General features: G+C 41.6%; 7 protein-coding genes and 1 pseudogene across 21 annotated transcripts; 4 read left to right on the top strand and 4 right to left on the bottom strand.

Annotated features, from left to right (window-relative positions):
* Positions 1-8755: 8755 nt before the first annotated feature.
* LOC115782077 (lysine-specific demethylase RSBN1L-like) lies at positions 8756-22621 on the top strand. The gene is made up of 8 exons (XM_030732082.1): positions 8756-9241; positions 9504-9629; positions 10057-10730; positions 17437-17574; positions 17706-17848; positions 18002-18169; positions 18457-18568; positions 20154-22621. Exons 1-8 carry the CDS (start codon positions 8773-8775, stop codon positions 21813-21815), a joined length of 3492 nt encoding a protein of 1163 aa, XP_030587942.1. The 5' UTR covers positions 8756-8772; the 3' UTR covers positions 21816-22621.
* Positions 22622-24189: 1568 nt separating this feature from the next.
* tmem60 (transmembrane protein 60) lies at positions 24190-25478 on the bottom strand. 2 transcript variants are annotated; one of them, XM_030732096.1, is made up of 2 exons: positions 25300-25478; positions 24190-25122 (listed from the first exon to the last, which is right to left on the bottom strand). In XM_030732096.1, exon 2 carries the CDS (start codon positions 25010-25012, stop codon positions 24608-24610), a length of 405 nt encoding a protein of 134 aa, XP_030587956.1. In that variant the 5' UTR covers positions 25013-25122; positions 25300-25478; the 3' UTR covers positions 24190-24607. The 2 variants fall into 2 exon arrangements, with proteins under 2 accessions (XP_030587956.1, XP_030587957.1); XM_030732097.1 differs by having other exon boundaries at positions 24190-25117.
* Positions 25479-26089: 611 nt separating this feature from the next.
* Positions 26090-34607, bottom strand: prr5a (proline rich 5a (renal)). Its single transcript, XM_030732085.1, has 11 exons — positions 34349-34607; positions 33089-33219; positions 30198-30323; positions 30034-30114; positions 29559-29607; positions 29376-29433; positions 29196-29287; positions 28970-29110; positions 28329-28464; positions 27962-28234; positions 26090-27875 (listed from the first exon to the last, which is right to left on the bottom strand). Exons 2-11 carry the CDS (start codon positions 33217-33219, stop codon positions 27586-27588), a joined length of 1377 nt encoding a protein of 458 aa, XP_030587945.1. The 5' UTR covers positions 34349-34607; the 3' UTR covers positions 26090-27585.
* Positions 34608-36947: 2340 nt separating this feature from the next.
* rad52 (RAD52 homolog, DNA repair protein) lies at positions 36948-42843 on the top strand. Of its 2 annotated transcripts, none has more exons than XM_030732086.1 (10): positions 36948-37179; positions 40421-40522; positions 40737-40830; positions 40905-40972; positions 41047-41165; positions 41261-41336; positions 41432-41810; positions 42145-42216; positions 42302-42538; positions 42618-42843. In XM_030732086.1, the coding sequence occupies exons 1-10, from the start codon at positions 37132-37134 to the stop codon at positions 42677-42679; spliced, it is 1257 nt and encodes a 418-aa protein (XP_030587946.1). In that variant the 5' UTR covers positions 36948-37131; the 3' UTR covers positions 42680-42843. The 2 variants fall into 2 exon arrangements, with proteins under 2 accessions (XP_030587946.1, XP_030587947.1); XM_030732087.1 differs by lacking the exon at positions 36948-37179 and adding an exon at positions 39871-40000.
* A 27-nt stretch (positions 42844-42870) lies between these two features.
* LOC115782072 (serine/threonine-protein kinase WNK1-like) lies at positions 42871-72136 on the bottom strand. 10 transcript variants are annotated; one of them, XM_030732068.1, is made up of 30 exons: positions 71910-72136; positions 70081-70163; positions 69067-69889; positions 59585-59757; positions 58474-58694; positions 56633-56790; positions 54969-55057; positions 54651-54870; positions 54432-54533; positions 53950-54292; positions 53091-53221; positions 52749-52814; positions 52354-52389; positions 51737-51865; positions 51377-51475; positions 50595-50674; positions 50348-50510; positions 50146-50262; positions 49914-50027; positions 49777-49825; positions 49531-49674; positions 48490-49442; positions 48312-48386; positions 48096-48194; positions 47675-47996; positions 47114-47291; positions 46822-47015; positions 46561-46713; positions 46246-46475; positions 42871-46121 (listed from the first exon to the last, which is right to left on the bottom strand). In XM_030732068.1, exons 1-30 carry the CDS (start codon positions 71937-71939, stop codon positions 45741-45743), a joined length of 5955 nt encoding a protein of 1984 aa, XP_030587928.1. In that variant the 5' UTR covers positions 71940-72136; the 3' UTR covers positions 42871-45740. The 10 variants fall into 10 exon arrangements, with proteins under 10 accessions (XP_030587928.1, XP_030587930.1, XP_030587934.1 ...); XM_030732070.1 differs by having other exon boundaries at positions 69067-69865; XM_030732074.1 differs by having other exon boundaries at positions 70081-70316; positions 71910-72135.
* A 3811-nt stretch (positions 72137-75947) lies between these two features.
* On the top strand, positions 75948-94086 carry LOC115781838 (ELKS/Rab6-interacting/CAST family member 1). 4 transcript variants are annotated; one of them, XM_030731716.1, is made up of 22 exons: positions 75948-76124; positions 77324-78103; positions 78196-78384; positions 81132-81423; positions 83112-83239; positions 83367-83441; positions 83597-83752; positions 83864-84031; positions 84224-84391; positions 84519-84656; positions 84792-84932; positions 85203-85343; positions 85434-85627; positions 86237-86248; positions 86888-87023; positions 87147-87278; positions 87518-87571; positions 88209-88369; positions 88571-88718; positions 89928-90023; positions 91577-91762; positions 92195-94086. In XM_030731716.1, the coding sequence occupies exons 2-22, from the start codon at positions 77558-77560 to the stop codon at positions 92330-92332; spliced, it is 3399 nt and encodes a 1132-aa protein (XP_030587576.1). In that variant the 5' UTR covers positions 75948-76124; positions 77324-77557; the 3' UTR covers positions 92333-94086. The 4 variants fall into 4 exon arrangements, 3 of the variants coding, with proteins under 3 accessions (XP_030587576.1, XP_030587574.1, XP_030587575.1); XR_004020099.1 differs by lacking the exons at positions 87518-87571; positions 92195-94086 and adding an exon at positions 90237-90315 and having other exon boundaries at positions 91577-91715; XM_030731714.1 differs by lacking the exon at positions 87518-87571 and having other exon boundaries at positions 92195-92332.
* Positions 94087-95895: 1809 nt separating this feature from the next.
* LOC115781150 (F-box/LRR-repeat protein 14-like) lies at positions 95896-99000 on the bottom strand. The gene has a single exon (XM_030730597.1). It carries the CDS (start codon positions 98467-98469, stop codon positions 97258-97260), a length of 1212 nt encoding a protein of 403 aa, XP_030586457.1. The 5' UTR covers positions 98470-99000; the 3' UTR covers positions 95896-97257.
* Positions 99001-119330: 20330 nt separating this feature from the next.
* The window catches only part of LOC115781220 (genetic suppressor element 1-like), a 38382-nt pseudogene continuing 35816 nt past the window's right edge, over positions 119331-121896 (top strand).

Genomic DNA, 121896 nt, shown 5'->3' with positions numbered 1-121896 from the left:
ACTGCAGCGCCAGCCTCCTGTAACACCACACTCAGTCTGCCTGCCTGAAGGTATAACCCTACCTGAATTATTCTACCGACTCACAGTTTGCCTGCCAAGAATAAATAAATATTCAGTTCTGTGATGCAATACCTGGCTTAATCATGTGGATCAGTTGAAGTGTAAAGTCTCTTTTTTTTCCTCTCTCTGTTATAAAAACTCAGTCATAGTCATTCACATGACTTGTCTGTGTTTGGCTCTTTAGTTCTGCAATAACAGATGCATTCCTTTGCCATGTGTGAGAATGTTTTTCATTGGTCAGCACACTGATAGTGACTATTAAAAACGAAACAATCAAATGTCCCTCACATCTGGGCTGGATTTCCTACAGCTAGCCAAAACCAGATAATATCAGGTCAATTTGTTTCTAATCCAAAATCCTGGACTTCATTAAGACATTGTTTAAAATTTATATTTAAGAATCCTTGGCCTGATGAAGGATATGGAAAGCGGGCTTAACATGAGAACAGCTTATCTGCTGCCGTCACCGCCTGCCCACCAGGAGTGGACATTTCTGAGACCCTGGCATGCACAACGAATAAAGAGGTATTTTTCCATCGCAGGAGAGGTTCTTCTTTAAAAAGCCTGAAGTGTGTTTTGTAGTAAAGGTGCTACAGAGACGTAGCCGTTCAGTTTTCCATCATATCCTGATGTTCATACTGAACAGATTTGTGCTACATACTGTAAACGTCCCAGCTGTGCCTAATAGAAACCATGCATCATACACAGACAATGGCGTAGAGATAAATTCACAGAAAGGTGTGCCTGAATGCACCGCAAAAACCCATATTTACTAACTTTCTTCTTCCCTGCACCACTTCTGCAGTCATATTTTTAGAGGCTGCTAAACATTATGACATTAGTCAAGTGTTACCGTATAATACTTCACTACATGTAAAAGGCAAAGTATGGTTGTCTGACAATGTTACAAAAATAAAACTATTTAATTGCTATTCCAGCATATCACAAGTAAGAGTGCTGAAGTTCAAAGTCAAGGTGGACTTTATTTAAAGAATTTGATCAACTCCAAGTTTAATGTGTAAAACAATATAAAGTCACTGAAGATGCCTAATGTTGTGAAATAAAAAGTCATTCTTCCACTTAATTGTAATAGAATAGTACATAATAATACATTGTCCTCGAGTATAGTCAGGTAGCTGTTCTTTCAGCCTCTGCTGAAGGCGCTGTAAAGAGTTATTGTCTTTCCACTGCCTTGTGTGATAAGAACCAGAAATAAGCTCCATGTACTGCAAACTGTCTTGTCTTCTCTGTGAAAACTGTTTAAGAGTTAGTGTGCAGTCAAATGAACTATTTGGGTCAAAAGAAATAAACAAATCTCATTTTTGAGTAAGCCCTTGTCAGCGCTTGTGAACACTGTGTACACTACCTTTCCAATCTCCCTGGGCAGATTAAGACCTCTTCTCTCACAGCAGTACATACGAGCCATCATGAAGAGATGTGGATGAATGAGAAAGTTATTTGACTGAATGCTCACTGTCATAACAAAAAGATGTCTTTCATCTAATATTAGTGTGTGATGAAAGTAGTGTGCATTAAAATTTTAATTGCACTACGCTGACATTTTATGAATAATAGTTCATAGATATTGCATTTAATTAAACTAGTGACTAACCAAGTGTTGTGCAATAGCAAGGAAAACATTTTCAGCTGACCACTCCCAACATGTGAGTCCTCATGGCACAGTAGTGAGGGTCTGTAAACATGATGATTTCAACAGGAGGAAAAAAAAAAAAGCTTATTAGTGTATTTCCATTACTTCACCGCCACCTGCTGACACAAGCTAGAAATGTCTCATAATAGAGACTCCTCACAATCCTACAGAAGCTCGTTTCCACCAAAGACAGAAACATTTTTTGCCGTCCATCAACATTCGGGGTTATTATCTCAAAATTCTGACTTAATAACTTTAAATTTCAAGTGAATTTTTCATTTTTAACTTATGTTTCTTAGAAGTTTGAGTTAGTACTTCAAGAAGTTTGAGATAATAACCTAAAATCTTGATTTGTGGGTGGCAATTTTTTTTTGTTTTGTTTATTTTTTGTGGTGGAAACAAGGTTTCATACAACCCAGTTGAACAATGGATCTAAAACTTTTTAAATCCTTTTTAATAGCACTCAACGAGGGCAAGATATGGGAGAAACAACACGTCCATATACAGTACCAGTCCAAAGTTTGGACAAACCTTCTAATTCAGTGGTTTTTCATTATCTAAAAAAGTGTCTGCATTGTAGATTAATACTAAAGTCATCCAAACTGTGAAGAAATACATATGAAATTATTTAGTAAACGACAAAGTGTTAACAAACAAGAATATGTTTTATATTTTAGACTCTTCAAAGTAGGCCCCTCTTGCTTAGATGACAGCTTTGCACATCTTGGCATTTTCTCACTCAGCATTATGAGGTAGTCACCTGGAATGGCTTTCAGTTAACAGCTGTGCCTTGTCAAGAATTAATTTCTTGCATTTCCTGCCCTCTTAATGTGTGTGAGACCATCAGTTGTGTTGTCAAGAGGTAGAGCTGGTATACAGTGAATAGCCCTATTTGAGTAATGTTCTAATCCATATTATGACTAAGAAATCAAAATTGACAGTCCATCATTACTTTAAGAAATGAAGGTCAGCTAATCAACAGCCAGTTTCGATAGCCGGGGATCGGTCCGCCAGGGCCTCCGCCCTCGGCCACCGCCCGACACACACTGCACCCGACCCCTACGACACCTCCTGCGGGTGGTGGGCCTGCAGGAGGTCGGGCCCATGTAACCTCTTCGGGCTGCGCCCGGCCAAGCACCACGGGCTAATGCCTGGCCACCAGACGCTCTCCCTCGAGCTCCCTCCCCAGGCCTGGCTCCAGGGTGGGGCCCCGGTAACCCTATCCCGGGCAGGGTAAACTGTTCCCTTGTTTTTTCACTCATAAGGGTCTTCTGAACCGCTCTTTGTCTGGACCCTCACCCAGGACCAGTTTGCCAGTGTTCCTCGGGGTGTTCTTTGGGAGGTTCTGCGGGAGTATGGGGTGTCTGGCCCATTGTTGCGGGCCATTCAGTCCTTGTACAACCACAGTGAGAGCTTGGTCCGTATAGCCGGTAATAAGTCGGATTTGTTTCCTGTGGGTGTTGGACTCCATCAGGGCTGCCCTTTGTCACCGATTCTGTTCATAATTTTTATGGACAGAATTTCTAGGCGTAGCCAGGTGGCGGAAGGCTTCTTCCTTGGTGGCCTCAGAGTCTCATCTCTGCTTTTTGCAGATGATGCGGTTCTGTTGGCTTCATCAGGGGGGGGCCTCCAGCGCGCAGTGGAACGGTTCGCAGCCGAGTGTGAAGCGGCTGGCATGAGAATCAGCACCTCTAAGTCTGAGGCCATGGTCCTCAGCCGGAAAAGGGTGGAGTGCCATCTCCGGCTCAGGAACGAGTTCTTGCCTCAAGTGGAGGAGTTTAAGTATCTCGGGGTCTTGTTCACGAGTGATGGGAGAAGGGAACGGGAGATCGACAGGCGGATTGGGGCTGCTTCTGCAGTGATGCGGACGCTGCACCGGTCCGTCGTGGTGAAGAGGGAGCTTAGCGTAAAAGCGAAGCTCTCGATTTACCGGTCGATCTACGTTCCTACCCTCACCTATGGTCACGAGCTTTGGGTAGTGACCGAAAGAATAAGATCGCGAATACAAGCGGCAGAAATGAGTTTCCTTCGAAGGGTGGCTGGCCTCTCCCTTAGAGATAAGGTAAGGAGTGCGGCCATCCGGGAGGGGCTCAGAGTAGAGCCGCTGCTCCTCCACATCGAAAGGAGCCAGTTGAGGTGGCTCGGGCATCTGATTAGGATGCCTCCTGGCCGCCTCCTGGGTGAGGTGTTCCGGGCATGTCCCACCGGGAAGAGGCCCCGTGGTAGACCCAGGACACGCTGGAGAGATTATGTATCTCGGCTGGCCTGGGAACGCCTTGGGGTCCCTCCGGATGAGCTGGAGGAGGTGGCTGGGGAGAGGGAAGCTTGGGCTTCTCTGCTTAGGCTTCTGCCCCCGCGACCCGGCCCCGGATAAGCGGAAGAAAATGGATGGATGGATGGATGGATGGTCAGCTAATCAGAAAAATTTCAAGAACTTTGAAAGTATCCTTAAGTGCAGTCGCAAAGACCGTCAAACGTTATGATGAAACTGACTCTCATCGGGACCACCCCAGGAAAGGAAGACCAAGAGTTACCTCTGCTGTTCATCAAAGCTTCCAGCCTCAGAAACCGCAAGTTAACAGCACCCCAGATAAGAGCCCACCTAAATGCCTCACAGAGTTCAAGTAGCATGCACATCTCAACATCAACTGTTCAGAGAAGACTGTGAATCTGAACTTAATGATCAAATTGCAGCAAAGAAGCCACTTCTAAAGAAGAGCCAACAAGAGGAAAAGAGTAGCTTGGGCCAAGGAATGCAAGGAATGGACCTTAGACCAATGGAAATCTGTCCTTTGGTTTGATGAGTCCAAATTTGAGATTTTTGGTTCCAAAGGTCATGTCTTTGTAAGAGCGGACGGTCCCTACATGTGTAGTTCCCACTGTAAACTATGGAGGAGGAAGTGATGTATGGGGGTGTTTTGTTGGTGACACTGTTGGCAATTTATTCAAAATCCAAGGCACACTTAACCAGCATGGCTACCACACCATTCTGCAGCAAAATGCCATCCCATGACAACAACTAATTTATACAACAAACTGAAAAGACCTTAAATCAATAATTAATTAATGGCAAACCCATCCATTCTCTTCCAACTGTCCTGTTCAGGGTTGCAGGGGGGGCTGGAGTCTATCCCAGCTGTCATAGGGAGAGAGGCAGGGTATACCCTATACAGGTCACCAGCCTGTTGCAGGACTAACACAGAGAGACAGACAACCATTGACACCTATGGGCAATTTAGAATCACCAATTAGCCTAACCCCAGTAACTGCATGTCTTTGGACTGTGGGAGGGAACTGGAGATCCCAGAGAAAACCCACACAAACACGGAGAGAACATGCAAACTCCACACAGAAAGGCCTGGGCCAAGGTGGATTTGAACCCAGACCTTCTAGCTGTGAGGCAACAGGGCTAAGCACCATGCCCCCTCATGGCATTTAATAGGATAAGCGGAAGAGAATGGATGGATGGATGATATTTTAAATTAACATTAAAAATTCTGTAGTAATCCAATGTACCGCTAGGGGGTACTAATAGCCTCATTTGAGAAAGCAAACATTAAAAGAATGATAATAAAATGTTACAAAAGGTGTTCAACTATTTTTTTTTAAATGCAACTAAAAAAAAAGAGAGAAAATATATGAAATCCATCACATATTTTTTATTACAACCCTATAGATAAATGTATTTATGGGAAATTAACATTTTCTGTCATTAAAAAAAACAGCATAGACTTGCAAATATACCAGGTGTTTTTGGTAATGGCAAAATATGCAAAATAATAATTTTGGTTGAAGAAAAAAACGGTGGTGGATTTATACCCAGGATTTGAACCTTTTTGCTGTGAGGCAACAGTGCTAACCACCACACCACCGCAATGTTTAATGAAAATCCATACATCCAGCTATCCATTCTCTTCCACTTATCTGGGGCCGGGTCGCGGGGGCAGCAGCCTAAGCAGAGAAGCCCAGGCTTCCCTCTCCCCAGCCACCTCCACCACCTCATCTGGAGGGACCCCAAGGTGTTCCCAGGCCAGCCGAGAGACATAATCTCCCCTGCGTGTCCTGGGTCTACCCCAGGGCCTCCTCCCGGTGGGACATGCCCGGAACACCTCACCCAAGAGGCGCCCAGGAGACATCCTAGTCAGATGCTCGAACCACCTCACCTGGCTCCTTTCGATGTGGAGCAGCAGCAACTCTACTTTGAGCCCCTCCTGAATGGCTGGACTTCTCACCTTATCTCTAAGGGAGAGGTCAGCCACCCTTCGGAGGAAGCTCATTTCTGCCGCTTGTATTCGCGATCTCATTCTTTCGCTCACTACCCAATGCTCCTGACCATAGGTGAGGGTAGGGATGTAGACTGACCGGTAAATCGACAGCTTCGCTTTTATGCTCAGCTCCCTCTTTACCACAACAGACCAGTGCAGTGTCCACATCACTGCAGATGCAGCCCCAATCTATCTGTCAATCTCCCGCTCCCTTCTCCTGTCACTCATGAATAAGACCCCAAAACTCCTACATCTGGAGTAACAACTCATCCCTGAGCAGGAGTGGGCACTCCACCCTTTTCCAGCTGAGGACCATGGCCTTAGACTTAGAGGTGCTAATCCTCATGCCAGCCACTTCACTCTCAGCTGTGAACCATCCCACTGCATGGAGGTCACTAACTGATGAAGCCAACAGGACCGCATCATCCACAAAAAGCAGAGATAAGATTCTGAGGCCACCAAGGCAGAAGCCTGCCACCATTTGGCTATGCCTAGAAATTCTGCCCATAAAAATTTTGACAGGGCAGCCTTGTAGGGTCTTTACCCACAATACAAAGCGCCTTGAGGCGACAGTTTGTTGTGATTTGGCGCTATATAAATAAAATTGAATTGAATTGAATTGAGACTGGAGTGGTGGTCCCCATCTTTAAGCAGGGAGACCACCACTCCAGTTTGAGGGTGTGGTCCAACTATTGGGGAATCACAATAGTTGGACCACACCCTCAAACTATTGGGGAATCACACTCCTCAGGTCTCCCTGCTTAAAGATGGGGACCACCACTCCAGTCTGCCAATCCAGTGGCACTGCTCCAGATCTCCACGCAGTGTTGCAGAGACATGTCAACCAAGACAGCCCTACAACATCCAGAGCCTTCAGGAACTAAGGGTAAATCTCGTCCACCCCAGGGGCCCTGCCACAAAGGAGTTGTTTAACCACCTCAGTGACTTCACCCCCAGTGATGGGCGAATCATCCCCTCATCCCCAGACTCTGCTTCCACAACAGAAGGCATGTCAGTGGGATTAAGGAGGTCCTTCAAGTATTCCTCCCTAATGGAAATCCAGTATACCTAATTATAAAAACAGAGTTTGTACAGTTCTAACAAGATTGAAAGTCAATATTTGTTATGACCACCTTTATTTATCAATGCAGTCTTCGGGAATTGTTTTCCAGGCTTCCCAAAGAACATTCAAAGCTCTTCTTTGGATATTGGCTGCCTTTTGTTCTGCTCTCTGTTAAGACGATCCCACACTGCTTCAGTAATGCCGAGGTCCATCCTCTGGGGAGGCCAATCCATGACTGATAGTGTTCCATTGTGCGTTTTTCTATCCAGGTATGCTGTTACTGCATTACTAGTGTGTTTGCAGGGGTGCCCAAACTTCCGGCCCTGCCCCCTTCTGGTCTGTGAATTGATGCCAAAAATAACATACAATTTGGCCCTTTAAGTTACTTTTTTGACATTTTGCTTAACCCACTTAATTGGAGGAGATGGCGAAATGTCAAAAAAGTAACTTAAAGGGCCAAATTGTATGTTATTTTTGGCATCAATTCGTGGACCGGAAGTAGGGGGCGGGGCCGGAGCGGCCCGCGGGCCGAGTTTGGGCACCCCTGGTGTTTGGGATCACTGGCATGCTGAAAAATTATGTTGTTGCCAATTAGACACTTTCATGAGACTGTTGACCTCTCTCCTGACGTCCCCTGTACATATAACAAACCAAAAATTTCAAATTTTGATAAGACCAGTTTCCACTGATTTTCAGTCCTGTTCTTGTGTAATTTGGTATACCTCAGCTTTTTCTCCCTGTTTCCTTCTTTAAGAATGAATTCGTGACAGCCACCCTTCCACTGAAGGGCCAGATGCATATCTCAGGTCCTATGTCAGATCTTGCTGGATTTTTTACTGTTTCTTAAGGACATGACTTTCAGATACTGTTCATCTCCTCTAGACAGATTTTTAAGCCTGCCACTTCTTCTTTTGTCCTCCAGTGCTATTTTATCTCTGTCAAACTTTGATCGTTTTTGTATTTCAATTAAAGAAATGAGAACCAATTATGTGTTTTTGCAGCAGGCTGCAAGCAACAAAGTGCCTAAATTTAAAAATTGGTTCTGTGCTAAGTTGTTTGTCATGTGTAGACACAACAAAGGTTCATCCCTTGAGTTTGACCCAACACCCCTGACTGAAATATAGCCCCAAGCATGGTGCCTTTTTATGGTTGAATGATTCAGGTGTTAAGTCGCTTAAGAAACAACAATAACAAAAACATTCCTCTGAAAATGGTCAAGTACAAAGAGTGCGCTGAAAATGGATGAAAAAGGAGCCAATGTAAAAAAAAAACAAAAAAACAAAAAACTTGAAGGATCTTCAGAAAGTCTGGAGAACTATTGCTCAAGACCACTGGCTGCTTGGAAGCAAAATATAAAGGCTAAAGGCTTTAGCACTTTTCAATAATAATAAAAGTAAGTGAAAATTACTCTGAATATTTTGTTTGGTGGGATGAAAACAATTACATCCCCCTTTCCATCCATGTTGGAGAAGTAAAGCTGATAGTCCAGCCCAGCAGAGCGGATCACAGTGACATTATTAAGCCCATAAAGCCGCCTCTGTCAGCAGCCCTCCTCCACTCACTGCAGTCAGAGCCTGCTGTCCTGCAGCCTGTAAACACGCCGTCTGCTGCGCCCTCTTCTCCTTCCGTCCTACGTAACCTGCTAAGCCCCGCCCCCGGCCTGGCTCTCACGCACCAGTTACGTCTGACCGTAAAAAATAGAAACTTCCAAGATGGCCGAGTCCGTGGACTCCATGCATTTCGCAGCAAACAGCAAAACAAATTCTCCTAAACCCCTAATAGCTAAGCGACCACCGGAGACTCGTCCGCAGTCTTCCAGCGACATTTTCCCACCGCCCCCCAAGAAGATCCGGGTGGAGGAGAAGGGCCTGAAGCACAGGAAACTGAACGGAGAGGTGTGCGCAGGGGAAAAACACAACGGGAAGCAGAGTTGTGGGAGCCCAGCGAAATGGAGTTTCGGCCCGGCCAAGGCGAGCCACTCCACCGCCGTCGCGGTGCCAGCAAGCCCTGCCCGGAAAATATTCAAAATCAGCAACTTCCTCGCCTCGCCCCACAAAGTGAAAAAGGCAAAAGAGAAGCGACACAAGGAGAAGGAGAAAAGCAGCGGAGCGCAGCGGAGCTCGGGCGCTGCTGTGGAGAAAGTGAGCCCAGCTAGCTGCCATACAAAGCCCGAGAACGGCGACGTGAAAATGCTACAGAGAGGTAGGACGGCGCAGCCAGGCTGCTCTGTTTGAACCGTGTATAACCAGGTTATGGGCAAATTAAAACCGCCTTCGAAACAATACTCTCATAAAACAACATTTTATAAATCATTACATAATTTACTGTACTGCAGGCCCAGTGTTTATTGGGCCCAGATGGTGATATATAAACACACACGTGGAAGTGTTTGTCCGTCAGTTGTGTCTCTCGGCGTGGATGCAGCAGCATTTCACCTCACTGTCCTCTCCGTTTCCCTCCTCAGATCACCAAGTGAAAGAGAAAGACAGAGAGAAGAAGAAGGAAAAGAATAAAGAGTGGAAAAATCACAAACTGCCACCTGCACATGAGATTGCAAGAGAAAATGGAGAAGTGGTTTCTCCACAGAAAGGTAGGAATAAAATCCAACACTCAGCAAAGTGAAATACTTGTGATTATTTTTGGGATAATTTCAAATTTTTTGAATCCCTTAAACATATTTTGTCGACATTAATGGGTCGACTCTTTCAAGAAATAAGTGTAGAAGAAATGGGATTAAAGCAGGTGGCTTCGTGGTGACAAAATATATTATTATAATATTATGTCAATATTATGAATGCATTATTACATTTTAAGTGGAAGTACAAACCATAAATTCAACATTCTAACATACAAGCTTCAGAATCTCACAGAGCAGAGCAGATATTCTTACTCTTGAGAAAGCTTTTCAAAAGATCAGGTGGGTAAAAGTATTAAACTTCATTCAGTCTCATTTTAGGCTGCAAAAGGTGAACAATGTAGTACTTTTAATTTTAAACATAATCTTCTCTGTGTCACAGAATCTAAGGAGAAGCCCAAGTCCGGTTCAGAGGAAGACCTCCTGCTGAAGAAACTCAAGAAGAAGAAGAAAAAGAAGCACAAAGATGGCGAGCGGGCAAAGGAGAGGCACGGCCGACCCAAAATGTATCACCGCTCATGCCAGACTGTATGTTCGGGGGTGTCTCTGGGTCTGCCAGAGTTTCTCAGTCAGATTAACGCAAACAACGACAGCATCAGTCTCATCCACAGCACCTCACCGCACCACCAGGATCCTGCTGTTACTGCAGCTACCTCCTCCTCCATCTCCTCTATGGTCAGGGACAGGCTTAGTTACAGCTCCCCGCTGCATTGCAGTCCAGTTCCGGGCCTGTCTGACCTGGAGTTTGGCCATCTGATCCACATCGAGCAGCAGGCCAATGGAGGGGCATCTGTGGTGCATGCCTACAACGAGGAGCTGTCCTGCTTATCTCCAGTAGAGATGCAGCGCTTCGCTGATGAATTTGTGACCCTGTCGTTCAGCGAGGACAAGGCCCAGGCTGCTTGTTTTGTGATGGGAATTATCCACGGAGCGGCGTCCTACCTCCCAGACTTCCTGGACTACTTCTCCTACAAGTTCCCCAATTCACCAGTGAAAATGGAGGTGCTCGGGAAGAAGGACATAGAGACGACAACCATGGCCAACTTCCATTCTCAGGTGAGAATGAGTTTTGTTTTTTTAAATTTTCATTTCTGCGGTGGAAAGCATGAAAAGGAGAGGATGCTGAAGTGTCTGCTTTGATACTGTGAAGTGTCACTTTGTAGTCTGGAGGCGTGAGCAGCTCAGACTCAACAGTGACAGGCTGAAACACCACATCAGCACTCTTTGTCCACACTGTTACTGGGTAGAGCTTTTCAGGACTCGTGCTGTCAGAGTATTTTAGTCTTCACATGGTCTCATGGAGCTATGATCTCTAACGGTGTGTCTTGAAAACCTCTTTGAGGGCACTATCAGGTGGACTTGTACCTTCAGATCAGGTGCTTGTATAGAAAGGAAGACTTCAAAAAAAGGTGAAGGTGACAGCAGTGTTTCAGTTTTTTTCTTCAGACTGAACTTGAGCAGTTCACAGATCATGTTGTTATCAGTTTATCAGTTGCGTTTGTTTTTGTTTCTGACCACTTTTCCTCCTCAATCAAATGATTAAAATGTGTCTTTTCAGTACTTGATCTCTATTCTAAACTAAAATCCCACATTTGTCATTAATCAGATTTAAAACTCAAGTGTTTTCTGCAGTTAGTACAAAAAAAAGTTTCATATAGGAACTATTTTCTTATACCATATTATACTTGCCAGGTGCATAACTGCACAAGAAGTCTGGCCGTCAATACCTGTTCGTAGTGACGGCCAGACTGCACGTAAACATAAATTGTCAGCTGAGCTTTTGCTTGGTAGGTGTAGACAAGAAAATAGTTCCTTCATGAATTAATCTCTGAGGCGAGACTTTGCTGCTCAGTTTTTCAAACATTTCAAATGTATTTTTTGCTGCTATGAACAGATAAGGCAGATAAAACATGGTACATGTATTAAAACAAATTAACTCCTGTTTAGAAGTTCAGGTGTCTAAAGAACTGCCAAGACCTAACTTTTTATGTTATCAGTAATGAATCAGCATTTGTTTATATTGGCAGCATCTTAGTTAAGAAATCTGAGACACAGGACGTCCAGCAGGCACCTCACCCACAGCTCATATTTAGCCATCAGTTTAACATGCTTGCAGAATTTTGGGGAATCAATTTAGGTCAAGAAAAATTAAAATTGTTCATGCCAGAGACCCCTTACTGGGAAGAAAATTATTCCAAGGTCTGTCTCTCGATTGGACTGATATTCCAAGTGCTTTGAAATCAGATATTGCTTCTGCTTGCCTGGCATCATGACTTTAACATAAGGCAGATGGTGCATTTCATCCTGTTGCTGGCTTCACTAAAACCAAACTTGGTGCAATTGTCAGCAGATTTTCCTGATTTAGCTGCTTTGAGATTAATGTTGCTTGATGATATGGATCCTAGTACTGTGCAAAAGTATCGAACCCCCTCCCCCCCAATTTCTCACTATTTTGCTTCAAAGGAGCCAGACTTTCTTGTATTTTTTAAAAACTGTCTTGAGCAATAGTTGTCCAGGCTTTTTGATGGTCTTTTTAGTAGAATCTATGAAAAATGCCAAAGATAACACAGTTTGACAGGCATAAAATTGCATTTTTGCATCAACAAGGTGATTCCTGAAGAGCTTAGCTGAAAACTTGGCTTATCTTGGCATGGTGTCCAGTGTGTCCTTAAAACGTTTGAGCAAAGTGGACAAAAGAAGAGGTGTAAGGCCTAAAAAAAAAAAAAAACTATCTACAGCAGAGTAACAATATCTGAAAGACATGTCCTTAAGAAATAGAAAAAGCCAGCAAAGATCTGACGCAGGACCTGAGAGATCCGCCTAGCCCTTCAGCTGATCCAACTGCTATTCACCGAATTCTCATCAGAAACAGAAAGAAAAGGCTGAGGAATGCCAAACTTTTCGTTCCTTGTTATGTACAGAAGAGGTCAGGAGAGAGGTACAACAGTGAGTGTCTGCAGCCATCAGTAAAACACAGTGGAGGCTCTGTCATGATTTGGGGGCTGCATTTCAGCCTGTGATGCTGGAGATCTTTTCAGAACTGATGGAATTATGAACGCAGAGAAGTGCCATCAGATTTTGTTCCATCATTACCAGCTTGAAAGTGTCTAATTGGCAACGGCTTCATTTTTCAGCACGCCAATGACCCCAAACACACTGCCAATGCAATAAAAGCATACCTGGATAGAAAAAATACCCAATGGTACACTATCAGTCATGGATTGACCTCCCCAGAGGATGGACCTCAACATAATTGAAGCAGTGTGGGATCATCTTAACAGAGAATGGAACAAAAGGCAGCCAATATTCAAAGAAGAGCTTTGAATGTCCTTTGGGAAGCCTGAAGAACTATTCCTCAAGACTATTAAAAGAAATGAAAAAAACCTTGAAGAGAGTTCAGGCTGTTTTGCAGAATAAATGTAGTCATGCCATATATTGATTTTCAAGCTTGTTAGAATTGTATAAACTCTTTTTGCCTTATATACTATAGTTTCATGTTGGCATGTGTTTTCCTAGCAAAATATAAAGAAATGGGGGGTGGCTTAAAACTTTTGCACAGAACTGTAGCTTTGTGCTTTGTATTTATTTATTCATGTTTTTAATTCTGTTAATTTTTAATTGGTTTCTGAGGTGGGTTCACTCATGTTTGTTGAGCTTTTGTTAGCTCAGCTCTAGTTTGGACAGGATGTAAGAAGTTCAGAATGGTGCACACTACAAACACACCACCAGCAGCTGACTCACAGCCATGCAGCCACACCAGCCTCAGTAAACATGCGCACAAGTGCCTCCTCATGCTGTTTGTGTTGGCAAATTTGACCAAATTAACAAAGACTAAAGCTAAAAAATAAATAAATTAAAAAAAAAAAACACTTTTGGTATATTTTTATTTTATATCTGAGTTAAATTTGTAAGTCCATAATATTTTGGTGAAGTATAGTTTTTATTTTTTTTCAGGTTACTAAAATTGTAGTATTTTTTTTGCTGATTCCTATTTATTTATTTAGTAGTTTATGTAGAAGGGAGAAGTGTTGGAAACATTGACAGTTGCACAGGCCGTGTCTGATGTATTGTACATACGTCTTTATGATTTGTATTGCGTCTTTAATGGAGAATGCACTTTGTGCACTGTTATATCATCTGAAACTTACCTAGGGTACCAAAATGGTGGCTATCTACCCTAAAAAACTACTTTGTTGATTATGACTATGGAGGCAGTCCCAAAGAAATAGTCAAGTGATTGAACAAAACTAAATAATTTAATTTATAAAAAAAATTGACAGGAATGTGTACTCCAGTTTCCTCCCACAGTCCAAAGACTGTGATTCTAAATTGCCCAGATTAGCCCTGCGACAGGCTGCCTCTCACCCTATGACAGCTGGGATAGGCTCCAGCGATCCTAAGCAGAAGAAAATGGATGGATAGTATGCGTAATAACATGAACTGTACTGAAACATATAAAACACGCTTAAATCAAAGATGACTATAATATAATAATATAATAGTGTTCACTGTGTGGATTTGACCTTATGGCCATGTGTGACGTGCATATCTCAGTGGTTTCTGTCTAAATGGTGAAATTCTGAATGTCTTAATTCATTAACGAGTGCATATTGAAAGTAAATTGATACAAATTTGTATTGCCTCCATTATGACAATTGTACAACTATGTTAAAACTGTGTATTATGAGCACCTTTGTCCTGCAGCCTTTATTTGGTATTCCAAGTGAATGTCAGCTGATATACGTGTCAAACTGGAATAATTTGGAATGACCAAAACTGTGAAAATTATAGTTTCATAATATTATAGTAAGGAAATCCCTTTGGTTTCTTAGCCAGAACTTTGATAGCCTGATTAGAGGAGGATGTAAGTGGTTTGATAAGAGGCAGTTGCCTGAGGCTGTGAGGTTATACAATATGATGAAGCCAATCTCCAAACCTGCTTACTAGCATTTGTTAAACAAAGATGATTCCAAGGTGCTCATATTTCTGCTTGTTACTGGGGGAGTGTTTATTATCAGTGTACCTCCTTATCCCAGCAATTTTAGTTTGGCTGCAGCCATACCAAAAAACTGAAGTGTCAGCATGTGTTTGTTATCCACTGCCTCTGCTACAGTCATAAATGTCATTAATATGGAAGCTAAAAGGTCCAAGAATTTATCCTCGTGCAATACTGGCTATAGTGTAACAAGATTTAGATTGAGACGCCACTTTGGCCAGTACTAATTAAACCACGTTATTGCCTTAAAAGGAAAAAATAAATTTGGCTAATTCAGTCAACAGGATGTCATAATCGACTGCACTGACTGCGCTCCCTTTAGCCATAAAATGTATTTGATTAGGTTATTATCCTCTGAATATGTCATTAATTATTGGGCCACTACCTGCATGAATATAATAGAATAAGAAGCCTTTATTATCATTGTATTTATGATACAATGAGACTGGGAGATTTGGTGAAGCCCCCTGAGCAAAGTGACAGATGGACTCATGGCAGTGCTGCTGTAAGACATGTCGGAGTTTCTCCTGACACTAAGCTCACATGTGGGAGTAATGGATTTAGTATCGCACCGGTTTTATTGCACAGCTCAACTTAAGAGTGCTTTGTGTCACCGATCGAGTAAACGTGGGTCACCAGTTCTCACTTTAGGAATCGCTGTTTTAGAGCTCCCAAGTCGGCATCTTGTGATGTGACTTATTTTGATTTCCAACAATTTTACAGGGTTAGCAAACTCAAATTTATTTTTTTTTAAGAAAGGATGATGCCTAAGCCAAAAATGTAGAAGGCTGTATTTATAGAAGGAAAAACAGTTTGTGGTGTCTTATGGGCTTCGATGCTTGAATTGAAAATTTTTAGTGGTGATGGTTTTAGCAGGTGAGCTACTACATGCTGCCTCAGTGTGCATCTTTGGATACTAAAATAAATACTTGTCTTTGCGTTTAACTCATTTACCTATAAACAAATACACTGTCAAATCATCTAACTCCTGTTCCAACTGCGATCTCCTCTTGGCTGCGGGATGCTTCTTTTTATTACAATATGCACCTGTTTATATAGTTTTAAAAGGGTATAATTGCCATGTTGTCATAGAGATGTACTTTCATATTATGCTGTTTTATGTATTTTATTTATTATGTGTGTTTAAAACAACAGCAGAGGAGAGTTGACAGAAAATGGGTGAAAAGTCCCTTGCTGGTTACAAACCACGGTCATTCAGTTCATGGTTTGTGCCTTCAGCCCTTCATGCTAGATATTTCACTGTCTTGCTGTATATATAAACAGTGTTTTTCCTGGCTCGAAATGGCCCTTTGGTGGTTGACTACACTTGTATGCAAGGTTGGTTCCTGTACAGTTAAGCCATTGAGTCTGTGACCTTATTTGAGAGAAATCTGTCCTGCCATTTCAAACTGTCTGATATACAAAAATGACTATTATGGTTCAGTGAATAATATTCCAATTTACAAAATAAGGTTAAATAATTTATTTATTTATCACAATGCTACTGATTTCCTTCAGCTGTGGCTAAAAAAAAATTGTCTATGCAGGAAAAATCCCTGTGTATGTACACTTACTAGCCACTTTGTTAGGTACACCCATTCAACTGTTTAATGCAAATATCTAATCAGCCAATCACACAGCAGCAACTCACTGCATTTATGAGGAGGAAAAAATCAATACTGCATAGTATCACGACATTTTGCATGGCGATATTGTATTGATAAAGGGACACTAAATATTGATATTTTATTAAATAAATTAAAATACTACAAACAAGAGCGCTCATCTCATGCACCGCCATCCTGAGATATCGTTAGCTGAGTAAACTTACATTCAGTAAATTCAACTGAAAAACCATCCAACACCGAACACTCTTAGCTTGAGGAAGCCACCTCTATTGCTGTTTGTCATCAGCAAAATCATGTAAAGAAAACCCAGAAACCCCCCGACCTCTTTCTAACAGAACAAATTACATTTTGGTTAAAAAGCCCACCAACAGTAGAAACTTACTGCCACCTGTGGTTGAGATCTGTCCTAATGAACGTAAATTAAACTCACTGTGTGAAAAGGAAGTTGGGAGATGACCTGTGCGTTCTCTGTGTAATGTATTTATCACATAAACAGCAACTATTTATTGTCTGTTGACACATTTTGGCATATAATGTTTACTAAAACAAATCATGTGCTCTGACTTTTCCACCAAGATGAATCAAGTTGGATCTTTGATATAATGTGTTATCATCAAAACCTTATCATTATTTACGGTAAATTACGGTGCAGGAAGGAAACAACACATAATAAAGATTTATGAACTGCTATATGGCATCATCTCTGCTCTATGTAGACATCATAAGTGGACGATTTGTTCTGCTGAACCTGTCAGTTGCATCACACTTCTGAATCAGTAACATAAACGTAAACCTCACAACTTTACAGATTCGAGGTATTCTTATTTGTAGTTTTTGTTGTTTGATTTCTTTGTAAGATGTTTTTCATTTCCACAATTTTGTGGTACAAATTATTAAATTTTTGTCAAACTGATTGTCCTCTTAATGACAGTTTCATTAAAGGCAGGTGCACTGAAAGAGTTGTTCCATTTATGTTAAGAAAGCATTGATTGTGCTAGCCTCGGCTGCCAGATAAACACGTCTATAAAAGGTTCATATAATGTTTTAAAAGCATCTCATGCGACAGTGAAACAGCATGTCTGTTTAACTTTTAGATTTATTAGTACCTGCTGGGTCTAATCTGTGGTGCTTCCTGCAGGTGAAGCGGACATATTCCCAGGGAACGTACCGAGCTGGGGCCATGCGGCAGGTCAGTCTGGTCGGAGCTGTGGATGAAGAGGTTGGGGACTACTTTCCCGAGTTCATTGACATGCTAGAGAAATCCCCCTTCCTGGAGGTTAGTGTGCTTACGTCTGTGCACGTGCACACCACTGCAGCCAGTGATGTGTCCGCATCTGTTTAACTTCTCCCTGTGAAGTGCTGCAGGGCATTATGTAACCCGACATTTCTCGTTTTGTGTTTGTGCAGCGGACTCTGCCCTGGGGAACTTTCTCCAGTCTGCAGCTGCAGAGCCCCACGGAGAGTGACGATGGCCCCATCATGTGGGTCAGACCTGGAGAACAGATGATACCTATGGCGGACATGCCAAAATCGCCTTTCAAAAGGAAAAGGTGTGGTTGCCAGTAGATCTCACCAGAATCCTCATTTTCAAAAGGAAAAAAAATCTTTCAGAATACTGCGTTTATCTTTTCGTTGCACATGGCATGTAGAGGTACCTGCAGATCTCGAACGTGTCGTGACTCCCGTGAATAAATGTATTTCAGGTCCACCAATGAGATAAAGAACCTGCAGTATCTTCCCAGAACCAGTGAGCCCAGAGAGATGCTGTTTGAGGACCGGACGAGAGCCCACGCTGACCACATCGGTCAGGGCTTTGAGAGACAAACTACTGCTGCTGTCGGCGTGCTGAAGGCTGTGCGCTGTGGAGAGGAGTGAGTTAAAAGTGACATCCTTTTTTTTACTTTATCACTTCCATATTTGCATAGGACACAGCTGAGCTGCTGCATATCTCATATTGGACTGATAGAGATGGTTAAAAAAATGAAAGGTAAAATAGCAACAGTCAAGACAATACTGACATTCTCAGGGAAGGTCAGTTTATGGTTAATGACAAATATATGGATATTATACAATATGTCAAGAGTGGCATTTTAAACCATGTTATTGCTCTTCTTTTTGTTCAGACTTGTATCAATAAATGTTGTGTATTTCCTTACAGCAGCGACACTCCTGCGCGGATCACCAAAGACGTCGTGTGTTTCCATGCAGGGGATTTTCCAGATGTGGTCATGAGGCTGCAGCTGGATCTTCACGAACCTCCGCTCTCTCAGGTAGGCCGGCATCTTTAACCCTCTCTTGGTGTACATGCCAGATAGAAATAGAAATCTTTTTTGTGTGTCAGGCCATGCCTTCTTTAAAAAGTGTACAAATGTATATTTTTAAATAATAGCAACAAATTAATAGGTTGCCTATATTTGTATCAAGCCAAATTACTTTTATAAAAAATACTGTTGTAGGGGCTTTTAACATCTTTTAGCTCATATGTTATCTATCTAGTTTACAGCAGCTGATAGATAAAGAGAACACTACCTAATCTGCACTGAACAGCAGACAGATACAGCTGGTTTTGTTGGGCTATAAAACAAATATGTTGGCTTTTGGACTATCACCATTTCCCCCCCCCCAGGGGGAAATGTAGTTGTTTTAATTTGCTAATTTAGTGATCTGCCTCTGGGAGAATTTAACTCCATAAATGATTAACCTGTAAAGCACAATTCAGACCTTGCACTAATGGACACAGAGCATCAATAAGTCTCACCCACAGCAGAGGGAAAAACATTTCATGGCTCTCCACTGGCTTTTTATTGTGTGATGGTGCCTGTTTGTCAGCCCTTTTCTGCTAGCAAAACATTGAAAATGACAAAAAAGTTTCTTCCTGATGGGATGCTTTACCCCAAACTAAAGAACCCAGATCTTATTTTTTCAGAAGCTGACAAACTCAAAAAAACAGAAGTGTGCAGGAGACAAAAGTGAATACTGGCAAAAAGAAACACACTGTGTCCACGTGTGTCACTCAAAAGCTAAAAATTAGCTTTCTAAAATATTCCTCTGACATTGTGAATCTTAAATTTTGAGTTGTTGGCAGGGTTTTTTTTTTTTTTAAGCGTTTGAGTCCTGAGTTATTGTGAAGTCAAATATTTTCCTCGTACTGGCTGCGGTCTTCAGAACGAGATGTACCAGCTCTGGCAACCGGCTGCTGAAGGGGGGGCAATATTACATTCATTCTTTTTGCACTTATTTCCACCTTTACCTATTTGGCAACTAGACCAAAAACGACATCAGCAGTTGTTTCCCTGGATCATCAGTTAATAGCAAAAGTTATTCCCACCTGTTTGTTCACTGAGAAGCTGCAATCTCTCAAAATTTGTTTCAGATAACCAAATAAACACCAAAAATATTCCCAAATCAGTGACAATGTAGCCTTTTTGGACAAAAAGCTCTTCAAAAATTGCAGGTCCTGAAAATGCAGTGTGTGAGGTGGGGACTAAGTCACCCCACCCCCTGTGCACACCACCAAAACTTTTGTGAATCTGGCTGTGGAAAATGTGACCATATTTACCAACCCTAACAATTTGTAAGTGAAAATTGAAGAGCATGTTTCTAATAATGCCCTGTTTCTCCTGGTTGTATAATAAGCAAATATTTGCTATGACAGTAATAAAAACCGTTGCTTTTGTTCTTAAAGCCTATCAAAAAGAGGAGTTAATGCTGCTTTAACTGTACCAAAAAAAAGCCAATCCAGATCTCCAGAGTCCTGACATGCTGCTCATCTGTGCTATCCCTCCAGGTTTTCCATGTTTTCACATTTTCTGAGAGTTTGTTGAATGTCATGTGATCCTGTCCTTGCCTCCACAGTGCGTACAATGGATCGATGACGCCAAGCTGAACCAGCTCAGGAGGGAGGGGATCCGATACGCCCGTATCCAACTCTACCACAATGACATCTACTTCATCCCCAGAGGAGTTGTCCACCAGTTCAAGACGGTGTCTGCTGTCTGCAGTCTGGCATGGCATATCCGACTCAAACAGTATCACCAACACGAAGAGAAAGGGGAGAACGAGGAGGTGAAGGAAGAGGAGAGGTTTTCACCAAGAGAAGTAACATGTCATATTAAAAAAGAGGAGGAAGAGGATGAGGTAGAGGAGACTGAGTGTGACCTTGCTGTAAAGACAGTGATGAAACTGGAGGATGAGGACGACATGGGGGGGAGGGAGGAGCCACCCTCAGATACTCTGACACCGATTTTCAAAGAAGAAGAGCGAGAGAACAGAGCTGACGTGAAGGAGTTGTCAGCGGCACAGTCGCTACCTTCAGTCAAGAAAGAGAGATATGAAGCTGCACTCACGCCGACACTAACGGAACCTCAAGCTGAGGAAGGTAAGGGAGCTGCAGATACATGTCAGACACTGCAGAAGGACCACGAGGAAGGCGACAGAGTGGACAGTTCCTCTTCAAAGTCATTGCAGCAGATTAGGAAGGAAAGTGATGTGGAAGAAGAGCGACAGCATAAAACATCAGGTCAGGGCCTGAAAGAGAAAAGTAAAGAGAGTATATTGAGCACTTACAACGCGCCACAAATCAAAAAGGAAAAGGATAAAGGCAAAAGAGAGAAGGATGAAAAGGAGAGGGCTAAAGAGAAGGAGAGGAAGGAAAAGGATAAAAAAGACAGGGGGAAAGACAGAGAGCGAGAGAAGGACAGGGTAAGAGAGCAGGAGAAAGTTAAGACTGAAGGAGGAAAAGAGGTTTGTACGACGACGCAGACACCGCCGCAGATAAAGAAAAAGGAGGATGAGGAGCGGACGAGAGAGGGCGGTAAAACCACTCAGACCAACCCGCCTGCTCAGAGAGATGAGAAGTGGGCCAAGGAGTGGGACTCAAAAACGCAACCCCACGTCAAGAGAGAGAAGGAGCACGATAAGGACAGGGGAGGCACGCAGGCTGCAGCTCACCCACGGCTAGACAGAGAGGAGGCGCGAGACTCGTGTACGCATAAACACAAGTCTTCCCATGGGAAGAAGGAGAAGAGCGGTCACAGAGAGGGCAAAGACAGCAACACGTTGAGCACGCAGGCGGTGCTGGCAAAATCAGGGCGAGAAGATGGGAAGACTCACAAACCTGCAAACATTCAGATGAAGAAAGAGGTAAAGAAGGACAAAGATGTCAGCAGCAAAGAGGAAAGGAAGAAACCTGCTTCTGGTCCTGCCCAACCAGAACACAAACAACCACGGACACTCGTCACCTTTGACCTTTTTAAACCCATGGAGGCTCATCAAACTTTGGCTCTTTCCTTCACAGAAAGTAGACCTAAGAGCCACCATCACAGTGACTCACGAGGCTCTTCCTCTAAGCCTGCATCTGACAGTCGGACAGTTGCGCCCTGTAAAGGAACAAAAGTAAAGGACTCGGTGCAGGGAAAACCTGCGTCAGCGCTACAGGACACTGGGTCACAGCAGCACTTGTTAAAACAGCCCTTGAAAACACACACACCCCAAACACAGAAAGACTTCTTAATATGAATGTCTAGATGTCTAGTCTGCTTTTTTTTTCTTTTTTTTTTTTCTTACTGTACAACTTGCGCCAAGGCTTTGGTAAAATATTTGAAAGTGCATCCTTCCTTCAGATACCACATGGTCTAATCTGTAATAAATTAACAAAAGCCACTTTGACACTGCCAGATTCCTCCTGTGATGCAGTGAAACGAGGATGCACTCTGCAAGTATGTTAACAGGGCCTAAGAATGTAAGCTAAGTAGCTCACTTCACGTTTGTTAGCAGATGTACGTAGGCTTTATATAAAATGTTTATGTGACCCGTGTGTCAGTGCCTGTGCACTACTTAGCTTCGCTCTTAAAGCACCTATTTTAGGTACTGGTCTAACCAGTCTGAAAACAACCATCCTTACTCCCTGCTGTAAGAATGACCTTTGTTCAATGTTTGAGACGTCAAAGAGCTCCTCTGAGCTCAAATGCTCTATCGTTGCTCGTGTCAATGGGGTTTGTTATTTTTAACACTCCAAATCAGAGCAAGTAGTTGTTTTCAGACTGGACTGTTGGACTCACACAGGGCTGTAAATGATACTGTATGTACCAAAACTGTACAGTATAGATGTTATTAGCACCAATGTGAGAAAATGTATACAGAAATTGCATATATTTTTTGTAAGACAAGTTTTATTTTCCATAGAACTTATTTATATCATTTACTGTCTGTTTTTATTTGAAACCAATGTATGTGAAAATTTTGTTGTAAATACATTTTATTTCCTATGAATTGGTAGTGTGATTTATACTCTGATCAGAACCTCTCAATAAATGGTTCAAAATGTTGACTTGGTCAACGTTAAAATCTTGCCTGTGTTTTGTATCGATGCAGCTTTCTAGCCGCTAGAAGCAATGAAGGTTGATGAGTTTAAATACCTGGGGCCAACCATCCAAAGCAACGGGCAGTGCACAAGAGATGAAAAAGAGAGTGCAGGCAGGGTGGAGTGGGTGGAAACGGGTGTCAGGGTGACTTGTGACAGATAGCAAGAGTGAAATGGAAGGTTTACAAGATGGTAGTGGGACCTTCTGTGATGCATGGTTTTGAGGCGGTAGTGCTACAAAAAGACAGGAGGTGGAATAGGTGAAGATTTTCACTTGTGAAAAGGATTGATGTGACCAGGAGGACTCTAGGGTTTGGGTGAGATGGAGGTAGATGATCTGTGGCCTCAATCTCCAAAAGGGAGCAGCAAGAAGAAGAAGCAGTCCAAACTGTCCTATCACCCCAGATTACAGCAGGATGTCTTTCAAGTATCCTGTAAGTATGAACTGTCCTTTTAGCTTAAAGCAAACAGCGCTCCTCCTGCAGCTCTCCCCTCTCTGTCCCTCCCACCAGACAAGCACAAGCTAAAACTAAATCATCGCTGACTTTTAGCTTCATGCTGATTCAGACACCTGTTCTGGGGACCCTTTAGAACTGAAGGGAGCAGTACCTTCTTTACTTGAATCCTGAATCAGTGTTTTCTCATTTCTCTCATTGTTGCTTTCTCATCTCATTCGTCATCCTGTCCCGGAAATCAGTCTCAGTATGCTAAGATGAAGAATCTCTAGATTCCTAAAAGAGAGTTATGATCAAGGATGCACAGGTGTACCCTTTAGTGTATAAAAGGGGTGTGATATAGAATATAGAAACTAAGACTCACAAACAATCACAAGCTATTAACCAATGAGTGTGCCCACAAAGTCCACTTTTCTGTCACACAGAATGCCCAAAATTTACAAAGTCAACATGTTTTATTCAGTATGACCCAAAACTAGCACCTGATCCCATAAACTCAGCAGGAAAGTGTTTACAGCACTCACATCCCTGAATTGTTTTTCCATAGTCTTCTATAGCACTGGAAGTCCTCTTGCAACTACAGGTATCGCCCCCTGGTGGCCATTAAGAAGAAGGTTAAAGGTACTTCCGCATTGTCTTCACTTCTAAGTCCTGGTAGCTACATCCATTTTTTTTATAACATCTATGGCTGGAGGCACAGCACTCAGGGTAGATGTAAGAGTCTCATTTACTCTGAGACCACCCGCTTTTAGAAAGTGCTGATATTCACACTGCCTCCTGGAATTCATCCATCACTGTTTTTATTAACACTTTTCTTGCTATTAAATGTCAAAAGACCTATAAATCTTGACCTGTAGCTAAGCTGTATAGCTGAAATTGCAATTACTCTAAAGTCTCCTTGCATGATTTTGTTTGCAAACATGATGTAAAAGAGCCAACAAAATGGTGAAGTGCAACCACCACACAGAGGATGACTCCCCTCCTGATTTAGGGAAGAGTGACATTTTTTTCTGGTATTCACAAAAACAACAATGGTTTTTACAGTGCAAATGACATTTAATATCAACAGATGGGGGGAAGTTATGCATTTACATTCAAACCTGCTGACAGAGTGCAGATAATGTAGAAAAAATGAAAATCAACATTTTTGTGTAGTACATGCTGGATCAGATAGACTGATCCAGCATGTACTAAAAAAATGAGCTAAAAGGCAGCAATGTGTGGCCAAAAACAATGAGGGCTGGATTTATCACCAAGATGCCAAAACACATTGAACTGATATCTGACGGCATCACAAAATGACACACTGATACCACCTGAAGCAGGTGCTATAACTGAGAACCTGCGTACTCCAGTGTGTAGATTTCACTGACCCAGTGAGTCTGCACTTACAGCAGAGGAATAGTGTATTTTAAACTAAGGTCTGCATCTTTCTTCAGTGGTGCATCCTTGGTTACAGATGCCTGAGTATAAAAAGTTCACATCCTGTAATTTCAGTCCCTCCTATAGTGGAAAACACTATAGCCCAGCTCCATCAGCGCTCCACCCAGTAGCACCCACAGAGGGATGCAGACCACACTGATCCACACTTTGGTGTGCCCCTGCAGGCGGGAGCACAGAGTCAGGCAGAAGGCCAGCTTCAGCAGCAGGGCTGTCAGGTACCATAGCCTCTTCTTCACGCTCTGCTCACCCTCCCTGGGGTCAAAGTCCGGCTTGCAGCGGCCTGCCATCTTCACTATCAGCATGAGGATAAGGATGGTGTCAAAGGTCCAAACAGGGAGGAAGATGAGAAACCAGTTCCAGTGGATTCTGGAGTCCAGCTTGAGGACCAGCAAGATCAGGAAGATCAGGGTAAATATCCAGGAGAGGAGCACTCGCTGGGCCAGGGACATCTTCATCTGTGGAGGACTGGCACAGAGCCAGTGTCACCCACACCCAAAGACACTGATCAGGAGGAAGGTGAGGGGCGCAGCCAAGGTGATCTGAAAACAGCGCAGCTCCGTCTGTCCTTAATTATAAGCACATGACTGAAAATTAGACTACCACCAGTAGGACTCAGACCCTCATAGGTCTTGTAGAGGAATCCTTTTACTGTAACTTCTACTCGGCATTAGTGAAAACCTGGAGCCGATATTAGCAACCTGCCGCTAACTTGTGAAAGTGACCACACTGTTTGCAATCTTACCGAGTCCGGCAGCAGAGTCAACTTGATTTCTTTAACCCAAAGTTTCAACGACAAAGTCTTCACACAAATATCACAAAACACAAATATCATAAAAATATCAGAGAGACCGAAAACAACGACGCAGAAACGCAGTAAAACGTTAGCTTTTAGCTAGATATAGCCCACAGTTAACCTGCATTTCCGGTTAGTCCTTTCAAAACAAGGGCATGACTTTGATCATCTGGTATTTTCGTTTTCAAAACAAAAGCATGATTTTATCAGCCAGTGTTTATTTGTTCTATGGATTGGGGCTTCAGTCAGTCATAGCAACCTAGTGGAGATCTGACCAAGCAAATGCTTGATAAAAAAGAAAACGGTCTACTTAATAAATCTCTTCCCCACAGCAACACCATCTGCTGTGCTGATGAAGATCACATGATGTGGCTGAAAGGATTTAATAGTCCTAAGATTAACCCGAGTTCAGCATTTTTAACTTCTAAATATAAAGTGTGAAAAATGTGTTCTAAAGTGACACAGAGCACAATCCTAGTTACAACCTACATTGCAAGTGGGTTAATGGACCTTGGCTAAGCAAAAAATAAATAAATAAATCAATAATAATAATCCAGCTGCAGTTGTAGACCCCCCCCCCCCCTTCATAAAAACCAACATATGTATGTACTAATGTACAATTCAAAGGCATAGTATATATATATATATATATATATATATATATATATATATATATATATATATATATATAAATTGCTTGATTAAAACAGAAGGACACGCTCCATTTTTTTTCTTTTTTAGATTCCTCAGATTTATTTATTTATTTTTTACTGGGCTAGTATTACAAATTAATACAAAGTACAACTCCATAGACATCATAGATTGTCAAAAAAGTAAAGTACAAAACACTTGAGGTAAAACATCATTGAAAAAGATTCAGTTAAAAAGCCCTTATTAAAAATTTAAGTTCTCCTCAAGGTAAATGCTCACTTTACACCATCAAGCTGGCCTAAAAAAAGAAAAAAACTAAACACAGAAAAACAAAACAAACAACAAAACAAAAAAAACAATGCAGTTTTATTTACAAGGTAGTGGTGGTGCAAAAATACAGTGTGTGAGACAACATTCAGTCAAAATCTTCATATCTTGTCAAATGTAAACAATAAACATTGTCCTGTTTGTCACACTCAAAAGTGGAAAAATGCCGTCACACTGATGTTTGCTCTGGAAAGAGAATTTTGCGTCAGACTCTTCGAGCGCTGCTGACACACGAGAGCGGAGGACCTCGTTACCACCGGGCAGCGCACGACAGAGTGAAGACAGAAAATATAAAACCATTTCAGATTACACATTTACAAAGTAAATTCATGAAATAAAATATGATGTGTATGTAATGTTTCTCCAGGTAATTTGTGGCTGTGGTAGCCTGCTCTTCTGCAGAGGTAAGAAAATCTTCTGTTGTGTGAAATCCTTATCATTTCAAATTTTACCCTCACTTAAAAGTGCCTCCGTGGGGTAAAGGATAAGCCTGAAAACACTTCCTAGTTTTAATATTTTTCTTATTGTCAAAAAATCATGTGGAAAAAAAAGCAATGTGTCAGTCTGGCCATGTCTCTCACCTAAGCCCATTTATTAATACTTAAGCTGTAAGTCTTTAGGACTGAGTTACAGTAGAGATGTTATAACAGTGAGACTTAAAGAATCCTGTAAGAATTTTCTGCAACAGCAAAGATGGTGAGAAATGTTGATAAAAGCTTTTTAAAACCTTAATTTGGGTCAGCAGACTTTTTACAAGACTTTTGATAAAGGTAGTATTTCAAAATAACATTCTAAAAGAGGTGATTCGAGATGGTTATGAAATGGTGTTATGGTTTCACTTTAAATATAATATAAGCCAAAACTATTGTGGTGCATGTCAAGTAGAAATTAAAAAAAGAAATAGGAATGTTACAGTCCAAGTGTGTGGCTTATTGATATGTTTAAAATAATGGTGGATTTGTTAATAACAAACAATTCTTTGTTGATTTTAGTCTTTTTAAGGGACTTGTTGTCAATAGTAAAAATGTGGAGTACCATCAGATGCATCCTTGAGTCCTTTAATAACAGTACCACTTGTTGAACAATCGTGTTTTTCTTTTCTTTGTTTTATGTTAAGAACAGAAAGGTTTTCATTCATCAGTGAAAGCACTTGGAAGGAACTAGTCATGAAAATTTGTTGTACTTCAGAAAAAAAACAGTAAGATGGTACCCATTTGAAACGTAAGACTGGGGGTGCATCCCTAAAGGCAACCACAGTTAGACAGTGCTCTGCCTGCCCTCATGGCTGAGCCCCATTGCCTCTGAGGAGTGAGATGGGAAATCAATAAATATCCCGTCTGGGCCTGAGTCTGCAGACTCTAGCACTTGTCCAATTATGGTTTCAGGGCTGGATGATTCACTGGGCGGCGTGGAGGATGCTCCCTTACTGAGATCAGTCATTGTTGTTGTGGCCTCGGTGCCATGGAGAGCTCCTGAGGAATGAAGTGGGAGGATGGAGGGAGACAGCAGAGGCAAGTCCATGGCACTGGCTCCTGCTTGTACTATACCTATAAATGAGATGGTATTGGATTATTAAGGTTTAGTATATTATGATGTTTCATAATAATCTGCATATTGAGGAATAGAGTCATACCATTGAACTGAGAGTCCACACGCAGCCTGTTGGAGGAGGAGCCAGACAGTTCTGATCCTGGAGCTAGGTCAGCGTAGGCCAGTCCTTGCTCCTCCAGGCACGATATAATCTCGCAGGCCGAGTGACGCCGAATTCCTCCACTGCCAGCCGAGTTGGCATCTGGGTCATACTCAGCCACTGGGGTCAGCAGCAGAGGAACATTGTAGCTCTTTGATCGTACCACAGGGTTTTTAGATGGTTGATCCGCAGCCTTGGACCAGCCCCAAGGCTTCTCTGAAACACAAGAGGGAAAGACGGGAAGACATTAATAAGCTTTACCACCCCTTAGACCCCCACAACTGCTATTTTTATCCCGCTTCTGCCTCACCCAGAACACTGCAGTGATCTTCAGCATCGTTTCCAGAGTAAAGCCCATGGGTGCCCAGGTAGGGTGAGACCACCTTCTGAACCAGAGACTCCAACCTCAGGTATTCCTCGGTCACACCACGTGGCTCATGGACCCCCTAAACACAGGCATTACATTTTATTGCACCATCACACTCACAGATCGCCGCTTTGGGCTGTCAGTGCACAAGTTTAGAAGAGGAAAAAACAATGTGATTATTAAAAATATATTTGTTTGAATAACATTGGATTGTTGGAAATAAAACTAAGTAATAAAACAAAAATAAATAACCAGCAGATCAACTAATAAATTAATTTTATGAAGTTACACCAAACTAAAAGTACTTTGCTCAGATAAAACAGAACTGTATGAACACCTATAGAATAATGCAATACAATTAAACATTATCTTAAACTGTAAAATGAACTTGATTTTTTTTTTTTTTAACAGGACTGTAGAAGTAAGCTGGACCAAAAATGCACAACAGCAGGTGTTTGGAAGCAGACTCAAATTTCCACATGTGCAGCTAAAAATCATGATTTGGTGCTGAACAGCAACCAAAATCAAACAGCGAGCAAGCAGAAGAGGAAGTCGTGAGCTTGGCTTGACGCCTGCGGTCCCACCTGTAGAATGAGCAGCATTTGTGTAACAGAGGGAGGCACGCGGGCACGCGGTCGAGACAGGGCATCCTCTAACTTTACACTGAGGACTATGGTGTTCCTGAAGTGCAGCAGGGCGAGCTGTCGGACAGAAGGCTCCTTACCCTGCACACAGAAAACAGCAGCTAGACTGAGCATCGATCCAATAAAGGGTTACAGTGGTGATCAGAGTCTTAAGATGATCACGTACCTGAACTGGGTGGAAGATGGCCTGCAGCATTGAGAGAACATCACAGAAGAAGAAGTCCCAGGTCTCTGCCAGAGAGTCGAGTAACTTCTGACCTGCATGGATCATAAAGCTGAATTAAGCTGATTTCTAGTGAGACACACTAGATTATAAATTTCACACTGCATAGGAATTCAGCCTTACCTTCGTAGAATCGTATTTTGTCCCGCAGGATGACCATGCCTTTTGTTAGCAGCTGATTCTATGAAAAGAAGCCAGTAATTATAAATCACTGTAGAGCTGTTCTTCAATAAATGTTCCTGTCTCGTAGAGTCTGGGTTGAATAAATCTGAAAAATATGTTCTGTTGTATTTTAAGGAGTGTTACCTGAAGGTATTCTGTGAAGAAGGATCCCAGCTCAGTCTTTAACAGATGTCTGAGAAAAATAGATATGAATAAATACAGTTAGAATGACAACAGGCTAACGATGTGTTTATAACTTTGTGAAAACAGCGCTTGCAACCATGTTACATTCAGATCTTTCTGTGTAGCTAAAGAAAAATGTGTCTACCTCCTTGTGACTTTTCTGGAAATATGTTTACTGAGCTATAATGGAGGCGGATACAAGTGATGGGTCTGGTTCAGAAAGATAATGAGATATCTGGCATGACCACATGACTCCCCAAGCCCACATGCTGTATGCTACACACAAACAAACCCATTCACAAGAAAACATTCAGTCAGCATGTACAGCACACACAGTAATTATACTAATTATAGCACAAAATTGACATCAATGGTCTAAAATAAGGAAGTATTCTCATCACAGTGTTTGTGTGTGAGTGTGGCTGTTTACACTTACCGGACACCCTCATTAAGGATGTAAAGTTCATTATCTCCCAAGCCCTTCTTTTGGAAGACTGCTATCACAGCATTGTGGATGCTGCGACATAAAACACACACAAGCTGGTCTAAATTAAGAGTCCCACACACATTATAACACTCCCTTTGTTATATTTGGTGTACCTGTTCCAGGTGGCGTTGGCTCCTGCCCTCTTCTGCTTCTCACCTCGGTCCTCTGGCGAACTTTTCTCACTCTTCCCCAGCTCACTGAGGCTGGGCGAGCTCATCAACTTCAGCCGGTGCAGAGTCCTCATGAGGTAAATGTAAAGGGAGGGAGAGAGACAGAGTGTACTAAGTACAGGACAGGACAGAAAGAAGGTCAGCCGATTAGCCGACACATACAGAGACGCACAGAGAGGAAACACAAGGAGGTAGCTGGAGGGGGGAGGAGATCGTAAAAGGAGAGTTTGCACAGGAAAAAAACAAAAAAAACACAGTGGCAATACAAAGAGCAACAAGTGATAGAGGAGGAGAGATAAAGGACAGAATGATGCATGGTGAGATGGGAGCAGCACATTAAGAGCAGGATGGGTGGAGCCCAGGCAAGAGGTGGGCCACAGTGTCACTGCACTGCCCGTCTCAGAACAGCAGAAAACAATAGCACGCACACTCGTGGATTGGGGGGGGGGGACTCTTCCTCCCTCTCTGCCTCTCTGTCAGTACAATACAGCTATTGATGCAAACAAATATTTATGCAGAGCACAGATACCAGAAGGAACTGCATGGTAAGCAGTTGAGATTTTGTGCATGTGACTGTACGCAGATGAGGTGGAGGAGGAAGTCATCCGGCTTTTTAACAACAGCAGAAACAGCGATAGGAAGATCGACACAATACAGAACAATGAAGAGGCTTTTCCTGCTCTCCCACAGCTGGCGACGAGTGCTGCAGGATAAAAAGAGTAAAAAATAGCACAATACGTAAGACAGGAACTTGACCAATATTGAATTTCTGATCCTGAAAGATACTGTTGTCATTTTCTTGCTGGGGATCAGCTGAAAGGGTTGATATCACCTTTTTCAACCACTTAAGCTAAATATGCAGCTACGGCCGGGAACTGATTGGCTTACTGCAGAGACATGAAACAGGGGGAAACCTGCCACGTTTAAGAAGATTTAAGAAGTTAAATGTGGTTGTCACTGCTACTTTAATGGATGCCTTTCTTAATGCAGTGCAAATGAGCTTTAATATTAGTATACAGCTGTGGTCAGAAGTTTACATAAACTCATTGTGGGCATTAATCTCATGGTAATTTGGGGCTTTTAATGATTTCTTTGAACTGTTCTTTTTCCAGGGTGGAATGATTGTAGAGCATACATCTTTAATAACTTTCAAAAACAAGAACTGGATGCACAAGTCTGAATTCATTTTGGATTTTTTCTAATCCACACAGGGTAAAAGGTATACATACAGGCTCAAATAAATACATACACCCCCACTAAGATTTGGTTAAAGGCTATTCTGGAAGCTAAATGTTAGCCTGCTTTATCCATTCCAAAACCAGTTTTGATGTGTGATTGTGATTAATGTCCTGTTGGAACACCAAACCATCTCCAAGTTTCAATCGTCTAGCTGTTGATTTGAGGTGAAGCAGAAGAATTTGAAGGTAGGCCTCCTTCTTCATTATTCCTTCCACTTTGTGCAATGTACCAGTACCACTGGCATCAAAAAAGCCCCTGACCATGATGCTACTGCCACCATGCTTGACAGTTGGTACACTGTTCTTAGGTCTGAAAGGCTCACCTTTACTACTCCAAGCATACTTCTTGTCATTGTGGCCAAATAGCTCAATCTTTGTCTTGTCTGACCATAAAACTTTTTTCCAGGAAGCATTTGGCTCATCCATGTTGACAGCTGCAAATTTCAGTCCAACGTGAAAGTGTCAATTTTGGAGCAGGGGCTTCTTTCTTGGTCAGAACCCTCTCAGTTAATGGCGATGTAAAATTTGCTTCACTTTGGACAGTGATGCTGGTGTTCCAGCAATTTCCAGTTCATGGCGAGCTCAACCCTGGTGGTTCCTGGGCTGTTCCTGAACATCCTAATGAAGTTTAAGACTCAAGTGAGTTTACGTGTATTTTTGAACCTGTGCAGATTAGAGAAACTCCAAAATGAATTCAAACTTGTGCACCCAATTCTTGTTTTTTAAAGTAATTAAAGATGTACGCTGTACAATCATTCCACTTTGGAAAAAGAACAGTTCAAAGAAATCATTAAAAGCCCCAAATTACCATGAGATTCGTGCCCATGATGAATGTATGTAAACTTCTAACTAGAACTGTAGGTTGTAATGTCTCTATTTAGAAATCATCGGTTACCAAAAATAATTCCACAAACCTCACTGTGAGCAGTTTCATGTAGGAACTACACCTGCCAGAAAAGGAAGCACATGTGCAGCATGTTAGCGTTACAGGTCAGTGGAGGGGGACGCCAATGTTTCCATCTTGCTCTCAAGAAGTTAAGTGAACTAATCCTTTAAGAGACATAATTTCCTAAAATCCTTGTCTAATACAGGTGTACTTAAAATTTCTGGGCATGTTTTAGTGCACTTATCAAATTAAAACATCCTAGATTGAAATGAGTGCAAAAAAAGGATAGAGAGAAACATTGTTTGCATATTTTTAGGAGGACCTGGTGAAAACTGACTGTGAAAAAGAAGGAATGATGAGTTCAAACCCACACAGTCCTGAAACTCATCGGCTGTCAGCACAGCAGTAAACAGCAGACCCCCGCCACACACACACACACACACTTCACACCCACACACATGCAAACACAGAAAACATGGAACACAAGTGCACAAACAAATGAGATGGCCATACATGAGGAAATGAGTGGATCAAATAGCCCACCAGGAGATCAGTACCATTAGACAAGCATGTGTTTCAGCTGGTTAATGAAATCTTCTAGGACAGAGATAGTGTGATTGTTTTTTTCTTTGTAAATGCTAATGAATATTTCATGCATTTTCCAGGAGGCTGTATGTTGTGAAATGCTAATGCCAGGAACCGAGACTCACCTCCTGATTGGATGCTCACTGCTGCTGTCCAAGTCCGGGCTCGGCGGAGGGGGCGAGAAGGTGCTAAAGTTGAGTGACAGGGGTCGAGGAGAGGGCCGGGAGGCGTGCCTCCGCCGCAGTCCATCAAGCATCTGAAGTTTGCGTAAAGGTGGAAATGTCAGCAAAGCCAAACAGGAGGGATTAAAACTAGATCAAGCAACTGTGTGATGTAAAATGTCCCAAGTGCAGTCATGAGCCTCCTCCACCCTTTACTTTGAGAGAGTGAGTCAAATAAGGAACATTAAAGCATCAACACAGAACAACACAATAAAGTGAAACTTACGGTCAAAGGGGCGCGGGATAAAATCAAACCACACATCTGAGAATTCCTCACAGTGAGCGCTTGCTGCTTTATTCTTTCACTGACAGTCATTTCAAAACCATAGAAGAGTGTTTTGCAATCGCGTGTGTAATCCTGACCTCCAGGATTACACACACATTACATCAGAGGAAAAGAAAGGAGAAGTGCATGTGTGTACATGTATCAGTCTGTCAATTATTCCAGTAAAAGCATTACAGTTTCAGTGAGTTTGGGTGTCTCCCCATAGAAACGCACTGTACAAAGAAAAGCACCATCCCCTGGTCAGAGGGGAGAACAACAGTCTGGGTTGTCACTCTACAGACAAAAGACTCAACACCAGTCTCAACATGTAAGCCATAAAGGCGGTGACTCGAGTGTTTTCAGGAGAGCTGGTCCTGCAGTTTAATTAGAATAAGATCACATCTGAGTCAGCAGCACTGGCTGCTCACTGTCTACCCGGAATGCCATGCCACGCCAGTCTGGGCATTTCTGCTTTTGTTCACTCCTCCTCCTTGCCTTGTCTTTTTGGGGCGACTATATTCAGATCGATCCGTTAACAAAAAAAAAAAAATCCTATTAACGCCTATTTCTTTTCTATCTTGTGGATTTCTCACTGTGCTGCCAAGCTGAGCCATTCGACATTATAGGGCCATTCAATCGGCCAGACACGGAATCAACAGTCCACGTTTATCCTACTGGGAGGAATGCACCGCCAGTCGTGCGTACGTGGATGTTTTATATTTTTAAAAACCTGTAGAGAGAACACAATGAAGCAAAGTGCCACAGTAAGCAAAGCCACTGTATAATGAGCATACACAGATGCTACGTTGGGTCCACCTTTGGATAAAAACTGTATTATAATGGCCAGAAAGTTGCCGTATGTCATGCGCCTCTGCCCGCCCACTGTAGCCCGCACTCACCGTTCCTGATCCTGTCGTGTGGCTCCTGCTGGGATGAAACGGTCATGTAGTGCTGAGGGGAAGTGTTTACTGTCCGGGTTCATCAGCGGGTGGCTCCTGTACTGTTACCCGCCGGTTTGCGTACCCTCACGGGCATCAGGGTGCAGGCAGGCGGTTGAAAGGTCCGACCTGCGGCGCAGCAGTGGAGGGGGACTCATTCATGAAGCAAGAACCGCCGCCGCTTGCTCGCTCCGGCTCGCCCCCGCTTTGTTTTGACGAGATGCAAAAGCGAAACCTGGACGCGTGGACGCGGACACGAGCACCACGTGGACGCGCGTCGTGGTTATAGCTGTATGCAAAAAAAAAAAAAAAAAGGGGTGGTGGTGGAATAGGCATCAAGAACAGTGGCAGAGTTTAACACGGGCGAGTTCATTTTATTATTATTAAGACGCAAACTAAAGACGCAGATTAACACACACACACACACACACACACACACACACACACACACACACACACACACACACACACACAGGATCCGGACACTAACAAGCAAAGCAAGAGTCACACTGTAGCAACACTGCAGTGCACAGGTGTACAGTCATAGGTGAGAAAGGCCTGCAAGGACTATGTTGCCTTGGACTCTTTCCTTGCAATATGGCTGTAAACAGAGGATAGTAAACACACAGTTTCCAGCTCTGACCCAAATCTATGCAGTTTAACACACGGGGAGTCTTACCATCTGTCAGTGCAGATGCGTGCGTTTTCCAGATAATCCCTTTCTCCGTGGATCGAGATAAAAAAAAAAAAAAGGGCGAACTAGTCTCGTGAGACAACAAGGTATAGAATTTGATTTTCGCCTGGTGCGCAAAAATCACGGCACTCCTATGCGTGTTTTGACAGTTAATCTGCTTGTGCAGAAACGGCTCTTGCTGGATCAAAGAGGCACGTTATAACACAGTGTTAAGCTCAGATTGTCCATAAGAGGTAGTTTGTGTTCTCCCATATTCAGACTGTGAGATTTCAAATGCAGTTTAGATGCGGAGGCTTATTTATTTATGTGCAATTCAGAGGGAGCTGAAAAAACAAAATATAAGAAAGGCCTAAAAGGGAGGTTATTCAGTTATTAAATGAAGAATAAAGAGGATAGTAGATAGGATATAATCTGGAGTTTAGACACCTGTAAGTAAGTGTAGAGGAGAAACCTGAAGCAATGCATGAAAATCTCCAGTGAATCTTAAGGAAAAACATATTCTGAGGTGAGGTTTTACTACAATTTTTAGTAATTAACTTTTACTACAATGAGCTACAAAATGCTTCTGTAGGCACATATTTTGGTTAATTAATTTGTATCCATTAGATTTAGTGTAAACTCAGACCAGCCTGTCATCTTAGCTCAAACCAGGCGAATAGTCTTCTTCTCCCTTCAGCTGCTCCCTTTAGGGGTCGCCACAGCATTTTACTCAGTTACACCAACTCTCTGCATGTCCTCCCTCACTACGTCCATGAAGAAAGAAAATAGGTGTTTCTTCTTTATTTACCTCTTTTCACTCTCTATGTGTTTATACATCACTCTGCATTTAATCATTGGTTATTATTAGTCTCTGGGTCTCTTCCAGAGTGTCTTTTGTCCTGTCTCCCTCCCCTCACCCCCAAACAGATCACTGCCCTTCCCTGAGCCTGGTTCTGCTTGAGGTTTCTTCCTGTTAAAAGGGAGTTTTTCCTTCCCACTGTCATCAAGTGCTTGCTCATAGGGGGTCATTTTGATTGTAGGGTCTTTACCTTACAATATAATGCACCTTGAGGCAACTGTTGTTGTGATTTGGTGCTATATGAATGAATTAAATTAAATTGTTCAAGTCCACAGAGCAGAGTCCTTGCTGAGATAAAGCAGTATTTATTTTGAATAACAAACATATACAGTGTCTAGGAAGTCAAACTAAACTGAAAATAAGGATTGCAAAGATTAACTAAATATTGTCTGACCTCAAGAGCACTGTCTGTGGAGGCCTAGACCTGAGGATGTGAGGCCAAGGACTGTTTTCCTGTTGCGGGCACACCCTACAGGTAGCATCGCGTGCCTTAATTTCCTTGTCACACAAGTTCCAACCATTAGATGGAGCAGACTCAAACAAAAGAATATTAGACACTGAAGCCATCACATAATCATTACACATAATCATCTTTGACTCCTTCCACAATGAAACAAACTGAAATTCAGGAATAGGTGGGTCTTAGAGAGGAATCTGGAAACCTCTAATTCTCCCACATTAATTAACTTATTGGGTCAAATTAATTAAAAGTTGAGAATGAGATGCGTTTCAGCGCCCAGTGTGGTGAAACGTGGCATTTAACTGTGTTCAGTTGTTCGACGGCAGATCACAGGCTCCGTACAATACACATTTAATTCCCCCTCTTGATTTCGAGAGCAAACCTAATATTCATGGCGTTTCATTTATGTTGCAATTGGGTGTATATCTATGTTAAAAGATGATATAAATAAAATTAAAAACGTGAAATTGTGTAATTAAATTCAGGAACATTGCGGTTTGAGTTAGAGCCTTATTTTCTGATAGACGTGAATGCACCATAAGCTCCTCCCCCGGCAGTCCAAGCGGGAAGTTCACAAACATGGCTGAAATAATATGCATGTAATCTGCTGCTTGTTAAACACAGGAGTCACTTTAGAGTAACTGTAACTGCCGAGTTTGTATTTGCAGGGTTTGCGAGTTTGCAGGCTCGTATCGCGTAGTTTAGTAAATAATTGAAGCCAGCTTAGCGTCTTTATTGCAGCGACTGTAGTCATGTCCGGTGAGGAGAGGAGCGGCTCTACGTCCAGGTGCTTCGGACAGGTGTGTGGGCTTACCCGAGACTTCTTTAAAGGTTTACTGAAAACCTAATTATTTTGAATGAGACACAGGTGTGTTGAGTTAAATTAGTAAGTTAAAGCACAGCTGTTTTTGTTTCCAGTCCGCAGCTTACCGGATACTAGGGTGAACCTGTGTCCAACTTTGTTTATTAAGGAGAGGATCAGAGTTTGGTTTTTTTGGGGGGGGTGTTTTAGCTGTCCCCGCAGCAGATCGTCTGCCTCTTTCTCTGTTACACCAACCCTCCTCACGACATCCATGAATCTTCCTCTTTTCATCTCGCCTGGCATCTTTAACACCCTTTGTCCAGTATATCCACTAACCCTCATCTACACATGTCCAAACCATCTCAACCTCGCCTTTCTAGCTTTGTTTCCAAACTGCTCAACTTGAGCTGTCCCTCTGATGTATTCATTTCTAATCCTGCACGTCCTGGTCACTCCCAATGAAAATCTTCATCTCTTCCACCTCCAACTCCACCTCCTGTCTTTTTGTCGGCACCACTGTCTCCAAAAAAAATCTCACTTAAATCTTGTAAAGCTTCCCTTTTACTCTCGCTGCTATCCTTCTGTCACAAATAAACCTCTCACATTCATCTCCACTCGCTCCACCCTGGCTGCACTCTCTTCTTCACCTCTCTTATACACTGTCCATTGCTTTGGATGATTGAACCCAGGTATTTAAACTCGTTTACCTTCACTTCTTCTAGTGGCTAGAAAGATAAATGATCAAAACCTTACTGATACAAAACGCAGGCGAGAATTAAACATTGACCAAGTCAGCCTTTTGAACCATTTGTCATGATTAGAGTATACGCTTCCCTCCAAAAGTGCTGGAACAGTGAGGCCAGTTCCTTTATTTTTGCTGTGGACTGAAAACACTTTGATTTGATATAAAAAAAAAAAAATCAACATGAGACAAAAGATCAACATCTCAGCTTTTAGTTACATCTGGATCTGATACACAGTTCAGAAGATGGCACCTTTTGGCTGAACCCACCCATTTTTCTTGTTAAAAAAAAAGTATAAAAACTTATAAAATAGATTAAAGTGAATAAGACTTAATATTTAGTTGCAAATCCTTTGCTTGGAATAACTGCATCAAGCCTGTGACCCATTTACATCACTAAACTTGCATTCTTCTTTGCAGTGCTTTTCCAGGCTTGCACTGCAGCCTCTTTCAGTTGTTGTTTGTTTGGGGGGGTTACATCCTTCAGTCTCCTGTTTAGTTTGTCAAATTGATGCTCTATAGTGTTTAAGTCTGGAGAGTGACTAGTGCCGTCTAAAACCTTCCACTTCGTGCCCCTGATGAACTCCTTTGTGGTTTTGGCAGTGTGTTATGGGTCATTATCTTGCATGATAAAAGATCTCCCAATCAGTTTGGTTGCATCTTTCTTTAAATTGACAGACAAAATAATGTTTCTGTAGACTTCTGAGTTCACTGTACTGCTGCCATCATGCATGATATCATCAATGAAGATTAATGAGCCCATCACTATATATAGAGAGAACAACATGAGAGGCCAACTTCAAGACAATTGCACAAGTCACCATCAAGTGTGAGCTTTACCAAGGAGATGCTCTGTCCCCACTACTGTTCTGCATAGGCCTGAACCCCTCAGCCAGATCATCAACAAGACTGGCTACGGATACCGACTACAAAATGGAGCAACCATCAGCCACCTCCTGTACATAGATGACATCAAGCTGCATGCCAAGAGTGAATGAGATATCGATTCACTGATTCACACCACCAGGATCTACAGTAATGACATTGGAATGTCATTCGGGCTGGAGAAGTGTAGTCGGAGGGTAACAAAGAGAGGGAAGGTAGTCAGAACTGAGGGGACTGCACTACCAGAAGGTAACATTGCAGACAATGAGGATAGCTAAAGTACCTTGGAATCTCACAGACAAGTGGGAACCATGAAGAGGCCGCTAGGAAAGCTGTACCTGCCAAGTACCTGCAGAGGGTATGGCAAGTCCTGAAGAGTCAGCGGAATGGGAAGAACTAGATCCGAGCAATCAACACCTACGCCTTGCCAGTTGTCAGATACCCTGCTGGGATAATAGGCTAGGCAAAGGAGAAAATAGAAGCCACTGATGTCAAGACAAGAAAGCTCCTTAACATGCATGGAGCGTTTCACCCCAAATCCAGCACCCTGAGACTGTACACTAAGCAGAAGGAAGGAGGCCGAGGACTAGTGAGTGTCAGAACCACTATCCTGGATGAAACAACAAAGATCCATGAATACATCAGGAAGATGGCCACAAAGGATCGTGTGCTTAGTGAGTACCTCAGGCAGCAGAAACCCGAGAAAGAAGAGGAGCAAGAACAGGAATCATCATGGAAGGACAGGCCTCTGCACGGCTTTACCACCGGCAGGTAGAACAAGTGGCTGATATAGAAAAAATCCTACCAATTGCTGGATAAAGCCAGACTGACTGACAGCACAGAGGCACTAATCATAGCACCACAGGAACAAGCTCTGAGCACAAGATCAATAGAGGCTGGGGTCTACCACATAAGGCAAGACCCCAGGTGCAGGCTGTGCAGAGATGCCCCTGAGACAATCCAGCACATAACAGCAGGGTGCAAGATGGTAGCAGGCAGGGCATACATGGAACGCCATAACCGAGTAGCTGGCAGAGTATACAGAAATATCTGTGCCAAGTATGACCTGGAAGTCCCGAGGTCAAAATGGGATATCCCTCCAAGTGATGGCACCATCAAGAAGAAAGAACACGTGAAGCTCGAAAAATACCAAGGGCTAAGAGAAGAGCTAGAGAGGATGTGGAAGGTGAAGGTAATAGTGGTCCCTGTGCTAATCAGAACACTCGGGGCAGTAACCCCCAAACTGGGAATATGTGTGTGTGTGTGTGTGTGTGTGTGTGTGTGTGTGTGTGTGTGTCCACATCTAGTTTGATGAGGTTTTCCTTCCTTCCTTCATGGACACCCACCCAAAGGCAGCAGAGAACAGTTGGTAGATTGGGTGGCTTTATAGTGTCTAAAATGAAATAAAAGAAACGTCATTGAAGAATCACACTTAAAGTTATTAGTGTAAGCCCAGCTTCCTGCATCTCTCGAGGATAACTGCTGCTAACTAATTTTACTCAAATCATAACAATGAGTAAATGGAAACATGAAGAAATTAAAATGTAAGCCTGTTTTTAGTATTAATGGTATTCCTCTTCTGTGCCTGAGTGACACTGGGTTGTGTTGACAGTACACCTACACAGCTGAGGAGTACCAGGCGGTCCAAGACGCTCTGCGACAGAAGCTGGGACCCGAGTACATCAGCACCAGAGTGGCTGGAGGAGGACAGAAGGCAAGGTTTTGTTTTTCTCTGCAGCTGGAAAGGTTGCCTGCACCTCAGACTGTGTTTTAATCCTCGTTATCTAATTCTACTGGATGTTGCATCACTGTACAGTCACAAACTATGATTCAAAGCAGAGTTATTACTTTCATCATGTAAATTATAAGATTATGTCATAATTTGAACTTCATTTCTCAACCTCAAATAGCTACTCTGATTTCAACAGGTATGCTATATCGAAGGCCATCGTGTCATCAGTTTGGCCAATGAAATGTTTGGATACAACGGGTGGTCTCACTCCATTTCCCAGCAGAATGTTGGTATGACTTTTCACACATCAGGATCCAGTTTTATCTCCCTGTGCTCAGACTAACATGAGACTTTTTATTTGCAGATTTCGTAGACCTCATCAATGGGAAGTTTTATGTCGGCGTCAGTGCATTTGTTAAAGTGCAGCTCAAGGTTGGGTGAACTAACCTCTTTTATTTTTCTGCCTCCATCCGTACAAGTTCATGTAGCACGTACTTTTCCTCCAGGATGGGGCGTTTCATGAGGATGTTGGCTACGGCGTCAGCGAAGGACTGAAGTCGAAAGCCCTGTCATTGGAAAAGGCGAGGAAGGAGGCAGTCACTGATGGCATGAAGAGAGCGCTGAAGTACAGGAATTTACTCGTATATATTTTCAAACATGCTGGAATTTTTTTTTTTTTAGAATATTCATTTAAAATTTTCTCACCCCTCCCCCATTTAGATGTTTTGGTAATGCTCTTGGTAACTGCATCCTGGATAAAGAATACCTCCTAGCCATTAACAAGATCCCCAGACAGGTCAGGATTGACATTTAAAATAAAATTTTTAGTCACTTCCATCTAGATAAATTTTTTTTGGAAGCTGATTCTTGTCACTTCTCCTCTACACAAAGCCGCCACCTCCTCTAGATCCAGTCCAGACCAAGCGGACTGAGGGTGAGCCGTCAGTGGAGAAGGCCCGGTTTGGAAGTCTTCTACGAGAGGAAAGTCTTATATCTGCAGCGGGTCCTGTCAGGACACCACTGGAGCCCAGAGTCATCAACCAGAACCAGAATCATTCAGAAGATCACACTCCTAATGCTGCTGACCCTGTACCTGGCACAAAGAGTGAGAACATCAGTTCCACGGATCCCAAACAGCTGAGAAAACTTAGACAGCAGCAGCTTCAGCAGAAGTTCAGGAGAGAAATGGAGGCCAAGAAGCTGCAGCAGAAGCAAGACCAAGCCAAATCCGAGGAGGCAGAGGTCACTATAGGACGAAGATCCAGTGGAGGTAAAGGGTGATTTCAAGTTTGTGTTACAGTACACTAATCAGGTTTTTCTTAATTCGAGGGGGAGAGATGAATAATAATACAGCAACACTGAGGTCTTGGTTAGATTTCTCCTTTCTGGAGGAGAAAGTTGTCAAAATATTATCACAAAAATTATTAAATGTCCAAATCTTGAAAATTTGGTAAATGTCGAACGTGACATGCAGAGTAATGATTTAAACAGGACTTTATAATAAAAATAGTTCATATTTAATGTTTTGCAGTCTGATTTGGCCTCCAGGTTCATAGTTTGAGACATGTTCTTAGTCTGGTGTTCCTGTTTCTCATATCATGAAGGGGTTCCTGTGTTTGATGCTGGTGGACATGAACTCACGAAGCCCAACGGAAGCAGAGACGTGTATTTAGCAGGTGCTGTAAACCAACAAGGCTCCACATACTTGGACTGTGTGATGAGGAGACCTGCATATTATTTCCAGTTTGTCTTCCTCTGCAGATGACCCTGAACTCTGGGATTTCACTCTGCATGGGATTGAGGATCTGGATGCTCCTGCAGCTGGCCCTCCACCCAGAGAACTCAGGCCCAGCACGCCACAGCATCACCCAATGCAGACACGCAGTAAGACTCCTCAGAGAACCGCGGACAGACCTCCAGAGGCTGCGCCATACAGCAGAGGACAGGACCAGGCTCAGTTCAGACCTCAGCAGCAGAGCCATTATCAGGGCAGACCAGGTGAGGTTTTATGAGCCAATCAGAGTGAGCTTCATGCTGACTTCTGTCTTAAATTCACTTTTACTTCTTCAACCTTCAGGTGAAGCCTCAAGTCCGTACAGGCAAGGACAATACATGAAAAAACGCAGACTGGACACCTGACATTTCACTCTGTTCATTCAGTTTGGTCAAAATGTAGCCATAATTTTATTTTTATTTATTTTACATTATAAATATTTGAGATTGAAAAAAAATGCTGTTGTGTATTTTTAGAAGAATGTTTTCTGGTTTTGTAAAAATAAAAATAAACAGAACAAAAAAAAAAAAGTAGGAATTCTGCCAGTTTTATTTGAAAAGGTGACATTTTAGATGAATCAAAGGAATTGATGAGACTTGTGATAGATAATCCCTTAATCATCCTTTAGTGTGGCCTTGTTTTGACTGAATTAGGACTAAACATTTTAAATAAAACTTGATTTAAGGAAAAATTCAAGCCTCTACTTAACTAAAATCGTATGACCTAGATCTAACTTTTGACAAATATACCCATAATCATGCCTTTTACCCGATTTATTTTTTATTTTTAAGTTTTGTACAATGTGAAAAACATACACAAAACAGACACTGGATCACAGGAAGTCAGTAAGGAGGGATCAGAAATAAGAGTATAACTGCGTTATCAGTAGCCTCAAACAGTACTGTGAAAGATTTATGATAATTACTGATATAGGAAAGTAGCATATGGATCTTAACCTCTTGTGGGGAGCTTGTGCTGTACAGTGGTGGGATGGCTGCCATTTGTAAGATTGCACACCAGTAAAGCCGGCATGCAGAACTCATACACTGATAGTCTCATACTGAAGTTGTGCCTGTGATATTAATGAATAGCAATTGAGCAGATCAACACTCAAAAGGAAGGCAAAAAACAAAACAAAAACAAACTAATAATCCAATATCAAAAACATTGAAGTCTGTAACAACCCTCATCAGCATGCAAATGTGTCCAATACCCCTCATTCCCTACAAAACATTGCATATTCTGCATTGCAGTAACTTTTTTTTCTCTAGAGAAGTTCAACTATTCATTCAATCTACAAGCAGGCGAAGAGTCACAATGACAGCATGGCACTAGTGTGAGGTGGTGAGACAGGTGGCGTCAGCGCAACAGCTTTGAAACCTTTGCACAGCTCACTCGGTGCCTTAACAAGTGCCTCCATGAAACGGTTTAATGATAAACCCACAAAAACAAATGTCGGCCAAATCCGTGCACACGTGTCCCAAATATAAATACACAACTGATACACAAAGGTAACTGCAGAGAGAAAAGAAAACTGTCCACTTTACTCAGTGTGCTCTTTGTCCCGCGTGTGGCGCCTGCCTCGGTGTTGCATGCTCTGACCTGGCTGTCAGGTGGTGATTAAACTGTATACTGGTTTCGTAAACTGGTTTTCTGCAGTACAGTCAGAGCTACAGGACTGGATGGATCTGGAACTTGTCATTAGTGAGGATGCAAGGCACAAAAGTGTTCCTCATGTTTACAGGTTAGAGTGCATGTGCATTTAGAATGGGTCACAACAAGCATATGCTAGTGAGAGCAAAATGTGAAAGCATTTACCTCATATAATATATACAATAAGATTACAAAAAAAAAGGGGGGGGGGGGGGGGCAGGGCAGTCATAAAGAGACAAGCTTAATAATCTGCAGGATTATTCCTGCACGGTGAAGGATACCAATAACAACCCTGCAATTGCACTTTTTTTTTTTATATTCCTTTAACTACATGTTGTTTAACAACCTTTAATAATAATTACAGTGAAACAACATCAAAATCTGATGGCTGAATACAGGTCCATAAAGAACATTGTTGTTTATTAAATATACGCATACAAAAACAGACCACAGAAAGAGAGAACCCCAGACACTTGTGATTTCAGAGGCCACAGCTAGATGTTATGGGTAGAAATATTTTTTGGGATGTATGACTTTAGTAAGAACCTGTTTATATATGTACTGTGTACCATCTGAGTAGAAAATAAAAGGGTGAAGAAGTGGTCTTGCTCCCCTCAGAGAGTGAAACCCTCAAATACTATCCTAGCAAAACTTTTTACTTTGTATGATATAAACAGATTCTGAACTGCACATATCTCACAGCTAAGCACTAAGTTTAGTGGTTTAATGTGTCCCTTTGGGGGATGGGGGGGGGACAAAACAAAAACAAAACAACAACAAAAAAAAAAAAGAACAGCCCACAAAGATCACCCAATACTCAGATTGTGATCTACAGCAGCATCACCTCTTCAGTTCTCTGAATGGTGGTCAACATCAGGACTGTGTTTATCTAGCAGATCCACTTGCTTGAATAAACTCAATATAAGAAATTTGTATGATAGACACAATGACACCAGACTTTCACAGAGACATAAACGTGTTTTACATAGAATCATAACCCAGTGAAGAAATGTCTATGTACAAAGCCAATGTTTAAATGTATTTTAGATTAAGGCCACAGTTACAAGGGGCAGTTTGTCTACTCTGCTATTATTGCATTTTACTGGGATGTATTCACACTGCAACCATTTATCATGCTCCTAACCTTCCAAGTCTTTCTTCTCCTAACTCTACCATTCACATTGCTTATCCATCTGGGACAAACTAATATCCCACTCTGATGTCCCACTTTTCTCTACACTCACATTCTCCCTTCATTCTCTAAGACAACTTAACCTGCCCTCCAAAGTCATCCCAACCAGTTCAATGTATATGCTGTGTGCACTACTGGAACCATCTTCAGTCCCAGCTCAGTGCAAAGTCCAGACAAATAAGGATATGAACCACAATCCCTCACTAACGTTTCCCCTTCAAAAGGTCTGATTCTCCAGCAACATCTTTGGCTGCTGTGCCTTTGGGCCGATATGTCGGACACAACCAACCACCTCGTCACAGCTCGTTTCCACAGCTAATGGCAGGATAAGTGTGAGACTTTTGTGCTGTGTGTGTGTATTGCACTCTCCCTCCAATTGCCAGACAGACTTTGTTCTGCCTGAGAGGACTTGAACCACACAGGTCAGTTATTACAGAAATAATACGTTATGATAAAAGTTGAAATAAAATGCTCAATACCAAGCCAGCTAGCCAGCAAACCACAAAGAGTCTGTGGATCTCAAGCAACGACTGGTCCCTCTGCCCTGCGTGGCCTTCCATCTCAGCCTGGACCAGACTGGATTACGTAGGCCTCAGGTTGGACCCTCCAGGGGTGACTGATTTCTGGGGGGCTGATGTAGTTCCCACTGGGTAACTTTGGTGGAGAGAGGTTACTGAGGTTGTTGTAGATGGCTGGTACTGTGTTAGCGGCTGTCCCGGGTTAAGCATGCTGATCTGGCATGTAGCTGTGGGTCCTGCCCACTGGGAAGTACTGTACGGGGCTGAAGCATATCCATACCCCTGGGCAACCGGACCCAGAGAGCCTTTACGAGGGCCCAAAGAGGCAGAGGGATTGGTTGGGTTGGGGAGGTGAGTGGCAGTGGTAGATGTGGTGCTGGAATGTGTTGGGCCAAGATAGCCTGGAGCTGAAAATTTACGGCCCATGTTGGCTGGAGGGATGATCTGTATTAATGAAGAAACAGGGTTACTGTTCAATAAGCAAGATTACAAAAACATATACATTAAACACGGTCATGAAATACTGTGATATTTTTTTATTTATAATAAAAGAATACTGATTCCTTACATCATGTCCCAGAGCTGCCTGTGCTCCAGTTTTAGGACCTCTCTTGCACTGGGAGAGGCTGATGGCATCTCTGGCCCAGTTATCCACCAGTTGGTGCAGGTCATCAGTGAAGGTGCCTTTGCCCTTCTGGGTGTGAGAGGCAGTAGGAGGGAGCCCAGTGGCCTGGGACAGGGAAGTACACTCAGCCTGCAAGTGGCCTGAACCATTTGTAGAGCTGGTCCCACTTGATCCTGGATATACAAACAAGATAGATCAGATGTTAACTTCCGGAAGTCAAATGAAGTAGCTTACTGTAAAAGCTGTGGTTGCACATACCTGTGGAGCAATTGCTGAGGCTTGGCATGGATGGAGAGGACATGAGCTGTTGTGACCCGGTTACTGACTGAAATGCCTCTGCTGCAGTTTCTGAGGTCTCTGTTGCTGAGGCTGAACTTTGCTTTGGAGGGGACTGTGAACCATGGCTCTGACCTGAGGATCACAATACAGAATGAAGCCAACATTTAAACAAGAGAACACTGAAATACTCAAAATATGCACATATTACCAAAAAAAAAAAAGGATAGTGTGTCACATTACCTGAGCGTACAGGGCTGGGCTGTCCGCTACTGCGACCAGATTTGTGGCTTTTGTTTTTTAGCCTTCGTCGTCCTCCGGGCATGGCCACAGCGGGGGAGAACACAGAAAGAGGAGGAGTTTTTCCCATCCGTGTGAACAAGGCCTCTATCTCCTCTCTCTGACGAGCTTGCAAGGCCTGAATTTCCGTCATATGTCTGAGGAGAGAGGCAGAAAATATAAAATCTTGTTTCCACTGAATAACAGAGGTTTACATAAGGGTACTGTAAAACAGAACCATAAATATGTAACGTACTTTTCCCTCAGACGGCTGATTTCTTTTTGCAAAGCTTCATCATCAGTCTCAGAGTCATCATCATTCCCGCTACTATAATGGCGATGTGTGATATGAGAATCAGAGGTTGAGGATGATGGTCCATTCTGCATACTGCAGTCATGTGTTGGACTGGAGCCTTCTGCTGGAGCAGGGGTCACTGGAGGAAAACAAAGTCATTACTGTGTTATAAGAGGTTAATCTTGAGATTTAATTAAAACTGTATCTTTTACCTGAAGTTTCATATTATTTATCAAATACAATCTTCTTTATATTTACTGTCCAAATCAAAAGATAATCATGTGGTGTGAATATAATAATGGATTATTAATCTCACTAGCTAGATAACTCTTACTGCTCTCAGTAATTCCCACTGCAGCCTCTGTGATAGGAAACATTTAAAAACAAGTATGGCAAGTGACAATGCTTCCTCAAAGAAAAACTACATTATGCATATATCTCTGTTCTAAGGCCACCGATCAGGGAACACACTAGTATCAGGAGGATTCATTTCATTAATGTTTTTGTGAACCCACTACACACCTGTGACTGAAAACCGTCCCACTTTAGAGCCAGTGGCTGGCTCAGATGTTGCACTGGTGCTTGTGGATACTTGGAAGCGCCCGATAGTGGTGGGCTGACTGGCAGGACCAGCAGAAACAGAAGACCTCCCATCCACAGCATTAACTTCACTGATTCCTTCAGGCAGAGGAGATGACCGGTGGAGGGTATTTTCTGGACTGGAGGGGGAGGAGGCAGAAGAGGAGGAGGAGGATGTCGTCGAGGATGATGTCAGGGAAGAAGAGGAAACAACGCTGGATGGATCTTGAACACTGCTGGATGCATAGTCAGTAGCAACAGAGACCTGAGTACGAGGGAAGAGATCATTTTAATGAACTGGAGTCTGAGGTTGTAAGAGGTTTAACCTTTTAAGAACAGAGTAAGCACTCTAACTAAACCTTACTTGGAAACGTCCAAGAGTGACACTGTTTCCTCCCTGAACTGTCTCTGGACTTAGAGCTCTCCTCAACTGGGCTTCCAAATTATCCAGGGGTTGCTGTGGCTGTGGTTACACAAAAGACATAAGGAACTCTCTAAGTAGTAAATAAGTACCCTGTGCCAGTCAAAACCAAGAAAAGTAATGGGGCAGGCAGTATTGCAGGGACAATGTAGACCTCACCTGATTTGGTCCAGGAAATGGGGGCACAAGGTCTGATGGAGGTGTAGGAGCTTGGTCAAAAGCCCCAGGCAAAGTCTAAATCAATATGGAAAGGAGAAAACAAAAGAAATTTTATGATACATTATCACAATGAAGCACCATGATGAATTTATTTTTGGGTGATGCATTATTCACCAACCTGTGCTCTGGGCTTAGTAGGAGGGGTTTGGGCATGTCCAGTCACTGTTACAACCTGTCCTGGAGTGGATGTGGGGCCCAGAACACTCTGTGCCCCAGAGGTGAGGGGAAGATTAGAAGGGGGCACAGGGGCAGTGGCAGGTGCAAGTCCAGGTGGAGGGGAAGAAGTTCCAGTGGGAGGAGAGGAGGTCCCTGCATTCTGACTGGGATCCACTGATGCTGAGGAGGCAGAGCTCTGGTCTTTAAAAAGGGACCGTAGCTTCTGTTCAAGGGTGTGGATGTCATCTATGCCAGTGGACTTGGTCTGGATCTCAGCCCCTTCTGACTCCACTGGCTGCTGTTGGACTTGGCTTTGACTGGTGGGAGGTGGGGGCTGGGTTGTATTCTGTGATGCATGGCTGGATGAATTCACTGGCTGAGAAGATGTAACAGCACTATTAAAAGGCTGCTGCTCTGGAACAGTTCCAGTACTGTTGGATGAGATCGAAGTACTGCTTAACTGAGATCCAGGTACTGCAGGGACAGAGGGCTGTGCAGACTGAGGAGAAATGGAGGAAGATGAGGGAGGGTTGTTAGCAGCTGGTGGAAACTGTGAGGGGGCCGTTTCATGGGAGGACTGTGGTGGTGGTGGACTGGAGTCACTCCCTACAGTTTGGGACGGAAGTGATGCTGGTGGAGGGGAAACCCTCCCAGCTAACGGAGGTGGTGAAGATGTTTCAGATTTCAGAGAAGGAAATGTGGCAGTAGTGGTTGAAGCTACAGACTCTGGAGATGTCAGGATATTGTTAGAGCTTGGGACAGACTCAGTGGATTGGGCAGTGCCTGATTCTTGCTCAGTACAAGGGATATCAAATGTTTTGCCCTTCTGTAGACAGGCCTGCTTCATTTCACTGAAAGCCTGCTGGAGAGTTGCTGATGGAGCAGAGAGAGAAAGGCCCAATGATGCCAAAGGAGCTTAAAAAAAAAAAAAAAAAAAATAGTTATACAATTAAAATTCACAAAAAATAAAATAAACAATAATCATGAAAAATAAACCTCTCACCTGTGGCAGGCTCTTCTCCAACAGAGGTATTAGTAGAAGATCCTCCAAAGAACTGCTCTCTAAGTCGAGACTCTGGCACTGGGCTGACAATGAACCTTCGTCCTGCTGAATGCACCACCTGAGCTGTAGTGCTAGGAGAAATACCTGCGCGCCGGGGGGGTGTGTGTGTTAGAATATGATTGTGAAGTCTAAATAAATAAATAATAATTGGACATTAAGCTGTGTATTTCTGACAAGTCCGTTTACCTGGTACCATGGGAACTGACAAATCAGGCTGTTGTTGAAGGTCACTCATCTACAAAGAGATAAAATGTAGGCATAAACAGTGAGGTTTAGCAGGCAGTTGTGAGTATTTGCCTAATAGAAGTGTGGTGAATAAATACCTGAGGAAAGCCTTCCTTCATGCCCTCTCCTTTCTCATCAGCCTTTTCTATGACTTCACGGACCTGCTCAATGAATGATTCTCTTTCAGTCTCCAAAATGAACTCACTTTGAACCTGAAAGAAAAACGAAAAGCAGTTTAGCGACTGTCACTCACATACTATGCAATGTTTCATTTATTAAATTTATTTATCCAGGTATTTTTGAGTGACCAAACTAAAGAACCAGTACTACCATAATCTGGGCAATCTCCTCTGGGTTATCTCCATCAAGATCAAATCTGAAGGTCACCATCTTCCTGTTGTGAGTTTCCAACTGGCACTCTGCTACTCTGTCTCCCACATTGGAAATCTGCAAAAACATTTACTTCCATTAAAACTGTTCAGTAACAAAGACCTTAAGAATATAAAACAGACTCATTAGTTAAAATTCATACACTAAGAACATTTAGCTTGGCCTTTGCAGTCTTCTCATGGCGAGAGCGGCTGCGTACAGATCGCCGCTGGTGCCGCTTCAGCGAGCGGCCCTCATGGCGGCCTCCCGATGTAGAACTTCCATCATTACCATCACTAAGACCTGAAGCTGCATCTGACGGGCAACTAAAACAAATAAAATCAATAAAAAAAAGTTGTACAAGCTGCATATGCTGAAACCAGACTTTTTAAAAGTAACTTTCATCTTACCTATCCACAGATGGTGGTATTAGGGAAACAGATCCCGCTGGCTGCTCCACTGGTATGGACTGAGGAACACTCACAGGACCCTGACACACAGGAAACTTCAGAAATCAAACACGTCATCTCAAAAAACACAAGTTATACTGTTTTGCACAGCACCATTTTGAAGTGATTTAGGGGTTACACAGCATCATTTAATCACTGATTTAAATCATATCATCCACTAGATGGAGCTCTTTAATCTGGTGAAACATGCAACTACAAGAGACGCCATTTTTCTGCTGTCAGGAGGAATGTAAATACTGCTGTGATATGGAGCGTTTCAGCTCCTTTCGGAGATTAATTATTTTTAATCCCACTCTCAGCACTGCAAATATAGTCACAATACTATTTAACTGCAGTAGAAGTCTTTCACTGATTATTGCATACAGATTTAAAATACACAGTACTATTTTAATGAAAAGTTTACAGCTACATAAAAGCCTTTCAGCTTTCAGAACCTTAATCTGAAATTGTTTCTATTGGTTTCTGGTCAGTGGTCATGGAGGCAAACACTGTGCTAAGCCCTTACATTTCTTCAAATATTTATATTTGTTCTCGATCTGGAGGTTCATTAAGTACTATCCTAATAGTTAACTAATAATTTTGACAGATAATGTAATAGAATCCACACGAATATAATATTTACTGAAAACAAAATGCACACATATTTTAAGGAACAGGAGCCAGGTCTGAACAAAATGTTCCACACCTGACCCAGAAACACCAGCATACACAAGTCAGAGTACCTGCACAACAGAGAGACATGAGGCCTGATAGAGGAAGTATAGGTGCTCAGCGTTGAGTGGTGGAGACAGGATAGGAGTACTTGGATCATTGGCCCAAGACTAAGAGTCATGCAAAATAAGAAGCATGCAGGAGAAGAAGATTGGGGAGGAGAACAAAAAAAGAACAACAAAAAAAAAGGAATTGTTGCAATTGGAGCACTTAGAGAGAAGAAACAAAAGCTTTAAAATGTACATAAAAATGGACAGAATCACATTCGTACTGTAGTTTGGTGAAGGAAAACAAGACAAATGCTAGCATGCGTGTTAAAACAAGTGAGCAGATGCATGTTAAATGGGAGCAATGGAGGTAAAGTGGGTCACCTGTAAATGCTGAGCTCCAGTCTGTGCCTGTGATTGTGCAGAACTCTGTGGAGAACTGGTGCTCTCTGGCTGCTGCTGGGGAACAGAAGACTGGGAAGATGGGGCCATTGCCACTTGCTGGGAGGGAATCTATTTGTACAGAAGCGATAATGATGCAAGGGCAGAAACAGACACACACACACACACACAAAAAAAAGAAGTTAATAAAAAACAAACAAACAAACAGTCACACTTGCATTTAGGTAACTTCCTGAAAGTCCGGTTTCTCTACAATCTAAAGCTTTCAGAGATTTACTTTGGGCTCTTTTCCTGAGTGTCATGCACTTACCTGCTGAATAACATAGCTGCATGAATCAGGCAGCTATGTTATTTGCCACTGTCAAGGAAAGGATTAATGAAGTTTAACTCTAAAGCGGATTGCAGATATGTAAAAGGTATATCATTTCACACTATTTTTTTTCTCTCTAAATACCTGCTACATTAAAATAGAAACCTAGCAGAGACTGTCATACAGACCAGTGCTAACCATAAGTGCATTTTGTTTTCCACAACATGTTATCTGAACGACTGTGGGTGTATTTGAAAGTTGTAGCAGGAAAATGGGACATTTTATCTACCTGAGGGGGTAGCGATGGTTGGTAGTAAACTCCGTACTATAAGAAACAAAGCATAGCAAAGGGTAAGAGTAGGAAACCTGAGAAAAGAGACCAAAAAAAAAAAAAAAAAGATCCTGCACGCAAATTCTGCGAGCACTGCTTTCACAACCACCTAACCAAAGGATATAGGCTATAACGTTTAATTTAATACTACCAGGATATCTTGTTTTTGCTGACTCTGACAGGTTGAAGTTGAGATTTGTGGGGTGTGAAGTGTATTCAGGGTGTCCAGTAAAATGTGATATTAACAAAGTTTGTTTTCAGGTGCAAAAGATTTGACCCCAGAGGATGTCAGTGAAGCAAGAATTTTAATTTGTTGTCCTCAAAGACATTAAGACATGCATTAATAGATATACCTGTGCAGGTGTCACTGGGACAGCCTGGTTGGCATTTGGAACAGGAACAACTTCCGGCTGAACACCCTATAAAAGCAAATGTTCTGAAAATTAGACAAGCCTGAAACTCTATATTGAATCCTGAATACATGCATATGGATGTGATATGAAATTCTCAACACATTGCAGACAGTTCCCGTGAAGGCTGTCTATATATAATGTCCCATGGGTGAAAGTACATTTAGCAGTGGCAAAGACAACAGAAACAAAAGGGTCATAAATTCACAAAATTCCCTTTCTGTACCTCTAGAATCCTGCAATGTCCAAAAAACCCCCAAACAATATTATGCACTAATTTCTCACCACTGCCAGCTGCTGCTGCGTTTGATCACTCTGCATCTGACTGGTAGGAGAGCTGTAGGATACCCCAGGCTGAGAAGGCTGAGCCTCAGGAATAACGGAGGAACCTGCTAGTCTGTCTCCCATGTCCCAAGCTGTGAAAACAAGGCAAAAAGATTGATTTACGATGACTCAAGATGTGCTTTCATGCAGTGGATTGTAGCTGCATTTAAAGAAATGTTTTTTTTTTTGTCATTTTCCCTTAAACAACAGCTTCAAAATAATTTTTCATACACTAACTTATAGGATAGTACCCTTTTCATTCACACTTCCCTTCAATGCCCGTTCATGTGCTCTGTATCTACTGGGAAGCATGCAAAACACTTTAAGGCACTAAATACTGCATGTTTAAATAGTACAACTAGTATCAGTACTGTGTGTGCAGGGGAAATATAATGCTCTGAGCTTCTGAACATAAATAATAAGATTCTTGCTCTATTGCCAAGTATGCTGTGAGTGGAGCTCAGCAGATTACAGGTATGGAAGACACAAGGCCCTGCAGCAGGGAACTGGTGAAACAAGGTGCGACTGCATGGATCAAGAGGAAGCAGGAGGATGATAAGTGGGCTGTTAGCTAAGCTAAAGGCTAGCAAAAGCAGGCAAGTTATCCCTTTGTTTTTTCTAGCCAGTGTTTGCTCATTCAACAACAAATCAAGACATGTTCCAGCTAAGATTAAGCATACAATAGAGAAGAAAGATGCTGTTGTGCATTTCTTTCACTGTAATGTGTCCCAAGAACAAAATGCTAGACTCAGTGTTGACACTAAATATTTCTTTTGAATGGATTGAAGTGTTGCTACTACAAATTATCTTTGATACACACCTCCAGTGTGCTGCAGCTGTTGGTCACTCTCAGGCTCCTCGGACTCTGGCTGAATGGCAGCTACACTCTGTTCTGGTACTGGGATTTGCCCAGTTGACTGGGGAACATAAGGGACTCCCTGTGATTGGGAAGTGTTGTAGTTAGTGGTCTGAACACTCTGTTGAGTTGCTGGTTGGGCAGACATCTGTGAGCTGTGTTGGTTAGGTTGTGGAGGGACATAAGATACATGCTGTGGCACCGGCTGTGACTGAGGCACCTCCACGCCAGACTGTTGGCCTGGTTGCTGTGGGGGCTGTGACTGCTGTTCTTCTTCCAGCCTTCTCTTCTCCTGATCTTCTCTGACCTTTAAGACAGGAAAATACACATAAACCCCCCCCCCAGAAGAACACCAATTAAAAACATGTTAACACTGAAAAATGTTACATACATCATGTTAAAATCTAATCACTCAAACAGTGAACATTACAGGCCTATGATCACACCTGCTTCCGCTGTGCCCTCTTGTGATTGATTAGAGAAACTCTGTCCTTTATGGCCTTCGCAATGGTCTTGTGGTCACCTTCACACACATAGCCCGACTCAACCTACAACATAAAGATGTGACAAAAAGCTCATCACTGAAAATTTTATAACTGGAAATAAACAATTTTTGCCATGCAACAACGCAATTAACCAGGCTAAAGCATTAAAGCTCAATTCACCATTTCCTGAGCCACATCCTCTGGAACATCTTTGATGAGGTCAAAAGAAAACTCAATGGCTTCATTGTCTTTGTACTTTCCCTTGAGTTTTTTAACATCCTCAATTCTCAACCACAGCTTAATAGCTTGCATCTCTCCATCATCCTCTTCTGCCAGCTCCACACGCACGCCTGTATCCTCCTGGAAGAAGGCATGGTTCAATAGGTCCTTGATCGAGTACCTAGACAAATGGAAATAAACAGTGAGCAAATGGATATATTTTTGTAGAGCAATAAATTACCCTCAACTTGCTCAGTGTGACATTCTTCAATAAGAGACCTCTCATCCTTGTTCTGACGAATGCATCCCTCGATGATCTCCTTCACTTCAGGAATGGCCACCTTGTCGAAGCTGCCTGGCTTCACCCCCTAAAGGAAACACAGAACTTTAAATGAGAATGATTCTCTTCACCTGACCTTTTCTTATGCCGGATAATGCCCCATACCTTGTCTTTTTCAGCTCAGAGACTTTATATCACTAGCACAATAGTTGTCATTCCAAGTGACAACAAACAGTATCTTAACACAACTTCCATTTTCACTTTTGACAAATAATGTGAAGAAGAAGAAATTCTTTCTGCCTGGAAAATTTCAAGAATCCCTTTGGGTATTTAACAAGATCATTCTCTGCTTTAAATAATGTGCCAATTTTTTTTTTTTTTTTAAGTTTAATTTCTTTAAATGTCATCCATTTCTCCTTCCTCATTGATAAATTTAGAATTTAAGTGTTTCACCATTTTATACAAGACATCCTATTTGTCCCCTAAATACAACTCTTTGAATTCTGTGCAATGCAAGTGTAAAATCTCTGATCGTCGTTAGTGTGTGATGCCTACTGGATCAGTGATAATTTAATAGTTGTAATGTCATAATGCCAGCTCGTAGACTCACTTGCCTTTACACTCTGAATTTAGGTGAGCTCAGAGAAATGTTTCACTTTGTAAAAGAACTTGAATGTGCACATATTTTACTAGGTTCAGTCAAACGCAAAACATCCAAAACAGGGGCTTACTGACCAAGATGCACTTTTGAGTGGAGGGGGAAATATAAGTGAAGAAACAGTTCATTAGAAAGTAAAGGACAGCTGATGACAGGTGATGAATTGAAGCCATGACAAAAGGAAAGTACCTGGTCCTAAAGGAAAATTAAAACCTGCAAACTGAACAGTTGAGCTGAAAGCCAGAAGTCAAAAAACACCTCATTTGCTCAGGGGATAACCATAAAGCCAGACCATGTGACACTACATCCTAAAAAGCCTTCATAACACCACTGACTCAACTTAGCATTGAGGTTAAATGTGCAAGAACACACACTGTTCAGTGACATGGAAAGACTTAAGTATTTTTATTCTGCAGTTAATGATAAACTGAAGGTATTGGTATAGATTTCAAAACACACTATGTAGCTGGCACTCACAGAGCTCTTCAACTGATTTATCTCTAAGTATCTGGTGACTGTAAGACAATGAATCATAGCTAATTATGAATCACAAAAGTCCACCAGTATAAACTGTGTGAATTAAAAAGAAAAAAAAAGTTTTTCCTCTTACAGTCACTGCCCTTCTGGCATCATGCAAGACTCATGGGGGGGGGGGGGGGGGGGACAAACAAACAAACAAACAAAAAAAACAGCAGGTCTGCACTTGTTTGGCTTTTTATTAGTCAAGTCTACTGGCTTAATTAACATACAGGAAAGCAGCAAGGCAAAGGGGACTTTTGGGGTAAATAGCTTCTTTTTTAAACAAAAAACAAAAAAACACGTGGGCTCTCCAAACAGAGGAAGAGGACAGATAGTAATATCAGAGCAGAGGAAACAGAATACAAGCTAAAGATATGTCAGCAGGAACATGAAATGATTCCAGAAGTGGACATTAGCCTTCTTGGCACACAGGAAGAGGTGAAGGCAGGGCAGAGGGGTGACTGGAGGGTTGAAAAGATGACTTACGCTGGTAACTCTGCGGTAGATCTGTGCAGCATTCTGGCACTCTGAGTAAGGGTACTCTGAGGTGGCCATCTCCAGCATGCACATTCCAAAGGCATACACATCCACTGACTCGTCGTACTTCTCCTCATACATCTCAGGCGCCATGAACTCAGGGGTACCTTAAATCAAAACAACTATTCAGAACTCCCTTACTGATTGAGTGGGCTTCTCACAACCCATTGCTCCTCTAACCCATGAGGGGTTGAGGAAGAGGATGATGAGAAGATTGACCAGCCTGCTGAAATCCCCTGGAGTAGAACCTGTGAGGTGAAAGTTGGAAGAAAGAGAGGAAAAAAAAGAAAAAGGGGAAGGAAAGCAAAAAAAGAGAGAAAACAAAAAAAGGAGGGAGAAGCTGGGCTCAGTTAGACTGTTGAGAAGATGGCACGTGTTTGTCTGTGTAAGACCTTAACATGTTGGGATATACGTGTAGCTGAGGTGACCAATGTGCAGGACACACTTGTTAGCCTGAATAAATAACATTTGCACCATTCAATTATCTCTAAAATGAAGCACTGAGGAATAATACCCATGCCGAAATAAAGTGGAATTTGTTCACAGAGATGCCAATTGACCCTGTAATGTACATAGGACTAGCTATGGAAATAACTTTTGTCAAGACCTTACCTTACAGCCACAATAACATTGCCATTTATAGTACACCCACCTTTCGCTGTCTGACTTACCAGTTCATTCTCACCTGCAGGAAGAATGTGTTATGGTCAAGGCTGAGAGAAGCAGATCCCATAGCTAGTAACAGTGCTCAAAAGTGTGTCCATGCACATAAGCCCTATTGCATTCATTGATTATTTTATATTCAATTTCAGGTCTTACACAGAAAAACTCATTTGGTTATTTGAATGTAATTTTTTTTGATATTGATGCATATGACAGCACACTGTCAGACTTACCAGGCCCATAAAAGATCATACTTACTCAATGAACAGCAGTACCCTATTCATTCCAAACAGCAGAATGGGGCACAGCTGAGGCTAGAGCCTACATTTTAAAAGCATACCCAAGACTGTGAAAGAAAAAAAAAAAAGAAAAAAAAAAAAAAAAAAAAAAAAGGCAAAATGCTGACAGAGAGAAAGTGGAGAGAGCTCCCTGGACACAAAGATGGAGCAAAAAGTTTCTGCAGTCCTGCAAATATTTTAAAAGACAGCAAGAGACAAACACTAAAAAAAAAAAACCTGTTGAGGCAAACCCATAGAAAGAGATGTTAAACATCATTGGTAAAACTGGCAAACAGACCACATATTTCCAAACCACAGAACAAAGACCAGTCTAAGACAGAAGCAAAGGCCATACCTTTTGCCATGGCCAGGTTAGCCTGCAAGAAGGCATGACAACTATCATAATAATAATAATATTTAACAGTAGTAGAAATGTTAGGCGCTACTTACATTCAGTAGATGCCTGGAAAAAAAAAAAAAAACTCTCTCTTTGTGGAGAAACATAGAACAGAAATATTCTGTACAAAGACCAAACTTTATAAGTTATGGTATAAGTGCTAAGAGAGAAAACCTTGTGGTTATCTGCCTAAGATTACCACAGTATCTGGCCTCCTTTTGAGCTGTGGTTTGAGAGACAGCTGAAACGCTGTGGTCTGTTTTTGAACCACATCGTCAGAAAAGTCAAAGAAAAATCTTATCTACACAGCATAATTTTACATAAAACATGTTATCTTCACCCCCCTCAAAAAAAAGAAAGAAAGAAAGAAAGAAAGAAAAAAAAAAAAAAAAAAAAAAAAAAGGTACTGTCCTATTGCAGGACACAAAACAGAAGACCCACTGGATTCGTACCTATAACACTCTTGGCAAAGGATGCACGCTTGAGTGTGGCCAGTCCCAGGTCTCCAATCTTGACAGACCCTGTGGGGCCTGTGATGAAAATGTTGTCACATTTAAGGTCTCTATGGATGATTGGAGGAGCTCGAGTGTGAAGGAAGTGGAGGCCCTTCAGGATTTGTCGGCACCAGCTCCGCAGCACTTTAATTTTCATCACCTTGAACCGCTTCAGATATCTACAGGGAAGCAGATCATAATGTTCAACAGGGTTGATGCAATCCTAGAATTTCAAACTCAATATGATACCCAGGAAAACACTCAATAACATTTTCAATACCACAGGAGAAAAAAATTACAATAAACCTTGCTAACTTTTTGTAAATATTAGAACACAAACAACAACATCAATGACAACACTATTAAGTGTGTATATATACACACCTTTTGTTTCCATTGGTGATTATATAGTTAGGCTGCCACTGTTTGTCTAGTTGGCAGTAGACTATTTTCAGCTTCAATTTGGGACATAACATTACAGATGTGCAGGATGGATAATGTTTGCTACCTAGCCTCCACATTAACTTTCCACATTTAACAGACCACTAACGTGGCTATCGAATGATTGCTAATGTTAACATCCATGCCAGCCAGGCTAACCTTTCTGATAACTGTTTAATACTTCAATAACATTGAAGTATTAAAATTTCTCATAAAGCGTTTTTCAGTGTTGTGAATGTCAACTAATGTTCATGTGTTTAGCTGCAAGTGAAGGGAAGGGCTACGTGTCTGCAGCAGTGCTGTGTGAAGCTGTGTGTCAACTGGAGGCAGCAAAGACGGCGCCGTTGGTAGTGATACTGCTGATTCAGAAGTGATTTTTAGCATTATTAGTATCTGAATATTAACTTTGACAACTAATATTTACAAACCCTGTAAAAAAAGCAAATGCAGTCTTTTCTTATGGACTTCTTAATAAGAATACCTAACAAGTTGAATGCACTTGCCTTATATTTAAAAATTTCAACCAACATTTATTTGGTCAAAAATGACAGTTATTGACCATTATAATCAATATTAAAGAGTGAACTCTTCTTATCACAATCTACAGCCTCTGCCAAGTGAAACTCACGTTTTGAGAGTGCCAGAAGTCATGAGCTCTGTGACTAACACAATGCACTTCCTGCCTTTGGAGGGTCCTTCCCAGGAGTCATAAAAGCGAACAATGTTGGGATGCTGTAGTCCCTTTAACATCCCAGCCTCCTCCTTAAAGCGCTGCCGTTCTGACTTTGAGAGCTTACGATCCTACAGGGGACAAAAGGGAAAATTTCACACAACAATTCAGCACTATATACAAGTGTACAAGTAATTTGGAGTAATGAAAAGGCAATGGGTAAATATACCATATGATGAAAATTATTAGCATGCACTTCTTTCCTTCAGTATCCGAATGTGACCATACATGCAAAGTATTTTAATCCATTGGCAGTTTAACTGAAAAAGGTTTTCAATATGCAGTCTTCTTCTCAAATTTCACACAGCTTGATAAACAGAAAGATACAATAGGAGGACATAGGACTATGGCTATCTGTTTTCTACTGCATACCAAAAGGAATGCATCTAATTTTGTCCTTGGTTAAAGAAAAACAAAATGATAGAAGAGCCAGAACTGAGTGAGAAATATGGATTATCAGTACAGTGAAGACAATTGTGTCAAAGAAATATTGCAGCAAGCTTGTCTAAAAATCAAAAATTAACAGTCACATTCAGGGCTTTAGAATTTGGAGCCTACCAAAGAGGTTCCAGCTTTCCCAGAGGAAAATCTCCAGGACTGATTCATTTTTTTAACGAGTTCCTTTTACATTCATTAAATGGCCAAAATAATAGGAATATAAAAACTTGTTATGTCAGGTAACAGATTAATTGTATTAAATATAAGCAAATAATTGTGCTCATATGCAGAGTCAGTTCCTCTTGAGCCAAGAAAAACCCTGACCCCCCCACTGTGAAATGGTGTTAATCAACTTGGGAAACAAGACAATGATTAAATCACCATAACCAGAAAGACATGATCAATATGCATGATTCCTGGTTATGGTTTAAGATGTGGAAAATAATCTGTTCATAACCATGCGTGCAAAGATAGACAGTAAGGTATGATAATTCAAAAGCTGATTAATAATAAATAATAAAGGCTATAAATATTAATGATTGTGCAATCGAGGCTGATGCTGTGTCATCCTAATTCTGAGCAAAGAGTCAAATGTGTGGCAGCTGATGAACTGTCAATGAATCATATGTACACACCTGACAGAACTGTCTGCCAGGTGTGACTTAAAATTCCATAAACTGACTGATGTGTGAAGGAGGATTGCCATTAAATCCTTCTGTAGGTTCTGGTACTAACAAAAAAGTGTAAAAACACTCTTCTCAAGTTTCCCGAGCAATTCCTAGCATGACCTACATTTATAGTCTGCTTGACTACAGAGCAGTAAACCCATAGAAGTTAGACAAGCCCAGTAATACACTGAAGCCAAAGACTGCCCTTGAAATCTGCAGAGACTTGGCCACAGGCCAGACTGTCCAGGAAATTCAGCCCATTTTTTTTTTTTTTTTTTTTTTTTTTAAAGTGGAGTGTGAGCTCTATGATAGCAAAAATTTTCCAGTAACTGACATCACTTGAACAAAAACATAACCCAGAGTACACCAGCCTTAACAGGTGATATCTTGGACATTCGAGGTTGGCGTAATGTCTGAGGACAACACAAATTGAGAAGCTGAAGTGAAAAATGTGAGGAGCTACAATTAGAAGCAAGAGAGGACAATGAATCAAGATTCAATGTAAGGAAACACCAGTGAGAGAAGAGGGGCAAGTTAAGGTTCTACCAACTGAACTGCAACTGGACCACATGACCTACTTTCCAGATAATTTATCCATTTATCTAGCTGGATAGTTATTTCATCAAACATCAACAGCAGTATTTACAGCCTCAGGGTAACACCCAAACCCGCACCCGCCCAAATACAAAACTTCTGTATTAATAAAAGCATTTGCACTGCAGGCACAAAGCCACTCCTCTCCAGCACCTTGGCACAGACTTAAAAACCTTACCCTATTAAAAGAGATCACATCCTAGTCTACCAGCCCAGAGTCACTGCCCGCAATCACAATTTTGTAAAGATGTGTCAATTAAGACAGCTCAGCAACACTTGCATGTTAAAATTTTCCAGCCTTTACACAAAAGAACACAACAATCAACTACTGGAGATCACTTTTGTTTTAAACTAGATGCAGACAACAAAACCTGTGGTGGTGTCTTAGTACAGCAATATTAACCTAACTGAAATAGCAGGTCCATGCTCCAGCACAGGAAAAACATCGACAGATAAAGCCGATCAGCACCAAGTCACAACAGTCACCTCAAGGAGCTTCCTATTGTAGGGTAAAGACCTAGCAATATTAGAGAGAAGACCCAACAACACCCCCCCCACCCCCCAAAAAAAAGCAAGAACTTGGCGACAATGGGAAGGAAAACTCCCTTTTAACAGAAAAACTTCCAGCAGGATCAGGGAGGGGCAGCCATCTGCTGTAACCGGTTGGGAATAATGGGAAAATAAAGAGAAAAAGAGTTTAATAACTAATGATTAAATGTAAAATGGTGTATAACCACAGGGAGTGAAAAGAGGTGAGTGAAGAAGAAATGCTCAGTGCATTATGGGAAGCCTCCAGCAGTTTAGGCCTATTGAACAGTAACTAAGAGGGGGTTCAGGGTCACCTGATCCAGCCCTAACAGAAGCTTTACCAAAAAGAAATTGAGACTTCCACACTGGTACTTTGTTCAAAAGCACTTAACACCAACTGTACAATGTCAGGACTTCAAAGAGGTACGTTCACTATAGGGATGGTTGTGATTTTTTAATATTCAAAAAGATATAACAAAGGAAATGTTTATGCAGCTTTTTTTTTTTTTTTGCTTTAAAATATTTACTCTCTCTTGTTTTTATTGGAATCCGGCAAGATTTAATGCATTCGCATAATATGCATGCACAAAGTAGCACTAATCCACCCACACAGTTTCCCAGCCGCCAAGTTAAAAAAAAAAAAAAAAAACAGAGAAAATGGGAATCACCATCTACTCGGGTGGTGGTCAGGTAAATTCCAGAGTTGTAAAATTACATACTGACATAAACAGGACAAAGACACAAACCCAAGTCTAATATTGCTATGAAAAAGGTTTAAAGCTACCATGTCACAAGTCTGCCACAACTGTGCAGTCATTTGAGAGCAGTTAGAATAGTTTCTATTTAAAAATCAAATAGCATTTGCTTGAAATGCCCCAACTCACTTTATAGCATCTAGAAAACTCTCCAGTCTAGCATGCACCACCTCGTGTTCTCGAGTCTTTCGCCCAACCTCAGACTGTGCGTCTTCTACAGAAGGCGTGTCACTGAGATTCAGAAGACCTTAAAACTGTCCTCCTACTGCCCAAATATGTGTCCAGTTGAGGTGAGCAGGATTCCATCTCCACTATATACAGTGTTTGCGAAGCACCGCTTCCCCTTCCTGAGGTGTCTGTGGTTTGCCAGAGTTTCTTCCAAGAGTGAGTGAAAATTATGGATTCACTGAACTCAAACACAAGTTTTCGTTTTTACAGCTGCTAAAGCCTCTCTCTGTTTGGTCTGCTATTATCTGTGAGCTGATTTTAGAGGGGTACAAGCTAACTAAGCTGGCTGGTTATCTTTCTTCAGCTTGAGAACTTTTTAATCACAGGTTTGCACCACAGAATTCAGGAGTACAGCTCCCTCAAAAATTTAGGTGTAAAACAGGATCAAAAATAGGGGATGAAGATTTTCAACATACTCCAAGCACCCTCTCCTGTGATTTGTTAATGAAAGAGAGAAACTACATCACACCCTCTTTTGACTGTTACTTCAAAGAGCTCTTTGGCCTGTGCCATACCTTGCTCATACTGTCACTGGGAAAGTACCCAACTGTTTCCACAAATCCTGTGCAGAGAGGTCAAATGAATGAATGTCAAAATAACTCCTGTTCATTGCAGATTGACTTTGTCTCAATATAAAGTTTAAACCATTTATTTTCCCTCCTCATATTTAGTTACCTGTAAGATATTTAAAAATTATATGAAAGTCTTAGAACAAGCAATTAAAAACAGCTAGTTATATCAGATAGGTGCAGTCCAAACAGCAACAACCTAGCAAGAAAAACAGAAAACACTGGAAAAACTGACTTAAAAAAAAAAAAAAAGTACTACATTATCAATGTCTTCCAAAATAAGGATTCCTAGTACTTGTAATTACACTGGACATAATTACTGAAGCTTTTATGCTACTTGTGTCTAATAGTTTTATCATGCTCAAAGTACAACACAGTTCTTTCAACATGCATTTTACATAAGTGTACCTTGTGAGATTTATGGAAAAACAATACTAAGTTGACTGATAAGGATTTTAGTTTAAAGGTGTTTTTAACTGATGTGATTCACTTTAAAAGACAGTTATCTACAGTATCTCAAAAGCATAGTGGAAAATACTGTTTTTAGGCAGAGGCCAGGATAAATAACCCAACAGCCCTAAAAATAGACAAAGGGAAAAAAGCTTATGATCATGCCAAGGACTGGCTCCATCAGGTCCCTACTCTGACACCGAGAGGTCGATGGAGCCCTCTGGGCACCACTGGCTCAGATGTGGGAAACAGCTGAAAGCCAAGAAGCCATGGTAAACAGTTCCACTGTTACCCATTTAGTTGCATTATATCTCTCTGTGGGCAGAAAAATTCGGTGTTCCCCTGACAACGTAACGTGACGGTGAGATCAAAGATCACTGTGGCTGCTACACAATTCGTCAGCAAAAAAACACGTAGACAGATCCAGGCTATTTCACAATCTGTCAGCATGATTAATGGATTTAATGGGGTTGAACTAAAAAAAAAAACAAAACAAAAATACAACATATCCCATAAAATTAAAAAGGAGAACCAATACATTGGTAACTGAGAGCACTGCTCAAAAAAAGTTCACCGCAACTGTTTTTAATCTAGAAAAGGCCTACACGTATTAATAAACTACCTTAGTGTGGGGGGAATACAGTTAAAATGTTTCTGATCAATACTATTACAATGACTACTTTTACTTTGATATTTATGTCAGTATCACTTTAACACCTATGAAACAAAGTTTTTGTTCAAAACAGAAGGACACTCAAAGAGTGAGGCCCAATCATACTATTTTTTTAGAGAGCAATTTAGTTGTTTCCTGACCACCTCTCTACAAATTTAATTCAGCTTGGTAAAGTCATTTTTGCTTCTAGCTAGAAAGGTTCTTCCTGGTAAGACATGACTACATGACCCTAACTGAATAAAGGTTAGAAATGACTGTAGTGTTCTCAAAATCTAAAATCAGTCATTCAAGGTGTCAGTTTAAAAGGCTGTAACCTTTCAAACAGTGAGAGTCAGAAGGGAACTGGGAGCACACCAGCTCTACTGGTGTTGGTTAAACTGGTCCAACATTTTTGCCTCTCTTGTCACCAGTCTTTGCCTTCAGTATCATACCAAGTTAATTCTGCTCTGCTAGTGTTTGTTACTGTTGTTTGTTAAACTGGTCCAACATCTTTGCTTCTCATGTCACCAGTCTTTGCCTTCAGGATGAGATGGGGTTTACGGTCTACCTCATGCCTTTAATGAGGATTGCCATTTAATGCATTCCTCAGTGAAATTTCTTTCCAAATTTGCCACATTTAGCAGTTACAAATCAAGTTCTCACAGTAAACCTGAAGACCTCGATTAATGAACAGTGGCAATGTCTCTGTTAAAATACTTGGATATAATGTCACTTCCAGCGGATGCCATTGACCAGCTGGACAGAGGGCTGCCATAGTTTCTACAGGATGCCTGGAGTATTCTTACTCATGTTTCAATCCATAATGGGGAGGAAGGAGGTGTGGAAGCAGCAACTGGGAGATGGCATGGTTGAAAAATGGATGAGTGAGCAGATAGGGGAGGTTCCTAAATTTATTCCTCTTTTTTGTCTCTCCTCAACTTCCTCTCTGGAATGACCTACTTATTCTTCAGCCATGCCTGCAATGTGAAACAACTGTGTGGGTTCATGGGTGGGTGAATAAAGCTGAACAGTTAAAAATTCTCAGTCGATTGTAGACAGATCGCCTTCCAGATTGAATGAGCCAGGGACACTTCATTTAAACTTGAAAGTCAAAGTTTTCAGACAAAGTTGCTGCATAGCTTTAGGGTAGACAAAGTGGGTTTGATGCCTCTGGTCAGAGTGAAACCTCTAACTACAGAAGAATTTCAGTTTTATTTACATACACATAACCTATTAAAAAAAAAAAACACACACACACACACGAGAAACACTGAGTTTGTTTGGCTCAACCCTTCCATTACTTCTGTACTCCGAGAACACAAAATTTGTTAAATTTTTTTAACTTATTTTTTGGGGTGTATAAAGAGCATTAGGGCATTGGACTACTAGTGTGACTATTTCATTTTAATCATGTTAGGAGATAAATTGAAGGCCCTATGAGGGGAAACCCGTCTGACTCGTTTCAGCAAGCAGGCACAAGATATGCTGTTGCTCACAGCTGACACACCGAATTCTCCACAAATGTGTCACAAGCTTGATTGTGCATCAATGACTCAAGCATTAGCAGGAAGCAAAGTAAATGAACTTTGAGCCCCTACTCCTTTGTTAAACATCTCAATCTCAAAACTCATTGTGATGTATTTCGTTTTGTTTAGTAAAATATTTACATTCCAGAAATATATGCACTTCTGGGTACTGTCAAAAGCTCTTAAAATGGCTATATTTATATCAGTGCTAGGAAATACACTGGACTAACTACGGTAAAATTACATGCCTAAAATAATATTTGTAACTATTATATAACACTCAGTGAAAAGTTCTCCTTAAAGACATAACGCCTGATTGACCGTGAGACTACATTAACAACCTACAACGTGTAAAGGGGATTTCAGCTTCTGAAATACAGCTGAAAAGTGCACTGAAACTTCTGAGGTGGCAGTGGAAGGAAAAGGAAAGCGTGTCAAGTTACATGCTCATATTTCTGAAAATTAAATTATTGTTTGCCCTGAGCAGAACAAAAACCTAACTTTAATTCAGTTATAGTTATGACTTCCAACACTAATGAAAACAAGATGATTAAGATATAAGAACTATATGTCTGTTTTCTCTCTCTTTTTTTTTTTTGCCACGATATCCTCGTTCTGTGTCCTTCCATTACAGCGGTTCACTTTTGCTCTTTTACAAAACGCCAAACTCACTCCTCTGCAGGCTGTGGCAGATTTAGTTCAGCTAAAGCAAGGATGACAGAAAAAAAACTAACAAAAACTGCTCCCTTTATTTCCCAACGGGTCACCACAGTGGATGGATCTGCGTATTTGATTTGTAAAGTGACAGACCACAAAAATCTTTTTATTTTGTTATGAATAATTTAACTGAAATTTACTGGCTAAGATGTTATATTCACCCGTAAACTGCAGCTGTGATACCAACTGTCCAATAGCCTTAAGGAACAGCCTCACATCTACTTTTTAGTTTGCATCAGAGCAAGAGCCCAAAAGAAGACAGTAAAAATGTTACTATGAACAACCTCAGTGGAAAGTGTGTATATATCCTCACATAGCTTTCTTCAGTAGGTGGCAAGTAAGAGGAAATTTAATAAAAACAATAACTAAACCATAACTAAAAGGTATCCCATCTCATACTTTACTAATAGCTAAGTATTATACTTAAGATTTTACTCAATATTTAGGAAAGTAAAATGTGAGGAAGTTGAAAGGGTGGGAGGTCGACTGATAGTTCAGAAGCAGGCCTTGGCAGGTCAGCCTGCAATGCTGCATGCAGGAGATTCCTCTGTGAGGAATGTGACCCATTTTACATTCAGGCGAGCATTCAGAGCAGGAATGCACTGAGCATGCGTGAGATTGTATGTGTGGGGGGGAGGGGAACGTGGCTGTAATCTTCACATTGTTCTGAAACCAGTGTGCATGCGTTACTGTGGTTCTCTCTACCGCCTTGTGAGCCCTACTGCTCTCATGACAGGGAAAAGCGTGACAGTGAGAGCAAACATTCATGTGGTGAATGAGGTCAAACTTTGCTATGGGCTATATAGCTGCTGTAACTGACAGCAGAACTTTTTTTTTTAAACAAGCATGAAAAAAAAAAATTGCATCTCATTCAAGAAAACTTCCTAAAATGCAAATAAAAGTAGGTCAAAGGTCAAAATCTGTGGAGAAGACAGCTAAATGTGTTTTAATAAAGTCAACCCAATGCTTCCTGCTGTTGCCATTAATAGCCCAGGAAACTGAAGGCTATAAAATGAACAGGATTTCAGAGTTTGACCAACTTTTATGATATTTTGGATATTCTACTGCTGCAAAAGGTGCCAGAGTAAGGTGATCTTTTAATCTCTGCTTTTGCTATCAAGAATTTGCTCAGTTGTACATTTCTAGATTTTTTGTTTCAATTTTCTAGTGGTATCTTCGGCCAGTGTGAACAGTAAATGTAGGAAAATATAACTGCAATAATTCTGCACACATTTTGTCAAAGGCAATTTCCGGTGTGCGAAGAGCTAGTCATGAAGGCATAGTCATTCATCAAAGCACCACAGATAGCATCAAATAACATGCCAGTGTCTTAAGAGTGAAGTCAAACCAGGAAATGGGAAGTTTTTGTTTGCTATGTTTTGATGAAAAATGCAGTGCAAAACAATCAGGAAATGCTGGCTATGCTTTGTAGAAGAGAAATGATAATGGGGAGAAGGGAAACTTCATCCATCCATCCATTTTCTTCCGCTTATCCGGGGCCGGGTCGCGGGGGCAGAAGCCTAAGCAGAGAAGCCCAGGCTTCCCTCTCCCCAGCCACCTCCTCCAGCTCATCCGGAGGGACCCCAAGGCGTTCCCAGGCCAGCCGAGATACATAATCTCTGCAGCGTGTCCTGGGTCTACCACGGGGCCTCTTCCCAGTGGGACATGCCCGGAACACCTCACCCAGGAGGCGGCCAGGAGGCATCCTAATCAGATGCCCGAGCCACCTCAACTGGCTCCTTTCGATGTGGAGGAGCAGCGGCTCTACTCTGAGCCCCTCCTGGATGGCCGCACTCCTCACCTTATCTCTAAGGGAGAGGCCAGCCACCCTTCGAAGGAAACTCATTTCTGCCGCTTGTATTCGCGATCTTATTCTTTCGGTCACTACCCAAAGCTCGTGACCATAGGTGAGGGTAGGAACGTAGATCGACCGGTAAATCGAGAGCTTCGCTTTTACGCTAAGCTCCCTCTTCACCACGACGGACCGGTGCAGCGTCCGCATCACTGCAGAAGCAGCCCCGATCCGCCTGCCGATCTCCCGTTCCCTTCTCCCATCACTCGTGAACAAGACCCCGAGATACTTAAACTCCTCCACTTGAGGCAAGAACTCGTTCCTGAGCCGGAGATGGCACTCCACCCTTTTCCGGCTGAGGACCATGGCTTAACTTATTGGCTCTAATTATAAAAAAAAAAAAAAAGTATGGAACTGAGGCAATATATAAGCATTAAGAACAATGGTTACACAATTTTCATACCTGCAGCTCACACCAAGCCACCTCCACAGTGGTTTCTGTGTCCAAGCCCTTGTAGACTGTCTTGAAGGAGCCACGTCCAATTTCTATGTCAAACTTCAGGAACCGTCCATCAGGTGATGTCCCCACTGCTTTGGTTTCGGCCTCTTCGATGTCTTCTTGCACTTTTTTCTCAGCTTCTCGTTGCTCTGCCTCTGCTCGGGCCTTAGCATCCTTATCTGCCTCCTCCCCGTCTTCCTCGTGATGTGCCTTCACCTCAGTGCCGCTTTCAGGTTCAATTTGACTTGGTAATTCTGTTCCCAAGCTGAGCGCCGTGTGAGCCGCTACTACCACCTCCCCATCACAGATATCACGTGCTCTTGCAGGCCCTTGCTCTGAAAGCACTACACCCACCCTGGCTATTTCGATATCTTTTCCTTCTTCTCCTCTTTCACTATCCACAGACTTCTCATTTTCAGGTAAACTTGCTTCAACCTTCAGTAACTGATTAGCAGCAGTCTTTTGCTGCTGGGGGGCAGCTTCCCGTGGCTGAACCAGTTGAGGAGTAGCAATGGGGATCTTGCTGGGTAAAGGAAGGGCCAAAGCTGTGGCATTAGAATCGCTGATGACACTGCGGCGTAAAAAACGGTGTTCAGGGTTACATCGATCACGCTCCATGGTGTGATGCCGACGTCTCACTTCTGGCCGACCCTCACCAATCATCGAATCTGAACCAGAGCTAGGACCATTTCCACTTTTCTGAGGGGGAGCCAGGAACTTCACCATTTTGTCGTCTGGCTTTTCCGACATCCCACCACTCACACTAAGAGTTAAGGAGGTACAATAACTGAAAAATTAAAATAAAGATATTTTCATGTCTGCCATTTTGGCTTATCTAAGCAATAGCTAACAGTCCTTCAAAAAGAAAAAAACAAATTACAATGTCTATCTACAGCTCTCCTCTCTTGATCACTCAAAAACTGTCTTTATAAATATAGTTCGGGGACTGAAGGTGCAAGATGGGAAGTGTTCTCTTACAAATGGAAAGGGACTGAACACTGCAGCAGAACACAAAGTGCTGATGTTGATACACAGGTCTCTTTAAGTCCACACCATCCATCCTGTAAGACACAGGGTGCAGTGTCGATCAAGCATAAGGAATCACTGGTGAGGAACAAACATGCACAGCCTACAACAGGCACAGGCACTAAACTATCCAGTGGAGGCAAAGGCAGGATGAGCTGACAGTCTGAATTTGCTCCAGTCCAGTATTACTGCAAGAGAAAACACAAAATAAAAGCTTCCTGATACATTTTGAAAATTAGCCAACATTATGTCAAATATCAACAAGGCTTGTAAGAGACCAACCTAAGTCCACAGACAGAATTTACAGTGTACATATGATTTTTAATGACACCATTTTAGTCCTGAATACAGTTGAAAGACATGTACTTAATTACCAGATCATTTTATGGTTTAAAATTAAGATTTCCACTTTAAAAAGATTTTCTGTTTTGCCCAAGGACATGCAATATAGGGCAAATTCGCCTTTAAAGTATTATTTTTCAGCTGTGCTCCATTAAAATGCCATTCAAGTGACTTGTTAAGTAAGCATAAGTGATTATCTATTACAACTGTACAGCAAAACTAAGCATTTTTACCTATGTGATGTAGGACAAAACCCAACTGCATTCATTTACAATGACATTTGACTCTGCACCTCACATTTGTTAAATAGAAGCACTGTCTTCAATATAAACGACAAAAAAATATTAGTATTTTTAATATTAGCTTGTAATACATTTCTTAAAGCCATACACATTTTTACTGTAAAAGACTGGAACCATCTAACATTTCATAACCGCAGCGGCAGTTACGCATGCTCTTCTGCTTTAATCATGCACTCCTGCAAGGAAAATCTTGTTACTTATTCATCTTTATCCTGCCATGGCTGCAGCCATTACCAGACTAGGCAACCATAATGTCAGAACTAAACCGGATAACGTTGGCTGCAATAACATCACGAAAATGAAAATAAACGGCTGCGCAAATTAATGCAATTTATATTTGAGTTAATGTTTGTGTTTCTTACACACACACACACACACACACACTCAGACACACTAATCTTTATCGGAGTGTAAGTGACACCATATCAATTTGAAATACCACCGACTTTCTCGTTCAAAACGAGGAGGAGGAGCGGCTCTTTGTTAGCGAGCTAACGAGCACAGTTAGCAAATAGCTAGTTAGCTGGCGCTGGCTAATCCTTAAACGGGGAACCGATAACCGACAGTGACCGATTTCCGTGTCACATCTTTATAACATATTCCTCTTTGATAACTCAGTTTCAAATTATTAACAGCAGTCGTGTGGTTTTAACGTATATGTAAGCATTAGAAATAAATATTACTTCGCAGCTTTACCGTATTCAGGTCCCGTTTCCATCCCTGAGTGGTTAACATCACACCGGATGCGCTCGCCCGGTGTAATCGGTTGAACAGCTACCACAGCAATGACGGTTACCCAGCTAGCCAGCGTTAGCTAGGCGGGTCTTTCTTACGGCCTAAAGCGCCACAGACCCGCCTCCTGGCTTCTCCATTCAATTTAACGCCATCTGATAACATTAGCACTCGTTTGTTGTTGTTATTACGCAGTTCACAGTTGTGTTTTAATTTGCTGGCTCAAGTCGACTATCCGCAGCTGAGTGGCAGACCATCTCGTGTTATATTAAATTTATTTATGTTTGATAAGAGTGAGCTCAGGTTAACTCTTTAGCGTTTGTGAGTCTAATATTGCTAACAGTTAGCAGCTTAGCTCATCGTGAGCTAGCGCCGAGCAATGCCGGGTGCCAGATAGGGACTTACCTCAATAAGAGGAGTGACGGTCAGTGGCATTTAAACAGTCCTCACAGCATCGTCGTGGGTGTAACAACAATACGCAGGTACATCACGCGTGTATCTGTCAGGTGGATACGTTCCCCCGGTGTGGCTCCCAAGCTGCGATTATTGGAGATCGATTTGAAAGAAGCAGTGCGGTTGTTACAGATTGACGAAGAAACGGTTTTAGCACAAAGCGCCTGCGCCGGCGGAGAATGACCTCATATTCATAACACATACACACACGCTTCGCTATGATACGCTTTGATGCTGTCACATTTGCATTTGATTTTAATATGAAATTAAACAACAACAGCCTTAGATATTAAGAACACATACGAAATAAGTATATTCAAAATTAATTTATTCATTCTTAAAAATTAATTAATAAACAGACTCAGGGCAAAATATACACCTGTGCAGAGGGGCTCAAAATAAATGAGGATCATGCCTTGCTGATTTTGTGATAGTGATATTACTGGGGCATTGTGTTAACTGATACTAAGGAGCACCACCTTGTTTAATGTCTATTTTTACTTTAACGTCTTTTATTACTGGCAGCTTTACAGATACCAATGATTTCCTGAAAGAATTAACGGCCGGGGAGTGGACTAATGTGCACCTCTGAATTTCAATATGAACTAAAATCTAATGAGCTCATTCGCTACAGAAACGTCTGATTTGCGACTCCCGTTAAGACAGCCCCCACGTTCTGTTGCGTTATGTGTATATACTGTGTATTACTGTAAAACAAACTTAGATTTGGATTCAAAATAAAAGCGATCTTCAAGGGAATGTGATTTCACTATTAACCTACTTATTTAGTCCGTCACTAATGATATATATATATATATATATATATATATATATATATATATATATATATATATATATATATATATATATATATATATATATAAAATCACGAAATAAATTTAAAAAAATACTATGAGCACCAAATACATTTCAAATTTAAATAATAAAATATGAAAAATGTACCAATAAACTAATTTAAAGATTAAGATTTCCAAAGTGGTGTACAGCCATTATGAGTAAACTTGCTGTTTCCATAGAGTAATTTGACTTTAGATCCACTGTGCATACCAACACAGTGTTACCCACTTAATATTAAGTCAGTCTGATATTAGATTTCCAAATAACAGCCCCTCAGAATCACTTATTTCATCTCAATTTTTCATCTGAATTCAAAATCCTGTTAAAAGGAAACTTCCCATTTCCACAGACAAATTTCACTATAGAACCACAGTACACACCCTCACAGTGTTACCCACTTAATCAATATTAAGGCAGTCTTATTTTGGATTTCAAAGTAATAACCATGTGAAATCACCTATATTTTCATCTCAGCTCAAAATCCTATTATAAGGATACTTCCTGTTTCAAATGTGAATTCCACTCCAGATCAACATTATCCACCCTGACAGTGGTACTCAATCAATATCAAGTCAGACTGATTTTGGTTATCACAAATGACTGACTTGATATTGACTGAGTAACACTGTGATCTAGATTTAAACTGGTCTATGGAAACAGGAAGTTTCCTTATAATAGTAGTCTAAATTCAGACAAAAAGAATTCATGTAAGACATTTCTGAGGGCTTTTACTTTGAAATTCATCAGACTGACTTGATAGTGTCACACTGTGAGGTTGCATATTGTTGATCTAAAAGGAACTTATTCTGTGGAAACAGTGAGTTTATTTTTAATGGTTGTAAATGTCATTTGAAATCATAATTTTAAATGTGGTTATTAGAAAGTTTATTATATTTCAATATCTCTGTTATCTGCAATTGTATTACAATACAGATCAATTTCTGTATTGTTAAATATTTCATGATTTGTTATATCATTAATGACTAGATGTGTTGGTTAATGTTGAAATCACTTTGACCTGAAGATTGCTTTTATTTTGAAATCAGGTCTCAGTTTCTCTTACTATAATACACAGTATATGCATATCAAGCATAACAATAGGAGCACTGACAGGTAAAGTGGATAACACTGATTATTCAATTTAATTCAATTTTATTTATATACTACCAAATCACAAGAAACAGTCACCTCAAGGCACTTTATATTGTAAGGTAAAGAAACCTGAAGCTCTTGTAAGGTGTTCACAGTCTGCAGTGGTCAGTATCTATCAAAAGTGGTCTAAGGAAGGAAGAGTGGTGAACCAGTGACAGGGTCATGGGTGACCAAAGCTCACTGATGCACGTGGGGAGCGAAGGCTGGCCACTTGTGGTCTGATCCAACAGATGAGCTACTATAGCTTAAATTGCAGAACAAGTTCGTGCTGGTTCTGATAGAAAGGTGTCAGAATACACAGTGGATCTCAGTTTGTTGTGTATGGGGCTGCATAGCTGCAGACCAATAAGGGTGCCCATGCTGACCCCTGTACACTGCCAAAAGCACCAACAATGAGTGTATAAGCATCGGAATTGGTCCACGGAGCAATGGCTGAAGGTGTTTGATGAATCACGTTTTCTTTTACATCATGCGAATGGCCGGGTGCATGTGCATTGTTTACCTGGAGAACACCTGGCACTAGGATGCACTATGGGAAGAAGCCAAACTGGCAGAGGCAGTGCGATGCCAGCTGGGCAATGTTCTGCTGGGAAACCTTGGGTCCTGACACATACCACCTACCTAAGCATTGTTGCAGACCATGCACACCCTTTCATGGAACGGTATTCCCTGATGGCTGCAGCCTCTTTCAGAAGGACAGTGCCACCTGACACAAAGCAAAAATGGTTCAGGAATGGTTTGAGGAGCACAGCAATGAGTTTAAGGTGTTGACTTGGCGTGCCCCAGACCTCAATCCAATAGAGCATTTGTTTTCTGTTATTTTACAATTCCCTAACAGTAAAGTGGGACACAGCAGGGTCTTCAGTTAAAGGTTTGGTATGAAATTGTAAGATAAAAGATATCACTGTGCTGCTTTGCTTAAAAATAATAGACTTTTCTTAAGCGGTAACACTAGTGACACAACTCTAGAGGACCATTACTTTCTTTTTATATTCTATAATATTTATTTAACATTTTGTTTAGTTAGTTTTGTCATTATGTAGTTATATATGCATTACTGCATTTTAAATGGTTCAAGAAGGTGTAATTATTCAAATAACATATTGCGTATTTTAACATAAGTATTTAAAAAGACAAGTTGTAACCCTGAAGTGATTTTTTAGGTGTAATATTTCAATATAAGCCTAGAGACAGAAAAACTGAAATTTTCATAGAATGACCCAGCTGATTATCTAGTTTTGGCTCATGGAGGGGCAGGGGGTCAGGATTTTTCCTACACACTTTCATACTTCTGGTAGCTACTATACTTAGTACCTACTTTTATGTTGTTTTTGTAAAAATTAGCCTAATGAATCAAATGAAATATAAAGTGTTATTTCAGCTCTTGTGGGCAGGTTGCCCTGGCCTTAACAGGTACATTGAAAACACTTTAACATAAATGATTTTATTCACATTATCCATTAACTACTCAGTTTATATTGCCTTAAACATCTGTTACATTTATTCATTTTCAAAAGGACAAATTTTTTCATAAAATTTTGTGAAAAAATTTTTTTATAAAAAAATGTTAATAAAACGTTTCCTGCAGGTAAACACTGCCCCCTGCTGGTGGTTACTGCCTGAACCTGCCACATGTATTTGCTCATAAATTTCACTCAAATGAAAATGTTCTGTTTATCATCACCGCATCATACCTCAATATCTGATACTGTTAATATCAGGAGGAGAGATACTTAATAAAATGTGGTAAACTACATTTCTTGTTTTCGTTTTGAATTGCTTGTTGAATTTAATTTAAAAATACTCCACTCAACTTTGACTTCGCTCATTATGTTCACTTTGTATTTTTTCGCCATATCGGTAGGTCTCCTGTTGTCCACGTCCCCCGCCCCTATTCCCCTCCACCCTGGAGTCGTGATCGCGCTTTTAAAATCCAAGCGTGGCGGGGAAGGCCGCCGTGAACGCGCTTAGGAGGCTTGACGTCACTGAGGCGCCCTGGCTCTCGTGAGCCGCTGGTACTGCTGGCGAAAAGATGGGAAAATCTGATAGCCATTTATCGAGGAATTAACGTAAAATTACCGATTTTTACAGCTGACTTCTATTTGACAGAGGATTTAGTATTGGCAAGGATTTGACTTCCACCAGACAACGATACAGGTAGTTTATTTGGAGGCTTTCCCCCCCTCTCTTGCTATTGTGTTAGCGAGAAAAAAATAGATTCTTCTTGACCACATAAATTGGATGGACTAGCCTCCATATGTGACGGCGAGCTAACGTTAGGCGTTTGTGCATTTGATATTTCGCTTTCTTTTGTGTTTAGCAGTATCACAGCTATACGTGTGTAAACCTTTGAATGAATAACCGTAGCTTGAAATGAAAAACCGTTGAGCTGAGGAGGAGGAAAATGGATATGGTTTGATATGGGTGTCTCCAAAGCAGACACCGTACGGAGCGGTAGAGATTGTGAAGAAAAAAAAAAGCTTTAATTCTCGTTAAACGTGCCACATTTTTGACGGTGCACACGATTAACTTATCACATCAAACATCTGCCCAGCTACATGACAAACTATTATTTCTGTTTGTATACAAATTTTCAAGCTGAGACCCCCCCCAACAATATCCAGCATGGACAGCCCACCCTTTCCCTCGGTTGCTAGTTTTCATCTATCGTTTTAGCACTAGAAAAACGATCCAGAGAGCCAGCGTTTATTTTGTTGGCAAAATACACGACAAAAACTAACAAGTAGGGTTTAAGCGTCGTTAAAGGTAGAAATGTCAGACTGTACTGTTAGCCGGCATGTTTATTACATTAGCTGCTAGCAAGGCCACACGGACTCAAGGTAATTTCTGTGATTTTTTTATATATATATATATATATATATATATATATATATATATATATATATATATATATATATATACACACACACACACACACACACACACACACACACACACACACACACAGCACACACTTAGACACATTACGTTACAGTGCACATAAGTCTACCAAAGCCTTCTAACATTAGACTATAGATCCAAATTATATGGTTGTGAGCTGAGAACGGTTGTTATAAGATTAGCATTTTGTTGAAGACTAACCTAAAATCACTCCTACCGTTTGGCCTCAAGTAGACTATAGCAGGGACTTTGCTCCCAAGGACCCTTCACTAGAAGAATTTTGTTCTTAGACAGGACTGTGTACAGTTGCATAACTGTCTGTACTGGAGGAGGGTATTCAGTTAAGACAGTGAAATCTACAGTCTCTACTGTAATGGTACATTTTCAGTTTTCATGTGTTATTTTGTGTGCTGTTGCTATGCAGTTGATGGGGAACAATTATGTTTTCTTTGCAGACTGATGTCATCGTTTGTAGCAGTGGATAGTTTCTGTTGGAGGTCTGTTAGCATCACCAGCCCCTGAGAGTGGAGAGCGTCAGACCTCTGTTGTATTGTGAACATTGTGCTCACCAGTTGAAGCTGGATCTCCAACATTGGTGAAATTCACAACCTTGAAATCTGCAACAATATAACCAGATACTAGAGATTGGTCTTCAGATTTTGTAGTGCCTCCCTTCTCTTTAGTCAAAGATGTACGGTAGTGCCCGTTCTGTTGGCAGAGGGGATACAAACCATAGTGGAGGAAGAGATGGAGGTGGTACTGGTAATCAGGCATCTGGCCGTTCTCCTCGCCTACCCCGTTCTCCTCGGATGGGACACCGCCGTACCAATAGCACTGGAGGCAGTGGGGGTGGTCCTGGAGGAGCAGGAGGCAAGACCCTTTCCATGGAGAACATCCAGTCTCTGAATGCTGCGTATGCCACCTCAGGACCAATGTACCTGAGTGACAACGAGGTCGCCATGGCAGGTGACCACCTTCCCAAAACTGGTGGCACAGTGACGACCATGGGGAGACAGAGGGTGACTTATGGGTCGAGAAGTAGCAGCAGTGGAGTTGTAGCAGCAAGCACTCCCAATATCTCCACCTCAGTGCCTGCAAATGCTGTGCTGCCAGCAGGTATGATGGCTGGTGATGCCCTAGCTTTTGGAGACCACCATATGGCCTCCACAGTGCCCCATTCTCTGAGGCAGGCAAGGGACAACACAATACTTGATCTGCAGGCCCAACTGAAAGAGGTACTTTTCTAGTATTTCTCTAAGATTTTCTCAATCTGGAAATTTCAATGAAAAGGTTAACTTCATGGGTTTCACCAATCATATGTTCTCAGGTTCTGCGTGAGAATGAGATGCTGCGGCGAGAAGTGGAAGTTAAGGAAAGCAAACTCAGTTCCTCCATGAACTCTATTAAGACCTTCTGGAGTCCAGAATTAAAAAAGGAGCGAGCTCTCAGGAAAGATGAGGCGTCTAAGATTGCTGTCTGGAAGGAACAGTATCGTGTTATTCAAGATGAAGCACAGGTGAGCGTTTCCTAATGCTTGAATAGACAGAATAGATGTTTAACCCATTTTTTTTCCCTCTAATTCATCAACTGATTTCTTTCAGGTTGAATAGAATTGTCAAACTCGCTGAGCTTAACATGTTTAAGTAGGAAGAAAAAAAGCATTTCAAGCAGTGTGTCAGCTTTAGTGCAAGTGGTTTTCGCTTATTGTTCTCTCTCTGCATTGGTTATTGGCAGTTTTTGAACAACTAGTTAATCCTCTTATACGCAGCTATATGCTTGTGCTTTGTAGATGAAAGAGGGTGGAAGTCTAATGGCAATATTAGCATGTCTATATGTTTTTATAAAATGCTCATCTGGGAAATGGGATGAAAATGGGCAGAAAAGCATATTTAAAAATTGGGTATATGGTGAGTAGCTTTACCACTGCAGGGAAAAGAAGACGAGAACGTTACAAGAGGTAGCAGTAATAAAGGAGAGCTTTGAATAAGATTCAGCATGCTAGAATTTTTACTAATACTAATTGATGATTACTGCTTAGATCTTTAAAGCTTTTAATTTGAAGATTTTATGAAATTTCTCCTTTTTTTTTCCATTTTTATCAACTCAAATGATTACACTTTTTTGACCAGCATCTGCCAAAATTGAGTAAACTGCAGTATACTGGACATATTTTGTATACTTAAATGCAGTCTCATCTGCAGGTAATTATGATTTGTGCTCTTTCTCAATTCTTTTTTCCTTAAAAAGTAAGTGTAGTGATAACAAACTTTGCAAAGGCCAGTTCTAGTTCCACAGTATTCTAGCTGCAGACAGGTATATGTATTGTTTAAAATTTAGAAGAGCAATTGGATAAGTACAGATAAGGTCTCTTTAAATACTCTGTAGTAGATTGTTGGGCTTGTGCAAATTGGGTTTCCTTAATGAAGAGGCATCGTCTTTGTTTCACTGTGATTCTTAATGGGTGGGCAGACTTGTATAATTTGCTCTTTTCACTCCTGCTGAGTCATAGAATCACACTCTGGACTAATTCCCAGTAATGCCTGACTAGCACTGGGTAATCAGCGGGTGCTTTAATTTAAAGATGTCTGCTTTTGTATGTCTCCGTCCTCCTCCCACACTGGCATGCATGCAATGGAAAGCATGTACATGCAATCACGCACACAGCAGTGTACTCATGAATTAACATGAAATTACATTAACTTACACTTATTTCCTTGAGATTTACTCTAACCTTAACTGTAACTATGGCCTGCCTTGATCTTAATCATAATCTTAAAGATAGGGCTGCAACTAAAGATTATTTTGGTAAATAATCTGTCAATTTTTTTTATTGTCTAGTCGACAATTATTTCAATCTTAACTCACCTGTTCAAGCCTGCCCATCTGCTAACATCACCTTGTTGTCTCTTATCACAGTTAAAATAATGACCCATAAAAATACGAGTTTGAAACAAAATAAACTATGAAATAAACAATGCATATTAAAGTGAATGCAATTTTTATTTTTAAATGAAAATATAATGTGCAAATGAATAAAAAGTTAAAGTCCATGCTATCATTGAGTGGAGGTCCAACTATTTAAGCAGATGTGTGCATTATGTTTAGATTTAAATGCAATATTTTGATTTTGAACACAGTGGTTCTAAATCCATACCACAAGCCAGTCTTTCTTCTGATTTGTCCTTCTGTCCTTCCTCTGTTTTATTTGCTGTTGCACTGTGTAATATTACCAGGTGTAACAGTGTGAATTGTCCATCTTTGTCTCCCTATTATTAAAAAAAAAAGTCAGATAATAATAGAACAATCACCAGTTATTTCTAACTAATGACTCCTTTTTGCATGGATAAAAACATTGCCATCTTCATAGGATGCTGCCAGAGATGTTTAATTAGTTGATGTGTTGATGCTGGTGCCACAGAGTTACAAAAAAAGTTTGTATCACATTGCAATTTATACAGTGTAGAAGATGAGCTGTAGCAGATCTAGGGGCAATCTGTTGACTTCTTGTTAGATCAATTAGTAAGTGCATCATAACTGCTGTGTTTCCTGCTCTTTCAGACACCTAACTCTTGTTTCTTCATCAGAGAGGAAGAGAGAAGGGGTGTCTGTGTGTGTGTTTCAGTGCTTGTCTGTGCATGCATTTGCCTGTGTGTATGTTGGGTGTGTGTGTGTGTGTGTGTGTGTGTGTGGGGGGGGGGGGGGGGGGGTCGGTGCAGTCACAGCAGTGAGTCAGCCTTAGTCACGGGGTGGAGAGGGTGATGGAAAGGGACGGTTAGTGAGAGGAGAGGTGAGGGTATCAGAGGGAGGTAGAGGAGGACTATAGTGTGCTGGTAGAAGGAGAATGACAAAGGACAGAAAGGGAGGGGGCAGGAGGTGGAGGACAGAGCGATATGAAGGCAGACACTGACTTCTCTCTTTGTTCTGTCATCTGAAAATGCTTGCAGCTGGTTCAGACCAGAGTGTAACACAGCCTTGTGTTACTGTCTCACAGCAACTCTGCCAAGCGTCTGTGGCGTCAGATGCCACAAACAATGCAATACTATACTGGGCTGATTGTGTTTCACCACTTACATCTCTTTGTATGAAAATGTAACAATGTCCAGCTCCATTCCCATAAAGTGGGGTGGGTGCAGCCCATGCATCATTCATATAATCAATAAAATTTTCACCTTGTCTCCCCCTGTTATAAATAGTCTTGTAATAAAGGCTAGAGAACAGAGAGAAGAGTCAACAATTATATGTGTGTCTCTCCTCTGTCTGTAGCATCTCCAGATGACTGTTCAGGCTCTCCAGGATGAGCTAAGGATCCAGAGGGACTTAAACCAGCTGCTTCAGCAAGATCCTGCCAGTCAAGGAAGGGACCTGGCCCTGACATCTGAACCTACAGAGGAGAACTACCGACGGCTACAGGGTGAGCATGAGAGGCAGGCCAAGGAGCTCTTCCTTCTTCGGAAGACCCTGGAAGAGATGGAGCTGAGGATTGACACCCAAAAACAAACCCTGGCAGCCAGAGATGAGTCCATCAAGAAACTCCTGGAAATGCTGCAGAGTAAAGGTGAGTTTAAGCAGGGAAAATTTAAGTTGTTTAATGAATTTTTCGGTTGATTGATCATTACTGACTATTTTTAATGTCTGCTGGTGCCAGTATGTTCATGTATAGGGTTTGCTAGGAAAACAAGTAAATGGTTTGAAATGCTAAGCCAACCACTTTCATCTATTAACATTTTATTATTTAGTAGGTTTCAGGTTATCACTCTGTTCCAGCCTATTTTCCTTCAGCTCATTGAATGCTCACACACCTGTAGGTCAAATATGGCATTCATTGCTCCATAATCTAGACATGATTTGTCCTTTAAACTCAAACAGGAGCTTAAAATCACCTCAAGCCCATGCACAGGTGTCCTAAAAAATAATTGCATGCTGTCTTCCTGAGGGCACAAAATACAAAGGATATCACATTTGAAGCACCGAAAGGTACAGCAAAGTAAAAGAAACCCAAAACCCCTTCCAAAAAAAAGCAGTTTAAACCGTTTGAACCCTGAGCAGTTTCTGAGCTTTCTTTTAAACTCCTGTCACATTTTTACTCATGCTAGGCTCATTTTAACAGAGCAATCATGGCTAGAAGCCCTAAATATATTCTGTGCAGTATAACAATTTCAGTGCTTAAACATAAAAAAAAAAAAAATTCTCAGACTCATTATTTTACATAAAACAAAAATACTTGAATCAGTATGTGCACTATTTTTCTTTGAGGTCCCAGCTGTTAACAATTGGAAAATTGAGTGTTCACATGCGGTACTTATTCAACAACTGCACATCTACCATAGAAATATAATTCACCATGCATAGACAGTCATGTAAGTCTCCAGAACAGTTAGTGTCCTATAATGGGTGGAATGAATAGAATAGAATAGAACTTTATTGTCATCATACATACAACGGAATTTGTTCAGAACAACCATCCAAGAGAAACAATTAGACTGTATATAAAAGATGGATGTCACCACCATAATGCCAGCCATTGCCTAGCAAAGTTCTGTTGTGAAGCCTTGAGCTGAGCATTATCTTGTTTCAAATCTGGACATGGCAAACAAGGGGTAAATTTGAAGGTCAGTGTATTCTCACAGGCTAGCAACTTGTCAGTCACAAAACTAAAGGCTTTAGCCTCCTTTTTGACTCTAATGAAGGACAGTATTTAAAAAATCAACATCATATTGTATTCATTAAGACTTGAAACTAGCAACTGAGACTAAAAACTTATCAGGAAAGTGTTTACTGAGGTTACAGAGCAAAGGGGGCATTTTCCTGGGAGGCCTAGAAAAAAAAATGCAGGTTTATGGCACTTTTGCCTTGATGCTTGTTTTTAGAGTCAGAAGCTACCTTCCATCTTTTATATACAGCCTATGGCCACACCCTAATTTCTAAATGTCAGTGTGGCAGGTTTTAGGCTTCAGAGGTCTAATAAGTTATATTACACTGCCCATCAGGTTCACTGTTGTGTGCTTTAGTTTTTAGTTTTGTTTTTTTTTGTTAGTTTTTTTATAAATTTGTTTTGCAGTAGATGTACTATCCTCAGAACCCTTGCCTGCTAAACAGATGAGCTTTTTTTTTTTTTTCCTGTGTTTGTCTCTTAGAGTTAAGCACATTATGATGCTTAGGTTGGCTGTTATAAACATCTAGACTTCATAATTGTCTTTTTACATACATCACCATTGTAACAAGTGTTTGTCTTTGCTGGGTTAGGACCATCTGCCAAGGCATCAGAGGAGGACCAGGAGAGGACCAGGAGACTGGCTGATGCAGAAATGCATAGGCATCACCTTGAGAGTTTACTGGACCAGAGAGACAGAGAGATCACTGCACTGAGAGAGGTAATGTCTGGTTCATTCATTGTGACATACGTTACATTTCAAGGCTGTGAGTATGTTTTCCATCATCTTTGGTTTGAATAATAATATACTGAGATTCATCCATCATGTTTCACATCTGACCCAAAAGGAGCTGCACCGTCGATATGAAGGAACCCCAGAGTCCACGAAAACTAAGGCCTTACAAACTGTCATTGACATGAAGGTGAAGATTTAAATAGAGAAGTGTGTGTGTGTGTGTGTGTGTGTGTGTGTGTGTGTGTGTGTGTGTGTGTGTGTGTGTGTGTGTGTGTGTGTGTGTGTGTGTGTGTGTTTGGTGACACTATGCTAAGAGTGATGACCTTTTCACATCAACTTCAGGATGCAAAAATCAACTCAATGGAGCGGAGCCTCAGGGACATGGAGGAGGAGCTGCTAATGATGAAATCCAATGGACTTCTGAGCTGTGAAGAGCGTCAAGAAGAGATGAAGCAGATGGAGGTTTACCGTAGTCACACCAAGTTCATGAAGAACAAGGTCAGAGACTGCATGATCTTTTTTTGTTCTATGCTCATACAGAACACCATAGAAACCTCTTGTTGTTGACCGCCCTTCCTCTTTTTTCCCCACTTTGGCTCATTTTTTCAGATGGAGCAGGTGAAACAGGACCTCTCCAGGAAGGACACTGAGCTGCTTGGTTTGCAGACCAAACTGGAGACGCTAACCAACCAGTTTTCAGACAGCAAGCAACACATTGAAGTCCTCAAGGAATCCCTCACTGCCAAAGAGCAGCGGGCTGCCATCTTACAAACGGAGGTAAAGCATCCATACTCTCTCCATACACTCTGTCACCTAGTGTATAGGTATAGAGCAAGGAAACTCCAAGGGTACATATGTGCAGTAAAAATGTGTTATTTTGATAGTGCTGCAAACAAAAGCACAGAAATGACCACATGCTAAGATGTTTATATCTTACATGTCTGTAAGTTGGTAACTTGTTTTGGCTAGGTGGATGCCTTGCGCCTGCGTTTGGAAGAAAAGGAAGCAACTCTGAATAAGAAGAGCAAGCAGATACAAGAAATGTCAGAGGAGAAGGGAACCCTCAATGGGGAAATCCATGACCTTAAGGATATGCTGGAGGTTAAGGAGCGCAAAATTAATGTACTTCAGAAGAAGGTGACTTTAACAAAGAACAATTTGTACAGTCTCTGAGATTGTTGTGAGATGGCCACAAAGATGCACTGCAGTATGTTTCCAGTGCAAGATCCATTTTGACTGATGGTTACTTGTGTTTTCATTGCAGATTGAGAACCTGCAGGAGCAGCTGAGGGACAAGGAAAAGCAGATGAGCAGCCTGAAGGAGAGAGTAAAGTCTTTGCAGGCTGACACTTCCAATACTGACACTGCTCTCACAACACTGGAGGAGTCCCTTGCAGAAAAGGTGAATTTATGTCAATTGAATGGAATCTGAAGTTAATACTTGTATTAATTTCCATTTGCAGTAATAGATACTTGTTAGTTGATTTATATCTATGTAAGACTTTTGCTTGATTGTTTCCTTTGCCTTTCTTTCTAGGAGCGCATCATTGAGCGTCTAAAGGAGCAGAGAGATCGAGACGACCGGGAGAGGACAGAGGAGCTTGAATGTACCAAAAAGGAACTGAAAGAGTTGAAGGAAAGATTGAGCTTACTGCAGGGAGACCTGTCAGACCGAGAGGTGAGAAACTAATGCAAGAAAAACAAGACAAAAAACAAGCTCACAAAAAAACACAGGCAAACTCTTATTTACTGTGATTCTATTAATATAGCAAAACTCTGCTTGTCAGACACTGAATCACGTTTTTTCTTTTCTTTTCCCTGTTAGACTTAACTTTGCACTGAGTCATGGCTGCATTGGTGTTAATGTATTCACAGCCTCATGCTCTGTTAGTTTAAGCTGGAACAGATTCACCTTTATTTGTATGTATGTGGGTGTGTGTATATGCAGACCTCTCTGTTGGACCTGAAGGAGCATGCATCCTCCTTGGCCTCCTCGGGGCTGAAGAAAGACTCCAAACTCAAGAGTCTGGAGATTGCGTTGGAACAGAAGAAGGAAGAGTGCCTCAAGCTGGAGAATCAACTAAAGAGAGTGAGATACTTCAAATTAAGAAAAAAAAAAAATCAGGCAGCTCACATGGCGTGAAATGATGTCTAAACTACAGCATTCGTTTTCTGTCAGGCTCAGAATGCAGCATTGGAAGCTCAAGCCAACACTGAGCTGGCTGAGCGCATTAAGAACCTCGAACAGGAAGTGGCCCGCCACAGAGAGGATTCTGGGAAGGCGCAGGCTGAAGTGGACCGCCTCCTGGAGATACTTCGGGAAATGGAGAATGAGAAGAATGACAAGGACAAAAAGATCAATGAGCTGGAGAGGTGGGTTCATGTATGTTGTCATTGTGTATGTGGTGGATATCCAGGGGTGGATGCAAGAACATAAATGTATATGTAGCATATTTTATTGTTTGTTCTGAAATAATCTTAGAAGTTTTGATGTTCTATTTTGAAAAATTTTCTATCAAAAATTAGAGTAGCTCCTATATGTTTTTTGTTTTTTTGTTCTTTTTTTTTAAATCCCTGCTATCTTGGACTTCTGACCTTGGTTCCTCACAAGTGATGAAAACCTCATCATCATCATCATCATCAATGACATGGTGTCACTCTGGAGACTGTTGCAGCTGGCACATTAAATCCAGTCTAATTTAGCTTTCTGCTCTTTGGCATCTTAGCAGGAGAGCTTTGAAAGGTGGTGTCGAAATTTTGTTTGTTTCAGTGTTGACATGCTCAGCTACAGACAGCTTCTTTTCATGTTTCTGCAATTATTTTTTGTGTAACATGACCTTGTTAGATACCGGAAAGATGCTGCATAATCCTTGAGCTCCAGCCCTTCTCTCTTGTTCTTCACGTTTGGTTTTTCTCAGTCTGAGTCTGTTTTTCTCTTTACTGCTTTCTTGTCTTTTCACTGGACATTTCCCGCCCCACCAGTTTGGCATCAAGGTTAGTATAAATGCTTTTCTTTCCTCCTCACCCTGACACATTATTTAAAAAAATAAATAAATAAATTGTTCTCTTCTTACCCAACCATCTCTCTGCACCTCCATATTATGTGGAGCTGCAAGCAGTTGTCTTTTCTCCCATATTGAACTCCTTGTTTCTCCTCTTGCTTCTGCTCAGGCTCCTTTTTTCCTTTTTTGCCTTATTGGTTTTTCGCCCCAAGTCAAAGGATGTCTAAAATCTTGCCAAAGCAAGTCTGTAAGATTGTGGATGTGTGTGTCACTTCAGTGTGTTTAAAAATGGCCATCATTTTAGAGGATTATATCTCTTTATGCCCACATTTGTCCTGCAATTGTAAAGTGGGAATGTCTGATTCGTCAAGTACATATCTGACATACAATATTTGTATTTGGTGCCATGACTTTATTTGCATGAGATCCTTTTAGTTATAGTGCCATACACCCATAAGCTCAGTGTGGTAAAATATGGGGCCACGTCAGAAAATGCTTGCTGTGCTCTTTTGCATAAGACACATTTTCACTCTTCTGAGGAATTGGACTGCAAAATGGGTCTGATTTGTCCTCTTGCTCCAAATAAAATATATAAAAACTGACTTCCTGTATCCCAATGGCATTCCTATAGGCAAATGAAAGACCAGTCAAAGAAGGTGGCATCACTGAAGCACAAAGAGCAGGTGGAGAAGAGCCGGAATGCCCGATTAATGGAGGAAGCCAGGAAGAGGGAGGACAACCTGTCTGAGACCTCCCAGCAGGTGAAGGTGAGGCTTACCAGTGGATGATTTGGACTGTGCAAAATCTGTAGGAATGTTGCTGCTACTGCTTTGCTTGGTCAGGGAATAATGGGGCAAATTTGACCTTTCCTTCCTTCTGGTATTATGAAGGACACTTTACGCCAGAAGACAGAGCGCATAGAGGAGCTGGAGGAGGCCTTGAGAGAGAGCGTTCAAATCACTGCTGAGCGAGAGATGGTGCTTGCACAGGAGGAGGCTGCCAGGTCACTCCAGGAGAAACAGGTACACTAACACACAAGCATGGCAAAGCAATATTTATCAGCCAGGACCACGCCTGTAGTACACGCATTAAAGAAACTGCAGTTCTTTCTCTCGCCTTTTTTGCTGCCATTGTTCTGTTGCTCATCCTTTCTTTTCCTCCCTGCCTGTCCCTCCTCTTGCCTCCTCTTCTTTCTCAGTTCTTTTATCTCTGCTTGTCGTTTTCTCTTGTTTTCTCTCTGCTACACACCGCCTCTCAGAAGCACTCACTCAAACCAATGCATGAGTCCAACCTCGCCAACTTTAAGTGGTCTAAGGTATGAGCCCAGTATGTGTAACCCCCCCCCCCATCAATGAGCAGTGACTCTTACAGGGGATGGACACAATAAAAGCAACACTTCTGCAGTTAATGCAGTCATGTGGAACAATCCTGCATAGGATATAAGTGTGAATTTTTGGTAATTAAGGGGGCTTTGAGTTTGCTGCTGTTTGAGGGACTGCATGTGTTTGAAACGTGTTGGTGTTGTTTCCAGCCCATGTAATTTATGCTCCTTTGTTTACCTGCTGTTTGCTTTTAAAACGACGCTCATTAAAGTTTACATTTACATGAAAATGCCAATTAAATTTGTACTTTGAGGATGAATTATTCATTAATTCTCCTGTTCAGTCTGTTGTGATTAAGTATATATTAATAAAAAAATAAAGGTACATAAAGTACATAACAGGTAAATGAAATCTACTCTTACGTTAAAAAAAATATGTTTATAGCTGATTCCTAGTCTTTCCCATCAGTTCACATGAATTCTGCTGCCCGTCCCTCTTATGACTCGTACATGCTGACAGGTCATCCAAAGTGTCTTTTCTAGAAAAAAAGCCCCATCCTTTTCCCTAATGGATTTTAGGTAATCCATTTTACTCCAATAAATGTTGAACTGTGTCTTTGTATGTTCCCAGATGGAGGAGCTGCTGGGAGCCATGGAGAAGGTGAAGCAGGAGCTTGAGTCCATGAGGGCTAAGTTGGCCTCCACTCAGCAGTCTCTGTGTGAGAAAGAGGCTCACCTCACAACCCTGAGAGCCGAGCGCAGGAAACACCTGGAGGAGGTCCTGGAGATGAAGTACGATGCACACACAAACACACATATACACACGCACGCACACAGTAGGATTGCATAGACTCTGGATTATTGATCACCACCTTAATCTTGTAAAATGTCATCCAATTCTGGCTGGCAGGCTAATGCAATGAATAATAAATGATAATCGAGCTATTTACTTGTGTGGGTAAAATGCCACGTTGTTACATCTCCACCTAACAGGCAGGAGGCGCTGTTGGCAGCTATTAGTGAGAAGGATGCTAACATTGCACTACTGGAGTTGTCATCCTCTAAGAAGAAGAAGACCCAGGATGAGGTGGCTCAGCTGAAGCGGGAGAAGGACAGACTGGTGCAACAGCTCAAGCAGCAGGTGAGGAGGAGACTGATGGTGTTCACAGAGGGGGGAAACTGACTGAAAGTCATAACAGTGGTTTTGGGAGTCTTTCAAGGTTTACGGCTGCTAAATGCAGGAAAAATCTTTTCAAATGACCTCTATAAAATATAAAGGTAAAATATTTTCCTTTAATAACAGTGCTGATCTAGCAATTATTTAGATCCTTTCCTTTGTTAAAATTAGCAATGCTGCTCTATGAAAACACTCCATTACAAGTGATATTATAAGTATTAAAAATAAAAGTACTAATTCTGCATCCATCATCTTAGTTGAATCAAGAAAAATCATATTCTTTAAAATAAGTTTGTAGTGTGTCTGCCCGTAAGGGTCATGTATCTCTAAAAATCAGCTTTTCAGAAAACCTGGGTACAACTTGATTAGCACTGAGTATATTAAGATGTATTAATATAGTAAAAAAACCAGCAGATTTAAAAGGATTGAGCACTGTGTGATGTTAACTGTGGGTATCCACACTGGGATAAAAACTAAACAGCTGGTGAAACAGCACATGCTGTCAACCAAGCTGGTTTCTCTTTATATGCCAGTATGAAAATGCCTGTTGCTGCCTGTCCATGTTGAATTTTCTCTGTTTTATCAAACCCCGCATGGCACAAGTTGACGTTGCATCTCCATCATCAGAATCTTTGGAATTTTTTTGGCCTGACATGGAATGACCCCATGGTGAATAACAAGAGAAAACTTATCTGATGAGATGGTGAATCAGACTAATTTGCGCTTTTACTTTCTGCTTCGTTCTCCCATCAAAGAGCACAGGTTCATTCCCAATGTGCATGAGCAGACTGCCGAAAAAAATTATAGATTAAATAATAAAATTAGAATAGATTTCTACTTTTAACAGGATTTCAGACTGTAGTCCCAAAATCTAAGGGGTTAAACTTTAAAAAATATGGCCAAAATGACAGATTCCCTCTTCATCCTGCTTGCTTGTGTGTTTTTTTTTTTTTTTTTTAATTCTTTATCTGAAGTGGAGAGTAAACAACATAGATGATTTCAGGCTTCCAAATCAGGGCAAAATAATTTTACAGAAGGTAATAAGATGCCTGCTGAAGGGCTTTCTGTTATGAAATGGGGCTGTAATGTTGTCCAGACTTCTAAATGTATTTTATATTTTCATTAATGGCGGGAGGATAACCCCATCGTTGATGGGTCTTGTTTTTTTTACAGACCCAGAACAGGATGAAGCTGATGGCCGACAACTACGAAGATGACCATCTGAAGACTGCGCCTGACCAAGCAAATCACAAACCCTCTCCAGATCAGGTAGTTTTATTAACCACCATAAACCTCTTTGCTAAATTTTTCTTCTATTGCTTTGTTGCCATGTCTGTAAGTGAGGTTGAACTCACCGCTTGCTCTTTAAAGGAAGCTAAAGTTTGGACATGGAAGTTTTCTGCTGCTACTTTTCTTGTCTGTTTACACACTAACCAGATGTTCTTTCCTAATGCTGCAATTGGCTTACCTTGTGACTAACAGGATGATGAGGAGGGTATCTGGGCGTAGCCAACCTTTTGCCCACCCCCTCCCCTCTCTCTCAGCCATTTTGTTCAGAAGGGTGAGCTCGTATGAACAGCCAATGCTCCGCTGGCATGTATACTTGTCTTCCATCTCTCTGTGGTTTTTCAACGCGTATCACTTCTCACAAACTCATCCTGTGCTTCAGCAATCATATACTGCTTTTTTTTTTTTTTTTTTTTTTTTTTTTATGGGTGGAGAATTCTGTGTTTGTGTGTTTGCATGTGGGAGCCCTGAGTGTCATCACTTCAAACTAAAGCAGCTTAGCTTTGCATGTCACTGCTCTGAAACTAATGATTGGCTTCTGACGTTTGGCTCAGACAAACAGGTGTTGGTTAATGGTTTTAAACTTGATCTAATTAGTGGTTTAGTTAGTTGCTTTGTAGGACACTTTGTTGAACTGCACAAATATGTACCCTATCACAGTGGTTCTCAATTTTATTTTTATCTTTTATACTAAAGACACACCAAAGGAAAGGCCAGAATCTTGTGGCACACCTGTGTTAATAATGGCCACTATCATCTGACATGTCATCTGTTCTTTTTTTTTTTTGATTGGTATTGCTGGATGAAGCCACTTTTGAAGGTCTAGATTCGATGTAACACCAGCAGTTTTTCTCCAAGTGTGTTGCCACTCTGTTAGCGTATACCTTGCCTCCTTCACCTTGTTTTTTTTGGTTGGTTGGTTGTTTGAAGTAGGCCAAGTTTCTCTCAGAACTCAGAAGTGCCTGTTTAGCTTGCTTGGCACCATTCGCTCAGGCTGTGGCTTTCATGATACTGTCTGCTGACCATCTTTCTCTTTGGTAAGGTGTTAGGTGACTGCCCTGGTGGGTAGTTTGCTTCATACAATGAAGTGATCTGTTCTCCTCCCTTATTAACCTTTTTGCCATCAATCAGGATGGCAGATATTGATATAATTTACAGTTCATTCATAAGCTTTAGTGACTTTGCTGTTCCAACCTACAATTATCATAAAATCCTGTGGCGCATCAGGAGTTGGCTCGCTGTACATCATTATGCCTTGGAAAACCATCTGTGACCCACTGCTCTGGCTTTAGGACTTTAGGCAGGAATTTTGGCTCTCATGTGAGATGGTGATGGACATGCATGTTAAGGCTTATGCTTTGTTTTGTTTTGTTTATTCAAGTGGTGTCTTGTGCTTGGTTTTTTTTTTTTCATTCTCTTCAACCACAACTGGACAGTCACTCTTCCTTTTGTAAATCTTACATATGCATCTTGTTTCTTTTCTTGTCGTTTTCCTCCTATTCACCACTTTCTCTCTTCTCCCTCACATCTTGCAGATGATACCCCCTCTTCTAGCCCTGTCCCAGAACCGCAGTAAGCTCAAACTTTACATCGCCCACCTGACAGACCTCTGCCACGATCGAGACCCTAGCATCCTCAGCCAGCTCACGCCGCCCGCTCACTACCACCGCAGCGACCCTGAAGACTGGGAGGAGGACCTCCAGAAAATGAGTGCCGAACAGGTAGTGAAGAAACTCTGTCATCGTGTGACGTTCATTTATGAGCTATGTATTATAGCAGTCTTTTCATACATATTACATTTTATTTTTTGGAGCATTTAGATGGCAGATATATTTCTGTAAATGACAATTAAAAATAAGCTTTTAGGAAGTTGCCTGGATTTAGCGAGGGGAAGCACAGAGAGAGAAAAAGATGATCTCTGTTCAGTAATAATTTTCAAGCCCAAAACATGACTTAACATATCAAGGCAACTGAAAAAGTTTAAAGTATTGAAGATCAACAGGAAGTTATTTCAGTAAAAAAAAACAATTATATTGTTTTTTTTCCTGATATATATTTTTAAGAAGCATGTTTAGGAAGCCTCTTATTGTGGATTGTGCAGATAGTTGTATAGAAATGTTGTTTAAAAGTCTTTCCTGCCCTTTTTCCTCCAGTTGGAGCGGGAGCTGGAGGTGTGTGAGAAGGAGAGCGGAGAGCTGCAAGAATACGCCAACTCTGTTCTCCAACAGATTGCAGACTACTGCCCTGATATCCTGGAGCAGGTCGTTAATGCCCTGGAGGAGTCTTGCTGAAAACTCTGACCTCAGACACAACCCGGCTGAGTCCAGGTCTCCCTACCTCCACCCTCGAAAAATAAAAGGGAGAAAGTTGAAGAGAAAGAAGGGGCATTATCTCATCCTGCTGGACTCTTCTTCTTCGTGTCCCTCATTTACCCTGCAACAAACTTTCAGGACCTCTGAGTGCTTTCCTGTCCCATATGCTAATCTATCAGGCAGGCAAAATCAAATTAGGGATGTTCACAAAGTCTAAAATGCTGTTAATTATGGCACTTGCCACATGCAATGACAGCCAACATAGATTTAATGTGCACACCTCATCACTGTCAGGCAGACAATAGCACACTGTCAGTTGTTGAAAAATAAGTACATTGTTTAGTGTTTGTGAACACACCTAATTAGATTTTTGCCCTTTTTAAGTAAACTTTGAAAAATATCAGTGAACACTGGTAACTTTAGACTGGGAAAAAATATCGTTGAAAGAAGCAGGCTTGCACACATAGTCTTGGAGAATACTGCCAACTTTCTTCTCCTTAGACAGCTTTATTGATAACAGGAACAATCCTTTATATGTCAGTCTTTTACCCCTTGGATTCCTCTCATGGATCTTTCAGGTGGGTAAATTTATTTGTTTCTCTGGACAGGAAAGTACTTTTTTTGGTCTTGGAGAACTGGGGAGCTGCTACATCTCGAGGGAGCACAGAGGAGCGGAGTTCAGTGGGTAAACAAGTAACAGCTTATTTTGTATTTTGGTCAGTGAATAGTAACACTGACTACAACATGCATATTCTCGAAGAGCTTTGGATCTGTCCATGTAGCTTGGATTAGGATGTAGGTATGTTACTGTCAGCATCTGTGGCTGGGTCATTAGAGGGGGGCAAGGTCAGATTTTAGTTACTATGTTCTCAGCAGATGAGAGAGAGAGGATTTTAAAAAAAAAAAGAAAAGCATTTTTATTATTGGTGACGAATTAAGTTTTAGATGGTTTTGCACACTTGTTCACTTGTTTATGGGGTATGCAATGTTTGTTTTGCGAACGTTTTAGTGGCCTTGGAGCATGCAAAGAGATGAGTACTGGACCTATCGCAGGGATATTTATTCCTCTGTAATACTGGTGCTAAGGCGTGGTGTAAGAAATTACGATCTGATCATTCAGTCTCATCCAAAGTTCCTTTAGATGGTACTTAAAGCCCACCTGATCCTAAGTTTGTAGACTGAATCGCTGAAGAAAACAAGTGATGCCTCTGTTGTTGTGTTTTTTGAACTCTTCAGGGCTGTGGTTTTTAATTACTAAGTGCATCTACATTTCCAGGAAGGTCACTTTTCTGCAGATTTTGACTTTTTAGATGAGTTTGTAAATAAAGTGATATTTAACACGTACAGTGACTGAATAAAGGTAACTAGGTGGAAGGTGTTGTGCATTCTCTTAAAAAATATATTGGAAAAGTTAAAGCGGTGCAGTTGTCTTTGTGTCTAATTGTGTCTGGAGGACAAAGTGTGTGTGTGTGCGCGCGTGTCAGTACTGCCATAATTTGCGGAAAGTCACGTTCAATAGAGATATATATATATATATATATATATATAAATATAATACATATATAAATATATAAAATGTTTACTGTATCGATATGCATTGAATGTTTGCACAGAATCTTGAAGGGCAGGCTGCTCTGAACAAAATGACTGTCAAGTTAATGTCCTCAGCAGAAACACAGGAAAGAAGTGTCAAAAAAAAAAACAAAAAAAACTTGTGTCAAAATAATGTGTGAACTACAAATGTTTTCAAACCGTGACTGTGTGATGGGAGAGTACTTTTCTTGCATTTATTTCTAATCATCTTTTTTTTTTAATATATACATATTTTCATCAGAGGGTGATGTAAATGTATTATCTTGAGATTCCAGTGTTGTCTTTTCTTCTTATGTCAATGGTTTTGGCTGTTTGATGTCAATGGCAGACTGAGCCTGATGGGTTAAAAATAAGTCTCCAACCATCTTCTGCTGTCTTAAGAGAAACAGTGTTATACAACAGTGTGAAACTGCACCAGTATACATCTAAAAATGACTTCTTTTTTTTAAACAAACATCCTATATACATTGTAGATTTACAGATGAATTTGAGAGGAAGGGCGTACTAAAAAGCAAATGCCACCTTTTGTGTTGGAGGATGCTAGTTGGATACTTGTTCTTGTACTTTGAGTAAATTTCATTTCCTATTTGTAACCTGTCATCAGTACAGAAAAGCATTTTTCAGAGTCCCCTCCCCCCTTACGTTGGCCTGTGTCCCTGCCCTTGCCTTAATTTCTCTTTCTTGAGTCCTGTTTGTGGAACACAGAGCTACTTAAGGGGCTTCTGTCAAGTTCACAGTATTTGTTTTTCTTTTGCATTTGTATAAGAAATGTACTGCCTTCTGTCTGTTCATGTTAAGAATCAAACTGTGTAAAAAGAAAGCAACAGACATGTTAGTGAGTCATTTGGATTTTGTATGTATGTAAATAAATAAATTATAAGCCTTGTTTTCTTGTTAAAGAATATTTAATTTATAAATGAAGGTTTTTTTTTTCTTAATTCATATTTTCCTTTCCCCACCTCCTCCCCTTGGGTCCTATTCCTTCCCTCCTCAGAAACGGAAGAGGAAAGGAAAACAAAAAAGGGAGGCATCAAGACTTGGCATACAGAAACATTCCTGAGAGACTTTGGTCCATGTTGACATGATAGTATCACACAGTTGTTGCAGATTTGTTGGCTGCACAACCCTGATGCCAATCTCCCGTTCCATTGCAACCTAAAGGTGCTCCACTGGACTGAGATCTGGTGACTGTGGAGGCTACTTGAGTGTAGTGAGCTCACTGTCACGTTCAATAGTTTGAGCGTTGTGACGTGTTGTCCTGTTGGAAGCAGCCATCAGATAATAGATACACTAATCATAAAGGGATGAACATGATCAGCAACAACTCAGGTAAGCTATATACAATTCTCAGTACTAAGAGGCCCAAAGTGTGCCAAGAAAATATATATCGCACACCATCACATTACAACCATCAGCCTTAACCATAGATACAAAGTAGAATGGAACCATGCTGTCATGTTGTTTACTCCAAATTCTGACCCTATCATCTGAAAATTGTAGAAGACTGGTTGAAGTTCAGCAGGTCATCTTGACCATGTCTACAGGGTATGGTAGGTTTACTGTAGTTGACATGAAATGACTTTGGTCAACAATAAAGGTAAATACAATTCAGACATTTCAAGTTGTTGAACAAGAAACAACAAAAAATGCTTAAAGTTCAAACGCATGCTCTGTGGTTAGAATTTTTGTCATAACCATTCAGTCCCTTTACCATATGGCAAACATGATCAAATATTTAATAAATGATACATGAACTGGTATTATGAACTCACTCTAGATATAATTTAGCATTAACCTCCATGACACTAAAAGGAACATCCAAATGAATCCTAAAGCACATAGCAGAAGCTGCACAAACCTGAGAGATAAAAACTTATAATCATAGACCAACTAATAGCTGGTACAGCTGTTAAAAAAATAAGAGACAAGAATCAAACATATTTGTCATATTTATTCATAAATATCACTCCTGTATGAATATAAAACAATCTTAAATTACTGCTTTTTAAAAGAAGTACTCTGGTGTTATCATTGGAAGCGCCTCAGAGGACAAACCACTGACTGAACAGTTTAAAGTATTGCATATAATCTTGGTAGCTGTTAATGACTACATCTTACTGTAGATGTGATGACAAACCTTTGATGTGATACATAACTTACTTCCTCAGAAATATGAAAAGAGAGCCAACTAAACATAGGTAAACAAAGACAGGAGTGATTCACCCACTTCAATTTGAAGTACAATTTTTAGTCATTCAATTAAAAAAAAAAGGTTATACAAGCTACAAAACAAGGGAAAAAAAACAAAAGAATTATTTAAAAAAAACTTCAAGCACTCAAGAATTTGTTTACAGTTAAATGTCTAGTTGTTATTCAGCAATGACACAAAAAAAGATAAACAAAAATCAAAATCTCCATTGGTATGCGAGTCACAAAAATATAAACTCTAATCTAGCATTTAGCAACAGCAGGCACTCCTGTGTTCAATGGATGAGGTAGCTAGACAGTAAGAACTGTACACAGGCTGAGGTTTAAAGTGCCCCTATTATGCTATTGGAAGTTTCCTCTATACTTTATTTCTTCAAGTGTAGAAAATGTTTGAAAAAGTTACCAAAAAAAAAAAAAAAAGGCCAGAGTCCACACCAAATACTCATTCTTTCCCACAGAAAACACTGCTGCTGAACTGCCTCATTCTGGATTTTGTTGCCTTGTATCTACATCACAATGTAAAAACACCAAAATCCTCCCTCAATCTGCGCACATGTACACCATATTTTAATACAAATTTCCAATCAAGCTGCTCTTATGTCCATATTTTTCTGGTTCTTATATTAGCCACTAGATTGAGACTAATCTAAAGCAGCTGTCACTGTAACCCTCCTGCTTTGCACTACTGAAGTCATGTTGTTACAACATAATACATTTGGCTCTGTTTACATGTAAAACATTCACATAAAAGTTAAAAGCAGTGTTTCTAATGTGGCTAAGGCTTTTTGTTATCAGGCGACAGATCCTAGAGGGTTAAATCAAGGCAAAGTGAGAGAAAGGAGAGGTGCTGCTGCAGTGACGGTGTGAAATAAATTCTGGTAGATGCCTAAAAATAATATGTAGACCCTTAAAATAAGCACAATAGGGGCACTTTAAGGAAGGAGCGCACGACTGAAATAAAGTCAGAGAACTGCAGCAGAGGTGAACAATATTCCAGTGATGAATGCTGAGTCTCTCTCCTCGTTTTTAGTCGCAGCATAGAAGGTAAATTTAAGAGTGGAAGCAGACAATCCCTCTGAAATATGGACTAAACAGGAGAGCTTTCACCGCACCCTCTCACTCTCGGTCATCTGCCACAGTCCCAGGTTTAAAACTTTAAGGCACGGGAGCTGCGTTATCCTCTCCAAGCCCCTCTTGGTGATCTTAGTACAACCATACAGATCAATCCCTGTCAGCTGGGTCAAGTGGTCAGCTATCAACTCCAAGCCTTTGTCTGTGATTCGCACACACTGTCCAATGTTTAGAGTCTTGAGTTCGTGCATCTGGCGTACCATCCTGTTAATGCCATCATCGCTGATGTGACAGGAGCAGAGAGACAGGGATTTCAGCTGATACAGCCCCTGGGCAATGTAAGCCAGGCTCTGGTCTCCGATCTTATCGCAGAAGGAGACATCAAGTCCAGAGAGCCGGAGGGAGCCCATGGCCAGATGCATTATCCCAGTGTCACTGATGTTATCACATGACCGCAGGTTCAGGCTGCACAGGTGGGTCATGTGTGACAAGTGGATCATTCCTGCATCTGATATTCCCCCACAGAAGCTGAGGTTGAGCACTTTGAGCTTGTTTAGGCCCTTCGAGATATGTTTCAGGGAAAGGTCAGTTAGCTTCTGGCAGTCCTGCAAAGTTAACTTCTCCAGTGACAAGCAACCCTCTGCAGCACTGCGGGTCATACCAGACAGGTGCCCGATGCCCACATCTGACACATGCCTGCAGCTGCGCAGGTTAAGGCTCTTAAGTCTGTGCAAGCCCCAGGCAATGAGCAGCAGGCCTGTGTTTGTGATATTGCTGCATCCCCCGAGTTCAAGCACCTCCAGGTTTTTGAGGTACTGGGCGATCCTTCCCAGGCTGGAGTCCGTGATTTGTTTACAAAGGCTGAGGTTCAGCACTCGCAGGGATGAGATGTCCTGCACAAAGGCATGTCCGAGACCATTGTCTGTGAGGTTGAAACACCCACACAAGTTAAGGCTTTCGATGTGCGGCATCCCTTGAATCACGTAACTCAGGCTTCGCCTCAAGCTGAGAATTTGAACCTTCTTGATGCCCCGGGTCTGCAGGCTGGGGAACAGAGACGGGTTGGCTCGCCGCAGATGGAGCTTGGCTTCCACCCCCCTCCACACCGACTTGTGGTAGGACGCGTCTCTCCAGGCCGTGCACACTTGGGCTACTCTCCCTTTGTCCTTAACGTCCAGATAACTAAAAATAATGGCCAAGATTTCCGGGAAAAGGCACGAGATATGTGTCTCCATTTCAAACATGTCTGCAGCCGGACTCCTTTTGGCAGCACAGGTTGCTTGTGAGCGACAATACTCTCCGAAACTCTGCTGCCGAAGTTGCTGTCTGGCCCGGCAAACGTTAGCTAGTCTCAGCTAGCATACGGACGAGCTACCGGACCACTTTGCGAAATAACAAAACAAAACAAAAAAATCATGCTCTGTTACAGTCAATACAAAGAGCACGCAAAAGGACCACTAACTGCACAGTATTGCTGACAAGGTGGACGCAGAGACAGGAGACTCGGAGATGGAGACGTAACAGTTACCCAGTTAGCTAAGCTAACAGCAGCAAGCGGCGGCGCAGCGTCAACTAGCTGTCCAAACTTGAGCGCTTCAAAGTCGAACAACCTGCTCGTCCAAGACGCCCGGAACAGCTTATTCTTTACTCCAGCTCATGGCGAAGCTTTTCTCAAACTCTCTTGTGTAGGAACTTTTATCTGTCGCCCTGTTTTCTCGTCCAAAGACAGCTGCCCGGCTCCTTTATCTTCTTTGGCATTTCCATCCCGGATCTCCACCACGAATTAACCAACTGTTAGGGCACGGCGAGTAGCGACTCCTACCGGCTCCATGACAGGGTTTTTTAAAATTATAGGCTGCAACCTAAATGCGGGGGCAATGTGGGGACACATTACTAAATACATAATAAATATAAATACACAGGTTGCAGGACTGACATATAGAGGATAAATACTGTATCTGCAAATATATGCAATGTAAATACAGCCCCAATTGCAAAAAAAAAGTTGGGATGCTGTGTAAAATGTAAATACAAAACAGAATGCAACAATTTGCAGATCTCATAGAGCCATATTTTATTCAAAGTAGAAGGTAGAAAACATATCAAATGTTTAAACTGAGAAAATTTCCCATTTTAAGAAAAAAAAAGGTAATTTTCAAATTGATGGCAGCAATTCTCAACATGTCTCAACAAAGTTGGGACAGGGCCATGTTTACCACTGTGCAGCATCCTCTTCTCTTTTTCAGACAGTCTGTAAATGTTTGGGAACTGAGGAGACCAGTTTCTGGACTTTTGGGAGAGGAATGTTGTCCCATTCTTGTCTGATATAGGATTCTAGCTCCTCAGCAGTCCTGGGTCTTATTTGTCATATTTTTAATTTCATGATGGCCCAAATATTTGCAGTTTGCAAAAAGTTCGGACTGCAGGCTGGCCAGTTCAGCACCCAGACGCTTTTGCTACGAAGCTACGCTGCTGTAATAGATGCAGTATGCAGTTTAGCTTTGTCTTGCTGAAAATATGCAAAGCCTGACAGGTGAACACACCTGATGTTGCCTTTGCAGATGTGCAAGCTGCCAGTTCCATAGCCATAAATGCACCCCTATACCATCAAATATGCAGGCTTTTGAACTGACAAATGGCTTCTTCTTTGCATAGTAGAGCTTTAACCTGGATGGCATGGTGAACTGTGTTTTTGGAATTGGCGTTGTACAATTGAAGTTTGTTTTATAGTCTTTGTTTTCCTATATTCCCCTTCTTGTAGTTTTTTTTTTTTTTTAGCTCTAACTGTTAAAACAGTTATAAAACAAAAATAACCTATTATTTCTTTGTTGTAATCTTTTATTTCATCCACAGATCAGCTCATGTCTTTTTTGAGCTATGTGTTTCTTATGAGATTCACAAGTGAGGCCTTTTTCAAGGGACATTTATGTGGGGTGGAGGGGACAATCGATAAAAATGCTACACCATCCAGTTACCAGTTACCATAACCACGTAGTCACCACTTAACCGTACAGCGAGCCTTTATACACGTATAAACAAGACAGACTTTATCATACATCTGCTAATACATTTTTAAAAATCTAGCCATTATAATGAAAAACACATGGCTGTGTGTGTAGAAACCTCTGCCATGCATTTATTGAACACATGCAAACAGATATGTGCAAAGTATTTGAAGTGCTACCAAAATAACAGTGTAGGACTGCTAGTTGCAAATGCAAGAAGAAGTTTCTTTGCATGTATAATTAATGATGCTGATTCTGATGGCTCAATATTTGAATCACAGGTTTACTGGCCAGGTATGCTGACTCATAACTTTTATACTCAGAGTTGAAGAACAAGCATAAACACAGAGCTGAACAAAGATAGCGGGGCCAAGCTAGACATGAATAAACATAGGTATACAGCTTCTGTGTACAGAGAAAGTTAATACACAAATATAAATTAAGCCTAGATACACAAACAAACTGTTCTTTGGCAGCTACATTAAACGTTTCACAGGAGCAAAGTACTAAAGTGTAGCAGCATTAACTTAAGCACAGTGGCCGATAGGATTTCCTAATTATCTTAGTTAATTATTTAATCAGTTTAGAAAACAAAAAGCTCTTCAACCAATACATTATTGACACATCTACATTCATGTAGAAAACAAAAGCTCAGGCAGCCTATGACCATCACACAAATAAACAGAAACAGCAACAACACAAGCAAAAATGTAGACTCAGCAGTCCTGTGAAAAACTAAGTGCACCCCATGATTCAGTAGCTAGTAGAACCACATTTAGTAGCACTAACTTGAAGTAACCATTTTCTGTATGACTACAATAATCTCTCATATTATTGTGGAGGAATTTTGTCCCACTCTTATTTACAGTGTTGCTTCAGTTCATTGAGGTTTAAGGGCATTTGTTTAGCCACTCTGTTGTAGATTTGCTGCTGTGCTTGGGATCATTGTCCTGTTGCATGACCCATTTTCTTTAGCTGTCAGCCAGATGGCCTCACATTTGACTCTAGAATACTTTGGTATACAGAGGAGTTCATGGTCGACTCAATGGCTGCAAGGTGCCCAGGTCCTGTCTGCAAAAAAGCCCAGATCATCACCCTGTGCTTGACAGTTGGTATGATGTGTTTGTGTTGTTAAGCTGTGTTTCGTTTTCACCACCTGTGGTGCTGTGGGTTATGGCCACAAGTCCCCACCTTGTTCCAGAAGTCTTTTGGTTGCAAACTCACGCTCTTTTTAGAGAGAAGAGTCTTCTCCTAGCAACCCTTCTAAACAAACCATCCTAGGTCAGTCTTTTTCTAATACTGCTGTCATGAACTTTAACATTTAACATTCTAACTGAGGCCTTTAGAATCTGAGATGTAGCTCTTGGATTTTTGCATGATGATTTGCATGTGGGATGTCCACTCCTGGGCAGATCGTAGCATTGTGTTTACACACCCCTGAATGCTCCAGACTAGCAAACTGGCAGAACTTCTGCTTTATAGAGGTGGACACACTTTCTCATTATCAGTTAATAGCAAAACCTGGCTGCTAACCCCCCCCCCCCCCCCCCCCCCCCCCCCCTTAATTCCTATGGAAGCAGTAAGCCTGTACTTAGTTTTTTCAGAGGACAGCACAGATTCCTGTGAAAACTTTCTTTTTTCACATACTGTAACTCTAGAGAAAGCTCAAGGTCAGCGTTTTCCCCATGCAGAAGATTAACAACAGGAGTTATGTCATCTGTTAATGAAAGTTTTTCAAGCCAGAAGTGTCTAAAAATATGACATACTACATATTCTCTAGTCACATGTCCATCAGTCTGTGTTGTTCAGATGGACTTGCCTTGTCACCTCTGACTTGGCGTTAATGTCCTCAACCTGGCAGGAAGCCCAGAGTTACTGCAGTGAGGTGTTCACTGACCTGGCCACCTCTGGCTGCCTGGAGGACACACAGTGGGTGCATTACACTGATTGCTCAGCGTGGAAAGGACAAGAGAGGCAAATCATTTTACTGATTTACACACTGACAGTGACCCAATACAGCGGGATTTAAAAAAAATTTTTTAGCCTCTTGTCAGTTTCATGCTGACTCACTGGCGCAATGTCATGGATTATGAGGCAATGGCAAAACAGCTGCTGTGCAAAAGGTCTGCAGCTTTGTATGACAACTAGCAAAGCTTATAATATTCTCTTTTGATACGTGAGTGTCAGAGATGTGAAGTTGTAACGAGGCTTGTGCTACTGTAAAAGCTGTGCTTTCCTGCTCTGGAATGACTTTTCAAATGATAGATCTTTGTTGTCTGAGAAACTAACCTACAAATGTGGTCAACAAGATTTGTGACTCCATCTCAGGCTTAGGTTTGTACTGAATGTCCCAAAGTGTAACCTCTCATGTTACGTGTTTGTCCAGCAGCAACAGCGGTGAGAATGTAGAGTCTCACCTTTGACCTTCACTGCTAGAAATGCAGGGTCCTCTGACTGCAGCTCTCCTAAGACCCTGAAACAATAAATATCTGCAATTCCTGGCATATTTCTGGGCTCCTTTCTGTCTCTGGGCCTCTGAATCACTCACAGTTTTACCCCTTTCCCAGCTAACCTCCACAACATACACAACATAGCTCTCTGCAGGTCATTTCAGAGCATTTGAAAGGACTGCAATATAGAAGCTGCTCATGTACAAAGGAGGCTATCCAAGGTTTTAATGGGAATAGTGTTGCAAGCTGTATAATCAAGTAAAAATGCAAATGTTCTGCTGTAGTTAACAATCAAGAAGGGTACTCCTGTATGTGTGCAAAATGATTCAGTGCTGCCTTACACACTTTATATGATAATGTCAAGCACTGTTTACTTTCTTTCTGGTGTTGAAGCAAATGAACTGTTTGCTTCCACAATGAACCTTTAGTCAAAGAGCCTTTAGAGCAAAGCTATAAACTCCCCCCCCCCCCCCCCCCCCCCCCCCCCCCCAAACCACAGTGCAAACTATGCATGTGTGCTCTGCGCTGTTAGTCTGATTTATGTATGTGTATATTTCTTAGGTTGTAGGCTACAGAGCAGAAGTCTGTGGTGAAAAGTCAGTAAATCAAAAAGCAGTATCAGCATGTTTCATGGTCGTATTCAAAATCCTCCATACTGTATTTTTGTTTTCAGGTGGACAGATGAAGCACTCCTTTAAACACATGAAAACATGCATATTTATATAAAATATATCACGTTTTAAATGATTCAGTGACCGATGAAAAGATGTGTACTTACCAAATACGCCAGTCATGTTGTCACTTTTTTTTCCTTGGAAATTTAGGGTTCATAATAAAACAAACAAACAAAAAAAAACTTTCTTCCACAGTCCAAAATCATGCCTGGTGATTTAAAATTGACTATAATTGTGCATACCAGGGAGATAATGTGCTTAAGTGTATAGAATTACGCGCTCAATGAATAAACAGTTAATATGGGTTGCAGTGTAAAGTACTTTGAGTGGTCAGTAAGACTGGAAAAGCACTAATCTGGTATAAAAATGTACTCAAAGAAAAACAAATGCAGAGTAAATAAGGGCATGTGTTTTATTTTGTCTAAACGGACAAACATGAGCGCAGGAAGATGCTTCAGCTATGCCTTCTATCAGTGTTGTAGCATCAGCTTTGAAACGGCATTGTGTGGTGTCTTTTATCTACTTTAGCTGAAGGATATGTCTGTCTGTCTGTATTTATTTATGCTTCATTTTTTTCTTCTTTCTAAAATCTCTGTGCTCAGGTGTGACAACCTCAGCCCAGCAGAGGGCAGCGCTAATCTGAGTAAACAGTAAAAAGCAAAGCTCTGTACCTCTAATCATGGTACACCAAATTAGATCATCGCCACTTCAAAACAGTGTTTTGCATGTAACAGAATCAGTAAGTCAAACAAAGAGTTCAGATGCTTTTAACATTTTGTGTTTCGCAGAAAGATCAATGTTTCCACTAGGAGTGCAAAGAAGGGAGAACAGTCACAAGGACAGAGTGACATGACAAGACAGGAAGGAAAGGAAGACTAAAGTCAGAGGGAGAGCAAGTGAGGGATGGTGATTCCCCTCTCGGCCTCCCCTGTGGCTGGACTTGTCTCTGCTAATGACCCTATCTGCTGGCTCACACAGACAGATGGTGAATTAACTCCAATTAGCCCACTCTCACCAGATCTTCTCTGACAGCTCACCACACACACTCATACACATGCTTTGTCTTGTTTCTGTCACATCAGGGAACATTACAGTCATTTTCTCAGAAGTCTAGCATAAGCCATAACTGATACTTACCCAAACCTAACTCACCATAACCCAAAACCACGGCTGACTTTTGTTTTTTACCCATGACTCCCTGAGAACAAGCTTATAGCTCCACAACACGAGTAACGCAGCTCAGTTCTTTACATTTATTTGTCTTTATTTGATTTTCTCAGAAAGCATTGTTTAAGTGACCAATATCTGCTTTACCAACATAATATTTCCATCTAAACTCACTTTATAGCAATTTAAAGCATTAACAATAACATTTAAGTTTAGTCAAAATGTAATTTATAAATCAAATCACCAGGTGCAGATATTTCTTAAAACAAGTCACCAAACAGTGGAAACTGTTGAGTCACACATTGCCATTGTGGTTAAGATATGCACTGTTTCTCACATTCTTTCAGACACACAGAAAACCAACACACACATACACTCACACAGCAACTGGAGGTGGCTACTGTGTGACCTTCAGCCATTGTGTTGAGACCCAGTGGGTAGTTGTGGTGAACTGTAAGGCTGTGTGGGCAGGGGAAACCCACACTTATCTCACATGGGCCCCAAGTGGATGTCCCCAAACATGGCCCATAGCAGTTTTGCCCTTAAGGGTCCCCAGGAGGGTTTTCTGTGGGCAACACATGGTGGGCTTATCCACAGAAAATCTGGCCCCCTTGTGGGGTAGCCCACAGTAGTTTTACCCTTTGGGGCCCCGAGGACAGTTTTTGGTGGAGAACCCACAGAGTGCCAGTGTAATTGTCACTCAGGATTCACATGCTGCTCTGTTTATCACACTGAGGAGAATTTATCTCCTCTGTGTGTGTGTGTGTGTGTGTGTGTGTGTGTGTGTGTGTGTGTGTGTGTGTGTGTGTGTGTGTGTGTGTGTGTGTGTGTGTGTGTGTGTGTGTGTGTGTTTAACAGGTGTTGTCCCTGCCACAAAAAAGGCTCCATCTGGGAGTACGACTGGGCAAGTCCCCTTTGACCTCTGAACTTTCCTGTAAACAGGGTTGGCAGGTGCTGAGCGCAGGGCAGAGGTCAGGATCTAGCTAGTCTGTGGCCTCACACTGGAACATTACTGAACACAAAATAAACATTCAGAAAATGCAGTAAAATGGCCACCCATACGCCTTTATCTCTGTGCAGTTTGAACACTGTGTGTATTCTACATGCTAAAGGTGTGTTGATGTGTGTGTCTGTGAAAAAGAGAGTGAAGTAATCCCTTAAATCTCTGTAGCTGTTCTGATCCATACTTCAGAGCACGAAGGCAGTATGGACAGCAGCTGTCCGTGAGGATTGTGTGACCCCAGCAGCAAAGAGGGTACAAAAGAAATCGAAACACCGCCCGACCCCTGACCTCAGGTCAGAGCGTGTTACACAGGCTGTTTATTGTAGAGGCTGGACTCGAGTAGACTTCCCATTACTCTCTAAAGCTCTCCTGTGTTTGAGTGTGTGTTTGTCAGCGTTTGTATGTGTGTGCATGCTCCTCCTGTTGGCATAACACACGAAAAGACAAGTGTCACTGAATCATTATGTCGAGAGAGAGAGTGAAAATAAGAGGGAGCGGGGTAGCCGGGAAGAGAAAAATTAAACAAATGAGGAGCGATGAGTGAGCTGTGGGTTGCAATGTAGAGGTGTTGATGTGTGCATCTATGAGTGACAGAGACAAAGAACAAGAGATGCAGGGAGGAGAGCTAAAAATGAGCAAAGATGGATGGAAGGACAGAGCAGGGGTAAATTAAGAAGAAAGTCCAGTTATGCATCCAAACCCTATGGAGTCTTTTAGGCTCAGTTCCAAAGTCACTCTACTAGAGTGGCTTTGCATAGGTCACATGTCAAAATAATCCTTACTTACTTTATAATGGGTCTCCATCCTCTGTCTAAACCACATTATTTTAACAGCTTTAAGAAAGCTTTCTTGTGATTGGCTGCCCCTCGTAAACAGAAATTTTAAACAGCAGGTAGGAGGCGCTGCTGCTGAGTTGACCATATTAGGAATATCCCATGTTTTTAATATCATACAGCTCCAAAAAAATACTTACAGCCTGAAATTTTGGCTCAGAGGGATTACTTGTACTTGTACTACTTGATCTCATTATTTTAACTTGAGCCATGTTAAATATGAGGAGCCACCACTGTACTACAGGAACTCTGGGAAAGCCTAATGTGTCTCCTTTAAAGGATAATTACCTTTGCCAAGGAAGTTATGTTTTTGGTAGCGTTTGTGTGCGTGTTTGTCACCATTCTGTCTGTAAACACAATAGCTCGAAAAGTTTTGAAAGAATTCTAATGAAACTTAACGATTTATTGGTCGAAAATTGACAAACAGAACTTAGAAACTATGATGCTTAGAAGTGCAGTGTGTATTACTTTATAGAAAGTACTCTATAAAGATTTAAAATATGTCCTGTTTGACCTATGACCTCTCCTTCAAGGTCAGTAGATTGATCTGAAGGTCAAAGTGATAATAATGCCATATAGAGCTATTTAAAACTACGTTTCTTACTGCCATTGTTTGTACTGACAACATGGAGTTGCAGCTAGTAGAGCAGAGGTCACACACCAAGAAAACCTGTTCAGTCAGTGAAATTAATTTCACTTTGATCTGCCCACAAACTAAAGTTTAGAGCTTCAGAGCTCTAATGTGCAGCTGTCACCTTAGAACTATACAGCAGCTCCAAGAGTGCCCTCAGCCTTAAAATAACTAACTTGAATTAAAATGTTTATTTTACCATTTTGTGCGCAAAATCCCAAGATTTTCCCCAAGATTTAATTATTTTCTGCAGCCTTATTATCTCATCTTATTTGCAACAGTGCTGCATTTTTACTGTTATATTTTTTTTTTCCGTTCCTTACAGAATTTTATCACAATTTTTTCATCATCATCCGATAACATCTCTAATTCGAGCAGGCGGCACTCACAGAGATCTTTTTTTTTTGTGGAAGAAGAGTCACATGATGCGGAAAACATCCCTTGATTCGTGAGCGCACGCAGAGCCTGAGGCAGAAAGCCCGAGTTAACAGAGGAAGTTGATAACCATCATCTCCGGCTGGGGTTTTAGGTTTTGTCAAGCCAGCTAACATAAAGGAAACCTGGTTGTGTTGCCCTACCTTCATAAAATAGCCCTGTGGTTCTAGTTCTGCTTCCTGCCTTTGTTCTGGGTCCCTGCCAGTTTTCAACCACACCTGTTTCCCACTAGCTAATTACCCATCCAGTATATATACAGCTTCCCTGTCTTCCCAGTCAGATGGTCTCAGCTTTGTGTCGAGCATTTCAGCGTTCTCTTGTGACCTTGTGAGTCTCTTGTGTATTGTTTTTTGTTGTTTTTTTTACCATTGTGTTTGCCTTATCCCCATAAATTTTGCTTTTTGGTATTTTTTTTTTATATTTGGACTGCTTCTGCACCCTGCCCTTTCTGTCAAGTGTTTGTTTCCTGGCCTGCCAACCAGTCATATGACCCAAGCTTTGAACATTTAAAAGATGAATTACAGGCTTATATCCTGCTTCTGAGTCTACTGTTCCATTCAGCCATAACAGCAACAAGCTTCAACTCCTTCTAACTTCTAACAACTGGAAACACAATTTGCTATAACTTGTCTAATGGGGCAAGAAGTGCACTGATAGATTGGAAACAAGGCAAAATATTATTATACCTGCACTCTAAAACGAAAATGACACACTTTGAAGGGTGTAGCTTGTATACATATAACATATAACTATATTAGATTTATATTTGTAACTTAAATCTGCTGCATGTGGCAATAAATGACAGTTTCCTAGGCCAAAGTTGTGTACACAGCTTGTTTCCCTTAAGCAGTAGAATAAAAATAGTTACTGTATTTTTTTATTGGTTCTTCGCTCAGGCACTTCTCTATTTAAAAACAGAAAGAACAAGAAGAGAATGAAAATAAAAAGAAATGGTGAAGCGCAAAAGAGGCCTCAGGGAGCGAGCACAGGGGAGACGTTTCGAAGGATAATGATACATGTGAGGATACGGTTACATATGATATCGCAGACATAAAGGAAGAAAATCATATGTTTTCCAAAGCTGTGGATGAGAATAATTTCCTCTAGAGTCAACATTTCACAGTACGCCATGTACAAAGCAGAAGGTGAGGAAATAAATACACAAGACCAAACAGAGGTGAATGCTGTTGTGACAAAAACTCATTCAAAAAAATATCTGAAAGCATGAACCATGTCCAGGTCCTCATTGGTCCTCTCTTGTTCTCTTCTTCCAGAGGAGAGCTGCCCTTCATCTTGTACACCATGGCTGCCAGCACACGTGTAGGTATACAATGCTCTCAGTATCGATAAATGTTAAATGGTAAATGTTTTTAATGAGTTTCTGCAGGTCACAGCAGTGACAAATACATAATCGCTCGTTGCATGATGAAACCCTTCAGTCCCCCGACCTAAATGTTTATCACCTCTCTGAAATGACCAGCTGATCATAGTCTGCTTATTGTGAACATTTTCTTCTGCTGGCAGGATGACTTTAGCTTTAGTTTATTGGTTCCTTCCAAAAAAAAAAAAAATTGACCAAATGACTGGTATGAGGATTATGGGGCCTGTGGCTGAAGGTTTGGTGTATGCAAATAAAAATGTTTCCTTTTGAAAACCTAATCCACTGTTTAACCAGGAGGTTTTTCTGCAAACAGTGGTGGTATTTAGAATGTTTGCTAGTTTAGTTGAGAAAGATAAATTTAGAGAATACCCCCCTTCCTTTTTTTCCCTTTCAAAAAGTGACAACATAAGGCCAAAGGGCAATGGTAACCTTGAACTTTTCTGCATAACCCTCCTGACAAACTGGCTATTTCTGTTCCTTCTTTTTTTTATATTTAGGTAGCTTGGTTGCTACAACCACCGAAGATAGGAGTAAAACCTGGATAGGAGTAAAACATACAAGTCAAATAAACCTGATTTTGTGACACTGTTTGTTTAGTTCAGCTCCTACACCTGAGGTCTGTCTTTCCCGGTGTGCCCTGCATCACGTCTGGAGCGCATGATTGAGAGTTTTTTTCATTTCGTGTACTTGAGCTCAGTAATGTGCTGCTTTCGTACAAAGAAACAGAACAAATTAGTCAGAAGGCAGGCAGAGACACATATGCAAACACTCAAACGTGCACTCTCCTCTTCTCTCCTCTGCTGGTGTGTCGCTCAACGTGGGAACTCTCACTTTAAACACCAAGGCTTATTTCAAAGCTGCATAAATTAATATGTTCTTGTAATTTTGTGTGTATTTTACCCACACGGCACTGTTGTTGTTGTTGTCGTGTAAGAGGTAAGCTTTTCCCCTCTCCTCCTCCTCCTCCTCCTCCTCCTCACTCTTCATTTGCTTCCCCTCGGGGCTGATGTGATTTAAGGCTGTGCTTGAAGACTGAGGACTGGGCTGTTATCTGCCTGTTATTGATGCGAGCTGTAAGTCTCACTGTCCACACTCCACAGGCAGGCAGAGAGAAAGAGGACTGCCGCTGCTGAAGGATGGAGGAAAAAGAAACAGATAATACTGGCAGACTGATGGCTATTCCCTGTAATATTGAGACTTCTAACAATGTGGCATTCTTCATGGATGCATGTTATTTAAAAAAAAAAAAGAAGAAAAGATGTCCCTTGCAGCTCCCTCCTCTCTTTTTCTCCCCCCATTTCCTTCCTCTTCCCCTGCTTTCACCCCTCTCTGCCCCCCCCCCCCCCCCCCCCCCCCCCCCCACCTCCCCCGTGCCATCTGTACATTATGTAAATGTCAATAATTTAGCACAAGATTCAAGAATTCACTGCTTAACAACAGGTTATGATCTTTGCTATAAAAGCCATAAAATATGCGTTTGTGAATAAAATATGATTCAGTCTCTTTCAAAGCAGCTGAAACCTGTCAAGATTGCCATTTGTTTTCTGACAGTATCGCAGCGAAGTGACAGTTCAAAGGCGGGGGTTTGTCTTTATCTTGGCAGGTTTTCAATCTTTGCTCTATTTCTGCACACCGCTGAGCATTATTTTGTATCCATTGTTTTGTAGACTGTCTTTCATCTCCAGGGCTTTGTTGTTTTCTCACTCTCTCGCCGTCTCTAACTCTCTCCCCCTCTTGCATCGTGACTTCTTCTTCTTTTTTTCTTTTTTTTTCCCACTCTTTTACAGTTTCATCTTGTATTGTACAGTTACAGTATCACTGGGCTTCAGGCACATAAACAGCTAACACATCCCACTCTAACTGCCCCGACAACCTTCAGTCACCTGCCTCAAATTCACCACCTAGATCTAAATGCACTGTGGCTTCCTTCTCCTGCTTTCTATTTCTCCTGCCATTCCTCCTCCTTCTGCTTATTCTCCCCTTTCCTCCCCCCCTTCCTCCCTCCCTACCCCACAGGGCTGGAGATCGTTCCTTTGTTCTTGACATCTGTTTTGTTTGGTGATTAATTGAGATGAGCGTGTGGGGTGAAGGCCCATAGAGGGGGAGCTCAGACCCCCCAGGTAAAGTCTGTGGACATGTGTGTTAAGGTGTGTGTTAAGGTGTGTGTGTGTGTGTGTGTGTGTGTGTGTACCTTGATGTGGTTAGTTAGTGCAGACTGCCAGGATTTCCCTCAAGAGCCTTGGAATATGAAACATTTGAATATCTATTATCTTGATAAAAATGTTAAAAAAGCTGCTCTCCTTGAGCAGCAGATCTCACCAGTCTCTCCTCAGTGTTTTAATTCAGCAAGATATTAAGTGACAGCTGACTGACAAGTGACAAGAACTACACACACCAGCAAGCCAGATATCCTGGAAGGCAGGGCTGTGACTTACAGAAAATCTGATAACAGTCTACAGTTGGGTCCATAAGTATTTGGACAAGTTTTGTAACCCCTTCCACAGTGGATTTTAAATCATGCAATCAAATCGTGATTGAAGTGCATACTTTTAGTTTAAATTCAAGGGGTTTAAGAAAAGTGCTGCATTAACTGTAGGAATTACAGACATTTTTATGTATCACCTCCCATTTTTTTCAGAGGCTCAAAAGTAACTGGGCAAGTGTTCCCTCATTATTTTATGAGAAATTAAGAATAAATAATCTGGAGTAAATTCCAAGTGTTGAACTTGCATTTCCCCATCCAGCTTTTCACTGGAACTGTCATTATGAGGTCCACAGAGACATTAATGCAAGGAAAGGAGGCCATCATTAGGCTGAAAAACCAAATTAATCCTATCAGAGTGATAGAATTCGCATACATTCTTAAAAAGAATGAATGCACTGGCCAGCTCAGCGACACCAAAAGGCCCGAAAGACCACAGAAGACAACTGAAATGCATGATAACAAATTATTGTCTTGGTTAAGAAAAACACCTTAAAACATCTAACCATGTCAACAGCACTCTTGAAGAGGTGGGTGTATCATTGTCAAAGTCTACGATCAAAATGTAAAAATCCTGAAAATAAATGCAGAGGTTTTACAACAAGGTGCAAAATGTGCCGGTTACACTCAAACACAAGAAAACCAGAGTAGACTTTGCCACAAAGCATCTAAAAGAGCCTGCACAGTTCTGGGAAGAAAAAAAAAAAAAATCTGCGGACAGATGAAACCAAGATTTAACGCTTTCCACAGTGATGGGAAGAGAAAAATATGGAGAAGGGGAGAAACAGCTCATGATCTGAAGCAAACCACATCATCTGTCAAACATGGTGGAGACATTGTTATGGCATGGGCATGTATGGCTGCCAGTGGAAGCGGGTCACTGGTGATTATTTACGATGTGGCTGCTGATAGAAGTAGCAGGATGAATTCTGAAGTGCAGAATAGAGTACAAATGGATAAAAAAACAAACAAACAATACTTTCGATCACTGTTAGCACAGCTAAAAACTATTTAGCTGAATAAAAAACTAAATTGTTTGACTAGTAGAGTGTTTGGAACATTATCCTTTAAGGGTTTGATTATAGCCTTGAGTTAAAAAAAAGGGATTCTTGATTGACTCATTGAGAGTTCTTCTAAGAAATTAAAGTTATTTTATGTGGGAAATTGCCTTTACACTAAGGACTTCAGGCAAAGGTGTGTACTACTTCCAGAACAGTGGCTTCAACAGAAGGAGAAGAAGGCGACATCTGGGTATCTAAACTAACACAAACATAAAGAAATTTGTGTTTGGTTGATTATTTCTTTATTTTAACAATGCTTGTTTTACCATTGAAAGCTTGTGTATTTCCCCTTAAATGGCACCACATTTACAAGGAAAATGCATTTGTGGGCTGAGCAGCAGAGTTGAGTATGTTCGCTGTGCCCATGAAAAATTTGCCAAACCCTCTCTGCCAATGCCAAACAGCCAAACTGCCAATACCAAAAAGCTATTGACTCATCATCATTCACCTCATCGTCATCATTGGAGGCAATCTCAATGCAGAGACATATCGAGATGAGATTCTGCAGTCAGTGTCAATCACACATCTCCACAATCTGGGGAGGAACTCTATCCTCCAAGATGACAACGTCCGCCCCCACAAAGCAGGTTTATCAGAGACTACCTCCAGAATTTGGGAGTGGAGAGGATGGAATGGCCTGCCTGCAGTCCTGACCTCAACCCCAGTGAACACTTGTGGAATCAGCTTGGGTGTGCTTTTGCTGCCAGAGTGACCAACACAACCACATTGGCTGACTTGCGACAAATGCTGGTTGAAGAATGAAATGCCATCCCACAACAGTGTGTGACCACGCTGGTGACCAGCACGAGGAGGAGGTGCCAGGCTGCTGTGGCTGTGTATGGTTCTTCCACATGATACTGAGCCCCCTGTTTCTTAAGTGAATAAATTGTTAAATTACCAATATGTCTTGTTTTTCTCAGACTTCAATCATTCAATCCAACAAACTACACCAAACAAGAGTCAATAGCAGAATAAGCTGTTTAGCACTGGCAGAGAAGATTTGTCAAGTTTTTCATGGGTGCAACCCACAAATGCATTTTCCTTACAAATGTGGTACCATTTAAGGGGAAATAAACAGGCTTTCCAGTAGTATAAGATTTATTGCTATGAAGCATTGTTCCAACAAAGAAATAATCAACCAAACAGAAATTTCCTTACTTTCTGTGCTACGTTTAGTTCTCAGCTGACAGCTTCATTAAATAGTACCACAAAACACCAGTCTCAACATTGCTTCGGGATGTTGGGCAGCATTTTTATTCTTGAAGGGAATAGTACAGTTTTAAAAATAAAGGTCAAGTTTTACATTTAAAAAGTTCTTTAAAACTGCACTGTTTCTTTTTCATTCACCACTTTTCACTCTCTGTATGTTTATACCCCACTCTGCATTTAATCATGAGTTATTTTTAATCTCTGCCTCTCTTCCACAGCTTGCCTTTTGTCCTGTTTCCCACACCCCCAACCGGTCACTGCAGATGGCTGCCCCTTCCTGAGCCTGGTTCTGTCGGAGGGTTCTTCCTGTTAAAAGGGAGTTTTCCCTTCCCACTGTCGCCAAGTGCTTGCTCACAGTGGGCCGTTTTGACTGTTGGGTTTTCTCTGTAATTATGGTATGGTTTTTACCTAACAATATAAGGCACCTTGAGGCAACTGTTTGTTGTGATTTGGCACTTTATAAATAAAATTAAATTGAATTGAACTGAACTGAATTGAATTGAAAAAGAGGGTAGCAAAACCTTGAGTATTGTATCAGATCTTATGGATAATGTTACAAATATTCATCTATTAATTTTTCAGCCACTGTAACAAGCTGTGATATTTATAGTATATTTCCCCATGAGCTATTATTCATAACTTTCCATCCACATACTGTATGTGACTTTAAAATATATAAAATTCATTAAATGTAAGAAATGCATGTCACATAGACATCAGACATCATCACCACTTCTTCTCTGCCTTCATATGCTGCTTTGTTCCCTATCTTCCTTCAGAAGAATTAGAGTGGAAGATGTGCTCCTGAAGTAATTTAGAGGAATATATCAAGATATTATATCTGATTTTCACAAAGGAAATTTTTCACAATTTGTGTGCAAGACATCAGAGAGAACCGCCACAGAGTCAGTATGTGTCTGAGGTAATGATTAATGATCCTCTGAGGTCAGAAGACATCAGAAGGGAGAGACGCAGGTTTGGAGTTCACAGAGCCAGGTCAGAGGTTGCCTCAGTGGTCAGATCAGAGCAGGGAAATGTGCTGAGAGGAGTTTAAATTCTCCTAGGGGAGCTGTGTGTGTCTGTACGTGTTTCCTGGAGGAGCAAAATCGATGCAGTACTGTGGTTGGTGGGACCTGACCGACCCAGAAGGGCTGCAGGATGGAGGAGGAGGTACATACAGAGATAATCATGAGATATCACCATCTGGGCAAGCAGAGGGGCCAAACAAAGGCACACACACACACACACTGGAGGTGTAGATAGATAGATAGATAGATAGATAGATAGATAGATAGATAGATAGATAGATAGATAGATAGATAGATAGATAGATAGATAGATAGATAGATAGATAGATAGATAGATAGATAGATAGATAACCACCCCAATGTCACAGCAGCAGGCTAATTTCCCACTTAGTATGTCTGTTGTCACTGTGCAAATGGACAGATGGACAAGAAAGAGGGGGAGCGAGAGAGAGAGGGAGAGATTATAGAGGTGGAGAAGTACAGTGAAGCCCTGTGGCTCAGGCCCATTAACAGTCTTGATTTATGCTGTGGTGGGACATTGTCTGCCTAGTGTGTGTGTGTGTATGTGTGTGCATATGTGCTGATTCAGGGCCTCAGCAGGCCACACTCTGATGTCTATGTAAGTGTGCACGAGTGTCATGTTTGGGATATTTTCGTGGGCAGACAGGCACCAGACAGCCTGAGTCCAGAGTTTAACTTGGGGGGTTGAAATGAGGGGCCAGAGAAACACAGCATACTTCCCTCCAATTCCATCACCCTGACACCATCACACGTGTGCCAGCAGACAAAGACACACAGACCAAAGCAATCTAAATAATCCCAGACCTCAATGAGACTGTAGTTTAGGGCTTATTACTGAATGTCTGGGGCTGTGTCACAACTTTTGGAGTAAGAGGAGACAACCCTGTGACTGTGCTGCCTTCTAGATCATTTGAAAAATTTTCTACAGCAGATTAATGCTCATAGTCATGTGGATTCAGTTTTACGTCCCAGTAATTCCTGTCCCAGCAATGCAAATGTACTTTTTTCTCTTTTGAGGTCACAGCGAACCCATTAGTGTCCAATTAAAATCCTTGATGGTATGGAAGACACAGAGAGGCTGATTAAGAGCAGAAGAGAAGTGATGAGAAGGATTGTTTGAAAGAAGCGACTCCTCTATGCAATATGTGCATAATGACTTCCTCTGACAATTATTTTTGATCCAATGCAAGCCACCCCCTCCACCTCCAACCATCCATCCCCTCATCTCCCCACCACTTCATCCTCCACTCTGCCCATCCATGTCTTTTAATCTTTTTTGCTCCTCTCTGTGATGATGCTCGTCCTCTGTTGTCTCCTTCCTGAAACTGTCAGAGTGACTTCAGGAATGACAAATATATTTACAATTCCTCTCATGAGTGCATGCTCATGTACACACTTTTTTTTCTGCTATAAGAGTAGATACAGAGTAATGAGGCTCACTCACTCGGGGTCAACAACCTAACCGGAGCCGAGATGTGGAGGAATAGAGAATTCAAAAAAAAAAAAAGGGGGGGGGTGGAAAGCAGGAACAATGACATGATGGGGGGGGGGGATTTTTTATATTTTTTTCATCATTTTTCTCCATTTATTTGTCATTTTCTCTGTGCTCCTTGTCAGCAGTTAGAGTGCTGCATGGACACAGGGGAGCGAAGGGGGAAGAAGCAGAGAGAGAAAATGTTTAAGTGCTGATGGCAGCCCCTGGTTGCTGCTGGGACCGGGGTGTCAGCTCTTATTCTGCCACAGCATGCATCTGACAGGCAAATGATAGAGAAAGAGGCAGGGAGGAGATGGGGGATGGTGGGTGGGGGTGGGATGCTTCTTGTGTGTGTGATAGTGTCTGTTTTGAAGACAGAACAAGAGCTCCAATAAGGGAAAAGGAGGGCTGTGACATGAGCGAAGCTGGTATTGCTTTGACCACATCATCATCTGTCTCCTTCCTCTTCACAATCTTTTTTTCCCTCTCTCCCCCTGTCCCCACCTTTTGTTGATAGATTGAGTTATACTGCTCCCTCGGTGACAGGCATTCCCTCACGTTTCCACAGCAATGAGGTCAGAGGTGGATGCTCGTTATTGGCTGTTGTCTGTAATCATCACACATTGTGCTGTGTGTTTTTTCAGCCCTCCTCCTCTTCTCTTGACCTCGCTGGCCCTGCATCACGAACCAGAGCATGACCCCCGGGACACAAAAGGTCTTGACTGTCTTGACCCTGAAGTCACTGGTGTTTGCATAGTGTTGATGTGTGTGTGTGTGTGTGTGTGTGTGTAGACACTTGGGAAGATGGTGCAGAGGAGAATAAAGTGTGATCTCATTAAGAACAAAGTGCGATAAACTGTCAAAAAAAACATTTTTTTTTGCCTATCACACATACAGCATACACCCCCCCCTTCCTCCTCCCATCCCCACCACCTCTCCATCCTCTTTGCTGTTTCTTAAGTCTTCTTTATCTCTTCTCTCCAGTCTGCCCCCTCTGTCAGTTTGTGGTTAGCTGATGTTTCACAACTGCTCTCACAGCTGTTGATCAGTGTGTGTGTGTGTGTGTGTGTGTGTGTGTGTGTGTGTGTGTGTGTGTGTGTGTGTGTGTGTGTGTGTCCTCGTGCTTGTTTACACACTTGTGTTTGTGAATGTAAAGCGTTTACTGTGTGTGTGTGTGTGTGTGTGTGTGTGTGTGTGTGTGTGTGTGCACGTACTGTACACACTGTGTCCTACAGCAGTCTCTCTCCATTGATTCAGTGGTGGCAAACAGGGTTATAGATAGCTCTTTGAGACCCTCACAATCAATCTTATCACCAGTGTACTTCCTCCTCACAACTCTCAAAGAGGAAGGAGATAGGTGAAGAAAAAGGAGAAGAAATAAAGAGAAGAAAGATTTAAAAAAGCAGAAGAATGGGAAAAATAGATATTGGGTAGAAAGGGGAAGGTGCAGGTTAAATAACTGAGACAGGAGAATCAAGAGTGTGTGTCCACATTTGTATCTGTCACAAATGTGTGTGTGTGTGTGTGCGCGCGCGCGCATGTATGAGATGAAGCAGAGGATGTGTGGCCGCATAGCTGCCTGCGCCATATGTGTGAGAGAGGAAGTGACAGAGAGAAATGAAGGCTACTCTGTGTAGATGGAGACGGCGATAGAGCAGCCAGGTTCCTCTGGGCTGCTGTGGACACAGACAGAAACCGCTAGCCGCAAAATGACTCCCCAAAACGGCAGCGTTGACATTACACCACCAGCGGAGAAAACACCACAGAGCTGCCTCAAATAATTGTTCCTAATCGTCAACCAGTGATGAAGCTCAGTTTGATGCTGTGTCTGTGTGTAGGCAGCGATTTCTGGCTTCAACTCTAACATGATAGAATTGGGTCTCAGTGACAGTAGAGGGGACGTTTGCTCACCAGGAGTGGACAGTAATTGATGGAAAGCCAGGCTAACATGGTGTGTCAGACATATGAGGCCTGTCTAATCAATCAGAGCATGTGACTGGTTTAGGGGGCTATATGTATGTGTTTGTGCGTATGCATGGGTGATATGCTGGTCACATCATGGTATGCACCAGCATGTCTGTGATCCAAAGCAGCAGACTGTTGATTTTCAAGTGTAGAAAAAAAAGGAGAGGAAAAACTAGAAGAGGAGGAGAGCTGAATGAAGCAGATGCTTAAAGGCAGGTTTTAACCCCCCCCCCCCGCACACTTACACTTACACACACACACACACACATACACACACGCGCAACACACTTTTCCTTCCCTTCACTCTCCCTTCCTCTCTCTCTCCCATGATGAATCAGCTGTCACTCAGGCACCAGTCCAATCTACTGATAATGAGAACTGCATCAACACCCTCTCGCCTCTCTTCCTCCCTCTTTCTCTCTCTCTCAATCTCCTTTTACTCACACCAGCTAAATCATCCTTCCTCCTCTCTTCACATTTCACGCGTGCGTGCGCGCGCACACACACACACACACACACGGCACTAACATAAACTCATTCATCTCTCCCTCACTCATCTGTCTTATGATTCTCCTCCTCCCCTCTTTTTCTCTTCCTCCCTCCTCCTTCTCCCTCTTTTCTCTCTCTCCCTCCTCCTCCTCCTCCTCTGTGCTCTCTAAGCTGAGCAGTCAGTGGTGGGACTGAGGCAAAGGAGGAGGATAAAGCAAGAATAGAGACAGAAAGGAGAACAGAGGCACAGAAAAACAGATCATTATACAGCAAACGAGCAAGAGGCCGCTGAATGAATAACAAGGAAGGGATTACAAAGCGCAGGACTGAAAAAAAGGAGAGGACACCGACTGAAGACTCTCTCTCTCCTCTCTTTCTCTCACTCCCTCCTCCCTCTCTATCCTTCCTGTCACCCTCCCAACTCTCTCAGAGGCTCTCCCTCCCAGACGATCTCCTCAGTAAAAGATGGCATGAGCACACTGCCTCCCATCCTCAGCTTGTGGAGTATTTTTTCCCCTCTTCTCTGTTACTCTTTCTGCATCTTTCTCCTCTTCCTTTTCTTCTCTCCCCCCCCCTCCCCTGTACTCTCTCCACCTCTCTCTACTCTACACGGGTTCAGCTCAGAGGCTGAAGAGGAAGTGAGCGAGGTAGACAGAGGCTGACCTCTCCCCTCCTCCTTTCTCACACCCGCAGGGCCCAAAAAGAGAAAGAGAGAGAGTGAGTGAGAGCCAGAGCAGGGAGTCGTCTGATGACTTACACTAACAACAAACTCCTTAACCCAGCCGACCGCAGCCCATTCCCTCTGCCCGCCCCCTCCCTGCCTCCTTTAACCCGGACTCTTACTCTCTAAGTCAGTGGAGGAGGGATCCAGGATCATGTTTGGATTAAAGACCCCACACTTCTACCTCCCAGGTAAGACCAATTATATTCAGTCTTTGATGTTTCACTGGATGGCTCTGTGGTGGTATTTCTTGTTCTGTCACATTATATCAACACCAAGGCCGGTCACACGCCTGCAGAGAGTGAATTTCCCTTTTTATGCAGTCATTCTTTCAAGACATAATTAATGGCTCCAGTGATGTCACATTGATTTACCGTTTTCCGCCAGGTAAGGAGAGCTACCCTGTGCTTCTGCAGTAGTCACTTCTGGTGATGTTTTTGGGTGTCACACATGATTTTGATTGTTCAAAAACAGAAAGACAAAGAGCCAAAATTCAGCAACTGAGTTTTTCTTTCATGAACAAGTATATTTCCTGAGTCAAAATCCTTTTTGCTCGGTGTGTTGACCTACTGAAGTACTCCTTTAGTGCTTCAGTTGTGCATTTTTTTTTCTTGCTAGTACTGTCTGCAACTGGGAATGGATGTTTTGTTATTTTTAGGCTTGACCGACAGAGCGTAGTGAACAAAAATGTTAGCTCAAAACAAAATGACCTTAAATTATTAGTTCAACAATTAATCATCAGCTAGGTACAGTAACTGAATCATTGATTATCCATTAAAAATTTTTTTTTTAAGTATAAATGCGTAATAAAATATGGTTCCAGTTTCTAAAAATTAAATATTTGCGGGTTTTAATACTAACCTGCAATCAGGACTGTTGTCATCTTAAAATTAATGGATCAGTTGTTCATTGTTAATAGTAGAAATGTATCCCTAAATGAAAATGATCCTCTGGTGTCATTCATGGGATATATTGTACTTGGCATCTACAGTGGTTTATCTCACAGTTTCAGTTTGGGCTTTTGCTGCCAGTCAAACTGTTTTGTCTGTAGTCTTTTAAGCAGCTGTGTGATATGCAGGAGAGTGTGGCCGGTGTCAGTGTGGAGACAGGTGTGAGGTTACCTCAGAAAGGTGCTTAAACATGCCTGAGAGCAGAATGACAGGACGACACCAGGGAGGTCAGTGAAGAGGCAGCGTGAGGAAGAAGAAAATTAACAATGGCGCACTGGGGAAGAAAGAAAAGGTGTGCGTGAAGTGGGATTTTGTTCATTTACACAGTAAAAGCGATGATGTGAACATTTGATACTGAAGGCTGTCTGCGTTATCCCCCTGAGGTCAACCTCTGACCTTTTAGTTGTCCGGGCCAGACTGCGGTCAGTGATTAAAAACCTGCTGTGGTGAAAAGTGGGAGAGAGAGCGAGAAAAAGAGAGAGAGGTGAGAGAAGAGAGGCCGAGGGAGAGGGGGAGGGATTGATGGGGGAATTAGAGGGTGGAGGGCAGATTAAACAATGTTCTTTGCCTTGTGAATCTTTCATGCTGCTTTTTGAATTATACATCTGCTTTCATAAATGATTGAGTGATTATGTGGTGCTTTGTCATTGTTTGTATATTTCCGTGTGCGTGTGTCTGTGTGTGTTTGTGTGTTTGTATCTGCATGTGCATGTGACAAGAGAGAGGAAGAAGAAGAAAATCTCTCCAGGAAGCAACAGCCCCCTCCATCCTCCCTCCCTCCACTCTTGCTTTCATCCTCTTTTTTTTTTTTTTTCAGTTTCCTAGGTCTCGCTTAATGTCTGTGTAGAGTGTGTGTAGTTTTGAACATGCATGTGTGTGTGTGTGTGTGTGTGTGTGTGTACACAAGTGTGTGTGTGTGATTTGATTGTGGTTTTGTGAATGTACGTGAATGGGTTTTTGCCACAACTGCCACCTTTGTTTGTGTATGTGTGTGGTTGTGTGCACCTGTCTGTGCTGTTGTAGGTGTGTGTTCATTGTGTTTGTGAGTCTGTGTGCATGTGTGTCCTCTCACCACTCACACACTGGAAGATGCCCCAGCCCCCCTCCTGGTCCTAACTGCCGTTGCTGTGGAGACTGTGTCAGCCACACACTCGCTCCTCAATGATCATTTGACAATGTAGGGGGTGAGGGGTAAAGGATGTGTGCGTGTGTGTGTGTGTGTGTGTGTGTGTGTGTGTGTGTGTGTGTGTGTGTGTGTGTGTGTGTGTGTGTAATGTGGAGCGATTACCGTGCGATTAGCCAAGCTAGAAGAAGTGGAGCAGGGTAAGGATGACACAGGAATCTAGATTAGAGGTAACAATAGAAAATCAAGGTAATGATACATGTTATCTACATGGAAATCTTTCATAAAGCCTGGAGTGGGAAAAGAGTGTGCTATAGGAGACATGAAGATGTGTATGCGTGAGTGTAAATCTACACATTCTCACTCAGAGCACACCATGACCTTACCATGTATTATAAGGAACAGAAAGTGGCATTTTTGCTATCTTCCCACTCTCTGGACCCCCTGGTGAAATGTGTCATACACATTACAGCAATTTACTGTTTTTCCTCACTGACTTGTCAGTTGATCACAATCCAGGTGTCTTTTCAAAAGTCGTATTTTTCTAAAATCAGAATGTATTCCCAGGA

This window comes from Archocentrus centrarchus, chromosome 6 (assembly GCF_007364275.1).
Source record: "Archocentrus centrarchus isolate MPI-CPG fArcCen1 chromosome 6, fArcCen1, whole genome shotgun sequence".
Taxonomy (NCBI): Eukaryota; Metazoa; Chordata; class Actinopteri; order Cichliformes; family Cichlidae; genus Archocentrus; species Archocentrus centrarchus.
Note: the sequence above shows the minus strand (reverse complement) of the source record. Positions and strands in the feature narration are given on the sequence as shown.

Bases quoted from the DNA above. Each gene is read 5' to 3' on its own strand.
- LOC115782077 (XM_030732082.1), top strand. From the start codon at position 8,773: ATGCATTTCGCAGCAAACAGCAAAACAAATTCTCCTAAACCCCTAATA. The intron at 9,242-9,503 runs GTAGGACGGCGC...TTCCCTCCTCAG, and splicing joins CGTGAAAATGCTACAGAGAG to ATCACCAAGTGAAAGAGAAA. The intron at 17,849-18,001 runs GTGTGGTTGCCA...AATGTATTTCAG, and splicing joins TCGCCTTTCAAAAGGAAAAG to GTCCACCAATGAGATAAAGA.
- tmem60 (XM_030732096.1), bottom strand. From the start codon at position 25,012: ATGAAGATGTCCCTGGCCCAGCGAGTGCTCCTCTCCTGGATATTTACC.
- prr5a (XM_030732085.1), bottom strand. From the start codon at position 33,219: ATGCTTGATGGACTGCGGCGGAGGCACGCCTCCCGGCCCTCTCCTCGA. The intron at 30,115-30,197 runs GTACACCAAATA...TTTATGTCGCAG, and splicing joins GCCAACGCCACCTGGAACAG to CATCCACAATGCTGTGATAG. The intron at 29,111-29,195 runs GTACGTGATCAT...TTCTGTGTGCAG, and splicing joins CCATCTTCCACCCAGTTCAG to GGTAAGGAGCCTTCTGTCCG.
- rad52 (XM_030732086.1), top strand. From the start codon at position 37,132: ATGTCCGGTGAGGAGAGGAGCGGCTCTACGTCCAGGTGCTTCGGACAG. The intron at 40,973-41,046 runs GTTGGGTGAACT...CTTTTCCTCCAG, and splicing joins TTGTTAAAGTGCAGCTCAAG to GATGGGGCGTTTCATGAGGA. The intron at 41,166-41,260 runs GTACAGGAATTT...TCCCCCATTTAG, and splicing joins GGCATGAAGAGAGCGCTGAA to ATGTTTTGGTAATGCTCTTG.
- LOC115782072 (XM_030732067.1), bottom strand. From the start codon at position 71,507: ATGTTAACCACTCAGGGATGGAAACGGGACCTGAATACG. The intron at 56,791-58,473 runs GTACGAATCCAG...TTTTGATTTAAG, and splicing joins CTTTGCCAAGAGTGTTATAG to GTACCCCTGAGTTCATGGCG. The intron at 46,714-46,821 runs GTAATGTGACAC...TGTGATCCTCAG, and splicing joins GCCCAGCCCTGTACGCTCAG to GTCAGAGCCATGGTTCACAG.
- LOC115781838 (XM_030731716.1), top strand. From the start codon at position 77,558: ATGTACGGTAGTGCCCGTTCTGTTGGCAGAGGGGATACAAACCATAGT. The intron at 81,424-83,111 runs GTGAGTTTAAGC...TTGCTGGGTTAG, and splicing joins GGAAATGCTGCAGAGTAAAG to GACCATCTGCCAAGGCATCA. The intron at 83,240-83,366 runs GTAATGTCTGGT...CTGACCCAAAAG, and splicing joins AGATCACTGCACTGAGAGAG to GAGCTGCACCGTCGATATGA.
- LOC115781150 (XM_030730597.1), bottom strand. From the start codon at position 98,469: ATGTTTGAAATGGAGACACATATCTCGTGCCTTTTCCCGGAAATCTTG.